The sequence below is a fragment of the Rhinopithecus roxellana genome, chromosome 1, assembly GCF_007565055.1.
Source record: "Rhinopithecus roxellana isolate Shanxi Qingling chromosome 1, ASM756505v1, whole genome shotgun sequence".
Classification (NCBI taxonomy): Eukaryota; Metazoa; Chordata; class Mammalia; order Primates; family Cercopithecidae; genus Rhinopithecus; species Rhinopithecus roxellana.
Genome location: NC_044549.1, coordinates 204,163,000 through 204,282,149, shown reverse-complemented (window position 1 = coordinate 204,282,149; position 119,150 = coordinate 204,163,000). Strand labels below are relative to the sequence as shown.

The 119,150-nt window shown below is 46.6% G+C and overlaps 1 protein-coding gene, 1 long non-coding RNA gene and 2 pseudogenes across 6 annotated transcripts; 3 read left to right on the top strand and 1 right to left on the bottom strand.

Annotated features, from left to right (window-relative positions):
* Positions 1-17,204: 17,204 nt before the first annotated feature.
* LOC115899972 lies at positions 17,205-34,445 on the top strand. Of its 2 annotated transcripts, XR_004059612.1 has the most exons (4): positions 17,205-17,323; positions 18,356-18,641; positions 19,649-19,743; positions 34,339-34,445. It is a non-coding gene; the product is annotated as an uncharacterized LOC115899972 (long non-coding RNA). The 2 variants fall into 2 exon arrangements; XR_004059611.1 differs by lacking the exon at positions 34,339-34,445 and having other exon boundaries at positions 19,649-19,809.
* Positions 34,446-46,159: 11,714 nt separating this feature from the next.
* LOC115899714 lies at positions 46,160-46,520 on the top strand (annotated as a pseudogene).
* Positions 46,521-72,342: 25,822 nt separating this feature from the next.
* On the bottom strand, positions 72,343-73,807 carry LOC115899255 (annotated as a pseudogene).
* On the top strand, positions 72,915-116,588 carry BDH1 (3-hydroxybutyrate dehydrogenase 1). Of its 4 annotated transcripts, none has more exons than XM_030936980.1 (8): positions 72,922-73,060; positions 81,981-82,106; positions 94,102-94,174; positions 95,150-95,260; positions 106,816-106,957; positions 113,829-113,981; positions 115,198-115,233; positions 115,784-116,588. In XM_030936980.1, the coding sequence occupies exons 2-8, from the start codon at positions 82,024-82,026 to the stop codon at positions 116,251-116,253; spliced, it is 1,068 nt and encodes a 355-aa protein (XP_030792840.1). In that variant the 5' UTR covers positions 72,922-73,060; positions 81,981-82,023; the 3' UTR covers positions 116,254-116,588. The 4 variants fall into 4 exon arrangements, with proteins under 4 accessions (XP_030792848.1, XP_030792840.1, XP_030792849.1 ...); XM_030936984.1 differs by lacking the exon at positions 72,922-73,060 and adding an exon at positions 80,500-80,518; XM_030936988.1 differs by lacking the exon at positions 115,198-115,233 and having other exon boundaries at positions 72,915-73,060.
* Positions 116,589-119,150: the final 2,562 nt, after the last annotated feature.

Genomic DNA, 119,150 nt, shown 5'->3' with positions numbered 1-119,150 from the left:
ATGGAAATGAGAAGTTAAAACCCTGACCCAAACTCATGCTTTTAACCATTACATTCTCTTACCCCAGCAGGGAGAGAAAGGAGTGAAAGGGCTCAGCTAGGAGATGGGCCAGGGGTTGATGCCCTCAGGTTAAATACCTGCCAGTCTTCCCAGCAGAGCAAGGGGACACCAACTGCTCACTAATTCCTAACAAGGGTTGAGGGCCAAGATGTCGGTGGCAGGCTCAGAGGCCAGTGTTCCAGACTCCCTGACACCACCTGAAAGCAGAGGAATTGACCCAGAGGAATCGATCCATCTGTTCAGTCCACAATCCAACAGTGCCGCCCATCACATTTACAAGTTGGACATCTCAACCGGTCACCAGTGCCCTGGCCAAGTCCTCAGCCAAGTTACTGTGGCCTTAAGCTTTTTCAGATGTTTACCGGGAAATAATCTTTGTGTGGTGTTGCAATCCTGGATAAAGCAAGGTCAGTTCTTCTGAATACACTGAGGGCCAGCAGGGCTTCCTCCACAACTTCCCACATGGAGAAAATTCAGGAGTGTTCAAAGCAGAGGCAGCAAGATTTCTGTTTCCTTTTTCTTAGTTTCCTGAAATATTAAATTAGTAAAAAACACAAAAGCACAGGTGCAGGAATAAGGAGATGGGGTTCCTGTCCCAGGCCTCTCACTTCTTAGCTGGGTGACCTTGGAGAGTTTCCTAAGTTCTCAGCAAGAGGTTTGGCTGTCAGGTGTTGATCATCTGAAATCCATGGATGTTCATGGGACGTTGGATAGAATGGTTTTTCAATGTAATTGAATTCCTTTGTGATCTCATGTCTTTTATTTTATGTATTTATGGATATTTTTTGCCAAGCTGTCAAAGGGGCACATGGCACAGAAATGTAGAAATGCTGCCAGAAGATCTGTGGGGTCCCAGCTTGACTCAACGTTCTGTCATTTCCATTAGCGTCCCTTCTGGGACTGGGGCTTCTTTTAACCAAGTCCATCTGGCTATGGAGGAGTTAAGGGAAGTTTCTCAGTGCTGGGTCAGAGAGGTAATAAACAAGAGGCAATGGAACCGCTCACAAGTGGGCTGGGACCCAGGCCACTGGAGGGAGAGACCCAGGCTCTTGGGCCTCACATGCTGTCATCATCTGGGTAGAGGGGCTGTAGCATCCACACACTCATAAGTGGAGTTGGGGACCACCCCTGAGAGCAGGGGCAGGCTGCAGCCTGAGATGTCTTGGAAGCCATGTGCTGCCTCAAGAGAGAAAGGAGAGGGAGGGAGGGAAAGGGTGGGAGCAGGAGAGGAATTGTGACCTGGACCATCCTCCTGTCTCTTGCATCACTGCCACTCCTACAACACGGCTTCTGATCATAAAGTGTGATGTTAGGATAAGTTCTGGTTCAGAGAGGTATCACTGAGCGATCAGCCAGTATCAGACGTGGACACTCATTGTGCCAGGCAGTTTATGCGTGTTTCTCTCTGACACCAGTATCAGATGTGGACCCTCGTGCTAGGCAGTTTATGCGTGTTTCTCTCTAATACCAGTATCAGACGTGGACACTCGTGCCAAGCAGTTTATGTTTCTCTCTTGTAGAAACCATGTGGGTAGGCATGATGACAACCATCTTCTCAGGGAGAGAACAGGCTCACAGAGGTCAACAAGCTTGCCCGACACGGCACAGTGAGTGGCCTAACCGAGATTTGCACCTGGATCTGTCTGGCTCCAAAAGGCGTGTTTCTTGGTTTGTTAGGCACTGACAAAGCTCTTCCGCATGCGCTGTCTGTGAACGGGAGCTACTGGCCGGCCTCTCAGCCCAGTGTCAGCCATTCCTCTCCCTCTCAGACTCAGCTGTGCCCACAAGTAAAGAACAGGATTTCTGTGTCTTCACTGAAGTCTGTAAGAAAATGACCATATTTTATGTATGTATGTATGTATGTATGTATGTACTCATGATCTACTTTGTCAAAAGTGGTATTGTACTGTGTCTAGAGTTTGTGTGTGGCCTGGAAGGCTTCTTTTAAGTTTTCTGGAATTAGTATTTACCAGTGGCTCCTCATCAGGGCTATGTAAAGGGTATTATTGGGTTTGAGAATCACAGTGCACTCCATTAAGAATGGCAAGTGGTTTTTCACGGGCTCCATCTCCTGGAGGGACAAGTGGGTGGGTACAAGGGAGAGGAGGTGACTAAGAACCACAGATTTCACTGCTTTCCAGATTTGGAAGGAGGCTGAGAAATAGAGTGGACCCACTACAGACTCCAGAATAGAGCAGTGCACCCCTGGGTCCCATAGACCCTGTCTAGGGTCCGAGAGCCCATTTCCGGAATTATTGGTCGAGTGAGATATTCAGAGTAATCTCTGTGCTTTTCCTTTCCACGCTTGTGTTGATGACCATTCTCAGCCTAGCGGTCCTTCACTCTGGCTACAAATACTTACCATTAAATGAGAAACTTCGGCACATGAACATTTGAAAGAGTCTCCGTGAGCGGACGGTGAGTCATGCATCCAACAATAAGCCCACAAATCATTCAGGGCTCCAGTGTAGGGTTGCCAGGGAAAATCTTTCATAAGGTGCTCCATGGAAGCAAGACAAAGAAAATATTTGATTGGTTAATGTGAAAAGTCCCTCATTAGAGGTTAGTTTGTGGTTCCTAATTGGTTAATCTTAAATTTTGTTTTCCTAGGTTAAAATCATTCCCTCTGAGTTGGGTTTCGGTTGGTTACATAGGAACTCAAGGCCCTGGAGCCATCTCAGCCTAGTGGCTTCTCAATTAATTATCTTAACAGTACTGATTCTAGGGCCAGGCACGGTGGCTCACGCCTATAATGCCAGCATTTTGGGAGGCTGAGGTGGGTGGATCACGAGATCAGGAGTTCAAGACCAGCCTGGCCAATATAGTGAAACACCGTCTCAACTAAAAACACAAAAGTTAGCCGGGCGTGGTGGAGTGCACCTGTAATCCCAGCCACTTGGGAGGCTGAGGCAGGAGAATCTCTTGAACCCAGAAGGTGGAGGTTGCAGTGAGCCGAGATTGCGCCAGTGCACTCCAACCTGGCGACAGAGTGAGACTCTATCGCAAAAAAAAAAAAGAGAATTGCTTGAACCCAGGAGGCAGAGGTTGCAGTGAGTGGAGATCGTGCCATTGCACTACAGCCTGGGTGACAGAGCAAGACTCCGTCTCAAAAAAAAAAAAAAAAAAAAGGAAAAAGAAAGAAATAGACTTGTTCACCTTTAAAAACATCTCTCGTGTATTGTCACAGTCTATGCCGCAAGCATTGAAGCCTCACGAGCTGCAGCCCCAGCTACCATTGTGCAGCTATCACCTGGCCCAGCCCGTAGCGTCTGCTCAGCTCATGAGTCAGGCTGCCTGTGTGTCCCCCAAAGAGATGTTCCTTTCATCTCAGGTGAACAAAGAAAACATTCTGGTCATGAGAGGATGGTTGTCAGGGTTTTCCTGACACAGCATTAGAGAGAAGATACTTTGATTGCTATCTTCTGCGTGGGGACCAGCAGAGGTAGAAGCATGTCCACGGTTTTCAAGGGTGAGGTTCATATAAAGATGCTGGTGGCAGAGTCTCTTTGGGCAGGCACTCTAATGTTTCCAAGCGGGAGAGTTTGACCTTTAATGAAAATGGTAAGGGAAGAGGAGGAGGAGGAAAGCAGCTTCCATTAAGAACTTACAGGCTGGGCGCTGTGGCTCACACCTGTAATCCCAGCACTTTGGGAGGCTGAGGCAGGTGGATCACCTGAGCTCAAGAGTTCAAGACCAGCCTTGCCAACATGGTGAAACCCCATCTCTACTAAAAATACAAAAATCAGCCAGGCGTGGTGGTGGACGCCTGTAATCTCAGCTACTTGGGAGGCTGAGACAGGAGAATCACTTGGACCCGGAAGGCGGAGGTTGCTGTGAGCTGAGACCGTGCTATGGCACTCCAGCCTGGGTGACAGAGTAAGACTCCATTCCCCCCAATCCCCACAAAAAGAACCTACCGTGTGGCATGAAGCACTGTGTGTCCATTTACTGCTCCTTACAGCAGCCCTGGGAAGAGGTCGCCCTCTGTTATGCTCATCTCTCATTCACTTCCTTCAGTACCCACATACTGTCAGTTTCCCATTCTGTCCATCCAGACTTCAATGTTTCTACTTTGTCCCCTCTCTCCTGCCCCAGTGGCAATGCCGGAGCTCAGGCCACCATCTAATTTGACGTGAGGAGGTATGAGATCCACTAAGCTCACCACACATGTCACAGCCTTCGAGGGAGCTGCATTAGGACCTGGGTTTTGGATTGAAGGGAATTTCTTTGTCGAGCCATGATTTTGAGACTGACTGAGATTCTCTGGATACTTCTTTCTGCGTCCCCCACCCCCAGGCCTAAATCTTTGACCTGTTCTCAGAAATTAATCTTTTATTAGTTTAACATTTACTGAGTACTTCCTAAGGACCAGGCATTTTGCTAGATACCCAGAAGATGTGGGGTACAGAATAATACCTTGCCCTTGTGGAGTTTGCTATTCCAGCTCCTTTTCCCTCTGAATAGGTGCTCCAGTCTCCTGCCTGTAGCCTCCGTAATGATCCTTCTCTCTCTAGGAGCAGGGGATTACCAAGTAGTCTTTATACCAGAAGCTGGACATGGCCTTTAACCAGACAAACTCCCCAAGAGTCAGGAATTCTGCATCCTGTCCTGACAGGCCCTGGGCAACTCTGTTCTGCCCATCCGGGGGCAGTAAGTGGTCTCTTGTGTAACCCCCCTCCTTTGGCCACCTCCAATCTCAAGAGAAGGACAAAGGTTAGGGACTCTTGGCATGTTAGGTGCCCAGTTCAACCATGCAGCATACCACCCTGGGTACCCTGAGACCACAGAGGGACCCTGGCCTCCAGGACAAAAAGCCTACGACTTGATGTAGGCCAGGGATTTTTCTGGTTTTGGTGTCATGAGCACTCAAGTAGACATGACTTAGATTCATTTTGCCTTTAATGATCAAATGTCTGGTTCTCCTGGTACATTCTGTTTCTTTGAACTGGGCTACTTTGATATAGTTAGAAATAACAAAAATTTAGGAAATCAAACAAACTCAACTTTTAAAAGCAAAATATGTGACAGAAAGATTTGGCTCAGTGAATGTGCTTCAAATAGGAAAAGTTCAATCATGAATAGAAGGCTTACGATTTTGAGGGCCAAGAGGCTCATCTGAAGAATGGCTCCTGGGCCTTTCACAGCCCTAAGGAGTGAACACACACTTTGACTTTTTTCTCTGTAATTTGGTCTGAGATGGTCAGGTCAAAAATTCCAGGTTGAGAATTTCACTTCCTTGAGAGTTACCCTCACTCACTCAGAAGGACCCAGCTGATGAGTGTCCTGAAGATTTAGGTATCAACATAACCCATTCCCCAACCCCCCGGCCCTGTGTCTTCATTCTCCTATCCAAGAACCAGGGCTGTGGAAGTTCCCAGAGGCAGGTGCATCCATGTGAGGGGAAGACTAGATTTCCCAGAACCCTCTGCTGTAGGAGGGTTGTTTGGGAAGACGTTCATGGACTGCTTAGGGAATTATTACAAGTTCTGTTGCAGTGATGTGCTTGGGTGGGCTGGCTTCAACTGAGGCTCTGAAGGGACTGGGTTTGAAATACAGGAGAAGGAAAAGTAGAAAATAAACCTAACCAAAAATACAAAACAAAACAAAACAAAAAACAAACAAACAAAAAACCCACCAAAACAATGGTACAAAGGAAGAAGCACTGTTCCCGTGAGCAGATGCAGATGGAGTGTTGGGGTCAGCCCAGCCCAGGCCACTGTCCCAGGCCTCCCAAAGCATTTGTGATAGGCTGGGAGGAAAAACATCTCTGGTCCAGGGACAGCGTGGGATTAGGAAGAGGCCCAGGGGATAAATGACCACACTAGGACATCCTGCAGAACAGCGGGAGGGCCACAGCGTTTAGATTTGGAAATCAGAGGAGCAGAGGGTGCTTTCCACTTCTACCAGCAGAACCCTGCCATGTAGACTGGCAAGTAGATTAATTCAAGTGGCATAGTGAACATTCCAGCTGAAATTATACAGCTCAACTTCTGGCCGGGTGCGGTGGCTCATGCCTGTAATCTCAGCACTTTGGAAGGCTGAGGTGGGCAGATCACGAGGTCAGGAGATCGAGACCATCCTGGCCAACATGGTGAAACTCTGTCTCTACTAAAATACAAATCTTAGCCAGTCGTGGTGGCACGTGCCTGAAGTCCCAGCTACTCGGGAGGCTGAGGCAGGGGAATCTCTTGAACCTAGGAGTCAGAGGTCGTAGTGAGCCGAGATTGCGCCACTGCACTCCAGCCTGGCAACAGAGCCAGACTCCATCTCAAAAAAAAATTATGTGTATATATGCAGCTCACCTTCTAACTATATCAACCAACCGGACAACTGCCAGATCTCCAGGTCTCACTGGGATCCATGGACACAAGCTGTAGGTTTCACTATCAGGAGGCTGCCTGAGATCTGTGTCTACTTCTAACATATGTGATCTCACTTGCACGCAGAGAGTTGGATCAACTACATGCTCTTTAAGGTCCTTTACGTTTCTGAGCATCTGTGATTTAATAGAGATCCAGAGCTAAACACTTTTAGGGACAAACCGTGCTGTGAATGCTGGGTGGACAGCAGGGGAAGGAAGAACTCACAGACTGAACCCACCCTCTATGTTGCAAGACCCTGCCCAGATCCCCTGAGACTCTTGGGGATGGGGCAGTTTGCAGGCTTCTCTTGATGTTATAACCAACTAAGATGTATCCTATTTTGTCTTATTTCACTTTTGGTATCTTGATAGGTCATTGTTATTTACACCAAGAGACTGTATCTGTGAGAATCTTGTAACAGTTCAGTTAAGGAATACTCTTCAAGTCAGGGCTTATGGAAAGAGTGCAGGTCTGTGAGCCAAGACATGAGGGTTCTAGGCCCAGCTTAGTCGTCAACTTGCCTCTCACCTTGGCAATGCATCCCCTTTGCCAGGATCCAAGCTTTATCTCTTTTTCGCTACTTTCACATCCTGTGACTGTGTTGCAATACCTAGAACAGGAGGAAGACAGGGCCCTAGCAAGGTCGAGGAAAAGATGGAGTCAGCATGGAAAGTTAGGGGAGGGTCATATTAGCCTGGGAACCATTCAAACCCTTGGGACCCTAATGACTCTGCTTGTATCTTTAAATGTTTGACGTCCATTGGCTGCTTTCCATCTTCCAAACCATCAGCTCTTACCAGGGCCTGTGGGCCTCCTGGAAACACCAAGACTCACCGGGTCCCCATTTCTTTTCTGCATATGCATTCACCACGGGGAAGCAGAGCCAGAGAGACGGAGCATGGCGTGAAGAAGGAGGCCACGTGCAGAGTGCAGCTGGGGAAGATGCTTCTATTTTGAAACTACTGCAGGCCCCCTAGCCTCAGTACCAGGGGAAGACCACACTCCTGGGTAAATACCATCTGCTATTTTCCTTAGATGAAATTGTTTATCTGAAAAAGGAAATACAAAACACAGATTCTATTTTTCTGCACTATGTGTCTCTGATGGTAATAATAATAGTTGTGCAACCTAGAGTGTGGTTATTAAATCTATCTTACGGTCACAAAGGAGCTGTAAGGAAGCCAAGAGGCACAGAAGCCCTGAGGGAGGATTTGGAGGTTTTGCAAATTCCAAACAATTTTGCAGATGAACTGGAGTAACCCACCACAGAGCAGAAGAGACAGACTCAAACTCCAAGTGCATCTTGTCTTCGTGGAGTTTGTCTTGAAACCAGAAGAATTTCCTCCGTGTGTTGTTCTCAGTCTTATCCACACAAGCTTGTTCAGCACTCAATCTAGAGGACATTTGTTGAATATAAATGTCTGTCTCCCTAGCACAAAATAACTGGGACATTATTCCATGGAACATTCCATGAGTCCATAGAATAGTTTATTCCATGATCCAAATGGTCTGATTGATTCTTCCACCAAATTCCATAACTAATTACTGTGTGTGTGTGTGTGTGTGTGTGTGTGTGTGTGTGTGTGTGTTTGGGGGTGTGGTACTGATCAGCCCAGAGCTGAAGCCCTTGAGCTCCGAGAGAAAAGCATCCTTTTCTGAAAGCTTCTCATGGTGGGATCAGAGCCAGCCTTGGGATTTTAGCGAGGGGTCTGAGACCAATATGAAGAGGGAAGAAAGAAGAGTCTGGACGATTTTGAACTATTTTTGTGGGAAAACAAGATGACCCTCTCATGAAGTACCAACCAGACCTGGAACTCAGGCACACACACACAGTGTTCCTATCATTCTTCCCTCAGAAGGAGGCTGGTCCTCTCTCCTCCATATGCTTCTAGGAGAGTGAGAGCCCATTCTGGACTCTCCCTCTGTCTCCACCCCTCACATTATCTTCGACATGGCCCTTGAGGCTCATTTCACCCATTTTTGCCTGGGTGAAAATAATGGAGGAGGGCAGTGATCCTGCCCCACACCTGACCCCCACCCATCAACCCTTGCAGTACTGAACAAGCTGAACTTGGGGATGAATAAGAAAGAGTTCTGAGAAAAGAGGAGAAGCAGAGGAAGACCAGAGTTGTCACCTGGGGACAAAAATGACCTTACCTCTTGTTGACTCCACATTTCCTTCCTTTGGGAAGCTTTTCTTTCTCTATTTTATAGCAATCTGCCCAGTCCATATGGTTGGATGAGACTGGCTGGCTTTATCCTGTACCACCACTGCAGGGGGCAGGCACATGACCCAGCCTGGACACTTAGAGCAATCCCTCAGGCAGGACCCTGCATCCAGAGTGGTCAATCTTCCCTCGGATGTTCGCTGAATCTTTCAGGGAATACTCTCCTTTTCTTCCTTAGGTCACTAGCATGAAGGACCATGTCCATCCAGAACTTCCAGGGACTACCTTAGAATCACATTTCAGGTAAGAGCCTTTTTGTGAATAAAGCAAAACAGAGGAACCGTGGATCTATCACTGAACCCTTGGATCCATCTGTGCCTCAGGCAGAACCACCAGTTACTAACTAGTACAGGTGCATAGAAAGGAGGAGATCAGGCTGAGAATGGTGGCTCATACCTGTAATCCCAACACTTTGGGAGGCTGAGGCAGGCAGATCACCTGAGGTCAGGAGTTCGAGACCAGCCTGGCCAACATGGTGAAACCCTGTCTCTATTAAAAACACAAAATTAGCCAGGCATGGTGGTGCATGCCTGTAATCCCAGCTACTCGGGAGGCTGAGGCAGGAGAATCGCTTGAACCCAGGAGGCGGAAGTTGCAGTGAGCTGAGATCCTGCCATTGCACTCTAGCCTGGGTGACAGAGTGAGACTCTGTATCAAAAAACAAACAAACAAACAAACAAAAAAACCTAGAAAGGAGATCAGAGGTGAACGTCCTCATCTTGTGGTGATGCTGACCAAAACTCAAAAGGACATGATGGAGAACCAGGAAAGCCAGTGCTGTAATTCATTCCAGGTCTGAAGGCCCAAAAACCAGGAGCTCTGATGTTGAAGGGCAGGGGAAGGAGCTCAAGAGGGGAGACTGAACTCGTCCTTCCTCCACCCTTTTGCTCCTTTGGGCCCTCCATGGATTGGGTGATGCCTGTCTACATTGGTGAGGGTGATTTTCTTTACTCAATCAGATGATTCAAATGCAAATCTTTTCCAGAAACACCCTCACAGACACACCCAGAAATGAATTCTTGCCAGCAATCTGGGCATTTCTAGCCCAAGTGTTACTGGAAAGGGGTCCCGATTCAGATCCCAAGAAAGGGCTCTTAGATCTCGTGCAAGAAAGAATTCGAGGTGAGTCCATAGAGTAAAGTAAAAAGCAAGCTTACTAAGAAAGTAAAGGAATAAAGAATAGCTACCCCATAGACAGAGTGGCCGCAAGGGCTGCTGGTTGGCTATTTTTATGATTATTTCTTGATTATATGCTAAACAAGTGGTGGATTATTCACAAGTTTTCTGGGAAAGAGGTGGGCAATTCCCAGAACTGAGGGTCTCTCCCCTTTTTAGACCATCTAGGGTAACTTCCTGACATTGCCATGGCATTTGTAAACTGTCATGGTACTTGTGGGAGTGTCTTTTAGCATGCTAATGATTGTAATTAGCATATAATGAGCAGTGAGGATGACCAGAGGTCATTTTTGTAGCCATCTTGGTTTCGGCTGACTTCTTTACCACAACCTGTTTTATCAGCAAGGTCTTTGTGACCTGTCTCTGTGCTGACCTCCTATCTCATCCTGTGACTTAGAATGCCTAACCTCCTGGGAATGCAGCCCAGTAGGTCTCAGCCTTGTTTTACCCAGCCCCTATTCTAGATGGAGTCGCTCTGGTTTAAACACCTCTGATTTAGGTTGACACATAAAATTAACTATCATAGTAGTTATGGAAGATTGAGATCATTCTAGACTTTGGTGAACTAAATTTTATAAGTTTCCTCCAGCCCTAATTATTGGCAGAGGTGTAAAAAAGACCACTAATAAGGAGGGAAAATAATTAAGGAAAATAAATGTTAGTTTTGTGAGATTGTACCCTTTTGGTTTGGCCTTGAATTTAGTGCTTCTTAAAAGAGTGTGGGAGAAAAGGAAAGACGCTTATTTGTATTGTGAAAGGCAAATAAATCTTGGGACCCCAAAATCATTAAGCTAAAGGGAAAAGTCAAGCTGGGAACTTCTCAAGGCAAACCCGCCTCCCATTCTATTCAAAGTCACCCCTCTGCTCACCGAGATAAATGCATATCTGATTGCCTCCTTTGGAGAGGCTCATCAGAAACTCAACAGAATGCAACCATTTGTCTCTCACCTACCCATGACCTGGAAGCCCCCTCCCCACTTGAGTTGTCCCACCTTTCTGAATGGAACTGATGTTCATCTTACATATATTGACTGATGTATCATGTCTCCCTCAAATGTATAAAACCAAGCTGTGCCCTGACCACCTTGGGTACATGTTGTCAGGACCTCCTGAGGCTGTGTTACGAGCATGTGGTCTATGGCCTCAGCCTTGGCAAAATAAACTTTCTAAATTAACTGAGATATTTGGAGATATTTGGAGTTCATATTTTGGTAACCACAGAGGGATTCTGAGTGGAGGTGCTTCTGACCTTTGCCAAATCTCCAACTGGTGCTTGGGACCAGCTTGAGCTATCTTTATGGCTCACACCAACAGGACAATTTGCTGAGGCCTGGAACGACCCTCTCCGGAGAATTCCTGATCTCCCAAAATTCAGTTGTGATCTAAAGTTTATTATGCTGTACAACTACTTTTTTTTTTTTTTTGAGTTTTACTTGCTTCCAACACAAGGAAGGTAAGTTTTTCCTGCTTCCATGAAGATGGAAGGCAGGTAACTCCTCTATGGAGTTTGAACTCGCTTCCAACAGGGAACACAAATTTTAGATTTCTCCTGCTTCTAGGATGGAGAGCAGTCTTCAGCTTGAGTCCCATCCCTAGGTAAGTAACTGAATTGGGGTTTGTCTTGGCTAAAGATAAGATTCACAACCAACTGGTCTTAATTTCTCCTACCATTAGAGCACTCAGCGATCATGTAAGTTGTGCCATCATTTGTTTTGCTGGTTTTGTTGTTGTTGTTGTTTGTTTCTGTTTTCGTTGTTGTTTTGGTCTTTTCCCCATTGGGTGTGATCAACTCTATCTGACTTGGTCAAATCTGAAGGAAAGTTTCAAATTATGGGGAACAAGGCCTCTGAAGTGGCTAAATTCCCACATGAAAAAAAAAAGAAAAGGCCGGCACGGTGTCTCACACCTGCAATCCCAGCACTTTGGGAGGCCGAGGCGGGTGGATCATGTCAGGAGATCAACACCATCCTGGCTAACACGGTGAAACCCCATCTCTACTAAAAATACAAAAACAATTAGCCGGGCGTGGTGGTGGGCACCTGTGGTCCCAGCTACTCAGGAGGCTGTGCAGGGAGAATGGCGTGAACCTGGGAGGCGGAGCTTGCAGTGAGCCGAGATCACGTCACTGCACTCCAGGCTGGAGACAGAAAGACACTCTGTCTCAAGAAAAAAAAAAGCGGGGGGAGGGTGGTGTGATGTGGGGAGAAAAACAGCCAGAAAAAGGAAAAAAACAAAACCAAAAAAAAAAAAAAAAAAAAAAGGAAAGATTTTTGACTACTTAAGGGGCTTTATTTACATAACGAGGCCCCTTTTTGCAAGCCAGGCCAAGCTGAAAGAGCAATGACTGTTGCCCCGCGTGGCAGTTCCATAGCTAAGGGTTCCACCCTCTTTTTTTTCTATCACAACAACCTAGGTTTGGTTCCTAAGTCAAACCCTTTCCGTTTTGGTACTTGGTACTTCTGAAAGAACAGCATTTTTTTTCCTAGCTTAAATATGGTAATAGATTTTAAAAGATGTTTTAAAAGGAGCTCAGTGGTTAAAAGTCAGCTTAATTAAAAGCCAACATCCAAGATGTGTGTGTGTTTGTGTATGTGCGTTTGTGTGTGTGTGTGTGTGTGTGTGTGTGTGTGTGTGTGTATAAAAGGCCTTCATGGTGTTGTTTTTTCTTTCTCCTAGGACCTTGTCTCTTTTTTTGAGCAAAAATGTTTTTCTTCTCAGTTGACTGAATTGTTTTCTTCATTTGCTTCTCCTGTCTCTCCTGTGTCTCCTTTCTCTTGCACACTCTGCCACATGAGGGACCTAAAATAGTTTATAATAGCCTGGGGTTCCTTAAAGAAAATGGAGAAAGCACCAGACTCCCTTCAGGGGAGAAACCTGTTTTTCCTTATGGAACTGCAAGAGTATAAACAGACAAGTTCATCTCAGCTCTTAAACGGCTTGCCTTTGTACTGTTACCTGATTTACTGACGAAAATAGTTATTGCAACATAGGCTGCTCTTGGGTTTTTAAGGAAGAGTGTAGTTTAGACACTAAGAAATGTCTTTGTTTTAAAAAAAATTTTTTTTTTTGAGACAAAGTGTTGCACTTGTTGCCCAGGCTGGAGCACAATGGGACGATCTCGGCTCACTGCAAACTCTGCCTCCTGGATTCAAGTGATTCTCCTGCCTCAGCCTCCCAAGTAGCTGGGATCACAAGCGCCCACCACCACGCCCAGCTAAATTTTGTGTATTTATTACAGACGGGGTTTCACCATGTTGACAAGGCTGATCTTGAACTTCTGACATCAGGTGATCTACCCTCCTCGGCCTCCCAAAGTGTTGGAATTACAGGCATGAGCCACCACACCTGGCCAAAAAAAATTTTTTTAAGTGCACTGTAAAAGCATCATGTGGTCTAGCCTCATAATAATTCTGCGTTTTTGGAGACCCAGGGTTCAGTGTGGGCTCTCTGCCCAGAGCTCAGAGATCCAGTTAAAAGACAGGTAGTCCCTATCTAAATAAAGTTGGTCTCCTCATAAAATTCTATGACAGATTTGCATAATTTTATGTTTGATTTGGCATCCCTCTTGAATATCCCTCCAGCAACACCAGACTTTCTGTCTCTGTACCTTGAGATGTAAATTTTGCTATCTGATTTTTCACCCAAGAGTTGTTTCCTTCAGTTGCAAATTTAGGGCTAATCAGCTGACAACTGCCAGGGTAATGAAAGAGGTTATCAAGAGTTTACAAGTCTGAGACAGGAAAAAAAGGAGGTTTTAGGAATCTATAAATACATCTATGTATTATGTGTTGTGTACACAATGTTTGACTACTAGAAATATATAAAAGAGCTCTAATTAATTGGCTTAAAGAAAAATAAAAGCACTTACATCAAATACTTTATCAAAAAAAGGAAAGACGAGTTAAATGCTTTTTCTAGTTTCTGTGACTTAAGTAAAATCTTTAATAAATAAGCTAGCTTTAAAAGTATTGGTAAAGTAATATTAAAAATGTCTTAAGAACTGCCAGCAAACATTTTTGTTTGCATTTATTGATCAAGCAATTTCAAACTTATCCCTGCCAAATACTATAAGATGTCAAAATTTGGCATGGGGGTTACAAAACTATAAAACCAGCTCAAAACAGAATGATCTTTGCTTGTGTAATTTTTAAATAAGTAAGACATTGATATTGGTTTAGTGAAGACAGCTACTTCTTGAATTGTTTAGTAAAATTATCATAACTTTTAATCTCATGGCTTTAGGCAGTCTTGTCCACAGGCAGTAAGGAGATTTGTTTTGGCAAAGGACTGTTCTCAACTTTGTTTCAAAGCTAAACTATAAACTAAGTTCCTCCCAAAGTCCAGGAATGAACAAGGACAGCTTGGAGGTTAGAAGCAAGATGGAGTCAGTTAGGGCAAATCTTTTTCACTGTCTTAGTTAGAATCTTGCAATAATGAGTTTTGTAACATTAAATGATGACTATCACAGTTTTCATAAATAATCTAGGTAAACGATTTAAATAAAATAATTAGATAAATGTCATGGGATAAATACTTATAGACAAACCTGTGATAATTTAGAATCTAAAGTTAAATTAAATAATAGATATTTCATTATTTGGGTATTTTCAAAAAAATTGTAGGAAAACATTCTTTCTAAAAAAATGGCCTTTTTAAAAAGGTGAACAATTTTTGTCTAATTCAAAGTTCATTTAAAGGCTATGTATAAAACAAGATAAAAGGAACTGGGAAATAAGAGAGATGTAAAGAAAGTTATAGAAATAAGGAGTTTTTTTTGTAAGAAAGCTTAAAGAGAAATAATTTTATATGAGAAAGAATCTTGTATGGTAAATTTAGTCCTAGAATAAAACGACTGGTTGTTTAAGAAAGAAGGATGTTCAGGAAAAAAACTGAAAGTCCAAGCATGTCATGAATGGCCTGTGTAAGTCACAATAAGAGGATTTATTTAAAACAAAACAAAACTTTTATATGATTGAGTTGTCTATAACTGAAGAGAAATTATAATGGTCTTTATAGAAATTGGGTTTGATGTAAAAAATATACTTACAGGCCGGGTGCGGTGGCTCAAGCCTGTAATCCCAGCACTTTGGGAGGCCGAGACAGGCGGATCATGAGGTCAGGAGATCGAGACCATCCTGGCTAACATGGTGAAACCCCGTCTCTAAAAAAGTACAAAAAACTAGCCGGGCGTGGTGGCGGGCGCCTGTAATCCCAGCTACTCAGGAGGCTGAGGCAGGAGAATGGCGTGAACCCGGGAGGCGGAGCTTGCAGTGAGCTGAGATCCGGTCACTGCACTCCAGCCTGGGCGACAGAGCAAGACTCTGTCTCAAAAAAAAAAAAAAAAAAAAAAAAAAAAAAATATATATATATATATATATATATATATATACTTACACACTAAATAACTGATTAGAACAATAAAATTTTCTTAAGGGATTGATTTAGTAACTTATAGGAGATTTTAATTTTTTTAAACCCAAAGTTCAACTTTTATTGCATCTTGCTGTTTTCAGTTTCGCACCCCTTATAAAAGGCATGAAATACTAATGCTCTCCTTCAGGTCATTTTCGGCTCATATAAGTTCTTTTTTCCCTCGACTTCTGTTTGTTGTGGCCTGATGCTAACAATGTTTTCTTAAAGGTCTAAGGGAAATGTTTTCTTCCAACATAATATTCTGTGCACTGCAGAAGGTCTCTTCTTTTGCCTTTTGGTAACTGGCTTAAGGTATTTTGTGTTTTATCAAAATAATCCCTATGCCATTATTGTGAAGTTTTGGTTTGCTTAGAAAATAACTGAGATTAAAACAATTTTTTAAAAATTAAGGTTAATATATCTATGTATCTTTCCGTATGTGCTTTTAAAGTCCTTGTGATGTTGAGTACAGGGCTTTGAGTCCTGGGTCTAAAAAGGACACCAAGTCCTGCTAAATCTTAAACACTGGCAATAATTAAATCCTCAACTTCAGGCTCAGTAAAAGATGCAAATCAAAATAAACTGCATTCCTGAAACACAGGGCCAGAAATTAAAGCTGTTCAACTCCTCAAAGGCCAGGGACTATCACAGAAGGGTGGGTGTGTGAGACTGTAAGGGCCAATGTTGAGTGATAAAATAAGCTCAGTTTCTCTATAAATTGACCATTAATGTCAAAGGCACACTAAGGCAAGACCAGCATGTGGGCCCCTGTGTCAGATTAACATTTTCTTGGAGCATTAACTGACTTCCAGTAAAGGCTATAAAGGTCATAAAAGGCCTATGGAAGTTATAGCTTATGGTCAAGATTAAAATTTTATAGATTGTTTATGAAATTTTGGAAGTCAAATTTGATTGGCTTCATGCTGTTTTTATTAGGGCTTATTGTTTGGAAAATTAAGTCTCCTCTCTCAAAGAATGAAGGTTTTCACCTTTTTTTGAAGTTCTTGAGTTATCACTCTGGTTAAATGAATGACTTATTTTACAATAACCTGTGATCCTATTTTGTGATATCAAGTTTTTAAACCTTTGATATTTGACAAACTTTCCAAAATCAAATTATAAACTATATCTTTTACTGACCTAGTTAATCCTGTTAGATATTAGGTTCCTTAAACTCCAAAAATGACATATCTGGCTTATTAGGTATGAAAATTATATAGGAAGCATTGTCAAATATGAAATGGTATTTAGTTTTCTTTGGGTTGTATCTGTATAAATATGTTATTGGTATGTGTTCCAAAAATTATAGGAAACTCCTATAACTCTGATAAGACTTAGTGTATGTTATCAGTAATAATTATAATTGCTATGTTAAATTATTTTGTGCGACAGAGGTAACAAATTTCCTCGTCAATTGTGTCTTTGACTATGGCTACCCTAAAACTTTTTGTCATCCATGGACAATTCTGTCTTGTTTTTGTCCTCTTTAGAAGGTAGTTTTATAATCAGCTATAAGACTCTAATAGGTGCTCTTGAATGCAGGTTTCTGATAACTTGGAGATTGTGACATCAGAATAGAGGAGAAACTTTCAGGACTCGTGAAGAGCTGGAATGTTCATGAACATCAAGCAGAACAGGAATTAAGTGCATGGACTCAACTTATAGAAGACTGAAGCAATGTTTTTGACTTTTTGCTTAAAACATTGCGTTCTTTTGTTTTTCAGAGTAAAGAAAACTTTTCTTTTGAACTATTAACAGCTTTTAACAATGAAGCATACTTCTATAAACAAAATTTGGAGCATATTTGTTTCTCTCTACCTGATTTCTCTAGAATTTGGAAACTATTTGTAAGTATTCTTAACTTATGGCAATATAGTTATTTGCATAAGTACAGTAAGAATCTGTTTTCATTTGTAACAGGACGCAATTGGAGAAATTGGTTATTTTACCAAGGCTTTGACTGGAATGGTGTGCTTTTCTGTAAGGAATCAAACTTGACTTGTGGAACCAATAAAGGCCACTTGGGAAAACTGGCCTCATACCTTGTCTATGCAGTCCCTGTACAGAGTTCCTGACCCATGCATGGTAAGTAAAGACTTACTTTCTGACATGCCCAGGGGCCCCAATTATTAATATCTTGGGACCTCAAGAGAAGAATAATTCATCCAACTCATAGGTGTTTGATGGTACAAATCCCATGGCTGGGCTCGGCTTTAAAAAAGTCTTTTCTGAGATTCCTTCTATGAAACAAAGTTCCATCAAAGCCTATTTTTTATTTATGTATTTATTTTTTGTGAGATGGAGTCTTGCTCTGTTACCCAGGCTGGAGTGCAGTGGCACAATCTTGGCTCACTGCAACCTCCATCTCTCAGGTTCAAGTGATTCTCCTGCCTCAGTCTCCCAAGTAGCTGGGATTACAGGTGTCTGCCACCAGGCCCAGCTAATTTTTGTATTTTTAGTAGAGATGGGGTTTCACCATGTTGGCCAGCTGGTCTCGAACTCCTGACCTCAAGTGATCTACCCACCTCGGTCTCCCAAAGTGCTGGGATTTCAGGTGTGAGTGCCCGGCCCCATCAAAGCCTATTTTAAAGACTATGCAAAAAATAATTATTCTTGCTGCACTTTATACAAATTATCTGGCCAAGTATAGTAAGGCAAATTGGTCCTACCATGATTTGTCATTAGTAAAAATGGGAAACTAGAGAGAGAAACATTATGTTTCAAGAACTATAATACACCTGTTGTTAGATTTTAGTTTTGCCTAATGTTTTTCAGTTTTTATTATTTTCTACAGTTTGGACTGAATTCTAATTTTTCCTGGCTACAGGTCTCCAAAACAATGTTTTCAAATTTTTCTTTTCTTTTCCTTTTTTTCCTCCATTTTCCTAATTTGAAATCACTGAAAACTAAGCTGTGCTTTCTTAAAGCCCTGTGAACTGAATCTAGACAACATAAACTTCAGAAGAAAATAACAGCAACCTATTTACATATGTAAGCTACTTTCATACCTGCCTACTGATGTATGGACTTCAGAGTAGTGTGGCCTATATCGATTTTCTAGGATTGTTATTTTGTTTGTTGTTTTTCTCCCTTCCTCCCCCTATTTTCTCTTCATAGGACATGATGATTCTCAGCCTGCTAAAAATGAGCTTTCCTAATAACTCAGGACCCACCTGCCTAGGAATAAATCACCCTGGCCGTGAGAGACCAGACAAAACCGGAGACCAGACACTCGTTTTCTTCTAAAATGCTTTCTCCAAAAGATTTTTTAAAAGAAAAGTGGGGAAATGTGAAAGGAAAAGAAATATTGGGGCCCCCAAAATCACTAAACTAAAGGGAAAAGTCAAGCTGGGAATGGCTTAGGGCAAAACTACCTCCCATTCTATGCAAAGTCATCACTGAGGTAAGTGCATATCTAATCGCCTCCTTTGGAAAGGCTAATCAGAAACTCAAAAGAATGCAACAGTTTGACTCTCACCTACCTGTGACCTGGAAGCTCCCTCTCTGCTTGAGTTGTCCTGCTTTTCTGGACTGAAACAATGTTCATCTTACATATGTTGATTGATGTCTCATGTCTTCCTAAAATGTATAAAACCAAGCTGTACCCTGACCACCTTGGGCATCAGAACCTCATGAGGCTATGCCACAGGCATGCAGCCTCAATCTTGCTAAAATAAACTTTCTAAATTAACTGAGACCAGTCTCAGATATTCAGGGTTCACAGTATCCAAAAATCCAATTGCATCTGAAACCGCCTTTGCAAAAATTATCACAGTGAGAAAATAATGGCAGTGAAAGAGATCTGATCTAGCCAACCTCCCTCTTGCCCTTAGCCTTCAAGCTGCTTTTAATTATTCCTGGGTTTAAGCCAAGCTACATGTGGGAGTCATTTAGTTTATAGTTTAAACGATAATAATCCTTCCTGCAAACTCAACCACCCTTGTAATACTGATGAGAGACCACCAGGCTAGGAGGAGGAAAGGAGCCTAAATTCTGCTAAGGTGTAGACATAAACAATTGTGAGGCATTATTCCAGAAGCCATAAGATATGCAACTTCCTCAGTTACCCCTGCTGGTAACGTTACTTTTGTAGAACCTAGGATTGGCCTTCTGAGATATCTTCTCAGAATTTTGCATGTCTGATGACTGATGGCTCCACCGGGACCAGCCAATGGCTTCTGTGTCCCTCCACCCAGAAGCTACTCAGAGAAAGAGGACACCTTCGATGCCCTATGATTTCATCTCTGACCCAACCAATGAGCACTCCCCATACCCTAGCCCGCTACCTAACAAATTACCTTTGAAAAATCCCTAACCTCCAAGCCTTAGATGAGTTTGATTTGAGTAATAACTCTGCCTCCCACATGGTGTGGCTGGCATCACGTCAATTAACCTCTTTCTTTACTGCAGCACCATGGTCTCCATGAACTGATTTTGTTTGTGCAGTGGACAGGAAGAACCCGTGGGGCAGTTACACATCATGAAAGAGAAGCTCTTCGTGTAAGGTACATCACTGTGGTTAAGAATCTTACATACTTATCATTTTTTGTTGTTGTGAGAACATTTAAAATCTATGCTTTTCTTTTTTCTTTTTTTTTTTTTTTGAGATGGCGTCTTACTCTGTCGCCCAGGCTGGAGTGCAATGGCACAATCTTGGCTCACCACAACCTGCTGGGTTCAAGTGATTCTCTTGCCTCAGCCTCCTGAGTAGCTAGGATTACAGGCATGCACCACTCTTTTAGCAATTTTATTTATTTATTTATGTATTGTATTATTTTTTAAAAATATTTTTAACTTTTATTTTAGATTCAGGGGGTATATTGCAGGCTTGCTATATGGGTATATTGCATGATGCTGAGGTTTGGGGTATGAATGATTCCATCAGCCAGATAGTAAGCATCATACACAAGCAATTTAAAAATATACAAATGGTGTGGTATGGTGGCACATACCTGTAGTCCCAGCTACTCGGGAGAATGGGGCCAGTGGATCGCTTTAGCCTAGGTGTTTGACACCAGCTTAGACAATATTGTGAGACTCTGTCTCAAAAAATAATAAATAACTAAACAAATAAAATATACAATGCATTATCATTTAATACAGTCATTATTCTGTGCAATAAATCACTAAAGCTTATTTTTCCTGTCTAACTGAAACTTTGTACTCTTTGATGAACTTCTCCTCTTTCTCCATCCACCTCACTCCTGGATTGTATTAAATTAAATTGTATTACATTGAATTTACCAGAATTAATCACTACATTGGTAGAAACTCCAGTGGGCATTCCTAAAATTATGGAGACGTAGATAGATTTAAAAGCAAAAGAAATGCTGCAATTTATTCAGAATTCATAAGAGAACTTCTATTGGAGAAATGTAAAATTTGAGCTGGCTAAGCCTTAAGACCTCCCAAGACTAAGTTATAGGAGTTTTTTTTTTTTTTTTTTTTTTTTTTTTTTTTTTTTGAGACGGAGTCTCGCTCTGTCACCCAAGCTGGAGTGCACTGGCCAGATCTCAGCTCACTGCAAGCTCCGCCTCCCGGGTTCACGCCATTCTCCTGCCTCAGCCTCCCAAGTGGCTGGGACTACAGGCGCCCGCCACCTCGCCCGGCTAGTTTTTTGTATTTTTTAGTAGAGACGGGGTTTCACCGTGTTAGCCAGGATGGTCTCGATCTCCTGACCTTGTGATCCGCCCGCCTCGGCCTCCCAAAGTGCTGGAATTACAGGCTTGAGCCACCGTGCCCGGCCAGTTATAGGAGTTTAACCTTCTAAACTACCTCAGGGTACAGCCTGGTCTTAACTTTTAATTTTTAATTTATTTTTATTTTTATTTTTTTGAGACAGAGTCTCGCTCTGTTGCCTAGGCTAGAGAGCAGTGGTGCACAATCTCGGCTCACTGCAACCTCCGCCTCCCAGATTCAAGCAATTCTCTTGCCTCAGCCTCCTGAGTAGCTGGGATTACAGGCATGTGCCACCACACCTGGCTAATTTTTGTATTTTTAGTAGAGACGGGGTTTCACCATGTTGGCCAGGCTGGTCTTGAACTCCTGACCTCAGGTGATCCGCCGACCTCAGCCTCCCAAAGTGCTGGGATTACAGGTGTGAGCCACTGTGCCCAGCCTATTTTTCATTTTTATGGGTACCTAGTGGATTTATATATTAATGGGGTACATAAGATATTTTGATGGAGACATACAATGAGTAATAATCATGTCAGGATAAATGGGGTATCCATCAGCTCAAGCATTGATGCTTTCTTTGTGTTACAAACAACCCAGTTATACTCTTTTAGTTATTTTAAAATGTATAATACATCGACTGTAGTCACTCCATTGTCCTATCAAATATTAGATCTTACTCTTTCTAACTATATTTTTGTACCCATTAACCATCCCTCATTTTCCACACCCCCAATTACCCTTCCCAGACTCTGGTAACCATCATTCTACTCTATCTCCATGGACTCAATTGTTCTGAGTTTTAGATCCCACAAATAAATGAGAACATGTGAAGCTTTTCTTTCTGTGCCTGGCTTATCTCACATAACATAGTATCCACCAGTTCCATCCATGTTGTTGTAAATGACTCATTCTTTTTAATGGCTGAATAGTAGTACTTCATTGCATATATGTACCATATTTTCTGTATCCATTCATCTGTTGGTGGACATTTAGATTGCTTCCAAATCCTGGCTGTTGTGAACAGAGCTACAACAAACATGGGAGTGCAGATATCCCTTTGACATACTGATTTCCTTTCTTCTGGGCATATACCTAGCAGTGGGATTGCTGGATCATATGGTAGTTTAGCTTTTTGGAAGAAACTGTTATGCATAGTGGTTGTGCTCATTTATATTCCCACCAACAGTGTATGAGGATTTCCTTTTCTCCACATCCTTGCCAGTGTTTGTTATTGCCTATTTTTGGATGTAAGCCGTTTTAACCGGGGTGAGATGGTATCTCCTTGCAGTTTTGATTTGCATTTCTCTGATGATCAATGATGTTGTGCACCTTTTGATATGTATGCTTGTCATTTTATATCTTCTTTTGAGAAATGTCTATTCGAATCTTTTGCCCATTTTTAAATTGGATTATTATAATTTTTTCTGTCGAATTATTTGAGCTCCTTGTATATTCTGGTTATTAATCCCTTGTCAGATGGGTAGTCTGTAAATGTTTTCTCCCATTCTGTGGGCTGTCTCTTCACTTTGTTGATTGTTTCTTTTGCCATGAAGAAGATTTTTAAACTTGATGTGATTCCATTGGTCCATTTTTACTTTGGTTGCCTGTGTTTGTGGGGTATTACTTAAGAAATAATTGCCCAGTTCAATGTCCTGGAGAATTCCCCCATGTCTTCTTTTAGTAGTTTCATAGTTTGAGATCTTAGATTTAAGTCTTTTTTTTTTTTGAGACAGAATCTCACTGTGTTGCCCAGGCTGGAGTGTGATGGCATGATCTCAGCTCACTGCCACCTCTGTCCTCCCGGATTCAAGCAGTTCTGCCTCAGCTTCCCAAGTAGCTGGGATTATGGGGTTATGGGGTGCCCCACCATGCTCAGCTAATTTTAGTATTTTTAGTAGCGATGGGGTTTCACCATGGTGACCAGGCTGGTCTCGAACTCCTGACTTCAAGTGATCCACTTGCCTCAGCCTCCCAAAGTGAGATCTAAGTCTTTAATCCATTTTGATTTTTTTATATGGTCAGAGATAGGGTCTAGCTTTATTCTTCTGCATATGGATATCCAGTTGTCCCAGCTCCATTTATTAAAGAGACTGTCCTTTCCCCAGTGTATGTGTTTGACACTTTTGTAGAAAATGAATTCATTATAGATGGATTTATGTCTATGTTCTTTATTCTGTCCCATTGGTGTATGTGTCTGTTTTTATGCCAATGCCATGCTGTTTTGATTACTATAGCTGTATAATATAGTTTGAGGTCAGCTAATGTGGTTCCTCAAGTTTCATTCTTTTTGCTTAGGATAGTTTTGGCTATTCTTGGTCTTTTGTGGTTCCACATAAATTTTAGGTATTTTTTTTTTCTATTTCTGTGAAGAATGTCATTGGTATTTGATAGGGATTGCATTGGATCGTCAGATTTCTTTGGGTGTATGGGCATTTTAACAATATTGATTCCTTCATGAACATGGAATATCTTGCCATTTGTGTGTGTGTGGGGGGGGGGTCTTCAACTTTTTTCATCAATGTTTTATAGTTTTAATTATAGAGATCTTTCATTTCTTTGGTTAAGTTTATTAACCAAAATGTATACACCTTTATTTGGTTGATATACATTATGTTTTGTTTTTTTGTTTTGTTTTGTATATCATTATGTATATCAACCAAATAAAGGTGTATACATTTTGGTTAATAAACTTAACCAAAGAAATGAAAGATCTCTATAATTAACTACTAATTAATTAAATAATTAGTTAACTACTAATTAATTAAATAAATGGTTAATAAACTTAACCAAAGTAATAAAAGATTAAATAAGATCCTAGGTATTAAAAGATTAAATAGAATCCTAGGTAGCTGTTGTAAATGGGATGACTTTTTAAATTTTCTTTTTCAGATTGTTTGCTATTGGCATATAGAAATGCTAGAGATTTTTGTAGGTTGATTTTGTATCTTGCAACTTTGCTGAATTTGTTTACCAGTTCTAATAGTTTTTTGGTGGAGTCTTCATTTTTTTCCAAATATAAGATCATATAATCTGCAGACAAAGATAATTTGACTTCTTCCTTTCTAACTTGGACTCTGTTTACTTCCTTCTCTTGTCTGATTGCTCTGGGTAGGACTTCTCGTACTATGTTGAATAACAGTAGTGAAAATGGACATCCTTACCTGGGCGTGGTGCTCATGCCTGTAATCCCAGCACTTTGGGAGGCCAAGGCAGGTGGATCACCTGAGGTCAGAAGTTCGAGACCAGCCTGGCCAACATGGTGAAACCCCTTCTCTACTAATAACACAAAAATTAGCTGGGCATGGTAGTGGGCGCCTGTAATCTCAGCTACTCGGGAGGCTGAGGAGAATCGCTTGAACCCGGGAGGCAGAGGTTGCAGTAAGCTGAGCTCACGCCACTGCACTCCAGCCTGGGTGACAGGGCAAGACTTTGTCTTAAAACAAAACAAAACAAAAAATGATAGGAGTAGGGTAAAGGCATGGGATACAGGATGGACCCTGAGAGAATATGCCGGAGGTGCTCAGGACAAACAACTCTGGTGTGTGTGGGAGTGTGCATGCGAGGGTTTGTACGTGTGTGGTGTAGTCTTTTTCCTACACAGAAGACCTACTAGTCTAACCCATCCTGGGGGAAGCGAGTGAGGCAATGGCTCTGTGTTTTCTCTGGCGTTGCCCTGGAACCCAGGATGAATCCACTCCAACTGGCTGTGAGCACCAAGTATTACCTGAGAACGTGATTTGAAACTGCTCCCTAGATAGGGCCAGTTCCTTAGTCAGGGGTTCCTGGTGGCCCTGGAATAATGCACATCTGTCATTAGACTGCAAGGACCATCGCTTCATTCTTTTGTGTCCCTTCATTGTGCCAGTCCACGCACCGCGCATCCAGCAGGGAATCCTGTGAATGCTTTTCACAAAAGCTTCCAGCTGCACGAGGTCGGCTCTTAGCACTGTTAAAGGTTGGGAACTGACATGGGCACTCAGGACACAGACCCGAGCAAGGAACAGTGGGTCTTCTCAGGGCTCTCGTGGTGGTTCCAGGCCCAATCATTGGTCGGGGATCCAGAGGAGATGAGCTCCTCACGCTTGGAATTCTACACTTGAGAGGAAGAACCCAAAAGAAAAGCTCGGAGACAAGCCAGTGGGGTGAGGAACAGATTAAAAGAACTCGCTTCTCAAATGAGGACATTGTTTTCAAGGACAGGGATGACCACTGTGTTTTGGAAATCCAAGTAGTCCTTACTGTTTTGCTCTCAGGGAAATTTCAGCAAATAAGATCCCAGTGTTATTCATCAACTTCTCCGGGTTCGCTTTAAGCTCCTTTAGCTAGATGCCCACATGCTGACTGAAAAGTTCTGAAGAAAACACAGGGAGAGAAATCCAGGCAACAATTGTTATTTGCAAGTTAGTGACTGGTCCTGGAACCTGACATTCCCTTCATGGGTCGGCATGCTCAGAGCTTTTGTGGTTCATTTACCCCATAGGGACTAAGTACCAAACATTTCACAGATTTCTGTTACAAAGGTCTTTACAAACACAGACACATGCAAAAAGCCCAATTATCACCTTCGACAATGGCCTTCCTTGGTCTTACGGTATGGCCAAGTCAGCAAAGACCTAAACAGCCTGCAGTGTGACTTTGTCACAGTTCGCTCACCTTGACTGTTAATGGCCTTCCCCTGACATAAAGTAAATTGCCTGTCATGGATCATCTGAGCAAAAGAAGTCATGGAAATTCAAGTAAAAGGAGGAAAAATGTATGCATATGTAAAGGCTTACTCCAAAGTCGCCTCATCTAAAGCTCTTGGTCAGAAAGCAAGTCAGAATCTTCACTCCTGTGCAGCATTACTGAATGGAAAACACGCTAAGAGTCATCAGTAAAGTCAGCCCGGTGTAGCCTTCCCATTGGAGAAATGACAACCTGAGGTCCTACCTCCAGCGCTAGGATGTACCTGTGATGTAGCTTCCATCTTGCACTCAGTGGCCAAGACCTGGAACAACCTGTATTCACCAGTGTGCACCACAGCAGGTGCCCAGGCAGGCTTAGCTCGAAGCTCAATGTTTATTGCATGAAGCCTTTAAAAAGTATTTGTTATCAGAAAGCTTTGCCTAGAACTTTGGAGAAGATTACAAAGGAATGCTTTCTTCCTTCAGCTTATTTCTTAGGAAATTACCTCCCTATCTGCCCAAGAAACAAAGCCTGCAGGATCTCATTGGTGTCTTCATACATTGAACACTTATTTAGAAATCCCTCATGACTTTTTCCACTTCCATTTCTTGAGGAGAAAACAGAAGATCTGAGAAAGGGAGAAAAGGAGATGTCCTGCCCCGGTCTCTTGGCTGCCGTAATGGAAAGGCTCCAAGTCGCAGTTCCAGGAACAAGGGCTGTCACTATGAGCAGGCTATAACTTCTTGCTTGAGCTCAGGAGTTCGAGACCAGCCTGGGCAACATGGCAAAACCACATCCTACAAAAATACAAAAATTAGCTGTGGCACACACCTGTGGTCCCAGCTACTCCTGGGAGGCAGAGGCTGCAGTAAACCAAGATCACACCACTGTACTCCAGCCTGGGCAACAGAGGAAAACCCTGTCTCAGAACAACAACAACACTTTTCAGCTCAGACAGTTTTCTTTCCAACCCTGCATTTTTTGCTGAGGAAGGCAAGTGTTGCTCCTGCAGAAAACAGTTTGCCAGGTGCAGTGTGGGAGCGCTGTCTCCAGGTGAGCCATCCTGGGTTCCAGTCCAGCCTCTATTCACTTCAGGTGGGTATTTTACCTCTAAACCTCAGCATTGCCATCGCCACATAGAACCAGCCTTTCTGGTTTCCAGGTGAAAATAGGTTACGACTAGAAAACTAAGGAGTGTTTAATTGGGCGGGGCATGGTGGCTCACACCTGTAATCCCAGCACTTTGGGAGGCTGAGGCAGGTGGATCACCTGAGGTCAGTAGATCGAGACCATCCTGGCTAACACGGTGAAACCCCCGTCTCTACTAAAAATACAAAAAATTAGCCGGGCATGGTGGTGGGTGCCTGTAGTCCCAGCTACTCGAGAGGCTGAGGCAAGAGAATGATGTGAACCCGGGAGGCGGAGCTTGCAGTGAGCTGAGATTGCGCCACTGCATTCCAGCCTGGGTGACAGAGTGAGACTGTGTCTCACCAAAAAAAAAAAAAAAAAAAAGGATTTATCAACCGAGCGTGGTGGCTCATGCCTGTAATCCCAGACCTTTGGAAGGCTGAGGCGGGCAGATCACCTGAGGTCAGGAGTTCATGACCATCCTGGGCAACATGGTGAAACCCCGTCTCTACTAAAAATACAAAAATTAGCCAGCGTGATGACGCATGCCTGTAATCCCAGCTACTTGGGAGGCTGAGGCAGGAGAATCACTTGAACCTGGGAGGTGGAGCTTGCAGTGAGCCGAGATCAGGCCACTGCACTCCAGCCTGGCTCACAGAGCAAGACTCTGTCTCAAAAAAAAAAAAAAAAAAAAAGAGTGTAGAATTGCCTACTGGAAGCACCCTCCCTTTTTACACAGACAGCCAGGGCTTGGTGAGAAAAGCTTGCCCAGGAACACAGGGGAGCGAGAACCACAGACAAGCCAGGCAGCCCCGGCTACGATGGCTCTTACGGGGCACCCAGCCTTCCTTAGACAGGGTCTCTATTTGCAGAGAATGAGAGGCCAATTACGAATGAATGAGCGTGCCTCTGCATACATAACCCCTCACAATTTACACACATTAGTCACGCACTCTGCAGGCTGCACAGGCTTCGGTCGCTCCCAGAAGTTCATCGCTCGTGGAAACGATTCGGTGTTTCCCAGCCCAGCCGCCAGGCAGCTCCTCAGATCCCAAGGCTCTTGGCTTCCCCTGGAGCACACATTCTCTCCACCGGGACGGCTGGGCAGGAGAAACGACTCTGAAGATGGGCCCGTCCCTGCCTCCAGCCCAGCTCTGCTTCCCCTCAGCAGCCCTGGGCCTCCGTTGGGGCTGGGTGGGCTCAACCTCCTCCTCTGCTTTAGAGCAGCGCCTTCCCACCTGTGGCGAGGTCCGGCCCGGAGCTGTCACCTGTGATCAGGGCCGGTGGGCCTGCCCCGCACAGGGCGTTTTAAGGAGAAGCTGGAGGGAGCGCTCTCTGCGGTGGAATCTTGTCTGATGCTGGAGAAGGGCGACCTCTAGTGTTGATTCTTAGGAGCGGCCTAGCGGCTTCTTCCTGCCTCAGCCCTGCTGGGGCCTGTCTGCAGAGGAGTGAGAGGGTCCCGCAGCTAAACTGGCTGTGCCAGGGGAAAAGGTGGGGAGGTCGGTACTGTCCTCTGCATGGGGAAAAGCTCAGCAGGATCTGAGCAGGCAAACGCTGGATGGCATGCTCTGTGAGAGAGCCGACTGCGTGGTGACTGTGACTTTTCAGGGTCTCATCATCTTCATCAACACCACCCCATTTTTTTGAGATGGACAATCACATTTGTTCCAGTCTTCAGTAAAGTGCCTTACAATTCTGCGTGAAAGTCCCCCTGCCCTTCCCTTCTAAACAGATTTGCCCAGCCTAAGTCCCTCCTATAAAGAATTGGAGAGCTGGCCAGGCGCGGGGGCTCATGCCTGTAATCCCAGCACTTTGGGAGGCCAAGGCGGGTGGATCATGAGGTCATGCGTTCAAGACCAGCCTGGCCCACATGGTGAAATCCCATCTCTACTAAATATACAAAAATTAGCTGGGTGTGGTAGCTGCCACCTGTAGTCCCAGCTGCTCAGGAGGTTGAGGCACGAGAATCGCTTGAACCTGGGAGGTGGAGGTTGCAGTGAGCCGAGATCATGCTATTGTGCTCCAGCCTGGGAGAGACAGCGAGACTCCGAGCTGTGACTGGCCACAGGACACGATGTCCACAGTACTGAGGAGGCACAGGCTTTGGGAAATAAAGTGGGATAGGGCTGCATGACAGGAGAGGGCTCACCCGTTCCCTTCCCAGACCCACAAATACATTCAGAACTTTTTTGTTGTTATTATTTCCTGTGGCTTATCATCTATCTCTACTCTGTGTGATTCTGCTGAGTTTAATGAGACCCCGAAATGCTGCACCCACAAGGTCAAATGGATCGCTGTTTGTATATAATTTTTGGCAAACCTGTTTCCAATTACAGGTAGGGTGCCCACCTATCTCGGTTTGCCTGGGACAGTCCTGGCTTGTATCTGTCACCTGGCGTATCTATTAATAGTGTGCTGTCTCTGAAAACACTCCCATTTCAATGATAAATTACACAATCCCCCTATTCACAGATGGTCTCCATAAGACAACTTAGGCATTAGGATTTAGAAGATACGAGAGATAATGCCAGAAATTTGAGATTTAAGTGGTTACTATAATCTTGGCATAATTAGCTCCAAGCTTCCTGGCAGTTAAACAAAAGAAAAACATGAAGTGTCAGAAAGTTTATTCCACCTTTTATGAAATGACGCATATTACATCTTCTGGAGGGACATATTTATCAGGCACTTTTAGGAGGATTTTTTCATGTAAATTGTTATGTGAGGAACATTAAGTAACATAAGGGACTAGGTCCTCCGTGGGGTTTTTGCAGAAGTTTTTATGTGGCCATCTTCTTTATCTTGGTGCTCAAAAATGACTGTGCTTTTCCAATTCTCCTTCTCTGTGAGAAGCGGGGAGGGAATAAAAATTATTTCACAGGGATTAACTGATATCATATGTGCTCAAGTGCCAAATAAACTATAAACATCAAACATGATCATTTTCATGCATACCATCTTGTCCAAACCTCTTCTTTTAGTGATAAGAAAGCCAAGGTTCAAAGAGGGAGGAGCGACATGGTTCATCAGTGGCAAAACTGACTGGTCTTAAGACTCCTGTTTCATTCCAAATGCTAATACATCTTCAAATCGCTGTTCACCAAGACATTACTGAAATTCTCTCAGGCCACCAGTGTGGGATGGGAAGAGGATACAAAAAAAATTCAGAGGCCTGAGTTTTGAACCACAGTGGGCATGGTGGCCCCGATGCAGAGGCTAGAAATGGTTTCCAGTCATTGTCATTTTACAAAGTTATTAACTCCAGGCATGGTGGCTCACGTCTGTAATCCCAGCACATTGGGAGGCCGAGGCAGGCGGATCACCTGAGGTCAGGAGTTTGAGACCAGCCTGGCCAACATGGTGAAACACCTTCTCTACTAAAAATACAAAAAATCAGATGGGCGTGGTGGTGCACGCCTGTAATCCCAGCTACTTGGGAGGCTGAGGCAGGAGAATCCCTTGAACTTGGGAGGCAGAAGTTGCAGTGAGCTGAGATCGCGCCATTTCACTCCAGCCCGGGTAACAAGACCAAAACTCCTTCTCAAAATAAAATAAAATAAAATAAATGTTACTAACATATTTTAGCAAAATAAAATCTTCTTGTGGTGTTTGCTTGGTTGAAAAGAATAAAGTATATATATATTTGCAAGTTAAGAAAATGCAAAAAAAGAAAGAAAGAATGAAAGAAAAGGAAAGAAAGAAAGGAAAAGAAGAGGCTGTTTCCGGTCTGGTTTCACACAGCCTGTGGGCCTCTTCCCTGCAGTGGATTTTCCAGCATTGTCACACGACCTTCTTTCGTGTTTCTCTTTCTCCTGGCCAGTGGGTCTGAAAGTGTTCCTAGACCAGCAGCATCGGCACCACCCAGAAACTTTTTACACGTGCAGATTCTCAGGTCCCACCCCAGACCCACTGAACCCGAAACTGGGAGTGATTCTGTTGCACACAGAGGTTTGAGAACCCCTGTTCCGGGCTGTTCTTTGCTTCCTGCCTGGCTTCAAAGAGAGAAGAGAAGCAAACCCCTGGCGCTTCTCCCTGTTGCTGGCCATCCCCTCACGCCAGCCCCTGCCCCTGCCAGGCTGTCCTTTCTAAACTCCTGATACCACTGCTTTTTTACCTGTGGCCGTTTGCACCTAGACTTCCTTAAAAAGTGAAGTAGCGTGACTTTTGTTTAATGGTTTGCCTAGCCAATACCACTTCGGGATGACAAAAACTGCCTTTACCAAGCACTTCATATGTGGCAGGTTCAAAAGCACTTTACCATTGCAATCTGATGGCCCAATTTACTTTTGTTTTAAAGAAAAAGCAGCTATCTCTCCTGCCTCTGATGTCTGTGGCTGATTTTCAATTAGAATACACTTAAAAAAAATCCCATTTCTTTTTTTAAGGACAATTAGGTCTCCAGGAAGTCCAGAATGTAGAATTCTGTAGAAATTATTCAGATCAACTGCGATTTCCTTCTACCAAGAGCTTTTCACATGTCCAGATGGGTCTCAGCAGAAATAGTTTGTCTGAGCCCGATAGAATATTGATTCACTTTTCAAAGAATTTTGAAAAATTTTTACCAGTTTTACTTGCTCACCCTACCATTGCAACAGAGCAGTGTTGTGGGCACAGACTTGTCAACGGGGAAACGAACCCTCGATCCTCCCCATGAGGGCTTTTCTTTGGCTTAGATACAATCGAAAGGACGTGAATGGAATTCTGGCCGTGTGCCCCTCACACTGCCCTCTTCTGCTCCTATCTTTCTTCCCTGAGGGAGCTTTCGGGACTACTCAAAGTGCTCTCCCTCAAGCTTTATTTTGTACGCAACTTGCTGCCAGGAGAGTTGGAATTCATTCTACTCACATCACGGGGAGGAAGTGGAAGCCTGAGTTCCCACACCGGTAAACAGGAGGGCACAGCAGGGAGAGCTCACTTCACTTCCCAGACGGGTCAGTCGTGCATCAAAGCCCTGGAGCAAGCTGCTGCGGCCCACAGCGAGGGAGAACAGGAGACAGAGTGACAGATGGAGACAAGAGAGCTCAGGGGCGGAAGTGGTCTCCCTCCAAAACGGTGCTTGAGCTGCACTTTACAATCACCTGGGGAGGTGTAAGATTTCTGACAACCAGGCCAAACCCTGGATCCATTAAATCAGAATCTCTGGGAGTGGGACCCAAGCATTAGCATTTTTTTTTTTTTTTAATGAGACAGAGTCTCGCTCTGTTGCCAGGCTGGAGTACAATGGCGGGATCTCAGCTCACTGCAACCTCCGCCTCCCAGGTTCAAGCGATATTCCTGCCTCAGTCTCCCGAGTAGCTGGGATTACAGGTGCCCGCCACCACTCCTGGCGAATTTTTGTATTTTTAGTGGAGACAGGGTTTCACCGTGTTGGCCAGGCTGGTCTCAAACTCCTGACCTCAGGTCATCCACCCACCTCGGCCTCTCAAAGTGCCGGGATTACAGGCGTGAGCCACCGTGCCTGGCCTGTGATTTTGAAATCTTGAGGCAGCTGGTGTGGTGGTCACCGACTTCTGCCTAATAAGCACTCCCCGCTGTGTGCTGAGACACAGCTCTTCTAAACCAAGTCTTTCTAACAGTTCTGAGCCCAGTTCCTCTTCCCCTCGCCCCTACTCATGGCAGGATCTGCCGTATTATGGACACGAGAGATGCAGAAATGGAGCACAGGTTGTGAGCCAAGGACCCCCGTGGTACGAGCTCTTGCCCTTCTCCTTCCTTGCCCTCTGCTGCCTGGGGATGTAGCAGCCCAGCACCAGCCCCCAGCTGCTTGCAGTGAAAAAATGCTGTGTCATTTCAGGGAGGGATTATATGTTGAACTTGTATTGATTTAGTCTTTATGTTACGCTTCCAAATCCTTGTATTTTTCCATAGATGTTGGGTTTTCTGTTTTCATCCCTAGCTAGATGGACTTACTATGAGCACCCCCCCAGTTCCAGGGCCAGAAGGAGAGCCTCCCCTCTTCTTACAACATGTGGAATCATGAACACCCCTGCCTTGGCCCCATTTCCCTAGAAAACAGAGCCTGAGGCAAAGCTTGTGTGTTTCTGAGCAGCAGGGCGAATTCCAGGAAAGTAAGAGTAAAGGACAAAGGACGTGACAGGAGGCAGAGCATGTGCAAGGTGGGAGGTTAGCGAGCAGCCCTGCCTTCCTCAACACACACTGCTGGCTGCTTCCTCCCTGGCGGCTTAATCAAGGAGCCTGGGCCTAGCAAGAGTTCCCTTGGGGCGCTTTCTCAGGACGTGAGTTTAACACCCTGGCAAGGACCCCAGGTGATGAGGCAAACTCAAGGGTGGCTTTTAGAAGCTGAGGAAAGTGGCAGCCAGTGTCAATGGCTGCAATGGAAATGGCCAAGTTGCCCTGGAAGATGGCAGTGAAAACATGAAAAGCCTGAGGAGAGTGGGCACACTATATCATCTGAGACCAGAAGAGCCACCGGGGTGGGGGGTTAGGCATGATGGGCGGGCCCCGAGAACACGTGATTCGCCACGAGCATCAGGAATGCTCAGGGGAGAGGCACCAACATCACTAAACAGGAGAGCTGGTCACAGAGCTGGGCTCATTGCTACCCGTGGCAATGAAGCCCCTCTACCCCCAGTCATAGAGGCCAGGCGGTGGTCTTCGGCTTCCAGATGCCAGGAGGTCACAATTACCATAATGACATGCAGCCACCCGGGCCCGGCCCACAGGGAGCTGTGGTCCACAGAGCACAGCATCTCCCGGGGCAGAATAAATGGACAACCTACGCAGGTGCTGCTTAACGTCTCCAGCCAGCAAGAGGCACAAGTGGAGACGCAGGAGGCCCAGAGCCCTCAAACAAACTGACAGTCCCTTGCTCAGTTGTTTGGACCTAAGCCAGTTTTCCAACCTGGAACACAGGGACTGAAGAGGCGGCTGGGTCTCTAAGGAAGAACTTGGCAGCACTGGCAAGAAAAGACTGTAATAATTTCCCCAATCTTTCCCGAGGCGGACCCAAGGCCATGTACTCGGGTGACCATACACGGAAGAAAAAGGAATCCCCAGATGTCTGGAGGGCTACTCGATGTCGTGTCTGAGTTGAAACGGGTACCTGGACACCCAAAGCATCATTGTGGTCTCCTTGCTAGACTGAGGGTCTATGGAGGTTAGTCAATCAATGAAACTAGTGGCAGAATGGCCTGGAAGAGGCAGTCATCAGCAAAGAGGACATTTACTCCAGGAGATAAAACATTCAGGGCCAGGCGTAGTGGCTCATGCCTGTAATCCCAGCACTTTGGGAGGCTAAGGCGGGCGGATTACAATGTCAGGAGTTTGAGACCAGCCCGGCCAATATGGTGAAACTCCGTCTCTACTAAAAATACAAAAATTAGCTGGGTGTGGTGGTGTGTGCCTATAGTCCCAGCTACTCAGGAGGCTGAGGCAGGAGAATCACTTGAACCCAGGAGGGCGAGGTTGCAGTGAGCCAAGATCACACCACTGCGCTCCAGCCGGGGAGAGAGTGAGACTCTGTCTCAAAAACAAACAAACAAACAAAAACCATTCCCCACCTGAGATGGCTGCAGGGGAGCATAACAGTTCTGTTAGAGCAGGAAGGGGAGGGGGAATAGAATTTTTATTGTATTTTGTTAGTCATCTTTATTTTCTAAATTTTCTAGGATAAACTTTCAATACTAGTGTGAACCAGTCATCAGGAGCTTCTCATCTGGTGCGTTTTCCTGGATGCACAGTGCAGATCCGGCAAAAGGATACCCGCTTCGGAGAGGTGAGGTTCAAACCCGACGGAGTGAGCCCAAGAGCAGTTAGCTCTTTCCAGAGGTGTGGAAAGTGGCAGGGGAAGAGACAGGCCCTGATGGCAATTCAACAAACATCACCCATGTGCCAGGCACTGTCCCAAGAACCGGGATACAGAGATTAATCCAACCAAACCTCTGGTCTTGGAAGTCCAGAAGCCCCCGGACCAATAATCCATCATTAGCCACGGGGGACCTCTCACTAGGGAAGAGGCCACCTCTGCGGGCCCCTCTCAGAACTGGGGGTGTTGGTGTTTACTCACTGCTGGGAAGGGCTGACCTTTGAGTTGTTTACCCAGTCACAGGAAGTCCTCTGATCCGCCACCTGCATGGGTGAGATTCGGCCGGGTGAGGGCAGAGCTCCTCCGTGAGCCTGTGGGGCGCTGGGCCTGCTATGTGTAAACCAGCAGAGCGGCTTCTCACCCACTGCCCAGGCTGGCAGCCTTCTAGGGAAATCCGTGAAGAAAACACATTTGGGGGTGTGGCATATGTTCTGCTGGCTTTCTGTAGGGTTCCTGCTACCTTGGAAACAAAGACGGAGAACTAAGATGGAGAACTAACTGGCAGCAACTGGCTGAACAAAATTCCACGGGCCTGGAAAGGCAGGTCTCTGACTTGTGGTTGGGTAGCCCCGTGCCTGGTGCAATGTCTGCAATATGAGATGCTTCTAGTTGCTGGTGTTGATGGAGGCTAGAGGCTGTTACCAGATGTGTCTGAGAAATTTTACTCAGTGTATTGTTTGGTTATTGTTTTTATTATGAAGTACCAAATGCTCTGACAAATTTGAACAGACAGAAGCGTGAGGTAAGAACTGCCCCATCTATCCCTTCTCTTAGTAACCAGAGGTAGTAACTCTCTTGTAATTCCTTCTAGAAAATTTCTTAGCAAATGTAAGCATAAACATATATACACACACACACAGCTATAGATAGATATAGATATATAGATGTACACACACACAGCTATAGATATAGGTATGTAGATGTACACACACATAGTTGGTCGTAGTATTCATCAGATCCTTAATTAACTTTTCTCAAAAATATATATTAAAGATCTTTCACACAAGCCTGTCACTCCTGGACTCAAGAGACCCTCCCGCCTCAACCTCTCAAGTAGCTAGAACTACAGGCACGCACTACCACGCCCAGCTATTTTATTTTATTTGTTTATTTTTTGAGACAGAGTTTTGCTCTTGTTGCCCAGGCTGGAGTGCAATGGCATGATCTCAGCTCACCGCAACCTCCGCCTCCCAGATTCAAGCAATTCTCCTGCCTCAGCCTCCCGAGTAGCTGGGATTACAGGCATGCACCACCACACCCAGCTAATTTTGTATTTTTAGTAGAGACAGGATTTCTCCATGTTGAGGCTGGTCTCAAACTCCTGACCTCAGGTGATCCACCCGCCTTGGCCTCCCAAAGTACTGGGATTACAGGCGTGAGCCACAGGGCCCAGCCTATTTTATTTTTTGTAGAGGCACAATCTCTCTGTTACCCAGGCTGGTCTCAAACCCCTAGGCTCAAGCATCCTCCCACCTTGGCCTCCCAAAATGTGGTGATTACAGGCGTGCACTGCACCTGGCCTGTTTGCATGATTTGTAGTTTTTCTCTGTGTAATTGTATGATGCCTGGGCACGCGTTTGTACTGTTGCTTTGACCCTGCAAAGGTTAGGGGTGGGTCACTTCTAAATTTCTAGTCTCTGTCAACCTGCTGGTGAAAAATGGTATATATAACTTTGTGTACTTTAAAAAATTAATACAGTTGAGCACCTTTATGTATGTTTCTTAGCCATTTGCATTTTTTCCCATGCACTACCTGTTTATATCCTTTGCTCATTTCTTTCTTTTTAACATTTATTTTGATGTATTTAGTTTTTTTCTGAGACAGAGTCTTGCACTGTTGCCCAGGCTGCAGTGCAGTGGTGCAATCTTGCCTCATTGCAACCTCCACCGCCCAGATTGACACGATTCTCCTGCCTCAGCCTCCCAAGTAGCTGTGATTACAGGTGCCCGCCACCATGCCCAGCTAATGTTTTTGTATTTTTAGAAGAGACAGGGTTTCACCATGTTGACCAGGCTGATCTTAAACTCCTGACCTCGTGATCCACCTGCCTCGGCCTCCCAAAGTGCTGGGATTACAGGCGTGAGCCACTGCACCCAGCCCAACATTTTTTTATCTTTGTGTATTAAGCGTTCTTCATGTATTAAGTTAATTAGCTCTTTGTCGTATGTGTTGCAAATATTCTCCTCCCTTCTTTTTGTCATTTATCTCTTGATTTCCTTTAGGATATATCTAAAATATACAAGTATATAAAATATAAATATTTACATACACAAATATATAGTATATATTTATAACATGTAAAAATATTTATAAGTATAACACACGTTAAAATTTTTTTTCCCATATAAATGTTTAAATATTTTCTGCTTTCAAATTTATTCATCATTTTTCTTCTTTTCTTTTCTTTCTTTCTTCTTCTCCTTTTTAAATTTTTATTTATTTATTTTAAAGACAGGTGTTGCTCTGTCCCCCAGGCTGGAGTGTAGTGGTGTGCTTGTAGCTCACTGCAGTCTCCCAGGCTCAAGTGATCCTCCCACCTCAGCCTCCCACATAACTAGAACCACAGGCCCACACCACCATGCCCGGCTAGTTTTTGTATTTGTAGAGATGAGATCTTGCTATGTTGCCCAGGTTAGTCTTGAACTCCTGGGCTCAAGTGATCCTCCTGCTTTGGCCTCCCAAAGTGCTGGGATTGCAGGCATGAGCCACCATGCCTGGCCAGCTGCTACCTTTCAATTTTTTTGTAGAGACAGCGTCTCATTGTGTTACCCAGGCTGATCTCTCAAACTTCCTGGCCTCAAGCAATCCTCTTGCCTCAGCCTCTTCTTTTTTAAAAATAGCAGTTATTTACATGCTACTTATATGTTTTTTTAAAAAACCTAATTTTAGCCAATGTGACTGCCTTAAGAAAAAAAACTAAACTAACTCACTTAGAGATCATTTTTTAAAGAAAATCACATGCTTTTTTCCAGTACATTTTAGACATATCATTACATATGGACCAGTCAAAAATCAGTTTCAGGGAGAGTAAAAGGAAGACAGAACAGAAAAATATATTTGAAGAAATAATGGCAAAAAAATCCAAATTTGATTAAAACTACAGACCCACAAATATAAGAAGCTCCATGAACCCCAAGCATAAGAAACGTGAAGAAAATGACACCAAGGGACATCATAATCAAATTGCTCCAAATCAATGATCAATAGAAAACCTTAAAAAGAACGAAGGGAACATTCAGGACAAACATGTAGATGAACAAAGATGAAGATGACACCAGATTTCCCACTGGAAAAACACGTGAGCAAGAAAACAGTGCAAAGCCAGGTGCACTGGCACACCCCTGTGGTCCCAGCGCCTCGGGGGCTGAGGCGGGAAGATCACTGGAGCCCAGGAGTTGTGGCCAGCCTGGGCAATACATGAGACCCTGTATGTCAAAAAGAAAAGACAAGAAAAGGCAGAAGAAAAGAAAATCCTTAAGCAAAATCTTTGAAGTACAGCAAGAAAAAAAAATTCTGTTACCTAGAATTCCATAACCAGCTTAAATATCCTTTATAAATGAAGGACGTGAAATGAAGCCTCTTTTTTCAGACATACAAAAGCTGAAAGAATTTATCCCAAGTGCCCACACAACAAGAAAGGTTAAAGGAAGTCCTTTAGGCAGAAGGAAAGTGATACCAGATGAAAATACGAGTATATACAAAGGAATGAAGAGCAACTTACAGGGGTAAGTAGAGAAGTTCTTTTCCTTATTATCTAATGTTGCCTAGGCTTTGTAGCACAAGTAAATGTAAAAATGGCAGCAGAAAGGTCAAGAGGGGAGGAATGGGCCGGGCGCGGTGGCTCACGCCTGTAATCCCAGCACTTTGAGAGGCCGAGACAGGCAGATCACGAGGTCAGGAGATCGAGACCATCCTGGCTAACACGGTGAAACCCCGTCTCTACTAAAAATACAAAAATACAAAAAAAAAAAAAAAAAACTAGCCGGGCGAGGTGGCGGCGCCTGTAGTCCCAGCTACTCGGGAGGCTGAGGCAGGAGAATGGCGTGAACCCGGGAGGCGGAGCTTGCACTGAGCTGAGATCCGGTCACTGCACTCCAGCCTGGGAGACAGAGCGAGACTCCGTCTCAAAAAAAAAAAAAAAAAAAAAAAAAAAAAAGAGATGGAAGAAGTGAACTGGGCCCAAAGTATAGGGAAGCCATTATGAGTTTTAAGCAAGAAGGATTTGAGGTGTGGGGATTGAAAATGATTATTTTGCTTTTTTTTTTTTTTTTTTTTTTGAGACGGAGTCTCGCTCTGTCGCCCAGGCTGGAGTGCTGTGGCGCCATCTCGGCTCACTGCAAGCTCCGCCTCCCGGGTTCCCGCCATTCTCCTGCCTCAGCCTCCCGAGTAGCTGGGACTACAGGTGTGCACCACCACGCCCGGCTAATTTTTTGTATTTTAGTAGGGATGGGGTTTCACCATGTTGGGTTCTTATACTCCAGTGTACACCATAATATCACTTGAAGATAGACTGGTAAGTTAAAGATAGACTGCAAATCCTTTCCATTTCCTTGCTGGTAAACTGGACACATGTGGCTTAATGATTACCTATTCCTACTCATAAAGAAAAAAAAAAAAAGGTTATTTTGTAAACAGATCAACACAATGCCGTTTCAGCTGTCTTCCCCCACCACAGTCTGTCTTTGCAGCCATGGATACAGTCCCGTAATAGCTAACTCATAAGGTAAAGGCAGTGTTTACTTACTGACAGCAAAAAGTAGAAATGAGCAACGCATTTTGTTTCAACTTTACTTATTTTTCTCTCCTTCTCTCTCTCTCTGTTTTGTTTTTTTCTGTCTCTATTACCTGTGTGGGGAAAAGATAGGATCCTAACTCTCCAGGTTAGTTGCTTCCCGTAGGCAAAATCCTTGCCGAGCGAGTTGCCTGAGTTCTGCTTGCAGTGAAAAGAACCTGGAGGAACAGCCCACAAGTCACGAAGGTGGAAGGTTCCAGAGACCAGACCAAAAGGTGTGAACTAGGGCTGGGCATGGTGGTTCACACCTGTTATCCCCACACTTTGGCAGGCCGAGGTGGGTGGATCACCTGAGGTCAAGAGTTCGAGACCAGCGTGACCAACATGTTGAAACCCCATCTCTGCTAAAAATACAAATTAGCCAGGCGTGGTGGTGTATGCCTGTAATCCCAGCTACTCAGGAGGCTGAGGCAGAAGAATCGCTTGAACCCAGGACAGGGAGGTTGCAGCGAGCCGAGATCGTGCCATTGCACTCCAGCCTGGGCAAAAAGAGCAAACTCAGTCTCAAAAAAAAAAAAAAAAAAAAAAAAGTGTGAACTGCTTACCGGTGCTGAAGGGAGCAGAGCCAGACAGACCAGGCTGAAGGTTTAATTGGAGTTTGTATGTCGCCCTCCTGAAATCTGGGTCCTAACTGATATGCCTTCCCGCTCTTGTCAAGATCATCAGTGACTTCTGCATGCTGTTAAATTCAGAGGTCAATTTTCAGTCCTCATGTTTTTTCATATCAGCAGCACCTGAAGCACCGATCACTTCTGCTTCTTTGACATTTATCGCTCACCTGGCTTCAGAGCGTTCTTTCTTGGTTCTTCTCTTACCTCTCGGCCTGTTCCTTTTTTGTCTCCTTTGTCAGTTCTCTCTCATCTCTCAGACTTCTAAATATCAGAGGGCTTCAGGGATCCACTCTAGAGCCACTTCTTTTCTCTACTACAGTCACTGTCTTGGTGATCCAATCCAGGTTCAAGAATTTATCATTTCTTGCCCAGACCTCTTCCAGACTGAATTCCAGGCTCCATCCCTCCCTTTGGATGTATAAACATCTCAAACTTAACGTGTTCAAAACTAAACTCTAATTTTCCACTTAAAATCTGCTTTCAGATTCCAAATTGTCCTCTTCTGGGCACGGAGGCTTACGCCTGTAATCCCAGCACTTTGGGAGGCTGAGGAGGGTAGATCACCTCAGGTCACAAGTTCAAGATCAGCCTGGGCAACACGTTGAAAACCCGTCTCTACTAAAAAATACAAAAAAATTAGCTGGATGTGGTGGCGGGAGCCTGTAATCGTAGCTACTCAGGAGGCTGAGGCAAGAGAATTGATTGAACCCAGGAGGCGGAGTTTGCAGTGAGCCAAGATCGTGCCACTGCACTCCAGCCTGGGCAACTGAGCGTGACTCCGTTTCAAAAAACAAAAACAAATTTTCCTCTTCTCAGTTAATGGAAATACATCCTTCCAGTTACTTAGGACAAAATCTTCAGAGTCATCCTTGATGTCTCTCTTTCTCCTTTACCCAGAAAGGATCCAGTAGCAAATCCTGTGAACTTTATCTTCTGAGCGTGTTCAGAATGAGCTACTTCTCACTCCCCTGCTGCCTCCACCCTGGCTTGAGCCACCATCTGCTGTCTCCTAAGTTATTCCAGTTAGCTCCTAACTAGTCTCCTGCTTCCATCCTTGACCTGCTTCAGCATATTCTCCAAATAGCAGCTAGAGGGATTCTTTTAAAATCAAAGTCAGTTCATATTACTCCTCTGCTCAAAAACTGCCAGTGGCTGGGAGCAATGACTCACACCTGTCATCCCAGCACTCTGGGAGGCCCAGGTAGGAGGATCGCTTGAGCCCAGGAGTCTGAGACCAGCCTACGTACATAGTGAGACCCCATCTCTACAAAAAATAAAATGTTAGCCGGGTGTAGTGGTGCCTGCCTGTAGTCCCAGTTACTCAGGAGGTTGAGGTGGAAGGATGACTTGATCCAGGAGGTCAAGGCTGCAGTGAGCCAAGATGGTGCCACTGCATTCCAGCCTGGGTGACATCCTATGTAATCTGGCCTCCACTACCTCTCTGATCATGCCTCCTCCTCCACAGCCTCTCATTCGTGTGCTCCAGCTACCTTGGCTTCCTGGTGCTGTTCTCACTCATGGTGCATGCTCCTTGCACAAGCTCCTGCCCTTAGCACTCGATGTTCTCTCTGCATGGGACACTCTTCTTCCAGCAGAAGCAGAATTACCAATAAACTAATGGAGCATAAACTTCCCGCCCTTTACCGACATGGGCCCTCTCAAGGGCTTGTACCTACTTTTGCATTGATAATATCATATTCTATCATATTCTATCAATCATATTCTATCAGTATTCTATCATATTCTATTTCTTAACTGAGGCTCTGGAAGTTGTATCAACATTGGGTCCCACAAATCTTGGCTCTACTCCTGTCCCCCAGATATCTGCGTGCCTCACTACCCCGTCTCCTTCAAGTCTTTGTTCCGATGTTGCCTTTGGACTGAGACTGTTTAAAGCTGCACCACCAGCCCCTCATCTCTAGTAGCTCCCTGTTGTCCTTTCCTGCTTTGTTTTTATCCCTAGAAGTTATTATTACCATTTGCAGTGCTAATCTTCACTTATTTATCTTGTTGATTTTCTGTCTCCCTCATTAGAATTTAAGCTCCACAGATGCACAGATTTGTGTGTTTTTTTACAGCTATCCCTAGTGCTTAGACTAATATTTGGCAAATAGTAAGTGCTCAATAAATTTGTGTTGAATGAATGAAGCTATCCTTTTGGCGTAAGGTAGTGAAATAAAAGAATTTGTATTTGTAGACCCCCCAAAAGGGACAATGTGACTTTAAGAGGAGGACAGAGGTAGGAGGAACAGAAAAGGCAGGTGGTTCTGTGTTTACCAAGGACCTGATACCTAAGTCCTGCTGACAACATTTCAAGGTTGGTGTTTGGTCTGGAGGTGCTGGGGCCAATGGAATGTGGATATTCTGTAAGGGGCAGATGCTCAGAAGCGGGAGCAGACTTGAGGGCCGGTTGCTGCTGCATCGTCTCTAAGGCACCTCACTGTGAGCGGACGCTCCCTTTCTGAGCAGGGCCCCTGATGTCCCTCTGCTTCAGAGATCTCTCCCATGATAAGAAGCCCCTCTTCCTCTCCCCAGTACGGCTCAGAACACTTCCAAGGCCTGGGAACACCTGGAAGGAATTGGGTAGAATGAATGCAAAAATGTGACAAAGGGTGAAAAGCATTAGGTTTAAAGAGAAAGATTAGGCTGGTCGTGGTGGCTCACTGCCTGTAATTCCAGCACTTTGGGAGGCGGAGGCAGGTGGATCACCTGAGGTCAGGAGTTGGAGACCAGCCTGGCCAACATGGTGAAACCCTGTCTCCACTAAAAATACAAAAATTAGCCAGGCATGGTGGCGCGCGCCTGTAATCCCAGCTACTAGGGAGGCTGAGGCAGGAGAATCACTTGAACCTGGGAAGAGGAGGTTATAGTGAGCTGAGATCACGCCACTATACTCCAGTCTGGGTGACAGAGTGAGACTCCATCCCCCACTCAAAAAATAATAAAACAACACACATACAAGAGTAGGTTAGATTAGTCCAAAGACAGTAAAATAAGACACAAGCTGGGAAGTTTAGGACAGATTAGCATGGGCTTGGAGACAGGTCAAGATGCATGACTCTGGACAGATGCCATGAGTAGGGCAGGAGTATTCCCAGCTCATTAGTAAATGGTACAGGCTACATCATTCAGGAGCCAGGTGGCTCGGCAGTGGCAGGAAGCACAGATGCATCCTGCAGAAGAAGCTGCCAAGCCCTGACTCTCCTGCCAGCTGGCCCTGCCACCATAGACTTGGATCTTGGAGAGAGTCACTGCCTTTCCAGAGTAGTCCTTTGGCCTGGGTCTCAAAGACCTTTAAAACTTAGCTTGGGCCTGGCGCAGTGGCTCATGCCTGTAATCCCAGCACTTTGGGAGGCCAAGGCAGGTGGATCACAAGGTCAGGAGTTCAAGACCAGCCTGGCCAGCATGGTGAAACCCCATCTCTACTAAAAATACAAAAAATTAGCCAGGCGTGGTGGCGGGCACCTGTAATCCCAACTACTCGGAAGCTGAGGCAGAGAATTGCTTGAACCCAGAAGGTGGAGGTTGCAGTGAGCTGAGGTTGCACCACTGCACTCCAGCCTGGGTGACAGAGCAAGACTCTGTCTCAGAAAACAAACAAACAAACAAACAAAAAGGAAACAAAAATACAGCTTGGAGTATCCAAAGGACTTGAGAGAGAGAGTCGTGGTCAAGAAAGCAGGGTTATAAACACCCTGTAAGGATTGGGGTTGCTACTGCTTTAAATTCCATTGAGCATTCAGAAGCAAAATGGTGCATTTTAATACAGTAATTTTATTAAGAGAATAAGTATCCACCACTGTGTGGCACCCGTATTTGTTCAGCCATAGATTTTAGAGGCATCTTGCAAAGCCTGCTTCTAATTAATTTAAGTCCATTAGATGAAATGTGTTACTGTTCCTGGCCAAACTAAGTTGTCACAGTCAGATTAATTTCTCCTAGCAGAGTGGCAAAGCAATCACGACGGCAAATATGGCAAGTCACTCCTCACCAGCAGAAGCTACTGATATTTGAGGGAGTCTTATTTACCTAAAATGTTCAGTGATAAATTGTTCAATAATAATATTTAATTAGACAATTAACTCAACATGCAGCATAATTATCAGTTAAATGGAGAGCTCCACCCTCTCACCGGTTTGGTTCACTACAGTTTCTCCCAAGCACTGGTTCCTGTGGGGAATGGATGCTTGGCTCCTTATGGGCTTTCTGTCTTGTCTCCAGCTCACGTGCCCAAGATACGCAGCTCTTGGGAACTTGAACAGGCATCAGGCTGGCAAAAAATGATGGGAATCATGGCCAGGTGGCTCACACCTATAATCACAGCATTTTGGGAGGCTGAGGTAGGCGGATCCCTTGAGGTCAGGAGTTTGAAACCAGCCTGGCCAACATGGTGAAACCCGTCTCTACTAAAAACACAAAAACAGCCAGGTGTGGTGGCGCACGCCTGTAATCCCAGCTACTTGGTAGGCTGAGGCAAGAGAATCACTTGAATCCAGCAGGTGGAGGTTGCGGTGAGCAGAGATTGCGCCACTGCACTCCAGCCTGGGCGACAGATTGAGACTCCATCTCCAAAAAAAAAAAAAAAAAAAAATGGGAATGAGAACTCTGAGCAATCTTCAGTCTTACCGAAGCCTGGCTTTTCATTCTGTGAACACAGAGCTGGAGGTCCGGGGGAGAGGTTTAAGGCCACACAGCTAGATAGTGGCAGAAACTGGATGCCACTTTTTGACTTGAGAAGTGTGTAGATCTACTGAATTGTTAATTTTTTTTTTTTTTTTTTTTTTTTTGAGATAGAGTCTCACTCTGTCTCCCAGGCCAGAGTGCAGTGGTACGATCTCGGCTCACTGCAACCTCCGCCTCCCAGGTTCAAGCGATTCTCCTGCCTTAGCCTCCTGAGTAGCTGGGATTATAGATAGGTATGTGCTGCCACCATGCCCGGCTAATTTTTGTATTTTCAGTAGAGACAGAGTTTCACCATGTTGGCCAGGCTGGTCTTGAACTCCTGACATCAGGTGATCCACCCACCTCGGCCTCCCAAAGTGCTGGGATGACAGGCGTGAGCCACCGTGCCCGGCCGTTCATTTATTCTTAGACTCCAGAGTAGGACTTTTTCACAACTTTGTCCCTGTGCTGTGCTGCCCTTGAAGATCCTATCCCTCAGATAACTGACCGAGAGCAAAGTACAGCCAGGAAGAGTGGGCTCTACCGTTCTTCAGGGCTTGCCTTTGGCTTTCTGCCCTCAAAACCAGGAAAAAGTGGTGAACACTTGCTTTTTGTCTCACCCAGCCGTAGGGAGAAGAAATGCTAGAGAAATCTCAAAAGCTTAGGTAAAGATGGGCATGGATAGAAGTGGCTGTCCCCAGGAACTTCTCCGCATTAGGCTGTTCTTGTGGTGTCTCTTGGGTCACTCCATTGCTTTCACCTCCAGAACCACAGGCTGCCTTACCGCATGTGTGAGTCCCTTCAGTTAGCTCTGAGCCTTTGGCCAAGACTGGGCAAATGTCTTAGCCTGGTTTCAGAACAACTCTGCCCTCCCAGACCCCATTCAAATGAGGTCTGCACCTGTGCCTGGGTGGGAAGGTAGTGGGGCAGCAGTCCCTCCTGAGGACAGCTTGGGGTGGTAGTAGCAATGCAGGGGATACCTAAGGGGAGGGGAACTCTGGAGGTAAGAGCTGGGGCCACCATATTCCCTAAATGTCAAATTTTTTTGCACCTCTGATTACCTTGGAGAATCTTAATGGATATATATATATATATATTTTTTTTTTTTGGTGCCTCAGTGAATGGGGGAGGGAGGGAAATGTGGCTTCTAAGAGGCGTCCTATCCTGAGCTCAGGCTCCCTGGTGAGCTTAATATTTTACATCTTTAGATTGGCTGTCTTTCTCATTGGCTCTGATTGGCCTGCCATGGATCAAGGGAACACTAGAATTAATCAGCTGTGGCCAGGAAGGTAGAGTTGTTCCAACAAGAATCATGTACAGAGGGTTGGGGGATGGAGAAGGCCAGGACGCAAGGAAGGGCCATCCCAGAAGAGCAGCCTGATGGGCAGATGATATTTTTGGTATAGATGGACCACCATTTCTTTAAACATTCCATTATTAAGTTATTTTCCATTTTTTTCTGTTGCACCGAATACCTATGTATGCACATCTTCGTGAAGTATATTACTATTTTTGTAGGCTAGAGTCCTAGAATGGAATTGCTGAGTCAATGGGTATCATGCCGCTAAATTATTTTCAAAAAATATTGCAGTTTTCGCTCTTCCAATGCATCAGCCATCAGAGAGCAGCAGCCACAGCCCTGTACTATCCCATGGCTGAGGGCCTCAGTGAGGGCACAGGTGGATCAGCGACGTGAGCAAGCTCAGGCACACTCACCAAGTTCAGCAGGACATGATCCGAGAGGTGTGTGGCTTTGCCCTGAATGAGCGCCATGCCATGGAGTTGCTCAAGGTCTCCAAAGACAAATGGGCCCTCACATTCATCAAGAAAAGGGTGGGGACACACATCCACAGCAGAGGAGGTAAGAGGAGCTGAGTGACGTCCTGGCCACAGCGAGGAAAGCAGCTGCCAAGGACTGAGCTCCCCTTGCTCTGCATAACAAAATCTCTACAGAACAAAAAACGGCGATTTTCACTCCTGCCAGTGCCTCATTTTCTCTCCAGTATTTCTAATCTTCGCCAACTTGATTGACAAAAAAATTTGTTTTTCATTTTGCATTTTAAAAATTATGGTTCATCGGCCGGGCGCGGTGGCTCAAGCCTGTAATCCCAGCACTTTGGGAGGCCGAGACGGGCGGATCATGAGGTCAGGAGATCGAGACCATCCTGGCTAACCCGGTGAAACCCCGTCTCTACTAAAAAAAATACAAAAAACTAGCCGGGCGAGGTGGTGGGTGCCTGTAGTCCCAGCTACTCGGGAGGCTGAGGCAGGAGAATGGCGTGAACCCAGGAGGCGGAGCTTGCAGTGAGCCGAGATCGCGCCACTGTACTTCAGCCTGGGTGACAGAGCAAGACTCCGTCTTAAAAAAAAAAAAAAAAAATTATGGTTCATCATAATTCAGCGTGTCTCCTTAGGTTTATTAGTGATGCTTTTCTTTTTTGTGATTTATCTATCCTTTGTGTATTTTTTCAATTAGATTGTTTCTTTTTCTTATTCATATGTAGAAACACTTCATATTTTGTGAATTTTTGGCTCTTATCTTTTCTAAATGTTCCAAATGTTTTCTCCCTGGCAATGGTTTGGACGGCAGCGCTCCTGCACAGAAGTTTAGGGTTTTGAGTGGTCTAATCTTTTCCTTTTCTTTATGCCTCCTGGATATTGTGTCAGAGTTAGCAAATCCTTTCCAGCCTCAAGATTATAGAAATAGTCTCTTATATTTTCTCATAGTATTTTTATAGTCTTAGTTTTTATTTTTTGATCTGTAATTCATGTAGAACTTATTAGGTGTATGGTATATAAACGTACAATTGTTTCTACACCATTCCACAATCTTTTTCATTGGTAATGCCACTCTACTTGTGTATTAAATTTTCATTAATTTGTGGATGTTTCTGAACTGCCTATTTGTTTCATTAATCTGCTTTTTCTATACATGTACCAGCATCACATCGTCTTTTTAATTAAAAAATGTTTTATTTTATAAATGCTTTTACATGCTTGTCTAATTAGCTTAGTTTTGTAGTACTTTTTATCTTATGATGCATTTAAAAATGTTTTCCTGCTTAACTTTGCATATTTATCCATCAAAATCAATTGATCACGTTTCCCTCTGCCACTCCCACCCCCAAGCTGCACTGAATTCTAGATAAATATGGGGGGAAATCCATCTTTTTTTTTTTTTTTTTTTGGAATGGCATATCTCCTTGTTTTTCCTGTTTCTTTCTTTCTTTCTTTCTTTTTTTTTTTTTTTTGACACAGAGTCTCACTTTGTCGCCCAGGCTGAGTACAGTGGCATGATCTCGGCTCACCATAACCTCTGCCTCCCGGATTCAAGAGACTCTCCTGCCTCAGCCTCACGAGTAGCTGGGATTATGGGTATGTGCCACTGCGCCCGGCTAATTTTTGTATTTTTAGTAGAGACAGAGTTTCTCCATGTTGGCCAGGCTGGTCTCGAACTCCCTACCTCAGATGATCCACGCACCTCAACTTCCCAAAGTGCTGGGATTACAGGCATGAGACACTGCACCTGCTCAATCTGGTGGTCTTTTGTTTCCAGCTCTCCCCAATATCCCTGTTGTGCATTCCTCATGCCCCATGCTCTCCTTGGCTTTCCCTAATTGACCCCAACTTGAGTCCTACATCCTTCACCTCCCTAGACCTGACCTAGTGCTTGGATAGAGGAAGCAGGATGTTGAGACATGGAAGCTAAATTTCTCCTGCACTGGAGGCTGGCAGCAGAACCTGGGGAAGTAGGAGGGGCGAAGAAGCAAGAGAGGTTCCAGCAACCTTTAGTCTGCCTCAAGAAGTCTCCAGCTAGGAGGCAATGCTAAACCAGGACAACCTAGAGATACCCTGGCTGGCCAGGGCTTCCTAAAAAAGATGTGTTGCTAGGTGGCTACGCTGCCTTAAGAGCACACCCATCACTCAGTGAATCTGCTGTGAGTCAGAGGGACACCCCTGAAGACACATTGCCTGGAGGAGATAAGCCCCCCAGGGTCCCCCACAGCCATTCCCCAGCCTCTTCTCTTCAGCTTCTTCATTTCTACATGCTCCTCCTTCCAATTTGGCCACTGGCTCAGGCCACAGCTGATGCCCTGTTCACAGCCTGCATCACCCTCCTGAGACAGGGCCTTCTCCAAGTGTTTGCCTTTGGGCAGGTCCCAAGGCTGCCACCTGGAGCTGCTGGAGAGGGTAGTCCTGACAGCAACCCCCTGGCGACCCGGTCCTTGCTAGCTCCTCCCTGACCTCCTTGTAATGCTGGGTGCAGAGGGATGGACCAGGGAGCTGCATGTAAGTGGTGAACAGGAGGGCATCTGGGTGACTGAAAGGGGAGAAGGGAGGGGAAAGGATGGGAGAGGCTGAAGCAAACATCTCTGAGGAAGATGGGTAATGACAGAGCTGGTAGACAATGGTGAGAGAAGGAGCGATGGCACCGAAAGTACTCATGCTCCTTTTTATTTCATTGAGATTTTCTTTTTCTCTTTTTGCCAATTAATAATACGTTCTGGTCTGGGAGATGCTTGGGAAGGCCCCATTGTTCAAAATATCTCTTTCAGGAACCTGGAACCCCACCATTTGAGACTCACATCTTTAGGTCTTGAAGGCTTTTTGGTCTTTGAGATGCTTTTATGTAAAGTGAATGCACCTCCAGTGCCCTCTGAACAGAGGCCAGTGAACGTGGACTGAGCTTCCCTGGACATCCTTATCTCCTGCTGCTCACCCTCCTTCCTGCCCCAGCCTGAAGGAGCAGCTCCCTCCCGGTCGAGAGCTCCATGGCTACGCCTAATTTACGTCACCCTCCCCAAGCTGGAGGGAGAGTTCCCTCCCCGTCCCAGAGCTCCATGGCTATGCCTAACTTGGCACACTGGCCGAAGCTGTCCTGGAAGGGAGGAAGCTGCAGAGTGCCTGTTCCCTTCCTTGGGCTGTGAGCACCTGGACAGCAGGGACTGCAGAGACCTCAGGGGGTGGAGGGGGTGAAAAGCAAGTCTCACATGTCCTGTTTGGCCTGAGACCAGGCCCCTACCTCTGACGTATGCTGCAGGTCCTGGATAGACCAATTCCACAGCAGAGGAATCTATTTCAATGCTGTATCAGAGTCCTGTCCAGGAAGCAGACCACGCTGAGTGAGTATATCAGTCAGGGTTCCCCAGAGAAACAGAACCAATCTATATACAGTGGGGTGTGTGTGTGTGTGTGTGTGTGTGTGTGTGTAGAGAAAGACAGAAAGAGAGAGTTTAAGGAATTGGCTCATGTGACTGTAGAGGCCTTGTCAGAGGCATCTGAACCAGAGCAACGCCATCTTGAATAGGGGCTTGGTAAAATAAGGCTGAGACCTACTGGGCTGCATTCCCAGATAGTTAGGCATTCTAAGTCACAGGATGAGATAGGAGGTCACAAGATACACGTCATAAAGACCTTGCTGATAAAACAGGTTGCAGTAAAGAAGCCGGCTAGATCCCACCAAAACCAAGATGGCCATGAGAGTGACCTCTGGTGGTCCTCACTGCTACATGCCCACAAGCACCATGACAGTTTACAAATGTCATGGCAACATCAGGAAGTTACCCTATATGGTCTAAAAAGGGGAGGCATGAATAGTCCACCCCTTGTTTAGCATATCATCAAGAAATAGCCAAAAAAAAGGGGGGCACAACCAGCAGCCCTCAGAGCTGCTCTGCCTATGGAATAGCCATTTAAAACAATCATTTACTTTCCTAATGAACTTGCTTTCACTTTACTCTATGGACTTGCCTTGAATTCTTTCTTGCATATCCAAGAACCTGCTCCTGGGGCCTGCATTGGGACCCCTTTCCTGTAACAGCATGGTAAGTCCAAAATCTGTAGGGTAGGCGAAGAGGCTGGAGACTCAGGGAGGAGTTACAGTCTGAATCTGAAGGCAGTCTGCTTGCAGAATTTCTTCCTTTCCTGGGGAAGTCAGTCTTTTTCCATTAAGCCCTTTAGCTGATTAAACATTATAGAGGTAACTGCTTTACTCAAATTCTATCAGTCAAATCTCACTCAAAAAACACCTTCACAAAAACATCCAGAATAATGTTTGCATGTAGGATTTTTCTTCTTGGTCACTTTGCAAGCTGGGAACCCCCAGCTGGTGATGCCCTGCCCGGGCCCTACTCAGCCAGGCTGGCATGCCCCAGCTTGCCTGTGTTATAGCTCGTACCTACATTCGATGGTTCCCGAGCTCTTGTACTACACCCCAGAAGAAGGAGGATACGCTGGCCATTGAAGGGTGAGGGGGTGGAGAAGTATTTTATTGAGTGGCGGAACAGCTATCAGCAGAGAGGGGACATGGGGGGCGGTTCCCCAGCCCCACAGTCGGGTGGTTCTCACCTCCCCAAGTGGCTGGGTCTGGGGCTTTTTATGGGCTCAGAATAGGGGTGGGGCAGGCCAATAGGTAGTATTGGAAAAGGCAACATTCAATTGGAAAAGGCAACACTCAGTTGGTTAAAAGACATTATTCAGAAGAATCAGTCAGGAAAGGGTGGGAAAACAGGAATAGAAGTTCTAAGTCTGAGTCACGGGTTTCATCTGGGACCAGCAGTCCAGTCTTTCAGCTCTGTTTTTGGCGTGAAGGTGGGGAGAAACCCCAGGGATCCACCCCAACCTGACTATGCATTTGACTGCATCCCATCACTATCAGTTTGACCACATATCTGGGTACTGGGCCACCATGAGGAAAGCAGCTGCCAAGAACTGAGCCCCTCCTCAGCATAATAAAACCTTTACAGAAAAAATTTTACAATTTCCACTCCTGCCAAGTTGACACATAAAATTAACCATCACCAGTCCGCTCCTTGTCAATTTGGGACCCACACATATCTCCTTAAATCATACTTAACCTTCAAAAAAAGACAATAACAAGATTGTAGTTCTGTCTAACATGACACAACTATCCTTCCTACAACTGCACCCTACTGCGCTAATCCTCTTCCCAGAAGAGGGTACAAAGTCCTTAGGTGTGTGAAGGGAAAATCAATCTTGGGGCCCCAAAATCACTAAGCTAAAGGGAAAAGTCAAGCTGGGAACTGCTTAAGGCAAACCTGCTTCCCATTCTATTCAAAGTCACCCCTCTGCTCACTGAGATAAATGCATATTCTGATTGCCCCGTTTGGAGAAGCTAACCAGAAACTCAAAAGAATGCAACCATTTGTCTCTCATCTACCTATGACCTGGAAGCCCCCTCCCTGCTTCAAGTTATTGCACCTTTCCGGACAGAACCAATGTTCATCTTACATACGTTGATTGATGTCTCTTGTCTCCCTAGAATGTACAAAACCAAGCTGTGCTCTGACCACCTTGGGCACATGTCCTCAGGATTTCCCGAGGCTGTGTCACAAGCATGTGTCCTTAACTTTGGTAAAATAAACTTCCTAAATTGACTAAGACTTATCTCATTTGGGGGGTTCACAGGTGATATTTACTCTTCTTGAGATCCTGTAACTTAAACACTATGATGTAAAGTTAGCAATATTAAATTCTATGAGATCAAGTAAGGCATCTTATGTAACACGATAAAGGAATACGAAAGGGAAGAAAACAAAGGTGCTATACACACACTAACATATTCATAACAAAATAAGGAATACACACTCGTGACAATTATAGTTCTTGTTTTTATAACTGGTCATGTAGTTGTAGCTGGTATTGATAACTGTCTTATTTCACTACTCATTCCATATTCCCTTTGCCCTCAGCAAGCACCTGAGCTGGTCATGGATTGTTGCCTGGTGAGGTGACCGGAACCTTCATTCCTAAAGGGTCTCGGTCATTAGTAGTCCTGCCTGAATTGGGTTGTTGTGATTTTCCATTGACTTTAATCACAGGGCATGGGAATACTAAGAGATGTCCTGAAGGATCTCCTGTATTTCGGACACACTCTTCCTTTACCTCCATTGTGATATTCAAGGTGTATGGCTTTGGCCCCACCTCCTTGAATCTGCCTTCAGATTCAAATTGTAACTCCTCCCTGAGTCTCCAGCCTCTTCTTGCAAATGGCCCTATCTAAAACCACTTGGCCATTTTGAAATATTTCTCAGGTCCTGATTCTGGGTTATGCTCAGGGCAGTCTCTGAAGATTTCTCATCCTGTTCAGGCCAGTTCCTGTGCTAATTTATGCCCACACATACCTGGCAGGGAGAGCTAAAGATGGAGTCAGCGGGAGCCTGCCCTTTGGCATCATTTATTTTTAATATATTCCTAAGCAGCAGCATCTGTGCTTGACCCTCTGCTTGTCAGAGGGCCAAACTCACAGACATTTTAAGCTTAAAACAAACAGTTACAAAGCTGTTGAACTTTGCCTGTGCAAAGACAAACACAAAAACATCCCAGCCCGCCCCACCTTTACTTATCACACATATGTGAGAATTTCCATTCTCAGCTAAAGACAAGCATTGAAAGAATATACAGAAAGCCTGGAAAAGGTTTTCAGGGGTGTCTATACACCCTGTCAACTGAGAATTAAGAGGATCTGGCTGGTCATTTACCTGGAGAGGATCCTGCGTGCTGATAGTGCTGAGGGAACCCTGTAGCACCCACCGGCTAAGGTGAGAGACAGCTGAACTTGAACGTGAGGGCTGTCACTGAGAGCTGTCAGCAGAAGAAAATTTGAGCCATGGGTAAGGACTGGTAGAAAGGGAGGAGGTTGGAGAGGAGTGAATAGGCCTTTGGAAAGAGGTGCTGTTAACCCAAAACAGAGAGGCAGCAGCTTTGCAATTAGATTTTCTTTTTGAAATAGTAGTCTCTGTCCCTGGTAGCAATAGGGAGAAATAAAAAATAATTATGTATTCATTGGGAAAAGAACTGGAAAGAGAATTAGGCAAAATAAGCATGTGGTTTTGTATCTTGTTTTTTAAAGCAGCTCATTGTAATACATTAGATATTCTTTGAAAAAAACAGAATTTGAAGTTTAGAAAATCAAATCAGTTTTACGGGTTGAGAATCTCATTACATACTTTTGTCTTTCAAAATGGTTTATTTGTTTATTTAGAAATGGGGTCTTGCTATGTTGTCCAGGCTGGCGTGTAGTGGTACAATCATACCTCACTGCAGCCTCAAATGCCTGGGCTCAAGGGATCCTCCTGCCTCAGTCTCCTGAGTAGCTGGGACCATAGGCAGGCACACCTCACCTTGTTCCCAGACCAAACTGAGGGTCGGGCTGCTTATTCTTGCAGCCCAGTAATGAGATGCAGATGAACTGGGAAAGAAGGGAGTTTATTGTTGTAACTGGGTCCAGGGAGAAGGTCTGGGAAATATTGCCACAACAATTCAAAATTACAAAGTTTTCCAGAGCTTATATACCTTCTAAGCTATATGTCTATGTGTACGTGTGCGTTCATCTAAAGACGTAAGTGATTAACTTCTTCTAATCTAACTAAGATCTGAGTCCTGAAGGCCTTCCTTTGGAGCCTTAGTAAATTCACTTCATCTAAATGGGTCTAGGGGCTGGGGCGATTACCCTTATCTTGTGTCCTGCTAAATCACAGAGTTTTGGAGAGTTCTTTTAGTCCCCAGTAAAGCTTGCTTATGAAGGTCTGGGGAGGTCCTTAAGATCCACAATAAAACTTGTTTAATCTTAAATGGTTCCTGTTAAGAATTCCTTCACTATTTTGTCATGCTTCAAGGCCCGGGAAAGGCCTAGGCAAAACTCTTGGTGGGCTATTGTTACATGCAAGCCTTTGTATAGGGCACTGACTCTATCAGCTTTTAACACTTAACTTCAGCACTCAGTCAGTGTGGAAACAGTTGTTATGGAGGCCTACCTGTTCAGCCATTATGGAGACCTGGCCTGCCACAATGTTGCCTGGCTAATTTTTAAACTTTTTGCAGAAACAAGGTCTCGCTGTTTTGCCCAGGCTGGTCTTGAACTCCTGGGCTCAAGTGATCCTCCCATCTTGTCCTTTCAAAGTGTTGAGATTACAGGCATGAGCTGCTATGCTTGGCCATCATTCAAAGTTTATATGTGTATTAGTCCATTTTCTTATTGCTGATAAAGACATACCCAGGAATTAGTAATTTATAAAGAAAAAGAGGTTTAATGGACTCACAGTTGCACATGACTGGAGAGGCCTCACAATTATGGTGGAAGGCAAAAGGCACATTGTATATGGTGGCAAGCAAAAGAGAGAATGAAAGCCAAGTGAAAGGGGTTTCCCCTTATAAAACCATTAGATCTCATGAGATTTATTCACTAGCATGTGAAAACTATGGGGGGAACCACCTCCACAATTCAATTATCTTCCACTGGGTCCCTCCCACATCACATGGGAAGTAATGGGAACTACAATTCAAGATGAGATTTGGGTGGGGACACAGTCAAAACATATTATTCCACTACTGGCCCCTTCCAAATCTCGCGTCCTCACATTTCAAAACCAATCATGCCTTTCCAACAGTTCCCCAAAGTCTTAACTCATTTTGGCATTAACTCAAAAGTCCATAGCACAAAGTCTTACCCAAGGCAAGGCAAGTTTCTTCTGCCTATGAGCTTATAAAACAAAAAGCAAGTTAGTTACTTCCTAGATACAATGGGGGTACAGGCATTGGATAAATATACCCATTTCAAATGGCAGAAATGGGCCAAAGTGAAGGGGCTAAAGGTTCCATGAAAGTCCAAAATCTCGCAGGGCAGCCAAATCTTGAAGCTCCTTTGACCTCATGTCTCACATCCAGGTCATGCTGATGCAAGAGGTGGGTTCCTATGGTGTTGGGCAGCTCCGCCCCTGTGGCATTGCAGGGTACACCCTCCCTCCTGGCTGCTTTCATGGGCTGGCATTGAGTGTCTGCAATTTTTCCAGGCACATGGTGCAAGCTGTCAGTGGACCTACCATTCTGGGGGCTGGAGGATGGTGGCCCTCCTCTCACAGCTGCACTAGGCAGTGCCCTACTGGGGACTCTGTGTGGGGGCTTCAACCCCACATTTCCCTTCTTCACTGCCCTAGCAGAGGTTCTCTGTGAGGGCCCCACCCCTGCAATAAACTTCTGCCTGGACATCCAGTTATTTCCATACATCCTCTGCAATCTAGGTGGAGGTTCCCAATCCTCAGTTCTTCACTTCTGTGCACCCGCAGGCACAACACCACATGGAAGCTGCCAAGGCTTAGGGTTTGCACTCTCTGAAGCAACACCCTGAGCTGTACTTTGGCCCCTTTTAGCCATGGCTAGAGCAGCTGGGATGTAGGGTGCCAAGTCACACAGCAGGGGGCCCCTGGGCCCAGCCCACGAAACCATTTTTTCCGTCTAGGCCTACAGGCCTATGATGGGAGGGGGCTGCCACAAAGGTCTTTGACATGCCCTGGAGACATTTTCCCTATCATCTTGGTGATTTGGCTCCTCATTACTTATGCAAATTTCTGCAGCCAGCTTGAATTTCTCCTCAGAAAATGCATTTTTCTTTTCTATTGCATCAGGCTGCAAATTATCCAAACTTTTATGTTCCATTTCCCTTTTAAAACTGAATGCTTTTAACAGCACCCAAGTCACATCTTGAATGCTTTGCTGCTTAGAAATTTCTTCCGCCAGATATCCTAAACCATCTCTCTCAAGTTCAAAGTTCCACAAATCTCTAGGGCAGGGGCAAAATTCTGCCAGTCTCTTTGCTAAAATATAGTAAGAGCCAGCTTTATTCCAGTTCCCAAGTTCCTCATCTCTATCTGAGAACACCTCAACCTGGATTTCATTGTCCATATCATTATCAGAATTTTGGTCAAAGCCATTTAACAGATCTCTAGGAAGTTCCAAACTTTCTCACATTTTCCTGTCTCTTCTGAGCCCTCTAAACTGTCCCAACTTCTGCCTGTTACCCAGTTCCAAAGTCGCTTCCACATTTTCAGGTACCCTGACAACAGTGCCCCACTCTACTGGTACCAATTTACTGTGTTAGTCCGTTTTCTTGCTGCTGATAAAGACATACCCAAGACTGAGTAATTTATAAAGAAAAAGAGGCTTAATAGACTCACAGTTCCACATGACTGGGGAGGCCTCACAATCATGGTGGAATGCAAAAGGCACATCTTACATGGTGGCAGACATGAGAGAGGATGAAAGCCAAGCAAAAGGAGTTTCCCCTTGTAAAACCATCAGATCTTGTGAGACTTATTCAATACCATGAGAAAAGTATGGGGGAAATTACCCCCATGATTCAATTTTCTCCCACCAGGTCCCTCCCACAACACATGTGAATTATGGGAGCTATAATTCAAGATAAGATTTGGGTAGGGACATAGCCAAAACATATCAATATAATCAATTAGAACCTATAACTTTTCCTCATTGAAGACATCAGAAATTGTCATCTGTATTGTACTCACTGAATGAAATTTGTGTAACAAAGCAATTCGTTTCTGTTGGATTATCCACATGAATGATGCCCAGCTGATTATAAAAAATTCTGTACTACATGCTGAGTTCCTGTAACTCTAGAAAAAGAAAGAAAAAATCTGTACTCCAAATAGATTTGAAATAGATTTAAAATCCCACAGAAACTGGGATTTTAAAAATCCCTTTCTTCAAAGAAAGAACCTCAGGACAATTGGTGGTGTGCTTAAAGCAAAGCATTTGGAGTAGGACAGACTTGGGTGGGATCTGTCTTTGCCACTTCCTGGTTGTATTGTTGTGGGCAAGTTATTTGAACCTGCTAACTGTCAATGTTTTCAGTTGCAAATGGGAATAATCTTAGGCTACTTTTAGAATTGCTGCAAAAGTAAGTGAAATGATGCATAGAGGGCACTTGGCACAGTGGCTGGTACATAGAAATCAACCATTTATTGCTAAATTGTAGTATTATTGCAAACAGGGAGCCTGCTTTATGATTTATGATTCCATTCTAAGAATATAGCACAATCACTGGGACATCATAAGGACTCAGTGCAAACTGAATGAATGAATAAATTGTATGGGTTGCTGGAGCTTAGGGTAGGATGGGCACAGGTGTTTTTTTTTAAATCAAATATCCTTATATTGTTCCCTCTTCCAAGATCCCAATTACCTCAAAAGAACATTGCTTAAATTTACAGACAACCCATTCCTATGCACAAAATGCTTGTGCTTAAACAAACACTCATCTTAACGAATACGTAAGAGTTAAGAGATAGAAAGTGGGTGGGGATGCCTCATGCTCCCCATCTTTTCCCCTTGAGGTCAAGCACTTGTTTTACTTGCTCATTCACTGCAAGGAAAAGGCAGCTCCTCCAGTTCTCATTAATCCACAGAATTCAATATTATAGTCACGTTAAGATCAGTTGTCAAAGGCTCTTTTCAACACACTAGATTCTGAGCACCACAGCTTTGTTTTAGAAGCAGCACAGAATAATATACTGTGCTTCTTTCCTTTGCTGTCAATTGTAGAAAAAGCTACTCAATACCTCTAAAATTCTGCAGATTAAGGGTGTGATTTCTAGCAAAAAAAAAAAAAGAACCCACAAAACTTTAATAACATTCAATTGCATCAAAACAAACAGAAGATTGTGGGGTTTGGGGCAGTAGACAGTTTTTATTCTCTATCCCCTAGCAGAACTCAGCAAAGCAGGTTGCACACTGGCTCTGTGAGGACTTGGAGGTGGCGACCTAAGGGCAGGAATTAACACTTAACACTGAGCACTTAATACTGAGGGCAGAGAAGACCAGGGGCGTTCAGACCCTGGGCAGGGCCAGATCCAGCAAGGGAAGGGCTAGGAATGATTAAATTCAGCTGGTATTGGAGGAGAGTGTGAGCTAGGAGGCAAACAGACAGGAGAGAACACCATGGTCTCTCAGGTCAAGGGCCTCTTTTAGGGTATATCATTCTGACTGAGAATCTTTCAGGATACTACCTCTTCTACAAAGCCTATCCTAAACTCTTATTAGAACTCCGATGACACTTATTTGTCCCTCTTTTAGAAGACTTACAGGACTTCTAATTATTCATTTAGCTTACATACATGCCTCATTTCCCTCCATGAACCCCCCAAATCTCAGACAGGTCTCTCAGTTAATTTAGAAAGTTTATTTTGCAAAGGTTGAGGATGTGCACCTGTAACACAGCCTCAGGAGGTCCTGACGACATGTAACCAAGGTGGTCAGAGCACAGTTTGATTTTATACATTTTAGGGAGACATGAGACATCAATCAACATATGTAAAATGAACACTGGTTTGGCCTAGAAAAGTGGGACAACTGGAGTTAAAAGCAGGACAGGGAGGGAGCTTCCAGGTCACAGGTAGATGAGAGACAAACAATTGCACTGTTTTGAGTTTCTGATTAGCCTTTCCAAAGGAGGCAATTTGATATGCATTTTTCTCAGTGAGCAGAGGGATGACTTTGAATAGAATGGGAGGCAGGTTAGCCCTAAGCAGTTCCCAGCTTGACTTTTCCCTTAGCTTAGTGATTTTGGGGGCCCCAAGATTTATGTTCCTTTCACATTTCCCTCCTTTTCTTTTTAAAAATCTTTTGGAGAAAGCATTTTAGGAGAAAATGAGTCTCTCGTCCCAGGTTTCATCTGGTGTCTCATGGCTAGGATGGTTTATTCCTAGATAGGTAGGTCCCAAGTTATTAGGAAAGCTCATATGTAGAAGGTGGTGAAGTCTCTTGTTGTATGAAGAGAAAATAGGGGGAGGAAGGTAGAAAAACAACAACGAATGAAAAAACAATCCTGGAAAATTGTTATAAGCCACATTACTCTGAAGTTTTATACATCAGTAGGCAGGTATGAAAGTGGCAAATGTATGTAAATAAGGTTACTGTTATTTTCTTCTGAAGTTGTCTAGCTTCAATTTTTGGGGCTTTATGAAAGCACAGGTCAGTTTTTAGTGACTCCAAATTAGGAAAAATGGGGAAAAAAAGAAGAAAAAAAATTAAAACAAAGTGACAAAAATTACTTTGAAGACTTGGAGCCAAGAAAAATTAGAATTCAGTTCAAACTGTAAAAAATAATAAAAATCAAGAAACATTAGGAAGACTAGAATCTAACAACTGCTGTACTATAGTTTTGAATCATAATGTTTCTCTCTCCAGTTTCCCATTTTTATACGAAAGAAAAATCATGGTAGGGCTGGTTTGCTTTATTATACTTGGCCTAATTATTTGTATACAGTGCAGCAAGAATAATTTTTTTTTTTTTTTTTTTTTTTTTTTTTTTTTTTTTTTTTGAGACGGAGTCTCGCTCTGTCACCCAGGCTGGAGTGCTATGGCCGGATCTCAGCTCACTGCAAGCTCCGCCTCCCGGGTTCACGCCATTCTCCTGTCTCAGCCTCCCGGGTAGCTGGGACTACAGGCGCCGCCACGTCACCCGGCTAGTTTTTTGTATTTTTTTTAGTAGAGACGGGGTTTCACCGTGTTAGCCAGGATGGTCTCGATCTCCTGACCTCGTGATCCGCCCGTCTCAGCCTCCCAAAGTGCTGGGATTACAGGCTTGAGCCACCGCGCCCGGCCAAGAATAATTATTTTTTAACATAGGCTTTTAAATTGGCTTTGATGGAACTTTGTTCCATAGAAGGAATCTCAGATAAGACATTTTTTTAAAGCCAAGCCCAGCTATGGATTTGTGCCATCAAGTACCTATAAGTCAAATGATCCTTTCCTCTTGAGGTTCCAAGATAAACTTGGGGTTCCTGGGCCTGTCAGAAAGTGACATTCTTTACTTACCAGACGTCAGGAACCCTGTACAGTGGCTGTGTAGACAAAGGTATCAGAGCAGTGTATCCAATGGGCTTTTATTGGCTGCATAAGTCAAGTTTGAATCCTTAAAGGAAAGCACACCATTCCAGTCAAAACCTTAGTAAAATAACCAGTTTCTCCAACTGTGTCCTGTTACAAATGAAAACAGATTCTTATTGCACTTATGCAAATAACTGTATTGGCATAAGTTAAGAATACTCACACACAGTTCCCAAATTTTGGAGAAAGCATGTAGACAGAAACAAATATGCTCTAAATTTTGTTCATAGGAGTATACTTTACTCAATTGTTAAAAGCTGTAAATAGCTTAAAAGATGTCTTCTTTCTGAGAAACAAAACAAAGGATCAGCAACATTTTAAGCAAAAAGTTAAAAAGATTACTTTAGTCTTTTATTAGTTCGGCTCATGCAGTTAACTTTTGTTTTGATATTCATGAACATTTCAGTTCTCCATGAGAGTCCTGAAAGTTTTTTTCTCTATTGTAATGTTCCAGTCTCCAAAGTTATCAGAAATCTGCATCTAGGAACACCTGTTAGAGTTCTATAGTTGATTATAAAACCACTTTCTAAGGAGGACCAAAACAAGACAACTGTTTGTGGATGACAAAAGGATTTAGGGCAGCCACAGTCAAAGACAAAACTGACAAAGAAACTTACTATCTCTGTGGCAACAATAATTTAACATAACAATTATAATTATTACTGATAATGTACACTAAGTCATATCAAAATTATAGGAGTTCTCCTGATTTTGGAACACGTACCAATAACATATTTATGAAAATACAGCCCAAAGAAAGCCAAACTCCATTTCATATTTGACAAAGTTTCCTGTATAGTTTTTATACCAAATAAGCCAAATTATGTCATTTTGGACGTTAGGAAACCTAATATCTTAAAGGATTAATTTGATCAGAAAAAGATGTAATTTATAATTTGATTTTGTAAAGGTTACAAATATCAAAGGTTTAAAACACGTGACATCACAGGTTATTGTAAAATAAGTCATTCATTTGACCAAAGTGATAACTCAAGGATTTTTTTAAAAGGCAAAAACCTTCTCTTTGAGGGAAGAGAGTTAATTTTCCAAACAATAAGCCCTAGTAAAAACAGCAGGAAGCTGGCTGGGGGTGGTGGCTTATGGCTGTAATCCCAGCACTTTGGGAGGCCGAGGCAGGTTGGTCACCTGGGGTTGGGAGTTTGAGATCAGCCTGACTAACATGGAGAAACCCCATCTCTACTAAAAATACGAAATTAGCCAGGCATGGTGGCGCATGCCTGTAATCCCAGCTACTCGGGAGGCTGAGGCAGGAGAATCACTTGAACCTGGGAGGCGGAGGGTGCGGTGAGTGGAGATCGTGCCATTGCACCCTAGCCTGGGCAACAAGAGCGAAACTCTGTCTAAAAAAAAACAAAAACAAACAAACAAAAAACAAAAACAAAAACACAAAACACAGCAGGAAGCCAATTAAATTTATTTTCTAAAATTTTATAAACCATCCATAAAATTTTAATCTTGGCCATAAGTTATAACTTCTATAAACCTTTCATAACATTTATAACCTTTACTTAGGAGTTGGTTAATGCTTCATAAAAACCTTTTAAATTTGATATGAGCTCATATGTGGTGTTGCATCAGTGTGCCTTTGACATTAATGATTAATTTATAGAGAAACTGAACTTATTTTATCTCTCATCATTGGCCCTTACAGTCTCACATGCCCACCTTTCCTAAGATACTCCTTGGGCCTAGAGAAGTTGAATAACTTGAATTTTTGGCCCCATGTTTCAGAAATGCAGTTTATTTTGATTGGCATCTTCTACCGAGACTAAAGATGGGACTTTAATTGCTGTCAGTGTTTAAAATTTAGCAGGACTTGGTATCATTTTTACACTCAGGAGTTAAAGCCCAGTAATTAAATGTCACAAGTACTTTAAAAGCTTATACAGAGATATATATGGGTGTAATAACCTTAACTTAAAAGAATTTTAATCTCAGTTTTTTCTCTAAGCAAACCAAAACTTAATAATAATATGACAACTTGATCACATACAAGATTTTTAAAAAATAAATCCTCTTATTGTGACTTACACAGACTGTTCATGACATGCTTGGACTTTCTGGTTTGTCTTGAACATCCATCCCTCTTTCTTAAACAACCAGTCATTTTACTCTAGGACTAAATTTAGCATATAAGATTCTTTCTTATATGAAATTATTTCTCTTTAAGCTTTCTTTCCAAAACAAACTTCTTTATTTTTATAACTGTCTTTTCTTTTTTTTTTGAGAAGAAGTCTTGCTGTTGCCCAGGCTAGAGTGCAGTGGCAAGATCTCAGCTCACTGCAATCTCCGCCTCCTGGGTTCAAGCAATTCTCCTGCCTCAGCTTTCCAAGTAGCTGTGATTACAGGTGCCCACCAGCACGCCTGGCTAATTTTTGTATTTTTAGTAGAGATGGGATTTTACCATGTTGACCCGGCTGGTCTCAAACTCATGACCTCAAGTGATCTGCCTGCCTCAGCCTCCCAAGTGCTGGGATTACAAGTGTGAGCCACTGCTCCCAGCCATAACTTTCTCTATATCTCTTTTATTTCCTGGTTCCTTTTACCTTGTTTTATACATGACCTTTAAATAAGCTTTGAATTAGACAAAAACTGTTCATGTTTTTAAAAATGACACACTTTTTCTTAAAGAATGTTTTCCTACAAATATATTTTTATTGAAAAATACCCATATAATGAAATATCTGTTACTTAATTTAATATAACTTTAGATTCTAAATTATGATGAGTTTGTCTACAATTATTTATCCTATTACATTCACCTAATTATTTTATTTTAATTGTTTTAGATTATTTATGAAAACTGTGATAGTCATCATTTAAAGTTATGGAAACATCATTGCAAAATTATAACAGAGACAGTGAAAAAGATTTGACCTAACTGACTCCATCTTGCTTTAAACCTCCAAATTCTCTTTGTTCATTCCTGGGCATAGACTAAACTAACTTTGGGAAGAACTTAGTCTATAGTTTAGTTTGGAAACAAAGACTATAAAAAACCTTACTCCCTGTGGACTAGACTGCCTAAAGCCACAAGATTAGAAGTTATGGTTAGTAATCTTTTTTTTTTTTTTTTGAGATGGAGTCTCACTCTGTCGCCCAGGATGGAGTGCAGTGGTACCATCTTGGCTCACTGCAAGCTCCACCTCCCGGGTTCATGCCAGCCTCCTGAGTAGCTGGGACTACAGGTGCCCGCCAATACACCCAGCTAATTTTTTGTATTTTTAGTAGAGACGGAGTTTCACCATGTTAGCCAGGATGGTCTCGATCTCCTGACCTCGTGACCCGCTCGTCTCGGCCTCCCAAAGTGCTGAGATTACAGGCATGAGCCACCATGCCTGGCCAAGTTATAGTAATCTTACTAAACTTAAGATGTAGCTATTTTTATTAAACCAGTATCAATGTCTTATTTATTAAAGATTACACAAGCAAAGATCATTCCATTTTGGGCTAGGTTTATAGTTTTGTAACACCTATGCCAAATTTTGACACCTTATAGTATTCGGCAGGGATAGGTATGAAATTGCTTGATTAGTAAATGCAAACAAAAATGTATGCTGGCAAATTCTTAAGACATTTCTAATATTATTTTACCAATAATTTTAAAGCCAGCTTATTTATTAAAGATTTTACTGAAGTCACATGAACTTGAAAAAACATTTGACGGCTGGGCACAGTGGCTCACGCCTGTAATTCCAGCACTTTGGGAGGCCAAGGCGGGCAGATCACGAGGTCAGGAGATCGAGACCATCCTGGCTAACACAGTGAAACCCTGTCTCTACTAACCATACAAAAAAATTCGCCACGTGTGGTGGTGGGCGCCTGTAGTCCCAGCTACTAGGGAGGCTGAGGCAGGAGAATGGCGTGAACCCAGGAGGCAGAGCTTGCAGTGAGCCGAGATCATGCCACTGCACTCCAGCCTGGGTGACAAATCGAGACTCCATCTCAAAAAAAAAAAGGAAAAAGAAAAAGAAAAAGCATTTGACTAGTCTTTTTTAAAATATATATTTGATTTAAGTGCTTTTATTTTATTTTTAAGCCAATTAATTAGAGCTCTTTTATATGTTTTTGAAACATATAAAATATTGTGTGAAATATTGTGTACACAACGCATAAATATATACACCTATTAGGCATGCCAATAGAAGTACTTTTTTTTGAGACAGAATCTCACTCTGTCACCCAGGCTGGAGTGCAGTGGAGCAATCTTAGCTCACTGCAACCTGCATCTCGCAGGTTCAAGCGATTCTCTTGCCTCAGCCTCCTCAGTAGCTGGGATTACAGGCATGTGCCACCACAGCTGGCTAGTTTCTGTATTTTTAGTAGAGACAGGGTTTCACCATGTTGGCCAGACTGGTCCCCAACTCCTGACCTCAGGCGATCTGCCTGCTTCAAACTCCCAAAGTGCTGGGATTACAGGCATGAGCCACTCCGCCCACCTGAAATATATCTTATAGGTTCATAAAGACCTCCTTTTTTCCCCCTGCTTTTTTTTTTCTACCTTACCCTAGGTAGTTATCAGCTAAATAGCCTTAAATTTGCATATTAAAGGAAACAACCAGATAAAAGTCAGACAGCAAAATTTACATCATAAAGTACAAAGTGAAAGTCTGGTGAGCTAGAGGGAAATTAAAATGAATTTAATTAACAATTGAACGTAAAATTAGAGACATCTATTATAAAGGCCTCCAAATATATATACACGTACATGTACATACACACAAACACACACAGATTCTATAACTTTTACTCCAGTACTTTAGCCATGAGATAAATACAAATTTGCCAACTTGCAAGAAAAACCCAAAAAACTGTTAGATCCAAACAGTGGTTTTATCTCAGTAGAAAAATAACAGCAGATTTAAAGCAGGCAGAAAGGAAAATAGAGAAAAAGGGACTAAGAACTCTAGAATTCGCAGGTTGACCTCAGGGCTTTTTCCTTAATGTACATTTGCACAAAGACTGTATTACTTCCATTTTACTCTGGCAAATAGAGGTGCCATAAAACCAATAAGGTGCTCTAAAGGGGGTCATTCTCCTTGTTTTCTCCTCATTCTCAGATGATGCATTTCCCACTTCTTTTTTTTCTTAAAAAGAAGAAGTGCGCTGTGGCCTAGGGTTTTTGTGTGGTGGATCGATGTGAGCTGCTTGTGGGCAGGACTCCACAGTGTGTCATCACTGAGTTGTTTCCAGCCTCTTATACATCTCAGTTTCTCTCTTCAGAGGTCTATGACCTCCGAGAGGGCTCAAAATGCCAGGTGATCAGCCCTTATATGCGTTTCCTAGATGACCTATTTTTAAAATTAATTTTTGTTGGGGATTTCCCTGCAGGGCCACTGCATGTTGCAGGGGGTCAACTCCCCAGACACTCCGGACCCTGGTCACCCAGGGGTGCCTTTCGCTGGGAAGAGTAAATGTCCTTTCTCTTTGGAACTGAGAAAACTTAGTTTCTCCTTTGCCTAGGAAAACAACAGTTCAGTTCCTCACACAAATGTGCACAGACAAACCGAACTGATATTAATTTTGGGAGAAAAAGCAATAGAGAAGACCCTTTAGAATGTGTCTCCGAACTACAATTAGGATCCTTAAACAACAATTTCCTAGGAGAGAAAAGAAAAGAAACCAGCCAAGACCACTTCCTGTAAACTGTGCTCAGCCACCCATAACTTTGTAGTTCTCGTCTGCCGTGATATGCTCCAAGGTCAAATTCTCTCACAGAGCAAAGTCATGTCTGGTTCCCCCAGAGCCAAAGAGGTCAGGTCATGCAATACAGGAAAATAGAGCTTAAAACCTAAGAAGAATCTGCCCATGACTCTTGAAACTTCACAAAGAAAACAGAACACTCCCAAAGGGGTGAGTGGCCCCTTTGTTCTGAATTCTTTAAAGGGGTTCAAGTCATTAGAAACCTTCTCTAGATGTTTTTGGTACTGCAGATGGCAAAGGCGGAAGGAGGTATGGGGGAAGAAAAGTAAATGAAAGAAAGAGTTGTTTTTAAGTTAGGGAGCAAACACAGAAACCAGGTGCATGTTTTGTTGTTGTTGTTGTTTTGTTTTTTGTTTTCTTTAGCTGCGAGAAATTTCAGCCAGATTAGAGAGGTTTTGTTACCCATAATTTGGAATTCTCACTCAGACTGGACCAAGTCTGTTAGAGTTGGTCAAATCTGATGGGAGAGAGACCAGAACAAACAACGACAACAAAACCCCAACAATATGATCACTGAGCACTCTCATGGTGAGGAGAAATTCAGACCAGCTGGTTGGTACACTTGACCCAAGACAAAACCCCAGTTCAGCTACTTGCCTAGGGATGGGTCTCAGGCTGAGGACTGCTTTTTGCCATCCTAGAAGCAGGAAAAAAGTCGAATTCATCTTCCCTGCTGGGAGTGAACTCAAGCTCCCTAAAGGAGTTGCTGGCCTTCTATCATCCTGGAAAGAGGAAATCTTGCCTGCCTTGTTGGAAGCAAATAAAACTCCAAAAAAAAAAAAAAAAAAGGTTGGGGGGGAGTTGTACAGAAAAATAAACTCTAGATCTTGACCAAATTTGGGGAGATCAAGGATTCTCTGGAGTGCGTGCTCCCAGACCTCAGCAAATTATCCTATTGGTTTGAGCCGTAAGGTTAGCATATGTTGCTATGCACCAATAGATCTGTCAAAGGTCAGGGGCATCTCCACTCAGAATCCCTCCATGGTTACCAAAATGCGAACCTCCCAAATTTGAGACAGGTCTCAGTGAATTTAGAAGGTGTATTTTGCCAAGGTTGAAGATGCGTGGCCGTGACACAGGCTCAGGAGGTCCTGACAACATGTGCCAAGGTGGTCAGAGCACAGCTTGGTTTCATACATTTTAGGGAGACATGTGACATCAATCAACATATGTAAAATGAACGTTGATTTGGCCCAGAAAGGTGGGACAACTTGAAGCAAAAGTGGGACAGGGAGGTGGGTTCCAGGTCGCAAGTAGATGAGAGACAAATGGTTATATTCTTTTGAGTTTCTGATTAGCCTCTCCAAAGGAGGCAATCAGATATGCATTTATCTCAGTGAGCAGGGGGATGACTGAATAGGATGGGAGGCTGGGTTGCCCTAAGTCGGTCCCAGCTTGACTTTCTCCTTTAGCTTAGTGATGTGGGGGCCCCAAGATATTTTCCGTTCACACTTCAGTTTGAAATGCTTGTTCCTTGGTACCATAAAGAAATAGCACTTGAACATAAATTTAATTTCCTCAGCAAGGCGGTTTTTTTTTTTGTTTTTTTTGTTTTTTTTTTTGAGACGGAGTCTTGCTCTGTCTCCCAGCCTGGAGTGCAGTGGCACGATCTCTGCTTTGCAAGCTCTGCCTCCTGGGTTCACACCATTCTCCTGCCTCAGCCTCCCAAGTAGCTGGGACTACAGGTGACCACCACCACGCCCGGCTAATTTTTTTGTATTTTTAGTAGAGATGGGGTTTCGCCGTGTTAGCCAGGATGGTCTCGATCTCCTGACCTCGTGATCTGCCCGCCTCGGCCTCCCAAAGTGCTGGGAGTACAGTGTGAGCCCCCGCAAGCAAGGCCATTTTTATACTTTCTGCAGAAAGGGTACACTCGCCAGCAGTTTTGCCACGAGTGTACACTGAACAAAGGAGACAGGGTCATTTATAACCTAACGCGTCCGCCCTACTGCTGTGTCCTGGCTGGAACGGGACCTCACGTTCTGTATTTGTCCCAATTGGCTAGTAACTTAGAACTTTTCAAAAGAGGCAAAGGCAGAGGAGAACGAAGGAAGGAGGAAGTAATGAAATGCTGAGAAAGGCAAAAACACCTTCAAATAAGGAAGAGGAAGAGGCTATGACCTAATGCTTGCTTGGACCAATATAAGCACGCCAGGGCAAATATTTAGGCTAAATTGTGGGAGCTAAGAACATATGATTTCTTCATTACAGCAAGAAGATATTTAAGAATGTCAGCACAGGTCTTTGAATACATTTTGCTTCTAAGAGAAGTTCCTGTTTATTCCTAATTAGACAGGGAGGAAAGTCTTTGAAGAGGAACCTCTACTTTACTTTTCACACCTCCTTGAAGGCAGGGGCTAAGGACTGTTTCCCTCCCAAAACTAGCTTGCTAGTTTGCAACAGTACCCCCCTGGGTTGCGGGGAGTGTGCTAAGTGCTGAAGACCCTGGTCTGAGGCCTTGTACCTGAACAGAGAGGAGTTGGTTTTATAGTAGGGGGAGGGAGACAGAATCTTGGTGCCTGCCGTGTTGGGAGTGACCTGATTTCCACAGACTGTGTGTGTTCAACCTCGCAGCTGAATGTTTCTCCAGTTCCAAAGTCAACAACCAGAATGGTAGAAGGAGGGGAAAGGGTGAAGGTGGGGCTGAGAATGGCTTTGTCTGATCCCTTAACCCAGTCCCAACTCCTCAGCTGGCCCTTTCTCCTGAGAGTCTCTTGCTACTATCTGTGTCAGAGTTTACTACTGATGCCCTAAGGGGCAGGGCCTTTGGGAAATAAAGGAGAAAAAGTGCAAACCAAACAAACAAATTCTTCCTTAGCAGGGTTGGGAAAGATAAGCTGAGATGTCTCTTTTGAGTTAACCATTGGCTTAATCTGGGTTCCCCCAAATAGCAGAGCCTGAGCAAGGACTTGTGTACAGGTAGTTTATTTGGGGAATGAATCAGTTTTGTATGGTTAAAATAAGAGAAGATCAAAGTATGATTTCATGAATCACACAGTTTATTGCCATACAAAGAGGTCTTTCTTTTTCAGAATTCTTAAAATGGGGGAGAATAATGAGAACAAATCTCACAAGGGATACACTCAACAGACAAGGTATATTCATCACATAACAAGTGAGCTCCAATTTCATTTACAATCCAGTTATTAAAGCTCAATTGAGGCTGAGCATGGTGGCTCATGCCTGTAATCCCAGCACTTTGGGAGGCCGAGGCGGGTGGATCATCTGAGGTCAGGAGTTCGAGATCAGCCTGGCCAACATGGTGAAACCCCATCTCTACTAAAAATACAAAAATTAGCTGGGCGTGGTGGTAGGCACCTGTAATCCCAGCTACCCGGGAGGCTGGGGCAGGAGGATCGCTTGAACCCGGGAGGTGGAGGTTGCAGTGAGCTGAGATCACGTCATTGCACTCCAGCCTGGGCGACAAGAGTGAGACTCCATCTCAAAACAAACAAACAAACAAAAACAAAACAAAACAAGTTCAACCGCCCACTTAAGATGGAAAGCAGGCTTTTGTGGATGCAAAGTCCAGTCAGAGTTTGAGGCACACCTTTCTAGGAGAGGTTCTCGGGAGGGACAGCTTGACTAATACAATGGAGATTCATGAAGATACATGAGGTCCCTTGATGCTAGAGAGTGGTGCCAGTGTTGTGAGACAAGGCTTCAAAAATAGCTCCAAGGCCTCCAGAGAGTGGCCTGGCCACATCCTAAGCTCTCCAAGTGTCTGTCAAAATCTTGGCTTTCTATGTGTTTTGGAGTCCAGTGGTTGGTGTCAGTATCTCACATGTGGGGTCTGATGAGAAGTGATATACATCATTCCCTTGAGCAGGGAGAGTTCACCCCATGTTCTAATCACAGTAAAACAATGTCACTCTCACAACAAAGTGAAAGTGTTTGGAGTCATTTAAAGCTACATAATCAAATCCCAAGGAATTGGAGGGGAGGGCTGGGAAGAGTTAAATAGGGAAGGAGGGAAAGAGAATGGCATCCAAGGGTGTATTCGTGAGTTGATCAAGTTGGTCACTACTATGGGCAAACCGAATGCTATCATTTTAGGAGCTGCATAGAACATATCCCAGAATTGCCCACTGCAAGACTGGAAGAGCAGAGTATTTTTCCAGCAGTTCCTGCCTGCCCTTTGGTCAAAGTTTGTCCCTTGAGGTGTTCCTTTGCACTTCCAGGTTCACTTATGTGTCAGAGTGGGCAGCGGATTCCTGCAAGGGTCCCAGGTTGCAGTCCCAGAGACGCAGGGGAATACCAGGTGCAACTGAGGCAAGGAGCTCTCAGGTTACACCTGTTCACAGCTGGTTGTCACAGCAAAGTTGGGCTGGGAAGATGTAAGGCCAGACGTTGGAGGTGTAATACAACCTTAGAAAGGCCAAATGTCCTTTTCTTTCTTATGCAAATAGGACTACAATTCAGTTTAATTCTCAGAGTCAGGATCTGTTTTTTTTTTTTCTTGGGGGAAAAATGAATTCTTCATTTAACTGCTTTTCTAGAAAAGCATAATCCTCAAGGTGTAATTTCAGTATAGTGATTTATTTTTAACCCTGTGGTGCTATGTGCCTAATGTTCTGAAACACTGTCACTGGAGCAAATCCAAGCTTGAGTCTATCTGTGAAATGGGTACAGAAAACCAAGTGCATCCTCCTTTCATGATTCTCCCAGTCTTCAAGGCTGTATGTGCCAGGAGCTGGGGATAAAGAAGAGAGCCTTAGCCCTCCAGAAGCTCACAGAATGGACGTACAGAGTCAACAGTTTTGTTTGTTTTTTGAGACAGTCTCCCACTGTTGCCCAGGCTGGAGTGCAGTGGCACCATCTCAGCTCACTGCAACCTCTGCCTCCCAGGCTCAAGCAATTCTTCTGCCTCAGCCTCCCATGTAGCTGGGATTACAGGCCACCACGACTTATAGGGTTTCACCACATTGGCCAGGCTGGTCTCGAACTCCTGGCCTCAAGTGATCCACCCGCCTCAGCCTCTCACAGTGCTGGGATTATAGGTGTAAGCCAATGCACCCGGTCTACAGTTTTCTTTAAATCTTCGTCAGGCCAGTACTTCCCTCCTCCTGTTTTCATCTTCCTGTATTTGTGAGTTTCATTCATTCTCTTTATTCTATTCATTCCTTCTCTGTACTTTACCTAAACATAGCTGTGAACCCCCAAAGTCTGAGCCAGGTCAATTTAGGAAGTTTATTTTCCCAAAGTTAAGAACGCAGGCAAGCGAGACCGCCTCCGGAGGTCCTGACATGTGCCCAAGGTGGTCAGGGCGCAGCTTGGTTTTATACATTTTAGGAAGACATAAGACATCAGTCAACACATGTAAGATGAACATTGGTTCAGTCTGGAAAGGTGGGACAACTAGAAGTGGGGAGGGGCCCCCCAGGTCATAGGTAGATAAGAGACAAATGGTAGCTATCTTTTGAGTTTCTGATTAACCTTTTCAAAGGGGGCAATCAGATATGCATTTATCTCAGTGAGCAGAGGGTGACTTTGAATAGAATGGGAAGCAGGTTGGCCCCAAGCAGTTCCCAGCTTGACTTTCCCCTTTAGCTTAGTGATTTTGGGGCCCCAAGATTTATTTTCCTTTCACATAGCTCCGCCACTAATGTGTCCTGGTATCTTCTCTCCTCAGCCTGTTTCTTATCCTGGAAACTGAGTGCTGGCGCAGGGCGATGGCGCGGTGGGGCGGGGTTGGGAGGAAACCCTTATCTGTGGCCGATCGCCCTCCGCTGTTCTATTGTTAAAACTCTGGGAAACTGCTATTCTTAAATTATTTTAATTATTTTTAAAGATCTTGAGGAGCAGATTTTTTTTTTTTTTTTTTTTTTTTTTGGTGAGACGGAGTCTCGCTCTGTCGCCGAGGCTAGAGTGCAATGGCGCAATCTTGGCTCACTGGACCCTCCGCCTCCTGGGTTCAAGAGATTCTCCTGCCTAAGGCTCCCGAGTAGCTGGGACTACAGGTGTGCGCCTCCATGCCCAGCTAATTTTTATATTTTTACTAGAGACGGGGGTTTCACCATGTTGGCCAGGCTGGTCTCGAACTCCTGACCTCAAGTGATCCACCTGCCTCGGCCTCCCAAAGTGCTGGGATTACAGGCGTGAGCCACCGCCCCCGGCCTTTTTTTTTTTTTTTTTTTTTGAGACGGAGTCTGGCTCTGTCACCCAGGCTGGAGTGCGGTGGCCGGATCTCAGCTCACTGCAAGCTCCGCCTCCCAGGTTCACGCCATTCTCCTGCCTCAGCCTCCCGAGTAGCTGGGACTACAGGCGCCCGCCTCGTCGCCCGGCTAGTTTTTTGTATTCTTTAGTAGAGACGGGGTTTCACCGTATTAGCCAGGATGGTCTCGATCTCCTGACCTTGTGATCCGCCCGTCTCGGCGTCCCAAAGTGCTGGGATTACAGGCTTGAGCCACGGCGCCCGGCCCGCCCCCGGCCTTTAAATAAATTTCATCTGATCAAAAGAAATTTAAAAACCAACCAACCCTAATGAGCTCTAAAGACAGCAACACGCACAGGACCTGGAAAGAGCCTCTTCCTCACCGGCGTTTTCCTCACTTCGGGGAGCGGCGCCTTCACCTCCCGGCCTCAGCCCCCGAGGCTGAAACCCTTTCCGCACCTGGCTCCACCTCCCTGACCCCTGCCCCAGCCCGGCTGTCAGGGAGCGAGAAGGCGGCGGGGGATCTGGCGCCCGCCTTAGGGGCGAGACGGCCGCACCGGGCGCCTAGCACCTCGGGCGGGAGGAGGGCCACGCCCGGCGCCCAGGGCGGAGGAGGTGGCTCGGCGGCCCCCCCACAGCCACGCCGCCGTGGGCCCCGCCCAGCGTAGCCCCACCGCGCGCTTAGTGTGTAGGCGCGTCCGGGTGGCGGAGGCCGCAGGCCACAGCAGTGCTGGTGGAGGGGCTTCCAGAAAGAGCCTGCGGCAGCGACCCCACTCGGCTCTCCCCGCAGGAGCGCGGGCACCTGCGCGGCGCCGGGTGAAGGCGAGCGCCTCGGCGAGCCCTCTGCAGCGGAGCCCCCTGCCCATTTGGTTTTGGGTAAGAGGAGGGGTCCGCGTCTCCGCAGCTCGGGCGGGATGCCCTGGCGCCCTCTACTCGGTTTGGTTCGGCCTCACGTGTTCCTTTAGCCCGGAAGCCGGGATACGGGTGGGGAAGGGGCGAGCCCTGGGGCCGCAGCGGGGTAAGAGTAGGACGGACCGATCTCGCCCAGACCTCAGGGTGTCCTCACTCGCCTCCCTCTCGGCTTCTCTGTCGGCGTCTCCAGCAGTATGATCTGGCATTTATTATTCGGAATAATGTGCCAGGCAGGAGGCGGCCCTGGGTCAAATACGCGGCCCTGCAGCTCCCAGGTGAAACGACTCATCGTTTCCTGCCGGCGCATCTTACTGAAGGGGACCCAGGCCTCACGAAGGGAAGGAACCGTCCTCAAGGTCACGTCGTAGTCAAAGGCCGAGCCCAGACTGAAGCCAGGTGTCCTGCCTTCTAGCCCCGGGCTCTGGGCTCTGTCCCCTTCCCTACCGAACCTCAGGATCCTGTCCGCGTCCCTCCTCCTCTTCCTCCTCCCGCGTCCTCCGCAAGGCTCTGTTCCCGGGGTTCGGGGAGTGCTCCCTCGGCGCCACAGCGCCCTGGGGAAGGAAGATTGCTGGACAGCAGGCAGACCACAGGGCTGGGAAGGAGGAGGAGCCGCGGGGGCAGGCTGGGGATGCCAGAGTGGTGGTGGGCACGGGACTGGCCAGGGCAGGAGCCCAGGCTGCCCACCCGCACGAGGACTAGGGGGCTTTGTCTGGGCGGTGCCGCCTCAACCAATGGGAAGCGCGGCCCTGGCCGCGCCCCCTCGCTCCCCGCCCTCCGGCCGGCCGTTGGGGAGCGCGGCTCTGGGATTGGCTGCGCCGCGGTCTCGGGCGTTCTCGCGCTCTGCTTCCGTGCCGGAGCGCGCCTGGTAGATACCCTGTGGGTGTGAGCGCTCGAATCGGTCCCGAGCGGCCCAGGCGCCTTGGGCGTGCGTTCCGCGCGCGGCCGCGTCCAGGCTGCGCCCTTCTAGGGAAGGGTTTGGTGCTGCGCGCAGCGACGAACTCCGCGGTTTTTTTCCCCAGCCAGCCAGCCTGGAAATCTGCCTGTAGTCAGCTGCTGCAGAGTCACCCTGCAGTTCCTACTTTGAGGGGTTGCAGAAGCACATATTTCTTTATGGAGGGCCGCCTGCAGGCCTCTCGCTGCCAGGATCCTTTGTGACGCTGCAGATGTCCTGGTGAATGTCCTTCTTTCTACAAGAGGCGTTGGAGCCGGGCTCTGCACAGGGCGTATATATCTCTGGCCGGCAAGGAAGCTGACCCTTGAAATTTGTGAGGCTTTCATATTCACTCAGTACACATTTACAGAGCCTTTGCTTCCTGTCAGGGACCACACAGTAGGTATTCGGATGAGCAAGAAGAGAGTGATTCAACATGCGGGTCCTCACAGTCCCCGTGGGGATTGGTGGTAGCGATGGGGGCTTGTGAATGTTGATAAACAGAATTCCCTCGAATACGACCCTGGCTAGGTAGGTGCTGTTACAGAGGCACAGAAGGGAGGAGATTGGGCGAAAGATTTTTGAATTAGGGGATTAGGAAAGGCAGCCTGGGAGAGTTATTTGAACCAGCTGGGACTTGGTCAGATGAGCAAGGCCCGGAAATTGGAAAGTACAGGGCTTGTTGAGGGATGGTGTAGCAAATGGTTTAATGAGTAGAGGAGAAAAGTCTAGTTGGAGATACGGTTTGGAGGAGCCAGGTGAGGCCTCGGGGGCTCAGCTTGTGTACTTGGGTTTGAAATGCAGTTAGCACTTGTGAATAGAAAGGCTCCTTAATCATTTGCGCTACTGTCATTTTTTACACCTACACCAAATATCTTGGAAATGTCCTTTGACCCCTTCTTTCATAATCCTGCCCTCAATCTGTTGGTAAATGGTAGTGGACTCCACCTCCAATATAAAACCAGACTTAACCAATTCTTATCACTTTCATGGTTTTCACAGGGGCTGGCAGCCTTTTTGTACGTTTCTAAGGAACATGTTTTCACATCTCACTGGAGTTGTGCAGTATACAACCTGCATGACTGTACATGGTGGACCTGGATTACTGCCACAGATCCTAACTGGTCTCCCTGCTTCTGCTCTAGTCCATTCTCAACTTATTAACCCAACTGAGAGTTATCTTTTTAAAAATATAAGTCTGATAATGGCACTCCTCTTCTTAAAACTTTTTTTTTTTGAAACAGAGTCTTGCTCTGTTGCCAGGCTGTCGTGCAGTGGTGTGATCTCGGCTCACTGCAACCTCCGCCTCCCAGGTTCAAGCAATTTTCTTGCCTCAGCCTCCCAAGTAGCTGGGACTACAGGTGCGCAACACCACGCCCAGCTAATTTTTGTATTTTTAATAGAGACAGGGTTTTACTATGTTGGCCAGGATGGTCTTGATCTCTTGACCTAGTGATCCACCTGTCCCGGCCTCCCAAAGTGCTGAGATTACAGGCGTGAGCCACCATACCCAGCCAAAACTCTCTTAATTCATTTAATTATGTACCAGCCAGACATAGTGGCTCACACCTGTAATGTCAGCAGTTTGGGAGGCCGAGGTGGGCAGATCATTTGAGGTTAGGAGTTTGAGACCAGCCTGGCCAACGTGGTGAAACTCCATCTCTACTAAAAATATAAAAATTAGCCAGGCATGGTGGTGCATGCTTATAACCCCAGCAACTCAGGAGGATGAGGCAGGAGGATCGCTTGAACCCGAGATGTGGAGGTTGCAGTGAGCCAAGATTGTGCCCCTGCACTCCAGCCTGGGTGACAGAACAAGATTCCATCTCAATAAATAAATACATGTTGTCTGTTGTGTGCAGGGCACTGTTGTACACGTTGGAGATATAATGGTGAACAAAACGGACAACAATTCCTGTTCTCAAAGAGCTTATATTCTAATGAGACTGAATGACAGCAAACAAGATAAATATGTATAGCGTGTAGAATGCTATCATGTAATAAAGTGCCAGGGAGGAGGAAACAATGGAAGCAGAGAAGGGGGATAGATAGTCAGGGTTGGGGTGAGATAGATGGGGTGGCCAGAGAATGTCTTAGTAAACATTTTAGTAAAGGACTGTGGATATTGGGTGAAGAGGGTTCTAGGTAAAGGGAACAGTAAGGACAAAGGCCCTAAGGCAGGAGCTGGCTTGCCATATTCCAAAGACAGCAAGAAAGCCACTGTGACCAAAGTACAGTGAACAAGGTAGGAATGAGGCCAGAGAGACAATGGAGACCCAGAACATGGAGGGCCTTGTAGGCGAACTCTAGATTTTGGCTTTTACTCTGGCAGGAGTTTGGTGAGGCGTGACATGATCGGATTTGTGTTTCTGCACGATCCTGCAGGCTGTGTTGAGCAGAATCTGGAGAACTACAGTGGAGGCGGAGCGTCTCGTTGGGAGCCTATTGCAATAATCCAGGCAAGAAGGGATGAAGGCTTAGACTAGGCTGGTAGTGGAGGATCCTAGATATATTGTGAAGGTGGCATTGATAGGATTTGCTGAGCACTGGGCTGTGGAGTGTGCAGGAAAGAGGAGTCAAGAATGAGGAAGATTTAGAGGAACAGGTCTGTGGGACAATAGCACAGGCTCAGTTTTGGGCAGGTTACGTTTGAGATGCCTAGTAAACATTCAGGTGGAGATGTTGGATGCGCAGTTGTCTGAGTTCAGGGGAGAACGTTGGGTTGGAGGTCAACCTTCGGGAGTTGGCGGCAGTGCGAATCTTATTTAAAGCTATGAGTGCCCGTCATGGTGCTGAGAACAGACCAAGAACAGAGTCCGAGACTCCGTCGTTTAGTGGCCTGCCTTTAACTTGGTAGGCAAGCCCTGTTCTCCTAGCAATAGAATGCCCACTTGACCTGGCAGTTGTAATTATGGCAGTTTTGAGCTCGGGTAACACTTTGTCTTGGGGAAGGACAGAAGAGGAGTGGAGTGGGGGAAGCACATGTTCCTGTTGTCATTATAAGGTCATTATAAATGAGGCATTCTCAGAATAGAAGTCCAAACTGAAAATTAATACACCTCATACGCTGTTGGTGGGAATGTAAATTAGTATAACCACTACAGAGAATAGTTTGGAGGTTCCTCCAAAAATGAAAAATAGAGCTACTATAGGATCCAGCAGTACCACTGCTAGGTATATACCCAAAAGGAAGGAAATCAGTATATCGAAGAGATATCTGCACGCCCATGTTGGTTCCAGCACTTTTGACAATCGCTAAGATTTGGAAGCAGCCTAACTGTCCATCAACAGATAAATGGATAAAGAAAATGTGGTGCCTTTACACAATGGAGTACTATTCAGCCAGCAAAAAAGAATGCGATCCTGTCATTTGCAACAATATGGATGGAACTGGAGGTCATTATGTTAAGTGAAATAAGCCAGGCACGGAAAGACAAGCTTTGCATGTTCTCACTTATTTGTAGGAGCTAAAAATTAAAATAGTTAAACTCATGACGATATAGTAGAATGATGGTTACCAGAGGCTGGGACGGGTAGTGAGGTGAGGGTCTGTGAGAAAATGAGATGGTCAGTGGGTACAAAAAAGTTAAAAAGCATGAATAAGAACTAGTATTTGTTAGCATAACAGAGTGACTACAGTCAATGCTAATTTAATTATACATATAAAGATAACTAAAAGAGTATAATTGGATTGTTTGTAACACAAAGGATAAATGCTTGAGGGGGTGGATACCCGGTTTTCCCTGAGGCGATTGTGTGCCTGTATCAAAATAGCTCATGTACCCCATAAATATATGCAACTACGATGTACCCACAAAAATAAAAAGTTACAGATAATAATGTTCTGCCTTCAGTGTGTTTTAGCTGCTGTTGATTTGGTGGCAAGTAGCAGAAACTTCCAGCTGACTTAAATTACACAGAGACTGTAAAGGTACAGCACGGCTTCCAGAGCTGGGGGGCAGGAGGGCGGCGGCTGCTGCTGCTGTTGCTTTTCTCCCTCCCTCCACCTCTGCCCCTGCTGCCTTCTGCATGAGCCTCTTACCCCCCCCCCACCTGCTGTGGATTGGCTTTCTCCCTCTCTTTGTGGCTTCAGGGCCCAGTGGCGTATAGCTGCCATCCTCCAGCAACCCCATTGCATGGCCCTGTGCCACACAGCATGGTTCGCATTCTCTCACAGTGCCAGGGGACAGAACAATGTGTTCACCTTCGGTCTGACATCTCTTCCTGGCTCAGTCCTCCATGACCAACGCATAGTCTCTGCAGCTGCAGAGGCCAAATCCTATGGGGGAGGGGCAGGTCTGAGAGGAGGGGCATCAGGTGAGCAGGACAGACCCTTGAAAGGTAGTCACTGCAGAGTGTTTGTGGTGTGTTATCGGAGGAGAACTGGTCATCACGCAAGCCTAATCTGGTGACTGGAATGTCTCTTGGGACAGTCAAGGTGTCTGCAGTGGGTGTGCCTAATGTTAGACCCTTGGCTTTTATTGAAGGCCCCTGTGAAACAAGCTATGTGAGTGTCATGTCTGCATGTATGATACAGTGGTGGTGAGAACATTGTCTACTATATCACTTGAGTTCCTGTGTAATTATTTCTGACTTGTGTTTCAGAATGGTTACTTCTCTGAGGTGTCTTTTTGAATGAGGGCTTGAAAACTTGTCAGGTTTCCCTTTTGCAGGATCTCAAGGAAGCTCCCACATATAGCTGAGCTGGGCTGGAACTTTCAAGCAAGACTCTACGAACCGTTCGGAAGAGGAATGACCAAACATATATATTTATATATTATATAAATACATATGTATTATACATATAAATATAGTTCTTTGATTATAGTGCATATATATATATATATATATGGTCAGGAATCTCAAAACTCAAATGCCCATAGTGTCCAGGCAATTAACAAAGATGACATGGATAGTTTTAACGTAGGAAGTACAAACTTTGTATTGAGTTCAAGCATAGCTTAGCTGCCTAGTTACTCTGTTTTTTAAAACATCAGGCTGACCAAACAAATCAGCCAAGTAGAACATGTTTAGGTAGGCTGCCAGTTGTAGGATTTGGGAACCTGACACAGAAACTGGCTGGTCTGAAGCTCTTCAGTGTGGGCTGTCTGCATTGGAGCCTAAACCCTGCCTAAACCCAGCTTGCCCTCCTCAGGGGCAGGACCTTCCCCTCCCACTTGGGAGTGCCAAGGGCCCGTGTAGGCTTCATATCCAGAAACAGCCGAGTTCTCTTTCCTGCCTCCTGTGACCCTGTTTGCTGCGGATGCCCTGCCTCTGTTGAGAATGTTAGCACCGGGAATGTCTGCCCCTTGGAGGGGAGCCCCTGCTGCTGCCTCATAGGAAAGCCCCAGCCATGACCTCTGCAAGACAGTCATGTCAGAATGGAACACAGCAAGCCCAGCAGTGAGGCAAGGGTGCACACGCTGTTTTCTTCTTTTCTGGAGTAGGAGTGCTTTCCATGTGTTATACCTTGACAATGGAGAGGGCCCTTGAGGGAAGGCCCAAGTGCTTCTAGCAATAGAAAAATGTCTCCAAGATTCTAGGTTGCTATGTGAGCATTTTGATTTTGTGACAGTATTTTATGAGTTTGGTCCCTGGGAGTCAAGCCCCCTGTGCTCAGTCACCTCGGGGCAACTAATTACCTGACTTTCAAGGCTGAGGAGACTGAGCATCCGCCTCCCACAGCCATTTCTGTTCCCAAACTAAAAGGCAAGAGAATGGTGTGTGAAGTTTGAGAACTTATTATTTACAGATTAAGGCCTGGCACAAAACATGAAGATGGCAGACAGCAACCCTGAAGAGTCCTGGGAGCCCTGCGGTGGAAATAGCTGCATGTTTCAGAAACATGCACGCAGCAGACCACATTGAGAACAGTGCCATTGTCCAAGGGACTCAGTTTTTATGCACTTTTAACTATTTTGACTTTAGTACTTTTAGATATTGCTGACTTCAAGGAACACAAAATGGAAAGCAGCTATCCATTTGGAGATCATATGAAAGCATTTTCTGCCACAGGCATTGAGCTAAGGGGTAGAAAGGACTTTAATTATAGATGACTGGATGGGAAGTCTCCCAGTGACAGTGACCTCAGACTCTGGTCCTGGGTCTTGGAGGGAGGAGGTAGAGATGTGTGTGCTCAGCCAGCCTGTCAGTACTTGGATGGCAGGAGGGGTTTCCTCATTAAAAAGTCTGAGCCAGCACGGGCCTGTGCCTTCCATGAAACCATAAAAAGTCAGTCTGGGTTCCATTCTGCTGTTCTCTGCAAGGAACTTTCTATGGAAACTTCTTTTGTGGCCACAGGCCAACTTTCCACCCCCAGACTGCCCTGCGGGAACTCACTCAGCTCCCGTCCACTCCCCAGGGACTCAGACTGCCTCCTCTGCGTCAAGCTCGTTCTAGGCACTGAGGATTTGGTGGTGAACCAGGTGGACAGGGTTCCTGGTGTCACTGAACTTATGATCTGGTAGAGGAAGATAAAGTAAATAAACAAGGTAATTTTGGATTAAGGTAGCTGCTATGAGTGATTTTACAGAGAGCAACCTGTGTGTTGAATGGGAGCCACTTTAGTGAGGGAGTCAGAGGACTCAGCATCCAGGATGAGGGCAGAGGAGGACCCAGGACTCTGAGGCAGGAACACTGTAGCGTAGGCGAGGAGCTCTCGGAGTCAGTGCTGGCGACGGCGCAGTGAGCAAACAGGAGGGTGGCCCGGTGAGCTAGGGGCCTCCAGGGAGGGAGAGGCCAGCCCCAGTGGGCATGGAAAGTTGGCTTTAAACACGTAAGTCGCATAGCTTGACTAGAGTTAAATAGGTTTCTTGGGCTGCTGTGCTGAGAATGGGGTGTGGCAAATAGGGGCAGGAGTACAAGCGAGAGTTTACTGTAGTTTTGCAAAGATAACACCAGAGAGATTCCTGCCTGCTTTCCTTTCCTGAGGATTAAACAAATTAAACGCCTCCCGCTCCCTCCAGCAGAGCGCATGGCAGTGGTGGCTTAGTCAACACTGCTGACCTCTGGGCCCAGGGGGCTGGTTCTCAGTCAGGTTTGGGGTAGCAGCCAACAGGCAGGGGAGGAGCCTCCCAGGCGGTACCTTGTTCCCGGGAACTGTATGACAGACTACAGCCAGGTAGGCAGAGGAGAGGCTAGAACCCACTCACCAGCCCGCCTGCCTTCCCTTAGGCCTGGAGGAATCACTGTTAACAGAATGGGAGGGCAATGCATGCCCGTGCTGATCAGCAGTCAATAGTGCTGAAGAGTCCTGGCGCCCAGTAGCCTTAAGGTGTTACTAAGAGATTCTTGTTGCAATGAGGTTGCTTTCACCTCAGATGGGGAGGGATGGGGAGGGTGTGTGTGTGTGTGTGTGTGTGTGTTTGTGTGTCTGTCAATTACAAGAGTCTCTTATTTGGCAGCTCCAAACTCCATGCTATAATGAATTACTGATTAATTCAGCCTCAGAGCCAGAGCCGCCTTGTTTGTTGGGATGGGGGAAAGAGGTGGACAGCTGAGTCAGATGCTATGTGGCATGGGGCCAAGCTGCCTGCAGGGGCAGGTGGGCACCACAGGTGGGTGTTTCAGCAGGTTAGAGGAATAGGATTTACCGAGTCAGAATCCCTGAGGGGTGGGTCCCTGAGTCTCCCAGCGGTTGGGAGTTTGAGGATCACTGATGGGGCCACCCTGCTCACGTTATGAATGGGTGATGACTTGCCCAGGGTTGCCCAGTGCTTTTGGTGGCACAGCTAGAGCCAGAACCCAGGCTTCCAGGCACCCTGGCTCCTGACTCTTTCTATCATGGGGCTGCAGCTTGAGAGAGGACCCAGAGCGGACTGCCTGGTACCAGGACTGGAGCTGGGTGGAACAGATGCAGCCCAGTTTGACTTTCACAACCTGAAAGAATCATGACTACTCCTGATTAAAGCCCCGAAGGCAACAAAGTAATGCTGAGGTGCGTTTGTGTTTCAGAACCACTGGGAGGAACTGGGCCATTCTACTACCTGTTGCTACCATGCTGGCCACCCGCCTCTCCAGACCCCTGTCACGGCTCCCAGGAAAAACCCTAAGTGCCTGTGATAGAGAAAATGGAGCAAGGTAAGCAACTAGAAGTGATGGTGGCTTTGAGGGTGACTTTCTGGGCAAGCAGAGCTTTTCACACATGGACAGCATAGGCAGTAATGAGGCCTGATTCTCAAAGATGTCTCTCAATACCTACGTCTCCCAGCAGAGGAAACTCAGGGGTGTCCTGGGAAGACATATTCCCAGGGCGCACAGGGCAAAGAGGAATATCTCTCATAACCGATTTTTTTTTTTTTGGCGGAGTCTCACTGTGTCGCCAGGCTGGAGTGTAATGGCGCTATCTTGGCTCACTGCAACCTCCGCCTCCTGGGTTTAAGTGATTCTCCCAACTCCTTCTGAGTAGCTGGGATTACAGGTGCCCGCCACCACGCCCAGCTAATTTTTATATTTTTAGTAGAGATGGGGTTTCACCAGGTTGGCCAGGCTGGTCTTAAACTCCTGACCTCAGGTGATCCACCCGCCTCGGCCTCCCAAAGTGCTAGGATTCCAGGTATGAGCCACCGTGCCCGGCCATAATCGCTTCTTAAAACCCTTTTTATTTTGAAATAACTTCAGACTTACACAAAAGTTGCAAAAATTATTGGAAAGGTTTTCTGGATCCCCCTTCTGCTAACTTCCCTAAATGTTAACATCTTACAAAACCATACTGCAATGATCAAAATCAGGAAATTGCCATTGATAGAATACTGTTAACTAGTCTGCAGACCTCATTCCAGTGTCGCCAAGCTGCGGCTGACGGACCTTTTTCTGGTCCAGGATCGAATCCTGAGTCTCACATGGCACGGAAGTGTTATGTGTTTTTAGTTTCTTCCTACCGGGGACAGGTCCTCAGTCCTTTTCGCTCACGACCTTGACACTCTGGCTGGTTATGTTGTACAATGTCTCTCAGTTTGGATTTGTGTGGCAAGAAGCCCACGGCAGTGAAGTGGTGCTTTTCTCAGCCCATCGTGCCAGGAGGTACATTATTTTATGTGGCTCATCACTTTAGCCACCTGGATAACTGTTTTTAAAAATTTATGCATGAAATCAGTTAACTGAAATGTCCCAAGACTTCACTGAATCATTTGTGTGATTTCGAGGCAGCATTATATAAGTACAAATTAGACAAACAGCTGTTCTTCTTTGAGAGCTTCTGGAATTGCCTTTTCCCAGGGGATTCAGTGGGCTCTGCTGCCACAGTTGACTCTTTTGCAGTCTGAACAAGGAAAAAACAAGAAATGCCTTTTTCTTTCTGTTATATTTGAAGGGAGTGAAATTGAAGGTTAGGTTAAATTCAAAGTCCCAGGAGCTAGAACACTGATATTTTCTAGACCAATAATATGTTTAGAAGAACATGCATTTAGACTGAGCCCCTGTTGCCCAGGAAATGTGGCAACCTCTTGGCTCAGAGCAACCTCTCCCTCCCGGGTTCAAGCAATTCTCCCGCCTTAGCCTCCCGAGTAGCTGGGACTACAGGCATATACCATCACGCCCAGCTAATTTTTTGCATTTTTAGTAGAGACGGGGTTTTTGCCATATTGGCTAGGCTGGTCTCGAACTCCTGACTTCAAGTGATCCTCCTGCCTCAGCCTCCCAAAGTGCTGGGATTCACCGCGTCCGGCCCGGCTTTTAGCAGCATTTGCTTGAATTTATTTCTGAGAGATACAGAGGCATGGCTTGGAGTTGGGGCTCCACCTACCTGAGGACCCTGCGTGAGAAGAGTTTAGAATACCCCACTGGCACAGGTGGCAGGAGGCCCCTGCCATCAGAACAGCGACGGAGCTTGGCTTTGTTGAAGGGCTTTTGGAAGAAGGTTACTTGCTGCAATTGGTTTTTCAGTGGGTGATTAATAGAAATGGCAAGTCTGTCTCCATGATGGCTTTTAGAGATTTCTGGAGTTTTTTTTACAGAGGAGAAAATAATCCCACAGGAAGTTAAAATACTTTTACAAAGGTTTTGTTCTCAAATTTAAGGAAAGTGAGGCATTAGTCAAGCTCCTGGCTCATGTGAGGGGAAAGAAAGGTTGTCAAAGGGAATTCAGAATCTTGTGGATGGGCTGAGAAGTAACTTGGTTAGGCTGAGGGGCCTGGGCGGTGGGTGGCCAACCGCAGAACTGAGTCAGAGTAGAGTCAATGTCACAGGGTGAAGGTGTGGGCAGTGTGGAGGGGGACCCAGGTGCAAAAGGAGGCTGGCATGGTGGGTAATTGCCATGCCTAGGATCCCACAGGACGTCTCAGTGGTGGGGAAAACCTTTGGCCTGATCATTTTGCTTGCTTCTCAGTTGGAAAGGGCCTCATACTCGTCTCCACCTGTGAGTGAATCTTGCTGATAGCATCCTTAACAAGTGACCTCATAGCCTCTGTTTGAATATGTCCAGTGATGGAGAGGTTAGTACTTCTCATAGCAGGCCTCCTTGTTTGGACATCTCTTTCATGCAGTCCTTATTGAGCAGAAATATTTTCTCCTGTTAATGCCACTCCTTGTTCTCGGGTCTGCCCCTGCATTCACACTGCGTGAGTTATTCCCTTTTCCCCAGGGCACTGTGCCCCCTCAGCACCCACCCACTCGCCTACTCTTATTCCCCCGACATGGTTTTTCCTTGTTTATCTCTCATGGTTTGTCCACTATCATCCAGGACTGCCTCCTGAATGATCTGCACTTTGCCTGTGCTCCTTCTTAAGATGTGGTGCCTGAACAAAACACCACCACTGTTGACATGCCCAGAGCAAGCGTCACCCAGTACACATGGCTCTGTCCAGATGAAAACCTTCCCAGGAGTGGTTGGATAAGGCCCCCAACCCCAACACCTGACAACCTGCTGTGCTTACTGGCTCCCCATGGCCCTCCGATTTCAGATTTCCAGCTTTGCCAGAAGACTCTGGCATCCCTGGGCAGGTGCCATCCTTGGGGCAGGTGCCTTACCCTCACATCTGGGACCCCGCCTCCTGGACTTTGGTCACCAGTGCTCAGCTCCCAGGCCAGGTGCAGCGCATGATGCTCCCAGGGTGGCCTGACCCAGGCAGAGTAGAGAAGGGCTCTTGCCTCCCCTATCCTAGTTTCTTTCCTGTCCAGCCCAGGCTCACATAGCTTCTTTTGGCCGCCACACCACATGTGTGATTCATGGTCAAACAGGCTGAATTTTTTTCACGGATGCTGCCGCGAGGCCGTATTTCTCCCGAGCTGCACCTGTGCCACTGACGTGTGTTCTGCCTAAGCCCTGTCTTGTTAGATTCGAATGGACTCATGGCTCCTCTCAGCAGAAAGCTGGGTTACTGGTTATTGTTGCTGATTCCTGATGGGGACAATAAAAGGTATAGGCACACAAACTGGTAAGAGAGAGAAGCCAGAATGAACGCCCTGGCCAGCAAAGGGAGCGCTCTCCAATGCAGCCGGGACGGCCAGGGCTCTGAGGACAGCAGGCTCTTCCACAGGGCCTTGGGGAGGTGCCAGACTGCACTGCTTCCTCCCTCTCTAATTCTGTTCCTGGGTTAGGGCAAAAATCAGGAAGCTCTCGTCTTTTGAATCTCACAGCCACCCCTTTGGGTTCTCCCTTCAGAAAGTGTGTTGACCCGCGGGGTGCGGTGGCTCACGCCTGTAATCCCAGCACTTTGGGAGGCCGAGACAGGTGGATCACCTGAGGTCGGGAGTTCGAGACCAACCTGTCAAACATAGAGAAACTCCGTCTCTAATAGAAATACAAAATTAGCTGGGTGTGCTTGTACATGCCTATAATCCCAGCTACTCGGGAGGCTGAGGCAGGAGAATCACTTGAACCTGGGAGGAAGAGGTTGCGGTGAGCCGAGACCGCGCCATCGTACTCCAGCCTGGGCAACAAGGGCAAAACTCCGTCTTAAAAAAAGAGAAAGAAAGAAAGTGTGTTGACCATCTTGAGCTTAGCTTGTGCCTCCCGAGAGACTGAGACTGGCGTAACTGTTGGTGTTAGTGGCTTGGTTGGCCAGCAGCTTGCTGTCACTGCAGGACCCTCCTGGGCAGAGGAGACCCTCCAGGGAAATACACACTATTTTATGTGCTGGTTTTGGGCCTAAGGCCTCATGGGCATTCTTAGCCCTGGGAGACCAGTGTATCTGCTGGGATTGCTTCACACTAAGAGTAGCAGGAACCCCTAGAAGTCCAGGGCCATTGTGGCTTTGGGGAACCCAGGCGTGTTTTTTTCCACTGTGTTATTGTGAAGGCAGCTCAGGATCCCAGGATACTGTGATAGTCCTCCACCTCCAGCCTCAGTCCAGGCAGGAAGAAGCAACGCACCTGCATCGGGAAAGCAAAACTCAGCAATCATGGTCGACCTCTGCTTACACGCTATTGGCCAGAGGCAGGTCACGTGACCACGAGGTGGGCGGCGGTCTGGAAAGAGTTGGGCACACTGCTGGCCCGGACAAAATCCAGATTTTGGTTAGTGAGGCACCTGAGAAGAATGGATGCTGGCAGGCAAAGAGCAGTGTCTGTCACAGCTCAGCTGGGCTGTGGCCTCCAGCTGTTCACAGGGATTTTGGGGCTTTGGCAGTCATGAGGCTCCAAGGGGAACCTTCTGGGGATAGGCCTTTTTTTTCTTTTTCTGTAGGGCAGAGGTATTGAACTTTGGTTATGGGTTAGACTCACCTAGAGAACAGTGAGGGAAAAAGTATCTGTGCCTCATCCCTGGGTCAGGAGTGACGCTAGGCAAAGGAATACTTTAAAGAACTTCGCTGTGATTGAAAAAAAAAAATCGTTCTATGGAGAATCTCAAACAAATGCAAAAGTAGAAAGCGGTATATTAATCTCTGGTGTACCTATCACCTGGGTTTCCATAATTATCAGCACATGACCAATCTTGTTTCAGCTGCTTCTCCGTTTTCCTCCCCTCCCCATACTAGATTTTTTTCGAAGCAATTCCTGAACGTGGTATTTCATTTGCAAATATTTTAGTATTTATCTCTAAATGATAAGAACTCGTTTTAATAATATAACCACACAACCATGATCACATTTCCAAGTGATTCTGATAAACAGGGGCCCAGAGAACAACTGCTCTGAACCTAGATGAACCAGTTCTTCACCCAGGACCTTTTGTACTGGAATCCCCTGAGGTGAATGACACACACAGATTTCTGGGGCAGCCCTTCCTACTGAATCAGAATGTCAACGGGAGGGGCCTGGGAGTTTGCTTTTTAACAGGCCAGTGAGCCACTGCTCCCCGCCACGACGTTTTTGCTTTTTGTTACTTTAAAAAATGTCAGGTAGGTTGGGCACGGTGGCTTACACCTGTAATCCCAGCACTTTGGGAGGCCAAGGCAGGTGGATCACTTGAGGCCAAGAGTTCAAGACCAGCCTGGCCAACATGGTGAAACCCCGTCTCTACTAAAAACACAAACATTAGCAGGGTGTGGTGGCGCATGCCTATAATCCCAGCTGCTTGGGAGCCAGAGGCACGAGAATCGCTTGAACCCGGGAGGCGGAGGTTGCAGTAAACTGAGGTTGCACCACAGCCCTCCAGTCTGGGTGAAAGAATGAGATGCTGTCTAAAAAAAAAAAAAAGAAAGAAAGAAAGAAAAAAAAGTTCTAAGGGGGTGGCCTTTAAGGAGACAGGAATAAATCATCTAGTTCCACTAGGGATGTAACTGCCCAGTGGGTTCACCTTGCTTGCTGCCTAGACAGAACTGGTTTATCAAGACAGAGGAATTGCAATAGACAAAGAGTAATTCATGCAGAGGTGGCTGTGCAAGAGACCAGAGTTTTATTATTACTCAAATCAGTCTCTCCAAGCATTCAGGGATCAGTGTTTTTAAGGATAATTTGGTGGGTGGGAGAAGGCCAGTGAGAGAGTGTTGATTGGTTGGGCCGGAGACACAATCATGGGAAATTGAAGCTGTCCTCTTGCGCTGAGTCAGTTCCTGGGTCGGGGCCACAAGATCAGATGAGCCAATTTATCCATCCGTGTGGTGCCAGCTGACCCATCAAGGTCAGGGTCTGCAAAATATCTCAAGCACTGACCTTAGGAGCAGTTTAGGGAGGGTCAGAATCTTGTAGCTTCCAGCTACATGACTGTAAATTATAGTTTATAATTTCTAATCTTGTGCCTAATTTGTTAGTCCTACAAAAACAGTCTAATCCCCAGGCAAGAAGGAGTTTTGTTTTGGGAAAGGTCTGCCATCTTTGTTTTAAACTGTAAACTATAGGCTGGGCGCGGTGGCTCACGCCTGTACTTTGGGAGGCTGAGGTGGGCGGATCACCTGAGGTCAGGAATTCGAGACCAGCCTGGCCAACATGACAAAACCCCATCTCTACTGAAAATACAAAAATTAGCTGGGCGTGGTGGCGGATGCCTGTAATCCCAACTACTTGGGAAGCTGAAGCAGGAGAATTGCTTGAACCCAGGAGATGGAGGTTGCAGCGAGCCAAGATCGTACTACTGCACTCTATCCTGGGTGACAAGAGTGAAACTCCATCTCAAAAAAATAAAACTATAAACTATAAACGGAGTTCCTCCCAAAGCTAGCTCAGCCCACAGCCAAGAATGAACAAGGACAGCTTGGAGGTTAGAAGCAACATGGAGCTGGTTAGGTCCGCTCTCTTTCTCTGTCTCAGTTTTTCGCAATGGCGGTTTCAATGACAGCTTCTCCTTTCTGCAGAGCCACACTGGGGGTCGTGGGAAAACAAAGTGATGCTCTTTGGATGGAGTCATTCATGAACTTCAGGTGTACCGACCACACTATCCTGCTCACTCAGGGCCATCCATACGCAGACTTAAAATCCAAAGAGACTCCTCTGTGGCAGTGCAAAAGGACAGGCGGTTACCTTGGCGGGTTTTCCTAGAGAACCCTCATTTCAGTCTAGTGAATTTAACGTTCTTTAAGAACATATTTTAATAATTTTTTTAAAAGCTTAATATGTTGAATAGGTGACATATTCACATGGTACAAAATTTGAATGGCAGGCTGGGTGCGGTAGCTCACGCCTGTAATCCAGCACTTTGGGAGACCGAGGCAGACGAATCACTTGAGGTCAGGAGTTCGAGACCAGCCTGGCCAATATGATGAAACCGTGTCTCTACTGAAAATACAAAAATTGGCCGGGCATGGTGGCTCAAGCCTGTAGTCCCAGCTACTCAAGAGGCTGAGGCAGGAGAATTGCTTGAACCCGGGAGGCGGAGGTTGCAGTGAGCTAAGATCGTGCCACTGCACTCCAGCCTAGGCAACAAGAGTGAAACTCTGTCTCAAAAACAAAGCAAAACAAAACAAAAAACAAAATTTGAATGCCGTAAAATGGTATACAGAAAAGGTAAGTCTATCTCCCATCTCTTTTCCCCCATTACCACCTGCTCATTCACCACTCCCTCCTCCACTTGTCATTACTGGGTTAATATTCATTTAAAAACTAACAGGACCTCTGCTTCTGGGAAGATGGAGTAGATGTACTTTTCTCTATTCTTTCTGTTAAGTACAACTAAAAACCCTGGATATTACATAAATTATAAATAATTTAGTAAATATATAATATATAAAATGCCTCTTAAAAGGCAGAGAAAAGAAGGCAGACCAGCTAAGAATCTCAGGACCCAAGAAACAGCACAGTGATGAATTCTCTAGGGTTTTTTGTTTCTTATGTCCCAGATTTGGAGTCGAAGAAGCCGGCATCCCAGAAATGCCGGTAAGCTCAGATGCAAAAAGCCCCCCCAAAAATTTGCTCTCTCTAGCCAAATGACCAGCCTAGTAAGACGGAACATGTGGGTTTGTTCCAGGGATATAAGGATGGTTCGTTATTTGAAAATGAATCTCATCCACCAAATTAATGAACTAAAAGAAGAAAACTTACATAATGCTCTCTATCAATGCAGAAAACGCAAAATTTAGCACACATTTATGATTTCAAAAATCTCAGGAAAAATAGACATAGAGGGGGAATTTCCTGAACTTGATACAGGGTATACACCATAAGCCTTCAGCTAACATACTTAAGGGTGAGACTGAATGCTTTGCCCCTAAGATGGGGAACAAACCAAGGATGTTAGTCTCACCACTTATCCAACATAATGCTATAATTTCTAGCCAGTGCAATAAGGTAAGAAATGGAAATAAGTCATATAGATAGGAAAAGAAGGAATAAGACTCACTATTTGCAGATTACATGATTGTGTACATAGAAGATCCTGAGGCATCCACAAAAAACTCTCTCAGAACTAATAAGTAAGTTTAGCAGGGTTACAAGATACAAGATAACACACAAAAATCGATTGCATTTTTGTATACTAGCAATGAACATATGGATATCAAATTTTTAAAAAATACCATTTTGGCCAGATGTGGAAGTTCATGCCTGTAATCCCAGCACTTTGGGAGGATGAAGTGGGAGGATCACTTGAGTCCAGGAGTTCAAGATCAACCTAGGCAACATGGTGAGACCCTGTCTCTGCAAAAAATACAAAAATTAGCTGAGCGTGGTGGTGCATGCCTGCAGTCCCAGCTACTGGGGAGGCTGAGGTGGGAAGATTGCTTGAGTGTGGCAGGCAGAGGTTGCAGTGAGCCGAGATCACGCTACTGCACTCCAGCCTAGGCAACAGAGTGAGACCCTGTCTCAAAAAATAAAATAAAATAAAACAAAACAATACCATTTGTAGTTGCTCAAAAAAAGAGAGAAATAGGTGTAACAAACATGTTACACGTAACAAAGCATGTGTAGGATTTGTTTTTTGTTTTGTTTTGTTTTGTTTGGTTGGCTTTTTTTGAGACAGAGTTTCGCTCTTGTTGCCCAGGCTGTAGTGCAATGGTGTGATCTCAGCTCACTTTGACCTCCACCTTCTGGGTTCAAGCGATTCTCCTGCCTCAGCCTCCCGAGGAACTGGGATTACAGGCACCACCACCCCCCCCCCCCACCACCATGCCCGGCTGGTTTTTTGTATTTTTAGTAGAGTCAGGGTTTTACCATGTTGGCCAGGCTGGTCTCGAACTCCTGACCTCAGGTGATCCACCCGCCTCGGCCTCCCAAAGTTCTGGGATTACAGGCATGACCCACCATTCCCGGCTGCTTGTATCGGATTTAAATGCTGAGAACTACACAACACTGATGAAAGAAATCAAAGATCTATGTAAATGGAAACCCCATACTGTACTCAGGAATTGGAAGACTCAACAAACTAAGATGCCAACTTTCCCCAAATTGACACACAGGTTTAGCACACTTTCTATAAAAATCCCAGTCATATTTTTTATAGATAAAGACAAGATTACTCTAAAATTTATATGGAAAGGCAAAGGAAATAGAATAGCTAAAAGAATTTTGAAGAAGAAAAATAAAGTAGCAGCACATATATCAATGAATCAGAATAGAAAATCCAGAAATAGGCCCACCCAAATATGCGCAACCAGTTTTTGACAAAAGTGCAAAAGCAATTCAATGGAGGAAAGATAACGTTTTCAAAAAATGGCGCTGGAGCAAATGGACACAAAACTTAGACCTAGGTCTGACATCTTACACAAAAATTAATGGATCATAGACTTAAGATGTAAAACATAAAACTATAACCCTTTTTTTTTTTTTTTTTTGAGACAGGGTCTCCCTCTGTCCCCCAGGCCTGCAGTGCAGTGGCGCGATCTCAGCTCATTGCAACCTCCGCCTCCTGGGCTCAGTTGATCCTCTGGCCTCAGCCTTCCAAGTAGCTGGGACTTACAGGCGTGAGCTACCAGGCCTGACTAATTTTCATATTTTTTGCAGAGATGGGGCTTCGCCATGTTGCCCAGGCTGTTCTCGAACTCCTGAGCTCAAGCAATCTGCCCACGTCAGCCTCCCAAAGCGCTGGGATTACAGGCGTACACCACCGCACCCAGCCAAAACTATAAAACTTTTAGAAAAGAACATAGAAGAAAATCTTTGTGTTCTGGGGGCAAGGAGCTCTGAGACTTGACACCAAAAGCATGCCCCATAAAAGGAAAAATTAGATTTTATTTAGGGGTTAAGAGTTTAGACTCTGGACTCTCTCAGCCCTGGTTTTACTAGTTAGGTCTATCACTAACTACGTTGGGCGTTTAAAACTCCTCTGTTGTCCCACGTGGTGCATGGGTGATTGTAGATGAGGACACACATCCTGAAGGCAGAAGTCGTTGGTTGGTGGCAGAGTCTGGGTTACAACCCCTGGTCTCCTGATTCCGAGTCCAGGTGAAACACTTCCCCCCTGCAGTCGACCCTGTTACAGAGGATAAAAAGGCACGTTATAGACGAGGAGAAAAATTTTGCCCACCACATATGTAACAAAGGACTAGCAGGTAGGACAACTGAAGAACTCTCAACGTTCAATGGGGTAGAAGAACAAACAATTCAATAGAATATTAGCAAAAGACATGAAGAGGCATTTTACCAAACGTATGGTGCTATGATCTGAATATTTGTGTTCTCCTCAAATTCCTGTGTTGAAGTCCTAACCCCCAAGGTATTGGTACTAGGAGGTATAGGGGCTCTGGGAGGTGATTAGGTCATGAAGGTGGTGCCCTCATGAATGGGATTAGCGTCTTTATAAAAGAGACCTTTGCCAGGTGTGAGGTTACAGTGAGAAAACATCTGTCTGTGACGAAAGTGGGCCCTCACCAAACACCGTCTGCTGGCACTTTGCTCTTCAACTCCCCAGCTTCCAGAACTGTAAGGAACACAATTCTGTTGTTTATAAGCCACCCAGTCTATGGTATTTTGTTATAGCAGCCCAGACAGACTAAGACAGGTGACACATAAACATGAAAAGATGTTCAACATCATTAGCCATTAGGGAAACGCTGATTGAAACCACAGCGAAATATCATGCTACAGTTTTCAGCATGGCTAAACTAGAAAATAGTGACCCCACCAAATGCCGGCAAGGATATGGGGTAACTGGGTCGCTCAGACATTGCTACTGGGAGTGTAGAATGCTACAACCACTTTCATAAACAGTTTGTCAGTTTCTTAAAAAACGAAATCTGCAACTACCATATGACCCAGCAGTTGCACCCCAGGCGTCCATCCGAGAGAAATGAAAACTTAACGTTTGCGCAAAAACCTGTGTAGGAATGTTCAATCAGCTTTATTCATAATATGCCCAAATGGGAAACAACTCAGCCGTCCTTCAGTAGGTAAAATAGTTAAGCAAATTGTGACACCCCTGTGTCCTGGAGCATTACCTAGCAATAAAAAAGAAGCAAATTATTGATACATAACAATCTGGGTGAATCTCCAGAGGATTATGTTGAATGAAAAATGTCAGCCCCTGAAGGATACATACTGTATGATTCCATTTACATAACATTCTTGAAATGCTAAAATTATAGAGATGGGGAACAGATTTGTGGTGGTTAAAGATGGTGTGGGGTGGGAAGAAAGTAGATGTGGCTATAAAAGGGTACCATGAAGGATTCTCGTGGTGATGGAAACTTCTGTATTTTTATTGTATCGGTGTCAATATCCTGGTTGTGATATGGTAATACAGTTTTGCAAGATGCTACCCTTAGAGGAAATTAGGTAAGATCTGGCATCTCTCTGTATTATTTTTTAATTGCATGTGAATCTACAATTATTTTAAAATAAAAAGTATGGTTGAAATAACTATCAGGAAGCTTAGCCTACTGGGGATTAAGACATCAAAATTGCAGAAGGCTTTAGCAAAGCTATGCTACTGCAAGGATAGTTCACACTTGAATTAGCTTGAAACATCACCTATCTATGTCACCTTAGAAAGCAGAAAATGGACCTTTGTTGGAGTGGGACACTGGATGGCCAGGGTTTGGCAGAGCCTGCCCAACAAAAATAGCTTCGAAATGGACTTTATTCTCAGGAAGGCTCTTCCTGGACAGTGGCAAACATAGCCATAGCAAATGCTGGCTCACTTTCTGTCAGCCAGCAACGCTGGTGGAAAGAGGGCCTCTTACTCAGTTGTACCAGCAAGCTGTCTCCAGGAGCCGGGGCTGGAGAGACAGCCAGTGCTGCTTTAGGCCAGTGTGGCTGAGGGTCTGTCTAGCTGCTTCTGCCCCAGGAACAAGGTCTGTCCTGGTACTCACGGCTTCCTTTTCTCTTGCAGACGCCCACTATTGCTTGGTTCTACTTCCTTTATCCCGACTGGCCGTCGGACTTATGCCGGTGCAGTGGAGCCGGTGAGTGGAAGCCCAGCTACCTGGGAGCCAGTTGGATGGTCAGAACCCTTTCCTCTGGGCCCCTGGGCCCTGAGCTACCCTCAGAGTGGGGCTTTAGTGTTTCCAGGACACTCGGAGCCACTTTCTCACTTAAACCTCCTCCAAAGCCCCTCATCTGTAATGAGCTCACATACCCCCATCCATGTGGGAAGGAATCAGTAATGAGGCACTCCAGCCCCTCCCAGCTAGGAAGGTATCGGTGGAGGCCTAGTGTGGAGCCAGAACTCCCAGCCCCACCCAGCAAGTTAGGGGTTAAGAGTTTAGACCCTGGAGGTCTGGCGCAGTGGCTCACGCCTGTAATCCCAGCACTTTGGGAAGTTGAGGTGCGTGGATCATCTGAGGTAGGGAGTTTGAGACCAGCCTGGCCAACATGGAGAAACCCCATCTCTACTAAAAACACAAAATTAGCCGGGCGTGGTGGTGCATACCTATAATCCCAGCTACCCGGGAGGCTGAGGCAGGAGAATCACCTGAACCCAGAAGGTGAAGGTTTTGCGGTGAGCTGAGATCGCGCCACTGTAATCCAGCCTGGGCAACAGCAGCCAAACTCCATCTCAAAAAAAAAAAAAAAAAAAAGAAGAGTTTAGACTCTGGAATCTCTTAGCCCTGGTTTCTGTTCCAGCTCTATCACTAACTACATTGAGCATTTAAAAAAGACCACTGTTTCTCACATGTAGCATGGGGGCTTGTAGATGAGATTCTAAAGGCAGAAGTAATTTTCTCAAGCAGCATTGCTGGTTGGTGGCAGAGTCTGGGTTAGAACCTGGCCTTTCCACTATACCGTGGTGCTTCTCCAGACAGCAAGAACAAGGTAGGGAGGGCCAGGCTGGGGCCACTCAGGAAGCACTAGCTCTCACTGCACAGAGGGTCGAGAGGCCCGGTCACTTTGCCCCTGTACCCCTGGTTCCTAACATGGAATCTGACCTTGTAAAACAGGTTGGCAGCAAAGCTGTCCTGGTCACAGGCTGTGACTCTGGATTTGGGTTCTCGTTGGCCAAGCATCTACATTCAAAAGGCTTCCTTGTGTTTGCTGGCTGCTTGATGAAGGTAAGAGACAGTTATCTTCTTCACCATGGTCTTTTACACACAGTCATTGTTTTATAGTCTTTTAAAAATTCCTTTCCTAACAACTGGCTCACCTTTGCTTAAACCAGCCTGTCCATTTTCCACTGGCTTTGGTCCCACTTGTTCTTCATAGCTTTGTCCATCCATCATCCATGCATCCATCCATCCATCCTCTCATGCATCCATCATTTGTCAAATGCTATGATGTACCTGGCACTTTGCTAGGTGCAGTAGAAGAATGAGATCTTGTCCCTGCCCTGAAGTTGCTCCCTGTCAAGTGGTGAGGAGACAGCCATGCGTAGACACAGCTGAAGAATTAGAGTGAAGAAGATTCTCAGGGCTGTGTGAGAATGTTCGGTGAGACTGTATAGAAGGAAGGGATAGATGATGGCAGGCCAGAGGAAGTGACATTTGTTCTGGCCATGGCAAGTAAATAACGCTGCCATAGGTGGGGACTGGGAGGAGTTACCTGCTGGGCAGGAGGACTATCCTGAGCAGAGGCTTGAAAGCATGAGGCTCCTTTGGGACACATTGAGGAGAATTTAAGGGGCATGAAGGGAAGCACTGGGACCTGAGACTGCAAAAACAAACAGTGGGTAGGACTCCAGTTAGAGAGTTGTGCGCGCACCACCACCGTCCACTTTCAGAATACTCCGTCACTCAGAATTCTCCCTCTCGACCACTGGGAGTTAGTCTCCACGTACACCTCTAGCCCTGAGTGGCCACTGATTTCTATTTCTTTAGGTTTGCATTTTCTGGACTTTTCATCTACATGGAATCATACAATACATAGCCTTTTGTGCCAGGCTTCTTGAACACTTACTGTAATGTTTTTGAGAGTCATCCATGTTGCAGAATGCATAAGTAGTTTGTTCCTTTGCATTGCTGAATGGTATTCTATTGTGTGCCTATACTATGTATATATATATATATATTTTTTTTAATTTAATATTTTTTTTTTTTGAGACAGAGTTTCACTTTGTCACCCAGGCTGGAGTGCAGTGAGTACAATCTCGGCTCACTGCAACCTCTGCCTCCCGGGTTCAAGTGATTCCCCTGCCTCAGCCTCCCGAGTAGCTGGGACTACAGGCATGAGCCACCAGGCTCACCTAATTTTTGTATTTTTATTAGAGACGGGGTTTCAACATCTTGGCCAGGCTGGTCTCAGACTCCTGACATCAGGTGATCCACCTGCCTTGGCCTCCCAAAGTGCTGGGGTTTCAGGCGTGAGCCACCGCGCCCTGCCACCTATACTGTATATATATGTGTGTTTATATACACACACACACACGTATATATATACATATATATATATATTTTTTTTTTGAGACAGAGTCTCGCTCTGTTGCCCAGGCTGGAGTGGAGTGGAGTGATCTCGGCTCACTATAATCTCTGCCTTCCGGGTTCATGCCATTTTCCTGCCTCAGCCTCCCAAGTAGCTGGGACTACAGGCGCCCACCAACACATGCCCGGCTAACTTTTTGTATTTTTAGTAGAGATGGGGTTTCACCGTGTTAGCCAGGATGGTCTCGATCTCCTGACCTCGTGATCCGCCCGCCTCAGTCTCCCAAAGTGCTGGGATTACAGGCGTGAGCCAGCGTGCCCAGCTATACTGTATTTTTAAAACATCCATTCACTAGTTGATGGATGTCTGGATAAAAATGTTTGGATTTTGGGTTATTGTGAATAATGATGCTGTGAACTTTCACACACAGGTCTCTCTGTAGATGTGTGTTTTCTACCTAGCTCCTTTTAATGAAATTTAGAAACCAAGATCTGGGCATCAGGTGGGCTCATTGCCAGTAGGGCTTGGGGCATTGCTCATCTTGCCCCTGTCAGTGGACAGAGCTACAAGATGTATATATATCATCACATGCAAGCACACACATGCACACACTCTATCTATAGCATACATATAAAGTCAGTGTAACCTTGTGATTTTATTTATTTATTCATAAAATCATAAGGTTATGTTGATCTACTCCAATTCAACACAAAGCATTCTTCCTTGCTTATCTCATTCCATATTTGTTTCCTCCTTCTGCAGTTAGACCCTAATTCCTATTTCAATATCTTTACTCAATTGATTAGTCCTACAATACACACAACATAGTTTCAGAATTGCTACATTCATACCATTACAGACAGCAAAACTTACTAAGTAGATGTGTCGGCTTGGATCCTCCAAGAAGTCAATGCCAAAATAGGGGTAGATGTGCAAGAGATTGATTAGGGAAATGCCTAGAATGTTTCGGGGGGAAGGGGCAGAAAAAGGCAGGGAAAACTTGTGATTGCAATACAGTGTGTGATAAGAAATCGCAAGGAAGGAAGATTAGGGAGGCAAAGCCTCAGACTGCAGTGTCTGTCGTCTGAGAGTCTTGGCTGGGACCTTGGGGAAGCCCCAAGAAAAGATTGTTTGTTAGAGGAGACCAGTGTTGGCCGGGAGTGGTCCTGCGATCCCTCCGTGTGCGGCCATTGGCTGAGGGCAGGCCAGGCACATGTGGTCGTGGCGTTCACGCCATGGCTGTGAAGTTGCAGGGGTTGTGATGGTGTAGCTGTCAACCGTTCCTGCAGCAGACTTCCCTGAAGGGAGGTCTACGTGGGGCACCTCCATGGTTGCCACAGTAGAGCTTATTTAGGATTTCGTTAAAGTATTTTTTGACTTTAAAGGTATGACTGAAGGTATGCAAAGCATTATTATTAGTTTTTCTAAGACGGAGTCTTGCTCTGTCGCCCCAGCAGGAGCTGGAGTGTAGTGGTACTATCTTGGCTCACTGCAACCTCTGCCTCCTGGGCTCAAGCAATTCTCTCGTCTCAGCCTCCCAAGTAGCTGGGACTACAGATGCCCGCCACCACGTCCAGCTAATTTTTGTATTTTTAATAGAGACAGGGTTTCACCATGTTGGCCAGGCTGGTCTCAAACTCCTGTCCTCAGGTGATCCACTCACCTTGGCCTCCTGAAGTGCTGGGATTACAGGCGTGAGCCACCACTCCTGGCCCAAAGCACTATTTTTAAAAGTTGCTTGTATTAATTTTTGTTTTCTTTATCACTATATTATTTATTTGAAATATAATGCCGTTTATTTGTGATCTGTTTTCCTTGTTGTTGACTCTTGTTGATACAATTTCATTTTTGAATATGTAAACCATTAGCAAGGCTGTAAAGTCAAAAATGATACAAATAGGTAAAATCAAAGTAGCGTTATTCCCTCACCTCCTATCTGTTCCACTCCATTCTTTCATTTTCCCCCATGTTACACAAGTGATTGCACATTGCATACACTCTTTGGTTTTCTAAAACATTAACAATGTATCTTGGAAATCAGTTTGTATGGCCCCACAGAGTCCGCATGGCCCCACAGAGTCCGCATGGCCCCGCAGAGTCCGTATGACCCCACAGGGTCCGCATGGCCCCACAGGGTCCGCATGGCCCACAGGGTCCGTATGACTTCACAGGGTCCGTATGACCTCACAGAGTCTGTATAACTTCACAGAGTTTGTATGGCCTCACAGAGATCTTTCTCACTTTGTTAACAGCTTTGAAGCACCCCACTGGTAATTTACTTCACCAAAATCTCCTGTAGATAAGCATTTAGGTGCTTTCAATATTTTGCAATTACAAGTAATGCCACAATGAATAACCTTGTAGTTTCGTTATTATTGGGGGGTTATCCCTTTTTTGTCTTTTTTTTGAGATGGAGTTTCACGCTTGTCGCCCAGGCTAGAGTGCAATGGCCCAGTGTTGGCTCACTGCAACCTCCACCTCCTGGGTTCAAGCAATTCTCCTGTCTCAGCCTCCCAAGTAGCTGGGATTACAGGTGTCCACCACCACACCTGCTAATTTTTGTATTTTTAGTAGAGAGGGGGCTTCACCATGTTGGTCAGGCTGGTCTCCAACTCCTGACTTCAGGCAATCCGCCGCCTCGGCCTCCCAAAGTGCTGGGATTACAGGCGTGAACCATTGCATCCAGCCATTGGGGGCTATCTTTAGAGTAAATTCCTGGGAGTGAGATTGCTCTTATCAGAGGGTAAATAAAATAAATTGTCACTTTAAAGATATTCCCAAATTTTCCATCATAGGGGTCATGTAATTTTACATTCCCTCCCGGAGTGTATGACTGCCTATTTCCACACAATTTCACCAACAGAGTATGCATCAAGCTGTTGGTTTTTGCCAGTCTGATAGGTGGGAAATGTACCTCAGTGTTGTTTTTATTGTATTTCTCTTCTGAGCGCGTACCCCTGTTCTTTAAGGACATGACCCAGAAGCTTCCCAGATATCAGCTGTGCTCTCATTCTCTTGGCCAGAACTTAGTCACATGGCCTTACCTGGCTGCAAGGAAGGCCGGAAAATGTAGTGAGTATTCTGAGACAATATGTACCTGGCCTAAAACATCAGGCATTCTACTGCTATAGAAGAAGGACGAAGGGAAGTGTGAGCATTCAGGACAACTTGCTTTCTCTGTTCAGTGGGTGAGACATTCTTCTTTATTTTCAAGGCCGTAGGAACCCAGGGGAGGAATTTCCCATACTATGTTTGATATCTTTGTAATATTTGATACCTGTTCAATGTAAAATTTCAGTAATATAAACAAGTACAAGAAATTATGTATATTGACACGCTCTGAACATCCTTCCATCTGGATCAGAGAAGGTTTTTTTTTTCCTTTTCATCTTTACTTCTTTTGAATTGTGAAAGTGGTAAAACATATACATAATAACTTCAAATAATACAGAAGTATATTATGTAACAAGGTGAAGTCTTCCCAGTCTCTTGTTCCAAGGCAGCTTAAACGCAGGTATATACATTATTTGTGACTTTTGCTATTACAGGTTGAGTATCTCTTATCTGAAATGCTTGGGACCAGATGTGTTTTGGATTTTGGATTTTTCCAGATTTCGGAATATTTGCATTATACTCGCTCAGCATCTCTGATCTGAAAATCCAAAATCCAAAGTGCTCCAATGAGTATTTCCCTGGAGCATCATGTCAGCACTCAAAAAGTTTCAGATTTTGGAACATTTCAGATTTGGGATTATTGGATTAGAGATGCTCAACCTGTATTAACAAAGCCTTGGTGAGTCATGTTGCACGTACGTCTTTGCTTCCTTCCATTGGCGATTCTTGGGAACACTGTGTAGTTGTGAAAGTGCAAGTTGCAAAGGTGTGCAGGTTTTAGGTTTTGTTCAGATCCCCAAACCGCTCCCCTGAAAGGCTGTCGCACTCCTGACAGTGCTCGAGAGAACCTGTCTGGGGAGGGTTCTGGGGAATGGGTGTGGCATCCCCGGTGCTGGGTTCTTCTGCAGAATGTGGACCTGCCTCAGCAGGTCCCAGCAAGAACCATGATGCCATAAAAATGTGTTAAAGTCCCTTGTCCAATGTTAGGCTTCTGTGCCATTGTGCTGGCTTGTCCAGTGACACGAGGAGCTACACTCACATTCCACAGCACAGGGCAGAGGCTGCTCAGTGCTGCAGAAGACTCTTCAAAAGGGCCTTGGGTTCTCATCCCAGATTGACCACTAACCCCGGAAGGGGGCAAACATGTCTCCTCCCTGGGCCTCAGTTTCCTCTTACTTACACCAATAGGGTTGGACTGGTGGTCTTAGGTCCTTCCACTCCTGCAACAGTGATTCTAGAATTGGTGGACTGGTATTTTGAGGAAAGTACCAGACAAGCTCATTGGCAGGTTATGTCTGTTGGTATCTACCTCTTGAGCCATTCCATCTGCTATCTCAGATCAGTCAGGCAAGTCAGAAAGCACTTAGCACCACCAGAGACTTTGGATAAGGCACCATGGGGGTTGAAAGGGGGAATCTGTTTCTAGCCTGATTCTGTAGTGTTAGCCCCACGACGGATTCTGGCCACATCTGTACCTAAACACTCGGTCTGCTCTTGTTCAGAATTAGTGTTCCTCTTCTGTCTCATATCTCATTGCCTTGGGCCAACTCAAGGACTTAGCTCCAGCAGATGTCTGCCACCTCCTACGTCACTGGCTCCATGCTCTCTCCTGGGTCATTTCAGCACATACGCGCGCACGCGCGCGCACACACACACTCACTCATACACACAGACCTACACCACCATGCTAATGCACCTGTGTGCATTACCTCCCCACATCTCTGCTCCTTGTTGCAGAAAAGCACCCCCAGAGGGGGTGCAACACACCTGGATCAGGCTTTGCCCCATCACGCTGTTTATGTACTTGTTTATTTATTCAGCAGATGTTTACTGAGCACCTAAGATAAGCTGCCAGTGTTTCCTGTTGGAGATACAGCATATAACAACTCAGTGAAAAGTTCCTGCCCTTGTGTAGCTTAGATTCCAAGGGGGGATGATAGACAAGGAATAAGATAAGTAAATTGCTTCTCCAAGGGCAGGTAAAAGCAGTAGAGAAAAATAAAGCAGGAAAAGAAGATACAGCATGAATGTGGTAGATGGGGTGTCAGATTTTCAAGAGGTAGGAAAGATCACACCAAGAAGGTAAATTGGAGCTCCCTCATCCAAAGGAGGTGCGGGAGCGAGTGTCACAGAAACCAAGGAGGTGTGGGAGCGAGTGTCACAGAAATCCAGGGGAAGAGGGACAGCCCAGTACAAAGCCCCAGGAGGGAGTGTGCAGGGTGTGCCTGAGAAACAGCACAAAGACCCTGTGGCTGAAGCAGAATGAGCGGGGAGTAGCGTGAAGTGAGGGGCGCGGGAGCAGATCTTGTATCAGCACAGGGAAGGCTTAATGAGAGGTGGCGTCTCACCACCATCTGGAAGGATGAACGGGAGCTCCCTGTGAAATGGGGGCAGGTGGCATATGAGGCACTGCCAGTAGTTTGAGGTGGCCAAAGCCCAGTGCCCTGGTGACCTGGGAAAAGAAGGCAGGACCAGACCAGGAAGGTCCCTGAGTGCCTCTGACCCAGCTTTTGTCAAGGATACCAACAGCCCCCATTTTCCCAAATCCACTGGCCACTTCCCAGACCACATCATGCTCAACCCAGCAGCAGCTTTTGACCAAATAAACCACCCTTGCCCGTAACACTTTGTTTCTTGACTCCATGCTCTCAGGGTTCTTCCCGTCTGCTTGCTAGCTCCTCCTCCTGCCCATCCTGTGAACATTACGGTGCCCAGGCTCGCTCCCCTCTGAAGTGTTTCTAACACGTGTGATGAGATGCTGACATATAACATGTGTTGAGCATCCTCATGTTCTTCCCTGAGGTGCTAAACCACCTTAACATGTATGCTAGAGACTGAAACCTTTTTGCCAGAATCAGCTCATTGGCTGCCTCAGTGTTATAAGAAATGGAGGTAGAAGAGGTTGAGTGGCTGGAAAGCGTTGTTAGTGTGCTGATATTTTCCCTCCGATGGCAAGTAAAACGAGGTGGGCTTCATGTGAATGCCTTGGAGAGCTTCTGGACTTCTCCAAGCTCTGGAACTCCCCAGAGAGCTTCTTGGCTTACCATGTGTGCCCTGGAGTCTGGAGGCCACAGAATGTGATGCTAATGTCTACCAGAAGAAGTCTAAAGGCCCGAGATTGAGGTAGGAGTGGCTGGTCTGGGAGCAGAGCACGGAGAGCTGGTGGGGAGACGGCTGTCCTTCTACCCGGGCAGGTAACAGTTGCCTGGCCCTGTGTGGACAATAGAGAGAGCTGCTTGGAGTCACCTTAAGGGTAACCATCCAGTGAGCTGGCTAGGAGGATCCACGTGGCCCCAGCCAGAAGCAGGTACATCACCGAGGCCAGGGGCTGAGGGAGCAGATGCCCGCTTGGGGAGGCTCGCTGCCCTGCCTCTGGAGTGGCGGTCGGAGGTCTCCAGGGCAGAATATTTGTGGACTCTGCAGAAGCACCCCAAGAAGGAATAGCTGGCTTTTGTGCACCTGCCGTCTCAGGGGCAGCAACAACAGACAACAGCCAGCCTCAGATGACTACAGTCTTCCCCCTAATTTTCTGCCCCTGGATCCAACCTTGGAAGGATCAGAAATTAAGACTAGGAGGGGAGGAGGAGCTAGAAAACGGTGAGAAAGACAACCTCCACCAGCACCTACTTCCTGCAGCCCTCAGGGCCGGGCAGGGGAAAGCTTTACCTTGCATACAAGTTTGGGAGTTTGGGTTTTCAAACCGGGCTGGGCTGGAATTATTTGCTTACGAGACTGAACAGGATTCTTCATGCCAAAACAAAGAGGCTCTCTGTCCACTGTCTGAGAATGAGTGGAAAACCTGTAAGACTTGCCTGAAATTTCATCCAGGGCTGGAAAAAATAGCTTACAGGTGAGGTTGAAAGGGACAGTAAGATTAAAGAAGTGGGTTTATCAATAAGCCGGTTGCACAGGCACCAACACAACGGAACCAAAAGCTTGTCCCTGAGTAGCCGGACAGAGATGAACAGAGACTCCAGAGACCTGCAGAGGGAGCACAGAGACCTGCAGAGGGAGCACAGAAACCCCGGGGCCAGGGAGGTGGCATGGCCCAAGGGGCAGTCTTGGTCTGAGGACAGGTAGACCCTGAAGGCGATGGGTCAACAGAGTCTGCAGCCAGCAGGCTGAGGGTGGTTGGGAAGGTTTCCCTGAATAACTGGGGACACACTGGTAGTTTCTCTCCCTCTTGGTGTGGTTGTCAGGAGCAGGGTGTGGAGGCTGCCCAAAGGCAAATGAGGGTTCCTGGGGGCCTGTCAGGTAAAGACAGGAGGGTAGCATTGCTCTCCTGGGGAGCCTGAACGCTAAGCCTGAAGCCATGGGCAGTGAGAGTAATCCCCTAGTTTCCTCTGAAAGAAGACTCTTCACTGTCAAACTGCCAAATTAAGAGTTTACATGGGCAACCTGACTTGGAGTTGGGAGGGGGGTTCCCCTGAGGACTGCAGGGACCTTGTGATGCTGTCTGGGGCACTGGAGAGGTCTTGTATAGGGGTCTGAGAAGAGCTGAATGATAGCAACAGGGTTAACCAAGTCCCAAGAGGAAGGACATTTAGATGCCTCTTGTGCATTTCAGCTAGAATCCCCCTTCCCGAGGTTCAGACCATGTGAGCTCCACTCCAAGGGGCATTTGAAGAGCCACCAGATGGAAGACTGTATTAAAGCAAGACACGTGTTTTCCTGGCACCTGTGTGCCACCTGTGGAAGAGTGGGGTTTGCAGGCACCACATCATCGCACCCTAGACTTGAAGATGGCATTAGTTCTTTCTTGGTGGAGTCCTCTGTGGGAATGACAGCATGAGCTCCAGGCCCATCTGTCCTGTGTTGAGACACACATGCCTGTGTCTTGTTTGGGAAGCTCGGCACATCTAGGGGATTTCAGAGTCAAACTTTAGACCCACCGAGCCTCCAGCCTGGCTGCTCGGTCCAGAGGCCTCCCTGGTGCCAGGCCTCTGCAGAGACTCAGTGGGTCATGTCGCTTTTTCAAAGGGCCACTGGGGAGGCTTCCTTTCAATGGAAAACCAGGCTGTGCAGATGACAGCCAAGGAAAGGAAGGGGTGTTAGGGGAGATCAGACCCACCTCCTGTCCAATGCCTGGATTGTCTCTGTACCACATTTCCCACACCCCACCCTCAAGCATGCCCCCAACCCCCAAACATCCCTCCTACCTCCAAACAACCCCCCACCTACACTCATGCCTAAACACCTCCAGGCAGCCCATGCCATCTCCAGACTGTGAACATCACACCTCATTTTGAGCTGAACTTGACTTCTTGGTCCTGGCTCTGTTCTCCGTGGCTGCATGGAACAAGTTGGCTCCCTCAGTCATGCTCCACTCAAGTTTTCTCTCCGGGATGACTATGTCCAGCACCTCCGGCCCCATTGGGCAGTCCCTTCACCATTTCCTCCTCTGCCCTCTGAAATTGCATGATGCAATTTCTCCTTTCCTGGGGTTAGGGTTCTTCCGGTTGAAAGCATTCAGAAGGCTCAGCCTACCCAGTAGAGAACTTTGCACCCCTGACATCCACTGACCGTCCTAGGCTTTCCACCCTTGCCTGCGCTTGGGATGTTTGCTGCGGTAGCAGCTGTGTGTGCCATGGGCAAGCCCTTGGCTGGAGAGTGGGCATTTCTCTACCCCTTTATTCTTGGTAGCTAGTCCTGTCCTCTTATAAGAGGCATCACTATGCCATGCACCACTCAGGAAAATCACTGCCAATTAAGTCACTGATGACCAACTCTGTTTAATTTTCACATCGAGTGTAGGTCATGCCTATCGTGAAAGAAACCGTGTTTCATAGAATAGGATGAAATATGACAATACAGCCTGCCTCGTGACACGAGGGTTCACCTGACAAAGCACATCAGCACTGAGCACAGTGCTCAGGACAGTGGACACTCAGGAAATGCCGTCTGCTTAGATGAAAGCCCCCCGGCAGCTCAGCAATGCCCACCGGCAGACCCCTGCCCACCTCACCTCTCCAGCCCTGTGTCCACCACTTCCTTATGTGTCTGCACTGCCTGCAACTGATGGCTTATGGTGGTGGTCTCTCATCTCTTCCCGCAGTGCCCCGTCCCCATCGGCCCCCTCTTTCGAATGTCCTCAGCTGTCTCTGCCTTTGGAAGGTCTCCCCTGCCCGTCCCTCCTGTGTCCCTCCCACCTCCCGCGAGTTTCCACACAGCACACAGTCACCGTGTTGCTTATGTACCCTTCACTGGTCTCCTTCCCTAGAACATGACTCTGGGAACAGGGGCTGAATTATCGATCTTGACCTCCAGTTCCTAGCACGGTGCCAGAGCACGATAGGGGCCCAAGAAATGTTTGCCGCGCGAGTGACACCTTTCTCGTGTTCAGCAGTACCTGAATTTGTGTGGTGCTTTAGACTCTAACAGGCTTCTTACAAATCCACTTCCTTACTCCATTAATCTGAGCAGGTCAGGACAGGTGGTGATGTTCCTGTTTTACAGCCAGAAAAAAATGGACCCCTGTTAGGGGACACCCCTGAGTGCACAGAGTCTGCTCAGTGACTGAGCTGGGATTAGAGGCTGGCTCTGGCCTCTTACCAGTTTGGAGCTGATGGACCCTTGGCTTAGAATAGAGGTGGCAAACTGGCAGCCTGCTGGTCCTGTGTGGCCTGTGGACGTGCTCTGGCCCACACAGTGTTTTATTTTGTTTTTGTTTTTGTTTTTAATGTGCGTAAGTTGCCAACACTTAAAAGAATTAAGAGATTTCCCAATTACTAGCTTAAAAATGTAAGCATCTGGCAACCCTGGGCTTGCATCCCCACATGGGTAATTCCTGACATGTCCTGTACTCGCCAGGGCCCCCACCTGCCCCACGTAAGTTTGCAACCCCTGCTTGGAGAAAGAATCCTGCCGTGAGGCCTTGGGGGCCGGCTCTCCATCCTATTCATGGTGTGTCTGTGGCATATAGCTCGGTGCTTGATAGGTCAGCAGTGCTCAGATTAAAAAGAACCGCACGCTGGTGGGCCAGGCCTGGTCAGGCCTCCAGAGAATCCCGTGGGCAGTTGCCAACATGCCTGAGGCTTTGGCTGGGACTTGAGGCCAGCTCCTGCCTTGGCAGGGGTCCTCAGGGTCTGCCTCAGGGTGGGAAGGAAAGAGGTAGAAACAGCTCTTCTCTCCTCCCCAGGACAAAGGCCATGATGGGGTCAAGGAGCTGGACAGCCTAAACAGTGACCGACTGAGAACCGTCCAGCTCAACGTCTGCAGCAGCGAAGAGGTGGAGAAAGTGGTGGAGATCGTCCGCTCGAGCCTGAAGGACCCTGAGAAAGGTCAGGCGCCCCTTTGGGCGGCAGGGGTTGTATGTGCAGCCATTCCAAGGGGCGCTTGCTAAACATCACCTTCCATTGGCTGGCATCCTGCCACCGCACTCCTTTCCTTATTGTTTAGAATCTTCCTCCTGCACGGTAGGAGGAAGGGGATTACACTAAACACACCCATGCAATAGGGCAATGGAAAAATACAGTCAGGAGGTGATTTCAGAGTTCATGGAGTGCTGGGTGGCTACGCACTGATTCAGGTCAGTTCAGCCAACGCCCAGTGATGCCCTCTCTGGCCCAGGAGCTGGGTTGGATGCCAGGGACACAAAGCTGGTCAAGGCACGGTGTGTCCCCAGGACCTCATAGTTCAGCCGAGGGACCGAGTTCAAAATCAAGGAGCCATAGAGAGAGGCAGAGCAGCACAGGAAAGAGGGGTCCGTCCAGCCGTGGGGGTGCAGCGGAAACAGGCCGGTTAAGGCAGATTGTGGCAGAGAGCAGAGATGGTCGTTCCAAGAGGAGGGGAGAGCAGGAACCACAGCTGGGAGCAGCACAGGGAGGGTAGTGGGGGCTGTTTGTCAGGCAGTGGTATTAGCCCAGCACCTCAACATGAGCCATGGGTCAGGTCACGTGGAGGGGGTGGCGGCAAAGGAGGGTGGGGAGGGAGGTCTTGGATCCCAGGTGAGGGAGCTTGGCCGGTCTCCTGACCGCACTGGGGAGCCACTGAAGGGGTCATCCTGAGGGAATGGCCTGGTCATTGTGAGACTTGTGAGGCTCCCTCTGAGGACGGCAGTGGCAGTGTGCAGCTGGATTGAACGGGGGAGTTAAGCGTGGGTTCCAGGGTCTGGAGCTAGGGTGGTAGGTGATGGGAAACAGGAAGGGTCAGGTGTGAGGAGTATTGGGAAGGCGAAGCTGGCTGGACGTGGTGACTTGGATGTGGGGATGAGGTGAGACGTGAAGTCTCTGTCCTGGACACCTGGTGCCCGCCCTGCAGGAGCAGGTTGGGAGATAGTCCTGGACACCTGGTGCCTGCACTGCAGGAGCAGGTTGGGAGATAGTCCTGGACACCTGGTGCCCCCCCTGCAGGAACAGGTTGGGAGATAGTCCTGGACACCTGCTGCCCCGCCCTGCAGGAGCAGGTTGGGAGATAGGCAGATACCCAAGCGCCCATCCTGAGGGAATGTCCAGGCTGGAAGAGCCGGTGCCCACGGCAGGAGGTGACACTGGGAGTCGGGGAGATGCACAGAGGGACCCCTGGGAATGTGAGTGTTTGGGGATTAGAGGACGGGGAGAGACAGCTGTCAGAGAGGTTGGATACAGTGCTCCAGAAGCTAAACAACAGAAAGTTTGGGGGAGGGGGCAGTACCAGTAGCCAACAGGGTCAAAAGCTACAGAAAGTTCTAGTGGCATAAGGACTAAAATATCCTTCCCGTTCAGCCAGTGGAGGGCCTTGGTGGGAGGAGCTCTGCCTCCAACCGCGGGAGTGCCATTCACGTAGAATACAGCAGTGGAAGATGGAGCTCCCTGGAGCCGGCCACCTAGCAGCATCTGGAGAAGCGAATCTATGACGTTTACCTTTGAGCTCCCTGACAGCCCAGGCAGAAAAAGGATGCCTCATTCAGGCGTCTGCTTTCCCTCAGAATGGGGTGGGGCAGCTCTCAGGTGCTGGGGAAGGAGGAGGAAAGGGCAGTAGTGACCAGATCTCATGCTGGGAGCTCTGCTGAGCCTGTATCAGCCAGAGAGGGATGTGCTGTCTCAGAGCAGCTGCCTCAGAGGCTGCGTGTGTGGCTATCCGTGACGCTGCTGCTGTGCCTGTCAGTGATGTGCCGCCTCATCAGACCACTGTCCCTCCCATCCTCCCAGCAAGCCATTCACAGGCCCCTCTGTTCTCTGTTCTCACGGAACATCTGTTTAAGAATTAACAGGCAGAGCCCGCGCTCCTGTCCCATTAAGAAAAGGCAGGATGGGTCCCGCTGGGATGATTACCAGCTCAGAACCTGCAGCCTGCTTCGCCGCTCCCTGGCGGTAAATTCTCCCTCCCACCTTCCCTGGGCAGCAGCTATATTGCCTTCATAAACTACTGGGCAGGAAAACAGCTGCATCAGCGTCATAAAGCCATTTGATTATAGTGTGGGTTTTGTGGTGATTTAAAATGCCCAGGGAAAGGCATCATCACCGGAGACCCGAGCAGAGAATGCACCAGGCAGGGCTGCTCAGGCTGGCGGTCCTTGTCCCCTGCCTCTGGGGCAGAACCACTTCTGCTCTGTGTACTGGACTGGCCCGGTAGCCTAACCTGCAAGGCAGGGCGGCCCGGCCCACACAGAGGGGAGACATTCACCCCCTGCCCGGGGATCTGAGCTCACACCCCAGCACCAGCCTGATGCACAAACCTTCCCCTGCGGCTTTTTCCACGCGGTGCATTCTGGAGGGTGGGTAAACCACTCACCATGAACTTCCTTAACCCATACTGCATTTTTTTTTTTTGGAAAAAGATTTGAAGACGTTTAGGTCTGAAAAAACAGCACCTCTGTCAGATACGCAGTGGTGTGTCCCCCGGCTCCCGCTCTCTCTCTCTTCCCCGTCTCCCTCCCTCTCCCTGCTTCCCCTCTGAGCTCTGCTGTTTCCTGGCCTTGCCTCTGCAGTCCCCCCTCAGGCAATGCTGGCTGTGAACTCCAGGTGGCGCCCTCCCAGAGCGTCCCCCCGCGCTGTGGCCGCCACCGACGCACACCCCACGCAGGACATGTCAGAAGGGTCCTCTCCCCCTTGCCCCACCGAGGGGGCACATTTGAATGGCGAGTTTGATGCCCTGCAGCCTGGCTTTGTGGAACAGTTGTTGCTAAAGCCCAGGGAGCCAGGCACGGTGGGGGGGCGAGATGAAGAAGATTGTCTGGTGAGAGCCGCAGAGCCATCTGCCACCGGCCCCCACCCCCGCAGGACGCTGAGGGACGGGACCTCTGGAGCCTGGACCAGCCCTCCCTGTCCCCACCTCAGGGGACACTGAGCCAGTGGGCCCGAGAGCTGGCTGTGGGCACGGCCTGATCTTGGCACATCACTTACCAGTCAGTCCACATTTATTTAGTTAATTAATTAGTTTATTTATTTATTTATTTATTTATTTTCTTTCTTTTTTTTTTTTTTGAGACGGAGTCTCGCTCTGTCGCCCAGGCTGGAGTGCAGTGGCCGGATCTCGGCTCACTGCAAGCTCCGCCTCCCGGGTTTATGCCATTCTCCTGCCTCCGCCTCCCGAGTAGCTGGGACTACAGGCGCCCGCCAGGTCACCCGGCTAGTTTTTTGTATTTTTAGTAGAGACGGGGTTTCACCATGTTAGCCAGGATGGTCTCGATCTCCTGACCTCGTGATCCGCCCGTCTCGGCCTCCCAAAGTGCTGGGATTACAGGCTTGAGCCACCGCGCCCGGCCTAGTTTATTTTTTTGAGACAGAGTCTTGCTGTGCCGCCCAGGCTGGAGTACAGTGGCGCGATCTCGGCTCACTGCAACTTCTGCATCCCTGGTTCAAGCGATTCTCCTGCCTCAGCCTCCCAAGAAGCTGGGATTACAGGCGCCTGTCACCACGCCCAGCTCCTTTTTTTTTTTTTTTTTTTAGTAGAGAAGGGGTTTCACGAGATTGGCCAGGCTGCTCTCAAACTCCTGACCTCAGGTGATCCACCTGCCTTGGCCTCCGAAAGTGCTGGGATTACAGGCATGAGCCACCATGCCTCACCTGGGCTTCACTTCTTATTAGAAATGTGACCTTGGGCTTGCACCTGCCCCCTGTATGGGCCTCAGCTTGCTCATCTGTGAAGTGGGAGAGTGATCTGAGAGCTGTCCAGCGCTCACGCCTGGATCAGACCACTACAAGAGCATGGGAAGAATTTCAACACAAGTTGCTGTCAGGCTGACGGGGCAGCAAAACACACGCAGAGGAGTAAGCGAGAAGCCTGGGAAAGGCCTGGCCTACCATGCTGCGGGATGGAGACCATAGAGCAGGAAGTGACTGATGGGGGGGTCCGCCTGAGGGGGGATGAAGACCATAGAGCAGGAAGTGACTGATGTAGGGGAGGGGGGTCAGCCTGAAGGGGGATGGAGACCATAGAGCAGGAAGTGACTGATGGGGGGGTCTGCCTGAGGGGTGGGGTGAAGATGGAGGTGGAGAAGTGAGTGAGACAAGGAGACCCAGGAGGAGGCTTCTCCAGCAGCCCAGGAGAGAGGACCCAAGCGAGTGCCAGTGGAAACAGGAAGGAATAACCGACCCAGCAGAGGAAACCAGCAACAGCCTGGGGCGTGGGGGCTTTGTCCTCAGACAGATCTGGGTCCAAATCCCACCCTCCCCACCTGTTAGCTGGGTGACACTGACCAAAGTGCTTAACCGCTCTGAGCTTCAGTTGCCTCAACCGGATATGAGACAATTTAGGATCTATTTTACAGGCTGGTTGTGAGGATCAGGGAAGTTAATGAATGTAAAGGGCTTAATTAGGGGCCTGCCAGCTGTCATGTTGATCTTGATCTGTATGTAATATTAGCAGAACTTGATGACTCATTCGATGGGGGAGGGGTGGAGGAGCTGGAGGATTCAGACGAAAGTAAAATCATTAACGAAGAGGAGGAGCAGGCTTGGGCAGCTTGGAAACTTGATGTGAGGGTGGTGGTTAGGGTGAGTCAGGGACCTAACTGAATGTGGGACATTCAGGTGGAAGTGAGACAGGAGATGGGACGAGGAGAGAGCTGTGACTCCCCAAGAACTGGGAGGCCACTGGTGTGGAGGCCATCTTGGGGTTGTTGCAGGAAAATTGCTGTCGCCCAACCAGCGGGAATGCCTCCATGAGTTTATTCGGAACACTGGCTGAGGACTCCAGGTGGCATCTAGGTCCACCGCCTCTCAACACTCATCAAAGCTATGATCCGGGGGCTGTGTGCCTTCACAGGTCATGTTTCATTAAACTTTTTTGGATAGTAGCGTCAAATGTCATTGTTTCATTTTTAGGTAGAAGAAGGGCTGTCTGCGCGCTAAGTCGCGGGATGTTGTTCCTTATGAATCAAACACAAAACAGCTGGAAAATTCACAAACATGAAGAAGATGAGGACACCTAAGAGCTGAGTCAACTTTGAGAGGAACAGGATTAGGCCAGGACATTGGGGGCCACTTGTATCTGGGGGCAGGTGAAAGAAAGGTGTCAGGGCGGATGCAGGAGATGCCTGGGTATCACTAATGCCGAGGGAGAGTGAGCCTCAAGGAGTCCTGGCAGTACTGGTATTGTAGCGAGCCTGAGGAGAGTGAAGACGGGGGGTGAGGTCTTGGCGTACCACCCTGGAGACCTGGAGAGTGCAGAGTGAGGACAGCTGAGGGCTGGGACCCAGTGTGGTATGGGAGGGAGATGGAGAGGATAGTGTGAGTGTGTGTGTGTGTGTGTGTGTGTGTGTGTGTGTGTGTGTGTGTGTGTTTGAGATGGAGTCTTGCTCTGTCACCCAGGCTGGAGTGCCGTGGCATGATCCCAGCTCATTGCAACCTCTGTCTCCTGGGTTCAAGCGATTCTCCTGCCTCAGCTTCCCGAGTAGCTGGGATTACAGGCGCCCGCCACCATGCCTGGCTAATCTTTGTATTACAGGACAGAGTGTGTTCTTGGAAGCCTGGCGTGGAGGGAGGGAGAGCAGGTAGCATAGTTACAGAAGGATCTTCGGGTATGGAAATGTGGCATTTGTAGACATTAATCTAACACACATTTGTGTGTATCGAACTGAAGGGCTGGAGTCATGGGCAATGGAAAAGCTGAAGTTGTGTAAAAGAGAGAGAAGGATCAGTGTCTGTGGTCTCGAAGACGATGTGGAAGTGTCAGCCATGAGAGGTGGGGAGCGGCCTGCTGCTCCTCCTGGGAAGAGAAGAGGGTGAAGACTCAGGCACGTCCTGCAGGGAGACAGTGGGAGCTCTGGGGTCGTTGTGGATGACGCTTCCTGTCATCTGAGCGAGGTCACAGGTGAGACCTAGAGCAGGGAGACACCCACAGGGTTTGGTGGAGAGTGGGAGTGAGCTCTTCATGGACACTGTGTTAACTAGCAATTTCCTTTCCCTAATAAATGCCCTTAATTCTCCGTAATTGAAGGAGAAGGCACCAGAGGGCAGTGAATGACGCTTTAATTTGGGTAACACGGAAGGAAAGCAGCTAGAGACCAATTACTCTGTCATTTACACAAACTCATTTCCATGATTAACTTGGAAAATGAAGCAGCACCAAGTTCCCACGAGCAGGGATGGTCCCAGGACAGGAGCTCTGCTCTGAGGCTGCGCCTTGGGAAGGAGCACGGGGCTTTTGCCACGGGAGACTGAACCCTGAGGGTTTCCACAACAAACAGGCAGGGCCCAGCTCTGTCCTGAGGCTCTGACCCATCCAGCCTTTGCACCCCAAAAAACTGAACTCAGGTCCCTGCAAAACACAGCTGCCTCCTCGTGCCTGCCTCCCCTGTGATTTCCCTGGCTTCTGGCAAGAGAAGAGAAGGTGTGAGCGAAAGCTCAGAGGCAGAGATGAGTAAACAGGAGCGGGGTGTGAAACTCAGGCTGTGGGGATAGGATGGGGTGGAGTGGAGTGGGGATTTGAGGTGAGATTCAAAGCTGGAGGACACGGCAGGCTGGGTTATGGTGGGCCCAGAGAATCGAGCTAGGCAGATGTGGCATGAGCACTGGACATTCTAGACGTAAGGGAGGGTGGCAGTTAGCACTTTAGGCCTCTTTACCTCCTGTCATTCCTGAGTGACTCTAGAAAGTTTCTTGAGAGCACTGGCCAAGAGGCTGGGAAGTCACAGGAAAGGAGTGGAAAGGAGACTGGCCTGCAGGCTGATGGGCAATGCCTGGGGCCAAGCCCCCGTGGTCACCGCACACCGATCCCTCTCCTGTCCAGGGATGTGGGGCCTCGTTAACAACGCCGGCATCTCCACGTTCGGGGAGGTGGAGTTCACCAGCATGGAGACCTACAAGGAGGTGGCAGAGGTGAACCTGTGGGGCACAGTGCGGATGACGAAATCCTTTCTCCCCCTCATCCGAAGGGCCAAAGGTGAGTGGGAAAGGGAGCTCCCTCCTGCCCCTGAACCGGCCCCACAGGTTCATCTTTGCTCAGAATGGACATACCTGTCCCAGCAGCTCCAACGTCCACAACTCAGCAAGGGTGGTCCCAGGGGCTATGCTGGGCCTGGGGTGATGGTGGGCAGAGGGGCTGTGGCCAGGTAGCGGGAAAGAGGTGTGTGGCTTTCAGGAAGTAGAGCAGGTAAGAGGTCAGTGGTCTATGCAGCAAAAGCTTCAAGATTTTAGCAGCCACCCACTCTGGGAACCTAATCTAGAGAGAGAATCACCCTTTGCACAAAGCTGTGTGTAGACATCTTTGTATCAATCGGGTGTGGTTAAGTAAAATTTGGCATATTCATTCTATGGTTATTTATACTGTAGTTTAAAAAATGAGATCATTGTGCTATTAGGAAACAATAGTAGTAATCAAGATTAGAGATTCGGAAAACGAAGAAAACACTCAAACCGTGTGGGTGGCCAGATGTGAGCAAACCGCTTCAGAAGTCGTTGACTTGGATTTTTCCCTGACATAGCAAACAACCGTGGCAAAAAGGGTAAGATCCATACATCTATGGTGACGTCCTAGCAACAATCGGCATGAACACGGAGGGCAGCTGTAGGAAATTAGATGAAAACCCCAACCCTTCAGTGACTTCAAAGAGTTTTCTGAAAGGTGCCTCCACCCAGGATGGGCCGAGTTCCTTCCCGGGCACACACCTGGATGGGCCGAGTTCCTTCCCAGGCACACACCTAGATGGGCCGAGTTCCTTCCCAGTACACACCTGGATGGGCCGAGTTCCTTCCCGGGCACACACCTGGATGGGCTGAGTTCCTTCCCGAGTACAAACCTATAGGGAAAACTGGTCCCAGATCCGCCTGGGCTTCCCCAGCTGGGCCAAATGCAATCCCTTTCCAACCCCTCTGTTCCCAAGGCCAGGAGGAGCTGCGGGAGGCCCCTGATGCCCCCAGGTTGGGCCTGTGGCTGAGGGCCTTTGGAGGAAGAGGAGTAGGGGGGTCACCACACTCTCCCAATGCCCAGGACTGTCTCCTCATATCCTAGCCCTGAAGTCAGGTTCAGAAACCCTGCCCCTGCCCCTGCCTGCTGCTCTGTTTTCCAGGCTGTCCTGGGCTCCACCCAGGCTCCACCCTACCAGGGTGGAATGGAGTTGGGAGTTGATTCTAACAGCACAGGCCCTGTCCTCTTTCAGGGCCATCTGAGGGCTCCCTCCCAGCTGCAGCCCCAGGTACTTCCTCCTCTGCACTCCAACCCCTATTACCAGTGTTCCGATCAGTGGATAGACACTTGGCCTTAGTGTGTTACTTATCTGCACATCGTACTACTGGAGCTGGATTTTAAGCTGCATAAGGGGAAGAGGAAGCTTTTAGGCTGTATTTCTCCCTAACCGCCACCAGACCTTGCCTATAGTGAAAGCTCAGATCCACACAGACAGCTGTCTCGCTTCCCACTTCTCCCCTTGTGTTTTCAACCCAAATTATCACTGCATCGGGCTTGATCTGGTTTTTGAGTCAGTTGTGTGTTGCCCATCACACTGTGCCCTCCTGCTTCTCACTCACTTGTCCTCCCCTGTCCTGCCTGGCACAGCCAGGTTCCCAGGGAAGATCAGGGGTGCCGATGCTGATGCGTGGGTCTGAGCTGGCCTTGCCTACTGAATGAGACGGCTCCTGGGTGGGTCAGAAGTGGTTCCAGCCAAGCCTCTGGAGACACGCCTGACTTCTGCCCTCTGTGTCATAGGGCAGTGCCGCCTTAGCAGGTATCTCTGTTTCCCTCTGTAGGCCGCGTCGTCAATATCAGCAGCATGCTGGGCCGCATGGCCAACCCGGCCCGCTCCCCATACTGCATCACCAAGTTCGGGGTAGAGGCTTTCTCGGACTGCCTGCGCTATGAGATGCACTCCCTGGGTGTGAAGGTCAGTGTGGTGGAGCCCGGCAACTTCATCGTTGCCACCAGCCTCTACAGCCCCGAGAGCATTCAGGCCATCGCCAAGAAGATGTGGGACGAGCTGCCTGAGGTCGTGCGCAAGGACTACGGCAAGAAGTACTTTGATGAAAAGATCGCCAAGATGGAGACCTACTGCAGCAGTGGCTCCACAGACACGTCCCCTGTCATGGATGCCGTCACACACGCCCTGACCGCCACCACCCCCTACACCCGCTACCACCCCATGGACTACTACTGGTGGCTGCGAATGCAGATCATGACCCACTTGCCTGGAGCCATCTCCGACATGATCTACATCCGCTGAAGAGTCTCTGTGGCCTCTGTCAGGGATCCCTGGTGGAAGGGGAGGGGAGGGAGGAACCCACATAGTCAACTCTTGATTATCCACGTGTGGATTATCCACCACTCCAGGAAGACCCATGACTGGTTTTAACATTAACCAAAGGGAATAACCCAACCTGACTTGTTTGCATAGTGAGTGACTTGGGCCTTCACAAGCAGGGTGTGGAGTGGCAGGCCGGGGCCCCTAAATCTCAGGGCAAACATGGTGAATCTGTCTCTCTGGAGATCATTTCATACAGCGATTTCGAGAAAAGATCTGTATATTAAAAACAGATTTATTATAGAATGGAATCAAAACTCCTTTATATCTTCAAGCCAAATTATCACTTTAAAAAATTATCTCATTTGATCCTTAAGCCAGTCTCATGAATAAAAAGGACAGATTTTTTTCTTTTGTACATGAAGCATTTGCAGCTTAAAGAGGATGCATGAAATAACCCTTTTATTGCTTATAAATAGTGCCAGTCATGTGTTCCTGCCACTGCTGTGGAAACACTTCACATTTTGCATTCCAGGACTGTTTTGGATACATTTGCCCAAGAATCTTCTGACTAACTCTGTGTCCTCATCTGAGCCACACATACCAAGTGCCCACCAGTACCTCTGCATGTCCATGGTGCTGTGTGACTGGCCAGCCAGCAGCCAGTGACTCAGAGCTGGCTGTATGGAGGGGGTGGGAATGTTTCTGGAGATTTTTTTATTTGTTTATTTATTATTTTTTTTTCAGACTCTTGCTTAGTCTCCCAGGCTGGAGTGCAATGGCACCATCTCGGCTCACTGCAGCCTCTGCCTCCCTAGTTCAAACAATTCTCCTGCCTCAGCCTCCCGAGTAGCTGTGGTTATAGGCACCTGCCACCACACCTGACTAATTTTTATAGTAGAAATGGGGTTTCACCATGTTGGGTAGGCTGGTGTCAAACTGCTGACTTCAAGTGATCCGCCTGCCTCAGCCTCCCAAAGTGCTGGGATTACAGGTGTGAGCCACCACGTCTGGCCCTGGAGATTTTTACTTGAGATTTTAACATCCTCTTTTAGGACTCAGGATAGACTTGTGTGGAGGTACTCTCTGGCTGACAGGATAGGTTGTTACTGGTTTGGGTCTGCTTGGTTTTGCCTTGGCTGGGGCCAGTGTCGATGGGGCAGGCTTGGCAGGAGCAGTGGTGCCATGGCGGGGCACTGTGGCATCTTCTCCCCTAGCAGTGGATTTGGGGTCCCTGCTTGCCTCACATGGTGCTTACACATATGCACGCGTGCATGCACACACACACACATACCCTGGTCTGCAGTGTCCCTGCTTGCCTCACATGGTGCTTACACATATGCACACGTGCACACACACACACACACACACACCCTGGTCTGCAGTGTCCCTGCTTGCCTCACATGGTGCTTACACATATGCACACGTACACACACACACACACACACACACACACACACACACACACACACACCCTGGTCTGCAGGGCTTCAGCCTGACCTTCATTCCCGCCTCGGCCTTGTTTTCAATTAAGAAGTGATGCCACTTTAGGCAGAGTCTGCATGATCACTTCTCGGGTTTGAGTTTGAAAGCTGCCATCCCTGCAACTGCCCAGGGCCTGTATGTTTGGACCAAAACCAAACCCCGCTGTCCTCCAGGTGGCTTGAGGCCTAGGGCAGAATCCCAAGCGCCAGCCTTACCAATCAGACCATGACTGACATTTCCGCCTCTCCCCGCGCGGGTGGGCCTGCCGGTAGGGGGCGCTCGCCTCCTCCGCAGCCGGCGCCGGCCTCCAGTGCCCCGACTCCCGAGCTGCCACCCGAGCCTGAGGTTTCTCTCGGCGTTCGGGATTCTCGCCTCGGAAACTGGGAACAAAGAAGCAAGCAACACCCCTTTAGAAACAGTGTTCTCGCTCTTCCAGCAGCTGCCTGGCCCGAACCTGGAGTCTGGTGCCAGGAGAAGGCAGAAGAACCCGGGCAGCTGGAGTGGGCTCTGGGGTTCAGGCACTCACACAACGGGCAAATTCAGCTTCCCTCTGGGGCCTTTGTCCCCGCTGTCTTCAAACAGGGATCCCCTGTCCCAGCTCCCCTAGGAGGAGGGAGGGGAGGCAGGCAGGGATCCAGAGCCCAGAGGGGGACGCTTGGTGGCCATTGCATTTACATAACAATAGGATGCTTTTGTACCGTGGACCTTGTTCTAGCAGGACCCTTTCGGAATTGCATTTTTACATTTTGGGCGAATTTGTTTTCGTGCTGAAGTTTATTGAAGGAAAACAGATGGAGCCTTGGAGTTGCACGTGTGCATCCCTGCCTGGGAACTAGAGGAAGGGGGGCCACATACTCTGGGTCCGGATCAACAGACCCGAACGTCAGAGAAGCTGCATATGCATATGCGTCTATTGGAATCTTCTGAGTAAGCCAGAACTGCTGAGCCAGCCTACATAGGCTGTTCTGGTTTTTAATCATTTCCAGAGATTGAAAATCCCAGACTACTATCCCTCCAAATAACTGCAGTGCTAACTCAAACCTCATATTTACCATTTGCTTTCTGGCAGCTTAGAACCTGCTGGGGCGCAGGACCTAGTTTTCATCTTTACCAGAGTGGGTGGCCGGGCGCGGTGGCTCAAGCCTGTAATCCCAGCACTTTGGGAGGCCCAAGCGAGTGGATCGCCTGAGGGCAGGAGTTCAAGACCAGCCTGGCCAACATGGTGAAACCCTGTCTCTACTAAAAGTACAAAAATTAGCCAGGTGTGGTGGTGGGCACCTGTAATCTCAGCTACTCAGGAGGCTGAGGCAGGAGAATCGATTGAACCCGGAGGTGGAGGTTGCGTTGAGCCAAGATCATGCCACTGCACTCCAGCCTGGGCGACAGAGTGAGAC

Excerpts from the sequence above, each read along its gene's own strand:
- BDH1 (XM_030936980.1), top strand. The coding sequence starts at position 82,024 with ATGCTGGCCACCCGCCTCTCCAGACCCCTGTCACGGCTCCCAGGAAAA. Across the intron at positions 82,107-94,101 it reads GATAGAGAAAATGGAGCAAG|ACGCCCACTATTGCTTGGTT; the intron begins GTAAGCAACTAG and ends TTTCTCTTGCAG. Across the intron at positions 113,982-115,197 it reads CCTCATCCGAAGGGCCAAAG|GGCCATCTGAGGGCTCCCTC; the intron begins GTGAGTGGGAAA and ends GTCCTCTTTCAG.